This window comes from Neophocaena asiaeorientalis, unplaced genomic scaffold (genome assembly GCF_003031525.2).
Source record: "Neophocaena asiaeorientalis asiaeorientalis breed wild unplaced genomic scaffold, Neophocaena_asiaeorientalis_V1.1 scaffold86, whole genome shotgun sequence".
NCBI lineage: Eukaryota > Metazoa > Chordata > Mammalia > Artiodactyla > Phocoenidae > Neophocaena > Neophocaena asiaeorientalis.
Window position 1 is genome coordinate 8,528,275 of NW_020175039.1, and position 129,860 is coordinate 8,658,134.

Consider the following 129,860-nt stretch of genomic DNA (forward strand, 5'->3'; position numbering starts at 1 on the left):
TATGGCTCCCACTGAGCATGCATGTTTTACACAGAGGCAGCTGCCACCAGAACTGCGGCCCTAAAACCAGGCTTCGGAAGAAGCACCCTGACCTCTTTGGGCTCCTCCCCTGCAGCAGGGAGAGGAGTCTGCCAAACAGTCCAAGGGGTCAGCCCCGGATGCAGAGGAAGGCAGTGAAGAACACAGCATGAAGACCTGGGGGAAGAAAAAAAGTAACCGCCATTGAATTTGTTCAGATTTCTTATAACTTAAATGGGGCAAAATCTTTGGGGGAAGCCTCGTATGTCTTGGTAAGGAACATGAATTTTGTGTCTAGACTTTAAGTTCCAGCTTTGTCCCTCTTTCGTTGAAAAAGCTTAAGGACCATCTTTAAGCTTTCTGAGTCTCAGAGAGTAAAATGGGGCTATGGATATTTATTTCTCTGGCAGTTCCTTTGAGGATAAACTAAAGTAACATATGCAGAGCACTTAGTGATATGACTGGCTGGATAAATAATCATTAACTGTAAATTTGAGTGTGTATCATCTGTCCTTCTTTCCTTTCATTCAAAAGTGTCAAGACAGAGACTCTGCCCCATCAAGCTTGTGGTCTAGTACAGGGTCAGAGGTAGCAATCAAAGTACCAAAACAAAACAGGTTGTTTGAAGGACATTGTTTCGCAAAAGAATGGCCCTGGATACAACAGGGGAAAACTGGTAACATGTCAGTTAGCAGAGTTCTGTGTGACATCTTCTGAATACATTAGTCTCATGTTGGAAAAGTCATTCACAAAATCCTTTAGCCAATTGCTTTGCTCATATTTTTATTCCAGAGGGAGATCATTAAGTGATACTACAATTTCTACAAGGCTGGTGATTCAGAAAGCTCCATTCTAGCTATTTTTCTAAGCCTTGTAGCCTCATCTGTAAGAGTGAGAGGATAATAGTACTTACCTCAGAAGGTGGTTGATGGTTGAATGAAAAACTGAATATAAAGTACTTGGTACTGGGTCTGGCTCAGAGAAAGTACTTAATAAAATCTAGCTGTTTAGATGTATTTCTCCGCAGGTACTGAAGCCTTTATGACCTTGTTCAGGTGCTTACGCATGCCTTAATTTTTCATGTTTAACGTAGTAATGATTTGAAATATCCATTCCATCTCAGTAAAATTTTTACAGCTAATGAGAGACTATATCAAATTTATCAAGAAAATAGTTTGGCTTAAATTTAGGGATAGTTGTAATTATGCTTTTATTGCTATAATTCAGTTGAATATGTCCTTAATTTTTAATAACGAATTAATCAACAGAAAGAGTATCTATTGACCACCTATATCACAGTAGTCTATTGTTGGTATAAACGTTTATTTAAGAGATAATGTTTATGGTTGTTTTTAAGCTCCTGGTGCAACCTTCAAAGTTAGCTGCATATAAGACGCTTAAAGTATGTGAATGTAAAAAGATAGAAAATAATTTAAATCCCAAAAATCTTTTAAGTTTTCAAAAAAATTTTTCAGCCTTTCAAAATAAACTTTTAAAGTCACCTACATAAAATAAAGCAAGAATGGAAAAAGGAGCAACAGCACACAGAAATAAAAATTTTCTAAGAAACTACTACCTATCTTGGAAAGCTGAAATGTTCTATAATACAGTTCTGGGTGAGCGGTCCAGCTACCCAGTAGTTTGTTCCACTTTACTGGAAGAATAAGACTCCTTTGCAAAGCCTTTTGGGAGTTACATCACTCTAATGAGAAAAAGAGCACTTCTGTTAAAAAACAAAGGACACCGATTAAGGCTTTAAAAAGTGCTGATTAAATAATAAACTAACTTAAACTATAAACAAAATGCTGATTAAGTGAAAACTGGCTAGCTTTCAAGGCATAATTTAAAGCCCTTATCAAGGATTTTTTTTTCCCCTGGTTGCAAGGCCCTGTCAATTCTAGACAACTGTCCAGACATTCCACCCATGAGGGCTGTCCATGGGGCAGTTTATTTTTCCTCCTCGCACCTGTGCTTAATGAGTAGCAGTTTTGCAAGCTTGGCTGTTTTCAAGGGGAGATAGGAAGGATTTCATGCCCCCCAAATAAAATCAAGATAAGAAACAAAACTACTGTAATTTATCTCCATTCAACCTACCCACAGAAGACCATGAAATAGTAAAAGACACTGCAGGCTCTTAAGGCAGAAAGTTCCAAAGGTCACCTAATCAATGGCCTCCCCTCCAACAGAACTGAAAGAGATTAAGAACAGGATAAAAGCCAAAGGTTTTCAGGAAAAACAGCCCACCTTCATTTAAAGGTAACCCTTGGGGTCAAGAAGTTACTTTGTATCAGGGATGAGATTTTTTTGTTTTTCAATAGGCAAGAGATTTGACTAGGACAGTTATTGTCTCTCGTGTGTATTCCTCTTAAAGAAAAGCCATTCTTCACTTAGAAACAAAACTGGCTTTTCAAACTTATCCCTTAAGTTGTTTTGATTTCAATCCTTTCTAAATGACTGGCTCTGATAAATTTGTTTTGCGCTTAACCATAATTTCAACAAATGAAGTCAATTCACTTCAGATTTCCATAATTGCACATGCTCCTCATTAACCTTCTCCAGTAACAAAACATCCAAATAACACCCCCCAAACTTACAAATATATGTGCTCCTTTTTGTTACTGAACATTTCTTTTTTTTTTTGTGCGGTACGCGGGGGCCTCTCACTGTTGTGTCCTCTCCCGTTGCGGAGCACAGGCTCTGGACGCGCAGGCTCATCGGCCACGGCTCACGGGCCCAGCCGATCCGCGGCATGTGGGATCTTCCCGGACCGGGGCACGAACCCGTGTCCCCTGCATCGGCAGGCGGACTCTCAACCACTGCACCACCAGGGAAGCCCTGAACATTTAAGTTTACCTGGGTTCTGAGAAAATTCTATCTCGATGGCAAGTCCAAGTAGAAACACGGCACAGTCGTAAATAAAGATTTGTTCTGTCTCTACCACATGCGTGGCGTCACACAAATAGTAGGTTTTGTCAGAGGTTACTGGTGTAGAAGAAAGAATCCACTACTGTTTTAAAGGCAAACTTCCTCTTAGAAAAATGAAGAAATGAGGGCACCCTGCATATGCTGCAGCCACTTGAGTGCATGTCACTGAAACAAAATCAGAAGATGGTACAATACAAGTAAAAGAAGAATAAAGAAATCCTACGCTTCAATCAATGTTTTAAAAACTTTTTTGGAGTGTAATTTACATACCGTAAAATTCACCCATTTTAAGTGTACAACTCGGTGATTTTCAGTAACTTTACCAAGTTGAGCAGCCACCACGACGATCTACTTTTAGCACATGTATTTTCATCACCCCAGTAAGATTCCCTGTGCCCATTGACAGCTAATTCCCATGCCCAGCCCCAGCCCCAGGCACCTACGAATCTACTTTTGTCACATTTCCTTCTCGAAATTGAGATGAGAAAAAGAAATCCAATGATATATCCTACAAACAGGAGGATACCATTTGCTGAAGAACCCATCCTGTCAAAATAGTTTTCAGATTTCTTAAGGGAGTGCAAGGGAATCTTGGACACGAGGCATACCTAGTTTGAACAGGGTCAGAGTGGAGAGATTTAATTATCTCTCCAGTTAGAGATATAGACTTACACAATTACAAGGGGCTTTGATAATGAAAGAATACTGTGATAAGCCTTGCTATCTAAGAAAATGTTTCTGTCTCCAAAGAAAAAAGAAGTCACTTTCAAGTAAAAGGGTGAACTCTCAAGCATTTCTATAAAATTCAGTCAGTATATTGTTGTATTTTTTGCTTCTGAGACATTAGAAATATACCATATCCTTAAGCAAATTATATTTCAATGGATTGTAATATCAGTTTCTTCTGAAATGTAAGTCACTTGGGCTTTTTTTTCCTCCAAGCTCTCTTGTGTATATTATCCTAATGTATTTTGAGTACAGTAAATATATCAAACTATCATGGTTTTGGTTGACAAAATACATTTCTAACCACTTATTTCCTTCCCCCAGAATCTACGTATTTTAAGAAAGCATTAGCTTCAGGTTTACCTTGCTTACATCCTGATTTCCAGGTACCATTCCCTCTGGAAGGAACACCCAGCTTCCCAGAAATTTACTAAGAATTTTACAAGTGGCCCTTTTAATTTGAAAAAAAAAACTGCTTTGTCAAGTGATGATGAGAAGTCGGGGGTGGGGTGGGGGGGGGAAGCAACAGAAAAAACCCTCTAACCCAGACAAGACTCTAAATTTGGGGAAATCTGTGGCACTCTTTCAACTTGCAAAATTGGTCACAAAGATGCCTCAAGAAGTTACTTTACACTACTTGTAGGAAACTGATATTTGCTGTGTGGTTCCCCCCCCCCTTTAATTCTCTGTGTTAATAAAAGCAAATGTTAGTTTTGTGTCTTTGATGTGTTCGGCATTTTATAGACCAGAGTTCAAATTACCCCATGGCAGTCGCTGAAGGCAGAACTTTTGGAGAAAAGCAATCACAAAAACAAACGTATTTGGCTAGCAGCGTTCATAGATTCTCAAAGCAAACGGGAGGTGTGCACTAGGAACCTAACTAGGAGGCAAAGCTTTGAGTTTAGATCTCTTAGGAGTTACTGAAGAAAGTTGAGGACTCCTTTTGAAGATCTTTAAAAAGCACGTGTGACTTGTGTTTGTCTGTAAAAAGGACTGATGTGATGAGCTGCTAAATGCTAGAGACTTCTCAGATTCCCTTTCTACCCTGTGCCTTTAGAGGGAAAGAAAAGGAAATCTTAAATGGGAACTTTCCATATTCTTGGAGTAAGTAACATTTTGGGAAAAAAAAAAAAAGTCTGGCAGCGGGGCTGGGGGAGGGGAATTCTGTGATGAGACCGATGTCCACCAAACGAAAATGCCAAATAAAATCAAGGAAGGGACTGTAGGAAGGAAAGACTGGAAATGGTCTTTTCTCAGCTTTTAAGGACTCAAGGATCTCTGCCTTGTGTAACGGGCGCGGTGAACATGGGCAAGGACACCACCATCTTTCTCCGAGGTCGGTCCAACTTTTCAGTTTTCAGTGGTAACAGGCATCCCATCCCCGGGAAAAGACTTTCTTGCATATTTGGAAAAAAGCAAACTGCTGCTCTGTCCTTTCAAAAGAAACCTCGTTCTCTGAATTACCCCCGGATCCGTCAAGCGCCCCGCAGAACTCCTGGTACTAAGTAAAAGCTCATTAAAAGGATCGTTTCTCCCTCCTGCCCCCCAGCTAAAACGTCCTCAGAAACGGGCAGGCACAGCGTTTAGAAGGGAAGAAGTCTTGAACAGGAAACTGTGAAGGCAAAGAAAGTGAGTCTCCAGTCAGTGCACAGTAAGCCAAAGAAAGGGAACAGAGTGAAAGCCAGCCGCGCCCTGGGACAGCAAAGTCTACATTCCTACAGCTCCAAGGTGGTGGCTACTTTATGGTTTTACCCTCCCCCTCGAACTGCACTCCAGTGAGCAGAGACTTTTTTTCCAGAGGAGACGCAATGTCCTCAACCACCCCCACTCCCCGCCGCCAACCCCAATAAAATAGAAAAAGGAAGCGGGGTTGGGGGGGGTGGACTTGCGACCCCTTTGCTACACACGACTCCGGCCCCTCCCTTTCCTCCCAGTCAACCCCTTTCTAGCCGCTTCCCAATCCCTCCCCCTTTGCTCCCCAAAAGTTTGATGACCGCAAAGGAAACAGAAAAAAGTTCTCTTGCCCAATCCTGGCGGGCGATCAGCATCTCTTTTGTTCGAGGAGAACCCACAGCCCCCCTGACGTCACCCGGAGCCCGGGCCAATCCGCGCGCGGTCGGCGGCGGCGGCGGCGGCGAGAGGAGGGTGGGGGGAGTCGAGCCGGTCCCTCCTCCCCCGCGCCCAGGGCCTCGCGGGGGGCGGGAAGGGACAGTCCCATATAAACCCCGGCCCTCTGGGCTCGGCCGCCCGCGCCGGCTGCGCTTTTCAGGGGAGGAGAGAGAGCCCTAGGCGCGAGCGGGGGAGAGGGGATCTGCAGCCACAACTTCTTTCGTCCTCTCCTTCCCCTGTGTACCTCTACCCTTCCCTTTCCCCATCCTCCAGCCCTTACCTTCTTGGCGGCACTGGAAGGGACTCCGCCCGCAGGTTGCGAAGGGAACCAAACTTGGTGGCGAGTTGCCTCACCGTCTGAAGATGCTCGGGGATCCGGGGCCCCGGCTGCTGCTGCTGCTGACCGTCCTGTCCCTGGGGACAGCGGTGCCCTCCACTGGAGCCTCGAAGAGCAAGAGGCAGGCTCAGCAGGTCATTCAGCCCCAGTCCCCGTTGGCTGTCAGCCAAAGCAAGCGTGAGTACTGACCTCGGGCTGAAACAGGCTGTTGCAGGGATGGGACCCGTAAAGCCAACCGAAGTTGTGGCTGAAGTTTTGCGCGCGCGCGCGTGTGGAGAGTGTGCACTCCTTAATGAGAGAAACCGGCTGGGGAACCAAAAGACTTGCTTTGAGCAGGCTGGTTCTGAGGGCCTAGAATAAGATAATGCCTTGGAGAACAGGGGCTCTGCGAGGTCCCGCAGTGCTCTTACCAACTCAGGTCTAAGTCCTATGAATTCATCAAAACTTGCCTTTAAAGAGAAAATGATGTATGCCTTTAAACTTTCCATGTGGGATTACTGTGGGGTTAAACGTTTTCAAAATGGGGGTGAGGGGACGGTAGTTAAATAACTGTGTTGTTCCTACTTTGAATGAGATGTGTTACTGGTTCAGATTGCATCCTGAGGCCCCCAGGATGCTTCTCCAAGAAGAGAGATCGGAAATCCTCTTCCAGTTTTTCAGACACACCCTCCCTTTTCCTTGGCTAAAGGAAACTGCTGAATGTTGCCCTTCTTGACTTATTACTCCCAAAGAGCACTGAAATTCCTTGCATGTTTTAAAATGTAGTTCCCAGTTATCTGCTTTTCAAAATGTTTCCACGCCTTTGATGCAGACCCCTGGCCAGATGGAAATGACATTATTGTATAACATTTAACTAAGTCGGAAGAAAAACAAAAGGAATAACTAAATATATATGTGTGCAAATTTGCGGTTAACTCTTTAGACATCTAGTCGCTTTTAATTCTCCTGGTGCTCTGATGGTTAACTTTTTCCCCTACATTTGTTGCTTAGGCTCATCAGTTTAGTTGTGCAAGAAAATTCCATCATTTGGAAAAAAGAAGGATGCAAACTTAGTGACTTTTCCCTTTAATTCTTTATAGCTGGTTGTTATGACAATGGGAAACACTATCAGATAAACCAACAATGGGAGCGCACCTACCTGGGCAGTGCCTTGGTCTGCACCTGTTATGGAGGGAGCCGGGGCTTTAACTGCGAGAGCAAGCCTGAACGTAAGTGGGGGTGGGGGGGGAGCCTGTCTTGTACTTAATATCTTCTCATAGATGGAGAAGTAGTGCCTGTTAATTAAAGTGAGCATTAGTAATAAAATTACATTTACCATTTCCCCAATAGAATTATTTGTCATTTCCTCTTGAAAAATGTTTAATAACTGCTTATATTTGCTTTTCACATGTTCCTTTTACCTTTAAAACAAAAGAACAAATGTATCTCAAAGTAGTTCCCAGAGTCTTTTTTTGGGGTTTTACTTTCCCAAAGCCTTTGATGAAAAAAAAAAAGAAAAATGTTGTGTGTTCCTGCTTCCTCCAAAAAAATAAATGATTATAACATTTTAATTTATTAGAAAGTAATTTCGAATCTTAACTGTAAAATTATGGGACAGAAAATACTTTGGGCAGTACATTGTAAAGTGATTTGTCCCCTGCAGTTCAACATAAAATCATTAACCAATTCAAAGTTGTCCTTCCTTTATGACCCTTGATATATTTCTTGTAAATTATGGCAACTCCTACAGAGAAGCACTGATGAGGCTAAAATGGAAATAGTAGGATTAATAACTGACAGTGCCTGGGGAGGGGCGGGAGGAGGGGCTCTTCAGATTGTTTATTTTTATGTGGACCTTGGTTTGTCTTTCTGAGCCAGAGAGGTGAATCCAAAGCCCTTCCTTCACAATCTAGCTGGTCCTAAGGTCATACGTTACGGCTTTTTCCTAAGGGCCTGAGAATCCTTTCCAATGGCTATTCATTTCCAGAAAATTAGAGAACTTGTCAAAGATTGAAAACTGAGGCTTTATTAGAGCCTAGGGTAAAATCAAGATCTCCCACGTCAATTTTTTTTAAACTTTCCTTTTGCCCCTTGCTACTCATAGAATGGAAAAGTGAGTTTTCCTTTGAATGGGAGTAGTGAAAGAGAAAAGCTTTTACATATGTAAGGCTCATGTGAACTTTCCTTCTCCCCTCAGCTGAAGAGACTTGCTTTGACAAGTACACCGGGAACACTTACCGGGTGGGCGACACTTACGAGCGCCCTAAGGACTCCATGATCTGGGACTGCACCTGCATTGGGGCTGGGCGAGGGAGAATAAGCTGCACCATTGCAAGTAAGAATGGCCTTCTGTCAAGGGATGCTAAAATAGCACAATATGAATTTTTCCATTACCATCATTGTCACTTTCTGTTATCCATGACTGGATATTCCTAATTTGGGGATTACCCTAGGTGACCAGGCAGTTTTCTGTGGCCACCTGACTGGTTCCTGTGCTTCTGGAAGGTGGCTCTGAGCATAGGTGGAGTCAGTGTTTAGTCTGTGTGCATTTATGAGTGTGTGTGTGTGTGTGTGTGTGTGTACACGTGTACGTACATAACATAACCACGTGGATTTCTTGGGTTCCATTCCATTCTTAGATGAGTTGCCCATTTTACGTTATCTGGGCATCTTCAAGCCAGACTGACCATGTGGTGATCTGCAGTGATTGGGAAGATGGTCACGAAGAGTGAATTAACCATTGTGTGGTCTGCTCTTCTTGTTTGCAATGCCCAGACCTCTTGGATCTCACAGAAAACAGTCTGATTTCTTTGTAAGCAATAGTTTATGCCCGGGAAGCAGATCTCTCTATTCCCAGGAATAATATGGAATGATTAGCCTGATAGTGTTTCCAGGGTACTCTGGGATCTGGACTGACTCTCAGCAATTCTAGTTTAGCTAAGTCAAACTTTCCAGTATGATTCACTGGGTTACCAATAGATTCTATTAACATAGCATTTAGTTTTTTTTTAATCCATCGTTGTATAAAGTCACTTGATGGCTCTGTCCAAAAGACAAATCAGCCTCTTGTGAATAAGCCCGATCAGTCTTTCTCATATTTAATGTCAGGCTTTATCCAAGTGTACTGGTAAATCTTAAGAGTCGGTGTCCCATAGCGTTTACAGTCTAGTGGACAGTTTAACCTTTGCATGTGCCCTTGTGTTTAATAGCCTAGAAAAGTACCCAGATTTCCACACTTGCTATATATACATCTATTTCTTTCCATCAAAATGACATTTCTAGGGTGAAATACAGACTCTCCACATCCTGAAAGCTGGAATGCTAGGCCTGATGTGGCTTTTTTCATTGAATTAGTCTCAGACTCAACCCGCTGTGTATGTGTAGAGGCCATGCCTGGCAACCTTTCTTTTCTGCTTTAGAACCCAATTTCCTGTGATCTCTCTGGGGAACCAGGATTTATGTCTCCTTTCTTTGCCACTCAAATTTTCTCTGTGGTTTCCCATTGTGCTTAAACAAGACATTTAATTGAATGACCCAAAGTGACCAGACCTGTTAACTTTTCCCCTGTCTCTGATGGGAAAGCTGTTCTCTTACTTTGGCTAAGCTAAGTGCCTGTCCTGGTTGGAACATGAGACTTTTCTTAAAAATATTTTCTATACCACTCTCTCTAACATTGGCTTTTTATCTTGAACAGACCGCTGCCATGAAGGGGGTCAGTCCTACAAGATTGGTGACACCTGGAGGAGACCACACGAGACTGGTGGTTACATGTTGGAGTGTGTGTGTCTCGGTAACGGGAAAGGAGAATGGACCTGCAAACCCATAGGTGTGTGACTCCTGGGGATGAATGAAGGGTGGGGAGGCACAGTTAAAATATTGGGTTGAGCCAAAATCTACTTGGACAAGATATATGAATTCCAATAAAAAAGATAACAAACTGAGAATTCTATTTCAAATAATGAAATCTTATTAATCCATAGTCTTCTTAAAGGAATCAGATCAAAAAGTACCAACCATGTATAGATGTCTTAATTTTGTTTCAAAAACACAAGATAGAGTTGAAAGATTTAGGAAGAAGTCATTTGTTTTCTCTAAGATCTGATTTCAGATTTCTCCTTGGTCAAGATGACAGTTATTTAAAAGAAAAAAAAATGACCCTTTTGACATATTTCTTTATTGGAACGCACTGGACAAAAACACGATATGGTGTGTGCTCTGTCATCCCCTTGGTCATTTTTTGTCAAAATAAAAATTGCTGAGTTTCTTTTTGTGTCAATCCTCAGCTGAATTCTATTGATACAAATCTAAAAGTTTTTGACTATAAATTTTATTCTGATTGTTCTCTAATTCAGAGGCTTTTTTTTCTTTGTATTGTCTCTGTTTTTACAGCAATCCAAATTTTAAATAGCTTTCTTGTCATTTTATTTAGGCATTAATAATTGGTCTTTCATAATTAAGGTTGGAATTTTGCATATTTACTCTCCCTCTGGATACATACATAGATCTTTTTCACTCAAAATACTGGTGTGAATAATGGTACTAGCGGAAAATATACAGTCCATGTACTTATTAGGAGAACAGAATTTCTGCCGGCCAACTTGGCTCGAGCTTTCTTTCGCTTTGGTTACACTATGTGCTTAGTTACAGGGCGTGCCTTTCTTTTTGAACAGAGTACCATGTGGCTGGATTTTTGCTTACACAGTACAATTTAAATTACAGGGAAACTGCCCAATTCAAAATAACCCCTTTTTTTTCTGTTTTTTTTTCAAATTCCCCTACAGCTGAGAAATGTTTTGATCACGCTGCTGGGACTTCCTACGTTGTCGGGGAGACCTGGGAAAAGCCTTATCAAGGCTGGATGATGGTGGATTGTACTTGTCTGGGAGAAGGCAGTGGACGCATCACCTGTACCTCCAGAAGTATGTTTTAGATCTTTATGTTAAAGATGAGACCAGGCATTGTGTTCTGGATTCCTAGAGAGAATTGTCATGTGATGTCACTTAGAACACATCCATTTCCACCAACGTGGTAACATTTGGATGTCAAGAAAAATTCCATAAGCAACTTACTTTGCTTCTTCAAAGAAGACTAAATTAAAAAAAAAAAAAAACTTAGTTCAATAAGGTCTTAGGTTATCAGCTACTGAGGAAAAAACCTTAATATGCATTTAAATGCCAAATGTGTTGTGGACCTGAAGATTAGTTGCAAATGTTTCATCTAAAGTATCGCTGAGATATTTTCTAAGTAGCAAAGAAATCGTTAAAATAACAGGCAAATGCATCTTTGGTCATGTGGGTGCTCTTGACATAGAAAGGAGCTAAAGTTCTAAAGTTTTTGGTTTCCTTCTATGTTTGAGTTTTAAGTAAGGCATATTCATTGACAAAATTGATGAAAATAAAAAGTACTTACCCCATAGGTTAAAATTATGTGTTTATTCTAGGGTTAAGGACGGTGTCTCTTTGGGTTTACCAGTGCTGTGAAGAAGCTACCCTCTGGTATCTCTGCTGCTCTGTCTAAGATTGCCCTGGAGCCTTCTTGTTGCCTTAGGGGTTCAAAGCTCCTTTTGTGAAATTTCAAACCAATAGTGATTATAGAGTTTGCTGAAGCAAAACAGCCATTAACTATCGATGTTATAAATAAATTTAAAATCAAATCTAAATAATTTTGAACATATTTTATTTATCTAGCTTAAAGTACTTAGCCATCTTAACATGTTCATCATCCAAATTTGAATTCTTTGCAAGCAAAAAATTGTCTCTCCTGAAAAGTGATAACAATTCTAACCAAATAGTTCCCAGAACCTTCCAGTTCATTAAATCTTTTGCATTTAAAATTTTATTATGATTCTCAGACTTCCAAGACCTTGGAGGCAATGTTTTAGCTTAAGACAAATTAGATGTTTGACTTAAATTCTTATCTATTATTTAAAACTCTTCTAATAGCAAGTTGGGAAAAGTTTCTCAAAGAAAAGTCATTTATTCCATGAAATTGTATAAGCCCCTACTTTATACACGATGGTATAGGGATGCAAAAATGAATTGGACATTAACCCAGCTTTCAAAGAGCACTTAGTAAGTAGGTCAGAGTGATGAGAAAGGCTTATACATATTCACATTCTACAAAGCACAATATTGAGGACTTCCAAGACAAATACTGACATAGTGCAATGGAAGTTCAGGGGAAGACATCACTTTTAGCTGGGAATTTGGGGAAAAGTGTAACCAGCAATGATATCTTTATTCAGACTTCTGCTGTGGTGGGAGATCAACGTGGGTGTGTATTTGTGTGAACTTACATTAACTAATTATTTTTTCTCTAACCCGGTGCAATGATTTTCTGATTCACAAACAAATCAAATCCTCTCTACTCACATTGTAGCATACGGGCAAAGCTGGATTATAATGGAAACAATCTATTTGCCAGATAATTGAACACATAGACGAGTAGTAATTTAGTTACAAATTATCATTTTATATTAATAATCCCACTTTTCCGTCAGAGAGTTAACACCGAGCAATTCAAAAGAGGCCATTTTGTTATTGATGTTAAATAGATGTTTGTTTGTGGAGGTGGGGTGGGACCAGGGGAGAGAATAGTTGGTAGAAGAAGTTGGTAGTCCCCTGAATTGTTTTACATAACAAATGAAGAAAGAGATGCTGCTATCTTTTAACTGCTCCTTTGGGGCAGTTGGGGGAGACCCTTTGAGACCTACTTGCCTCCCTATTGTTCCTAGTTTTCTAAAGAGAGTCCCCTATGGAAAGGCAGGCTGTATACAATAATGACTATGAGAAAGCCCGGAGAGCCTGAGAAGGAAAGAGAGGGGAGACTAGAAAGCCAGAGGATGAATTGGGTCAAATGAACAATGTGAAAACAATGTAGTGAATGAAAGATTTGATTTTCACCAAATTTAATGAATTGAATGAATGAATGAAGACTTAATGAATGAAAAAAATTGTTTTGGCAGACAGAGAAGTGGAACTAGACTAAATCATACAGCTCCCTTCACACTGTTTCAAATGCAATCCCATCTTTCAGAAGTTAACACCCGTGGCACCACAGCTGAATATAAACGTATCATCCAAAAACAGCTCACCAAGCTTGAAACAACTCTTTTTTTAAAAAATTTTTATTAGAGTACAGTTGACTTATACAATGTTGTGTTACTTTCAGGTATACAGCAAAGTAGCATACATATACATATATCCACTCTTTTTCAGATTCTTTCCCCATATAGGTTATTACAGAATATTGAATAGAGTTCCCTGTGCTATACAGTAGGTCGTTATTAGAAACAACTCTATTCTTATTTTAGGTTTGCACTGAGCACTTGCCAAGCTCGACCTGATTTACATGTTTCAGTGCTTCCTTTCTGACACAGACAGATGCAACGATCAGGACACTAGGACATCCTATAGAATTGGGGATACCTGGCGCAAGAAGGACAATCGGGGGAACCTGCTCCAATGCATCTGCACTGGCAACGGCCGTGGCGAGTGGAAGTGTGAGAGGCACACAACCCTGCAGACCACGTCTGCCGGTGAGTCTCAGGGCCAGTGGGACCCAAATGGGGGCGCCTTGCACAAAGCATTTCTGCAAATCCATCTTTCCCTTGACATGCCATTGAAGGATGATTTGCAATGTTTTGGCTAGTAAGCTGAGTTCATTTGCAGACTCTTAGTTGTTAAAAGTTTGTTTAATATCAAATTTTAAACTTAAATAAAAATGAAATGAAAATGGATCTTAGGGGGGAAAAATCCGTTTTAGCCCCAAGAGGTAAAACTGATGTCTAAGAAAATGCTAACCTACATGATTTATACATAAAGGTGTAGATAGATAAATATATAGAGATCTATAGATGTATACGCATATGGATACACACATATACATACACATTTATATGTATTTTGAATATCTAAAGTGCATTTTAATGGAAATGCGAGATTTTTGATGAGTTACATGATCACTTGATTCTTCTGCTAGGAAAAGGGGAAAAGTACATTTGTTCTTTTTCAGAATGGAATATATCTCCTTGTCCTGACATTCTCCTTTTTTTTTGTAGCAGACACAATCCTTGATGTGTGGTTTCCATGCTCCAGCAAACTTTGTTGCATTCCATAAAATAATGATCAATCATTTTTTCCATGTATTAGCATTCACAATTTGAGAAAATCAGAGGGGGCATAGCGATGGGAAGGAATGACACAATATCTAAGCATTTTTTAAATAAAAGAAGTTTTAATTATTTCTAGTACAAGAACAAGATCTTTGCATCGTAGCTTGTTTTGTAAGAATCTAAAGAAAGAAATAGGGGAATCAAGAGTGTGTACTTCTTTATTATTCTTGCTCTGTTTTTATCAAGTTTTCACTACACAGTGTGCTAGCATTGTTGTTTAGTCTTTTATCAATTGGTCATCTAGCTAAAACTATTAATTGTTTGGATTTTTTTCCTTTTGATGGGTTTTCATCTTGCTGTGAGCACTTATGAAGGTGAACAAGATTAGATTTGATAATATCTTTGAGTTATTTGATTATTTTCAGTAAGATTGCTGCTAACCAAAAAAAGAAACATTTACAAATCTCAGTCTACTGAAGTAGTTTAAATTCAAAGGGTAGTTGGGGTTAAATGCGGTAAGCATTCAATAATTGTTATCTGTTTTTATTAATATTACTAATATTATACTGAAATGACTCCATTGTTCAAAAATGTTTGAGCAACATAGGGTTAAACCAAATGGAACCTTCTACAGGATCTTAATGCTCCTTTGCACTGTGACTCTGCCAGGTGGGGTGTATGAATACAGATGCCATGTTCCCCCAACATGTGTGACTTTGGGACTGTGGTCTGAGAAGTATTTGGGTTTTAGTGTTTAGCTTACGGAGATGCTGAATTCAGTCTATCAGTCATTCTAGCTTCAGTTCTGATTCCACCCTTCCTTGGGCCTTGCCCTCGGGAGAACAAATTTCTATAAGTTGAAAGAAAAGATCAACATATTCTGTTGTCTTACTCTGAAAGGAAAGCAGTATTAAGAGAATTGATTGGTTTTAGAAAACGCCACAACAGAATTCGCAAGTAATCCTGGGGAGAAACAAACTGTGGAAGGAGGGGCAGCGAATAGAGACTCCAATATGGCTGCCCGGGGCATCCTCTGAGGAGCTCAGAGTTACACCAATGGCAGTAGGTCTGCTGCAGAGGGGGAGGGGCTTCTCAAAACAGTATCAGGAGGAGAGATGCCCAGATAGATTGGGCGAATGGGAGATGCTAAGAGAGGACGCGTGAGACAGACCATTCCAGGCCAAGGGAAAAGCATGAGGACAGCACGGGGTGCAGAAGGGAATGATGAGCAGCTCAGTGAGGCAAGAGATAGAGCAAGGACGGAAGTGGCCAGAAGCGAGCTGAAAGCAGGTTAGGTGTGGAGGATCGTGAAGGCGTGAACTTTGAGCTCGCTGGAGTAAGGAGTTGTTGAAGGTATCTGCTCTGTTGAGTGGCAGAATACAGTTGGTGATTTAGAAATATACTCTCGGTAGCTCCAGATAAGCTAGAAGATGGAAACCCCTGGGTAAACTCTTGTGGATTATTTCCTAGGCTGAGTGCAAAAGCTAATGCAGAAAGGGACGGGCATTTGTTTCCAGTCCCAGCTCAGTAACGGCACAGATTGCAGAGTCATCTGTAGGGGACCTTAAAGATCTGAGAAAGCTACTGCAGAAAGTAGTTTTCTCTAAACCTGCTCTGTGCCTTGCCTTTCTTGTGCCCTTAGGATCTGGCTCCTTCACAGACGTCCGAACGGCCATTTACCAGCCACAGCCTCACCCCCAGCCGGCTCCGTACGGTCACTGTGTCACAGACAGCGGTGTGGTTTACTCCGTGGGCATGCAGTGGCTGAAGGCACAAGGAAATAAGCAAATGCTTTGCACTTGCCTGGGCAACGGAGTCAGCTGCCAAGAGACAGGTCTGCGTCATCTTTTTAAAACAGAGTACTGATAACGTTTTTATTATTTAGATTTTAAAAGGCAATATATTCATTGACCAAAAAATGTAAAACAATAAAACAAACAAGAAAAGCTTGTAATCTTACCACCCTGTAATAACAACCAGGTTTTGGCATTTGATATATTTTCTTCCAGTCTTTTTAATCTATGTATTTTCTTTCCTGTAGTGAGTACTAAACTGCTATGTACTGTCTCTGTTTGTCTAAAATGTTGTTACAAGAGGTTACTTTCTGAATAGCTAATCCATCCCTATTTGGTACTCTAAATCTCAAAGTTCTGAAACTCTGTGATGTAAAGTTCTTTCAACAACCTAATGCATCTCTTCCGCGCTCTAAAAGTGGTAGTAATTATAGCAATAATAGTTGGCACACGACTTCTCCCCTAGTACAGCCTCATGTATTAATTCTTATAGCACCAACAGAGTTGTATATACACCTCCAGTATCCCTTGAGCAGCATCTTTAATTAAACCTGTAGTAATATAGCTTTGCAAATGGGAAACTGAGGCATGGTAGCAGAGGTGGTAACAAAGGATGTCAGAAGGAGAACTCAGGTGTTGCCCTACCCACAAAAAACGTGGCTTCATGAATAAGGCATTTTGACGATATTATGATCTGGTTAATACTTACAGCTGGTCATACTCAGTTTTGTTTTTTTTTTTCCTTTTGAGAACACATGCTCAGTCTCAGTTAAGTATAAATAAGGAGCTACTGGTGGGAGATAAATGCTGCTGTATTTACTGAGACCACTTTGGTTCTGATTGTAGCTATAACCCAGACTTATGGTGGCAATTCAAATGGGGAGCCTTGCGTCCTACCATTCACCTACAACGGCAGGACTTTCTACTCCTGCACCACAGAAGGGCGACAGGATGGACATCTCTGGTGCAGCACAACTTCCAATTATGAGCAAGACCAGAAATATTCTTTCTGTACAGATCATACTGGTGAGTATCCCAAGGGAAAAACAAAACAATGAGAAAACCCCATTTCTCATGCCCTATTTTTACTAGCCAGCAAGCTAGCCATTTATTTTGAGGCTACATTTGAGAAGTATCACTCTTGTGCAATCTGGACCCAGGAGACATGGAACTAACTTCGCAGCTAAAGATCCTTCCAAGTTTCCCAGTAATCTTGAGAAATGACACCAAGGGAAAAGCCCTCCAGTGCATTTGTTTTTGACACACTGGGATTGTTATGTGATTAAAGATATTTATATGGTAAAATCGGTAGACACTCCCACAGGGATGAAGAATATACAGGAGGCAGGCCTGAGTGCTTTTGCTTTTCTTTTGGTTAAAGCTATGTCAGTGGTCAAAGTGACCATTTAATCTTTTTTCTTTTCTTTTTTTGTCTGGGAAAATGAGAGGGAAAATTGGATTTAAATCTGTTTGAAAGGTGAAGGTGAATAATATACTTATAAGCCCCCTACACTAAGGAGGCTTAGAACTATCTTATCAGACATCTTTTATTCTGAGACAAACTCTCTGTGAATTAGTTGCAGAAACCGGGCTCTCAGAACCTTTCTGTAGTAATTACCCGCTGTACATTGGAAAGCTCAGTTGTAATCTTTTTCTTCCTATTTGCGGGTTGTTCTGGACAGTCTTGGTTCAAACTCGAGGTGGAAATTCCAATGGTGCCTTGTGCCACTTTCCCTTCCTGTACAACAACCAAAACTACACCGACTGCACATCCGAGGGCAGGAGGGACAACATGAAATGGTGTGGAACCACACGGAACTATGACGCTGACCAGAAGTTTGGATTCTGCCCCATGGCTGGTAAGATGAAGCCCTTGTAGACAATCATTTGTGGAATAAGACAGAAGAGTAATGTCCAGTTTACTCCCATTTCACCCATTAAGACAATTTTGAGATAACAGAAAACTTTGTGATATATGTATAATCAAATATATAGGAATTATATAATTAGTTATATGATTTTAAAATCCCATTCATATAATTTAATGTCCAAAAATATGTAAATATGATAAAAATACTTTTTTTAAAGTCTGGAAATATGCATGTTTTCAGAGGTTTGTCTTTTGTAAAAAGCACACAACTGAGTAGCTCAAAACATTTAAGTGACTGCTCTAGTCACAGACCTTCAATATTTACATGCCATTTTGGAATAAGCTCTATTACTTATTAAATATCAAAATCTGTGTTTTCTGACCAGTAGGGATCTTTTTTTTAAAAGGGGAGCTCTAGTTTGTGTGAATGGAGAAAGGGGAATTAACACCCTTTATTTGTTTTCAAATTTCAAGAGTCGCTAGACTACATTTGATTTTCCGATTATAGAAACAAGAACCCATGCACTGTCAAGTGTGAATATGAGGCAATGAAACATTAGAAGAAAACGACGTACGCTAACATTTATTCCTCTCATTTCAGCAAAAGAGAATGTTGGATTTAGAAGGAAAACACACGTTAGCTTACAATTCTATACCCATACACATTGTTTCCCTTTGATCTAGAATAAACTGAGGCTAGAAAAAGTTATGGGACAATAGTCAAATCCAGGCTTCTAGAACACTGCAAATCCTTTGAGTGGGTAGGCATTATTGTGGTTTACATCTCCTAACCATTCTGTAATTTTTCCGTGCAACAAACCTCATCTTTGGACTCTGTTTTCTCTCTTTTGTACTCAAAACTCTACACACCCGCAGGGCAGCGCTGATTATTTTGAGGCACACAAGACTTCTTTTCAAGTGAGAGCTCTTAGGATCACCAAACCGGACTGACACTATTGCATACGTTTTAGTCCTGTGATCATTTATCCAGTAACACGTTTCTCATCTGTTTCCAAACAGCCCACGAGGAAATCTGTACAACCAATGAAGGGATCATGTATCGCATTGGAGACCAGTGGGACAAACAGCATGATATGGGCCACATGATGAGATGCACATGTGTCGGGAACGGTCGTGGAGAATGGACATGTGTCGCCTACTCCCAGCTCCGAGGTATGCTTGCTTGTTAATGAAAATAGTTGAGAGGACAAAGAATACAGAGAGGCAGACTTTTACATGAAAACTTGTACTTTACCAAAAGCAGGAGAAGAAATACGCAATGCCACTCCATTAGTCTACTGTGCTGGGTAAGTTTTGCATGTTAGACAGCCGCTTAAGAAAATCTGGCTGAGCAATTCTAAGATTCTGAAACACTTCCAGGATGTAAGTACTTAGGCTGAGCCAAAAGTATGACTTCAAAGGCTAGAACACAATCACTTGATCCTTTTAGCTTGTAGGTGTGCTGTTGGATTCTTATCTAGAAAGGATGGGGTAATTTTTGTAAAGAAAAGAGACCATGCTATTCTTTTCTTTTTTTAACATCTGTCCCTAATACTTTATTAGTCACCTCTAAGCCTGTTCCCAGCTATGTGGGCTCCAAGGAGGGGGTCACCATTCACCAGCTCTCAGCTGGGAGCTTGAGAAGGCCTTGGCCTATCTCTCTGGGGTCATGGACTGTAGAGTCTAAAGGGGCCTTTCCTGGGTCAGTATGGCGCATCCAGGTAGGGGCACAGATGGGGGCCAAGACCCCAAGCTTGCCACCCCTCTGCCAGGTTAGTTGTGTTTGGATCCAAATTTAAGGAGACAAAGCCATAGAGACCGATTTCTTTGTTCACTTAGTTTTTTTCCCCTTTGGACCCAGGTATAGGATATAAGGGTGTTGAACTATTAAAACTTTTTATTTTAGTTTTTCTATTTCTTTGATTTGAAAAGGAGGATTTAGGTAGAACTCGGAGCTAATAAATAGTCCATGTAGCCTCTGTGTTGACAGTGGCCTGAACTTGTTCTCCTTTTATGGTGCCCAATGGGTGACACAATCCAGGACTAAAATAATTACATATGATGTTGCAGAGCTGAAAAGGACACTAGAAAGACATACAGACCAACTCCTCATTTTACAGAGGAAGGAGCTGAGTCCCAAAGAAGGAAGTAATTTTCTCAGGATCTCAGTGAGTTAGCAACAGACTTGGCCTAGTTTTTTATTAACTTTCCAGATGCCTTTTATGGTATTTATTTCCGAAATCCCAAATATCTCCCCACCCCTGCTAATCCAGAGATGAGACCATCACATCATGCTAGGCGTCCTATAAGTATGTTTAATCTCCCTTCTATTTATTGCAACAAGCAGAGATCTAAAGGTCATTATCAACCCAGCAAGAACTTTTCCGAAAGTTAAACTTTGTTGTGTATGCTTTGATTTCTAATCTTTACAAGTCTATAAGAAAGAGAATTTTTTTTTTTTGCAAAAATTGTAGTACTGATTAAGCTTTGAAAAAAATGTTTATTCTATGCCAATAGAAGAGTTACTTTAGTGGGAGGTGTTGATAATTACATGGAAGAAAGTATGCTTCGCAAAGCGTAGCTTCTTTTATTTCATCAGAGAAACTTAAAATTTCTCCACCCACCCCACTGTTTCTAAACAGATCAGTGCATCGTCGACGACATCACATACAATGTGAATGACACATTCCACAAACGTCACGAAGAGGGACACATGCTGAATTGTACCTGCTTCGGTCAGGGCAGGGGCCGGTGGAAGTGCGATCCCATTGGTAAGTAGCCTCGTGTCTCTAGCTGGATTTGGACACTGAGTATAGCTAGCAAGTTTCAGATAAGGAGAGTTATTTGATATTACTTGATTGAAGCTGGCTGTAGACTTTGATCATGGCCTGCAGAGGGCTTGGCAAAGTATCTTCTCTAATCATGGACCAATATATAATCTTGATAGTGGTAGTCATTTATTTTTGCTGAATTTGTTAACACATGAAGGTTTATTTTAATTGAAACAAATTTGTTTTGGGGTTCTGAATCATAAAGATAATTATTGTTGTGAAAGAGAGCTTTCCTTTGCTGGACTGTGCAATAATGTGGACAAATGATTATGCCGGTAAATACCTCCCTCCAAATACTTTATTTTTCTTGGCTGCCCTTTTTAATAGATCTAAGCAGGTAGTGAAGGTTAAGCCTTAAAAGAGCTGTGTTACCAGCTTTAGTGTAATCCATTAATATTCCTTTACTCAAAGAGACATGTTGCTCACCCAGAAAACAAACTGATCAGATGAGTTTGTTTGACCCGAGATTGCCAAAGCAGAGAGGCCTGAGAGGGTTTCTTAGAAGCTGCTCAGTAAGTGTTCATTAGTTGAAATTTAGTTCAATTCATTTATATATAAAATTAAGTCCTCCACATTTTGAAGAAATGTATAAAGTTATATTTTATCCTTGCTACTCAAATGGTAAATCATTTGCATTAAAATGGATAAAATGTAATATCTAATTTATTTTCCTCAAATTAATATTCAGAATGTCAATATCTACTGAAATCTAAATCTTAACATTTTTATTTAGAAATGATATTCTTTTAGAAAGCTAATTACTTCTCCCAATGGGTACCTTTTGACCATTAACTGTCTAGTAAGGTAAAAGATATGAACAAAATATTTTTTAACCACATATCTTTGTAAGGGCAGTTGCAAGTTTTTATTAAAACTAAGAATATGTGCTCTAGCACACCAAATTTAAATTTGTAGCTTCAAGTCTTCAAGGCTGCTTATCTTTTACTTGTATATATTTTAGATCAATGCCAGGATTCAGAATCCCGTACCTTTTATCAAATTGGAGAATCATGGGAGAAGTTTTTGCATGGAGTCAGGTACCAGTGCTACTGCTATGGCCGTGGCATTGGGGAGTGGGGCTGCCAGCCCATACAGACCTATCCAGGTAAGTAGCTCTATTACGGCAAATTGAGAACTGTCCACTGGGTTATAAAAACAGGGCAGCATCAGTGTTTGTTAACACTGATGGCTAACTTGGTGTCCCCTCCCTTTCCCATCCTTTTCTCATATCACTGTCTAATCATCAGTCAAATTTTTTACTAAAATGGTTTTCCTTTCTCCCAAATCAAGTAGAAGGAGTAGAAGGCTGTGAAAATGTGCCTGTATGTAAACTTGTTTCTTAACTTTGTAGAACATTCCATTAGGTTAAAACATGGGCTAATTTCATTTCTCATCTGTACATGAAAATAGAAACCATGAAGTGAGCGATGCTGGGAGTAAAGGTCAGGGTTTTATGTTATGGTTCTTAACAGAGAAGATGCATGGAGAAATTGCATGAAATACAACATAGGGTATGTGTCCATTTAGCATTTCATCCAGGCCCTCTTTTTGTCAAAATGTTCACCTGTTTGATCAGTTGGAGCCTGGAACAAAGTATCCTGGGTCAAGAGTTGAGTAACTTGGTCAGTTGTCTGCCCATGCAGTTCAAATACTCGAAAATGTTTATTGCTGGATTTTTTCAGGTCACAGGACATAATGCCTAGCTGAAGGTGTTATACATTTTAGAAAAAATTTTTGAATTTAATTTTCACTGAGTGATTAATTACAATAAGATGAGTTGAATTATGAAACTCTGATTTTTAGGCATCAGTTATTTGAGCAATTACTGAGGTCAAAGCCTCCTGAATCTCTGTTAACTTAAGACATGGGGCCTATATTCAGAAACAGAAAGAGAGATCTTCAGGACGTTGGAATCTGCCTATGACAGAAATCAAGATTCAGTTAACTAAGTCCCTTTATAACATGATAAGAGGTTCACTGTCTAGAGAACAAGATATGAAACAACTTGGCCAAAGACAGTGTTTGCCAAGACATGGGTCCCAGCTCTGTACATGCTGCTAAGGAGATTCAAGTCAAGCTTCATTCATTATTTCCTCATCTGTAAAATGGGCAGATGGTACTTCCTCATCTGTAAAATGGGCAGACGGTAGCTGATTACCAGCACTAACAAACAATCTGTGATCCTAGAAACCAACCACCTAGATATACCCTTTCTGAACTATGAAGAAACCTTCCTCTCCTCAGTCTTCAGACACTATCCGGGCTGCAGAAGAGGCTTTAACGGGCTCTCAGCACAGATTGACCTGGCTCTTAAATTGTATTTCATGGTAGATTTGTGTGTAGGAATCACTTAAAGTAATTTTTTTGTGTAATAATTTTTTAAAATCTGATTGCAGAATTACTGTAAATTCAGAAAGTATATAACTGAGGTGTTTTTTTCTATAATGATGCAACCAAAGGATAGAAACTTCTAAAGAAATGCTCTTAATGTCTGCGTTTATGGTTGTTATTGGTGTGGTGTGGCAATCTTGAAAGTGATTTCCTTCTTTTTTTTTTTTTTTTTTTTTTGCGGTACACGGGCCTCTCACTGTTGTGGCCTCTCCTGTTGCGGAGCACAGGCTCCGGATGCACAGGCTCAGTGGCCATGGGTCACGGGCCCAGCCGCTCTGCGGCATGTGGGATCTTCCCGGACCAGGGCACGAACCCGTGTCCCCTGCATCGGCAGGCAGACTCTCGACCACTGCGCCACCAGGGAAGCCCCTGATTTCCTTCTTAGTGAATCGGAGAGAACTTTTTTCTCTCTCTCTTTTAAAGTAAGCCTGTTCACATAGCAGCTTGCAGGAAGCCTTTAGGGGGACATGCCAGAGATGAAATCTAGATGGGAGGGAATCTTCCTGTGTTGGAGTTTCATGTGTTGACCTTGTTCCTACTCTTTAAAAAGGGTAACAGTAGAGCGCATTGAGCATAGAGAAGATTTAGGGGAGAGGAGATTGGCCTCGGTACGCAGTCTGGGTCTTATCTGTGTGTTTGGTTTGCTCAATGGTTCCTTCCTGGCTTCTGGGGCTTTCAGAGTGTGGGAAGGATAATGGAACAACAGATTACCAGTAGGTTGTCTCTGAGCCTTGCCCTGTTTGTTCCTCCAACAGAGGACTCGGTAGAGATGTTCAAACTAACAGAAGATAAGAGGCTTTCGGTTTGTCGATAAACAGCCAGGAAAGCACAGATCTCAGCAAAATAAATAAAGAAAAAAGGGCTGAGTTGCAAACTCTTAAATGTTTAACTTCTCCGGGGTCACCATTACTGGGAATTTTTCATTTGGGCCTTATTTCAAACTGTTTTTAAAAGTATAGACATTGTATCATATCTCTCTACTTAACTATTTTATTGTCAGTCTGATCATATTGAATAAGAGAGGGAGTAAAGTTTTCCCAGTGGTGAGTCATTGCTCAGTTAATTGAAAAAGTTTTACCAATTAACCAATATCAAAAGGATTATCAAATTTTTAAATCTAAATGATGTCAAAATTTTCAGATTTCTTGTCTTCAAATCATATGTAGCAAAAACAGAATAGAGTGATAGCTGGAATTTAATTGACCTTACAAATAATGGACAGCTTCTTTTCTTTCTGGACAAAAATGTGCTAAATGCAAGACATCCCATTACTGTTTAATGCAGTTCCCTTAAAGGTGAGCTATGGCACAAGCCCAAAATTGAAAACATAGGATTTCAAAGCAGCCCTTGAAATTTGAGAAAGAAAACTTCTGTTGTTTTGCTCCATCACTGAGTAAAAACCACTGCTCCTGTTTCTTTTCCCTCCCTTCTCCTTTACTCTCCTCATCCTGTGGACATAGCAGCAAGATTAAGCTTAACGGTAGGCAGTAAAAGTCATTTGTGTTATCCTTCTAAAACTTAATCTTGATAGACATTTAACCATCATAATTTTTTTAAAGACTATTTTTTAAAAGCAGTTTTACATTCACAGCAAGGTTGAAATCAAGGTACAGAGATTTCCCGTGTTCCCCCTGCCCCAACACATGCACAACTTCCCCTAATTCAACATCCCCACCAGAGTGGTACATTTGTTACAATCGAGAACCTACATTGACACTTTATCACCCGAAGTCCATGGTTTGTGTTAGGGATGACTCTTGGTGCTGTACATTCACAGCATCATAAACTGTTTCCCCTCAAAATCATGGTTGCTAAATTAAACAAAATACGTATCAGGTGTCTCTCAACATGAGGAAACTATGGTAGGGTTTCTTTAAAGGATCAATATTTAAACAGCGTTATACCAATTATTGTAAGTAATTTAAGGATGTGATATTCCTATATTTACTGGTATGTATGGGAGTACTTTAAATAATCACATTTCTAAAATTTTGCCTCAGTGTTTATTTTTAAAAACGTATTTACGTTCATAAGGATCTTCAAAAGCGGTGATTTAAAGAGGGTCATGCGGGCTTCCCTGGTGGCGCAGTGGTTGAGAGTCCACCTGCTGCTGCAGGGGACACGGGTTCGTGCCCCTGTCTGGGAGGATCCCACATGTCGCGGAGCGGTTGAGCCCGTGAGCCATGGCCGCTGGGCCTGCGTGTCCGGAGCCTGTGCTCCGCAGCGGGAGGGGCCGCAACAGTGAGAGGCCCGCATACCGCAAAAAAAAAAAAAAAAAAAAAAAAAAAAAGAGGGTCATGCAACTGACTTCTGCCAATTAATTAAAGCAAACACCCTGCCATGTTCTGTGAAATATATACCACTTTAGAATTAAAAATTGAGAATTTTATATATTAATTTTGGTTTTCATATAGCTTACAAATATGTGCATTAGATGAAATTAAGATTCAAAGAATGTTTGTTAGTCTTCAGCCAACTTTGAATTATTCTCAGTGTGGAAGTGAGTATATTATTCTAGAACTTTTGAGTCTACCCAGATACGCAAGTTGTATATTTGTTCTGCTAGAAAAAACTTTGTTCTCAAAGAGAATTTAATAGCAAAGATAATAATTAAGTTTGAAAATCAGTATTTTTTTCTATGACATTACAGAAAATTTAAAACAGCTTATGATCTGCTGAACTGCTTTATTAAACATGCAAAGTTTTGCTCTGTTTGACAGTGGCAGTTAGAAATTCTTGGAAAGGTTATTACAAGGAACTTTATTTTTATTTCTAAGTTGAACATTGATTGACATCATTAAAAAACAGTGTTTAGGGAAAAGATAGTGTTCTGTTCTGCAAGCGTAAATTTTCCATCTATTTCATTATTATCCTAAACGGAGTCTACCCTATTAAGAAATTGATTCCACTTCTCTTATTTTGCCTTTTTTTAAAAAAAATTATTTTATTTATTTATTTATGGCTGCATTTGGTCTTCGTTGCTGCTCGCAGGCTTTCTCTAGTTGTGGCAAGCAGGGACCACTCTTCATTTGCGGTGCTCGGGCTTCTCATTGCAGTGGCTTGTTTTGTCTCAGAGCACGGGCTTTAGGCGCGCAAGCTTCAGTAGTTGTGGCACGCGGGCTCAGTAGTTGTGGCTCGCGGGCTCTAGAGCGCAGGCTCAGTAGTTGTGGCGCACGGGCTTAGTTGCTCCGCGGCATGTGGGATCTTCCCAGACCAGGGCTCACACCCGTGTCTCCTGCACTGGCAGGCAGATTCTTAACCACTGCGCCACAAGGGAAGCCCTGCCTTTTTTAGAAAAACAAAAGAAACAAACCACACTTTAAATTTTGTTGGTAATAGTTATACACATTAAGATGTGGAAATATTGAATTTAGTATATACTACAAAATGTCATTTTGTTGATAAGTATTTTTGAAAAAATATGTTTGATCTCTTAATAATTTGACCAATCAATGGAATGATTTTAGAGTAAACTTCCTGAATAAAAATAAAACTAAAACTTTTTTCCAAACTGATAGGATGCTTAGACTGATGGGATGAGAAATAAAAACTGAGTCTTTAATTATTACCTTTGTCTGTTTGTCTAAGATTCTACCCCATTTAGAAATGTGTTTGTTTTACATCATGTCATATGGCCTTTGGAATGTTTTTTCCTTCTTGATGGTAGATTTGTTCTTGATGAAAGTCTCCACAAACTAGAATTTCCTCAAAGAGGTTTAGTATAATAAGTAAATGAAACTTGTATTCTGTATTACATTATTTGTGTTAGGGTAGTTCCACAATTTTCTCACAATTCTTTGAAAATGGAAAAGAAAGCAAACTAAGTGGCATTTAAAAAAATCATTTTATTTGCTTATAAACAAGTTCTATTTGCATTTCTCACATGAAGGACAATAATTTATCTACTAAAAAAGGATTTGTCTCAGAGAACAGACTTGTGGTTGCCAAGGGGAAGGGGAGTGGGGGAGGGATGGAGCGGGAGTTTAGAGTTAGCAGATGCAAACTATTATATATAGAATGCATAAACAACAAGGTCCTACTGTATAGCACAGGGAACTGTATTCAATGTCCTGTGATAAACCATAGTGGAAAAGAATATAAAAAAGAATGTGTATATATGTATAACTGAATCACTTTGCTGTACAGCAGAAATTAACACAACATTGTAAATCAACTATACTTCAATTAAAAAAAAAGGATTTGTCTCATTGATTTCCAGTGTCAATGTGTAAAAAATTAATCTCAGATAATTTTTATTGTGCTCCCATTTACGGATAAGCAAAACTGTCTTTAATTATGGCCATCCATGTGCACTAAATTTTAAGTTGAAGTGAGGGAATACTCAAGGTCACCAAATCTCACATTTTCATTTTCAGGTTCAACTGGTCCTGTCCAAGTAATAATCACTGAGACCCCCAGTCAGCCCAACTCTCACCCCATCCAATGGAATGCACCAGAACCATCTCACATTTCCAAGTACATTCTCAGATGGAAACCTGTGAGTATCCTACTTGGAAACCTTGGATATTGTAGCTCTTGAAATTAACAGATTCTGAAAATGCTTTCCAGCTTTTGAGCCAATAGATCTGATGAACTATATTCACATTGTATTTGTTTAGCGACCAAATGATATGTGGTCAATCTAATTGACATATTGATTTAGCTTTTTTTGGTACTTTAAACCAACTAACTCCTCATGTTAGAAAGGTCTTTGCGAAGACTTCAAAATGATAAGGCTTAAAGTTACTCTTATCTAGTATGGAAAGAGAATATAAAGTTTTTCTATGTCTTGCAACTCCATCAAAGGGAAAAAAAAATTACTGGCATCATTTTCCATGACTTGAAAAACAAAAAAGCTAAATTAATATCTTTCTTTTTTGGTTCACTTTTTAAATGATCATTTCTTTTCTTTTTCTTTTTTTTTTTGGCTTCACCACACAGCTTGCGGGATCGTAGTTCCCTGACCAGGGACTGAACCCCGGACATGGCAGTGAAAGCGCCAAGTCCTAAACAATAGACGGCCAGGGAATTTCCATGATCATTTCTTAAACCTAACTTTCTATCCTATGAAGTTATTTTGATAGAAGGGAGAGAGGTGATGAGAGGGAAGTACAGATGAGGGATAGTTAGTGTATTTAATGAGTGACCTTGTGATTTCCTAGTAATCATCTAGAAATTGAAGAAATCACACTAAGGAGGATATTGGTCTATTAAATTTTAGTTTCTCTTACCCTCTCAAACCCACCCTGCTATCTTTCCAAAATGTATGACTCATAATTTGAGAAACACTATTTTAAACACAGGAGGAAAATGCCCACTTTTAATCATAGCTATTGGTTTCTAGGAACTAAAAGCAAAACAAAACAAAATATCTGACCAACTCATGCAGTTGTATTAAATTCTTTTTGAAAAATTCAAGCTGTTGAAATCATTCTTTTTCTTCTCTCGCCCTCTTTTGTTAATGTCCGCAGTATATGGAGTAGCTGTTTGCAGAGCTGTGTATCTAATGATGTCAGTCGATGGAATCGATATATTTCCCCTCCAACACTTTATTGTCTCTCATTTTTTCATATAATCACCAGTTTTATTTACTTTAAACTTAACTCTGAAGTATTATGTTAGACCACAGTAATAAGGGATACACATAGGTATACAAAGTATATTAAGTTGGAAAGTCTTCAAAGAGTGGAGGTTATTAATTTCTTTGAAATTTTTAACAATTTCAGGATTTTCCTTAATGTTTGTCACCTGAGAGTTTATTCTTGAGTATTTTCTTCTGATAGCAAACCAACAAAGTTCACATTGCATGAAAGGCTTATTGTTAAATCTGAGCTGATTATGATGACTAATTTAATGTTTTCACAACATATTTAAATTTAAAGAGTACTAGGATCACTTTCATTTATTTCAAAAATATAAAGGGACACTTGAGTGTTTGAATTATTGAGGAACTGGTTGATTGGATAATTTTTTTAAATCACTGGGTATTAAAAATGTATTTTGACTTATATTAGTTTGGAATCTACACTTAAAAGGATCTTAACTTGTTTGAAGTAAGGATGTTTCTTTTCTACACATTTTAATGCAAAGAATTTTGTGCCATGATAGATTAATGAAGTTGGACAGGATGTGAAAGTATAAACTGGAGACAAAGATTAAGTAAACTGAGATCGCATTCTTCTGCAGATTGCATTCTTTTGCCCAAAGTTGGCTAACCACTTATGAGGGGTGGTTTATATCCAAGAATGAGTCATAAAAGCAGAGCAGTTAAACCTTGTATGTGATTGTCCCAGGCACTGAGTCATGAAGGAATGTTATGCCTTTGACTGCTCTGCAAGAAACTTGGTTTGTAGCCCACCAAGTGAAAGATAGAATATATGTCCTTTTCCCACTGCAGAGAGGAATATATCTCTGTTCATTATAGAAAAAAGTTGGGAAAGGCAAAACTTGGGGTCTACATATTATGTTGCTGATATTAAATTGAATAATTAATCTGGCAAAAAGGAAGGTGCCCAGGACCTCCCACTGTGTAATCTTGGCCATGTCACATAATTCTGTTTCTTCACCTACAAAATCAGGGTGATAATACCAGTAACTTGGAGGATGGGGGAGATGAAGATTAAATGAGAGTATGCAAGGAAAGCAGCACAGAGCTTGGCACGTAGTAAGCGATCAGTAAATATTAGCTTTAATAATCATTATTATTAATGTTAACAAATTCTGCTACAGGTTTCTATTCTGATTCCAATTTTCCATGATTTTCCTCCAAAATGGAGCTGCATAGACCCCTCATTCTTCTTTGAAGAATACTCCACATCATCTCTGAGTGTTCATCTTTGTGAATACTTGTGTGATTTTTTTTTTTTTAACTTAAATTTTTAGAAAAATTCTCCAGACCGTTGGAAGGAAGCCACCATTCCGGGCCACTTAAACTCCTACACCATCAAAGGCCTGAGGCCAGGTGTGGTATACGAGGGCCAGCTCATCAGCGTCCAGCACTACGGCCAAAGAGAGATGACGCGCTTCGACTTCACCACCACCAGCACAAGCCCAGTGGTGACCAGTACGTACCCCAGCCGCCAGCCCATCTTGGCCCGCATTTCTCAGACCTGGGCTCCCCGCAGCGAGTGCCTTCCATCTCGATTCATATTATTGCATGGATGGCACCCACATTTTTTAAAACCTGATAATTTACAGACGATGCTAGTAAATTTCCTCCATGGCTGAAGGCTCTCTCCCCTCTTTCTATGACTCTAGGCAACACCGTGACGGGAGAGACAACACCCTTTTCTCCTGTTGTGGCCACCTCCGAATCCGTGACTGAAATCACAGCCAGCAGCTTTGTGGTCTCCTGGGTCTCGGCTTCCGACACTGTGTCCGGATTCCGGGTGGAGTATGAACTGAGTGAAGAGGGAGATGAACCACAGTACCTGGGTGAGCTCAACGTGTTGACGACCAGCTGCTGGGAAACCCTGCTTGGGGTGGGGCTGGGGGCATCCACGCAGGTGGCCCGGGAAGTTCGGAAGTAGTTGACAACTCAGACTGCACAAACGGCCCTCCAGTGTGAGTCTGGAAAACAACTGATCCTTTTTAGAACCGAGCTGGGTTTTTCCTGAGCCACGCTAACTTTCCTGGTCCCTGATGGGAGCCGTGTTATGCGTTAGGCTGGGTACAGGTCCACAAAACAAAAGTGTGTTCTTCCTGGAAGTAATTGCCAACATGAGGACTGCAGTGGAGGAAACGTTAGCTTTGGGAGAGGCACAATACCCTCATTCATGCTTTTCAGATTCTCATGTTTAGGGGACTTTTAAAAACTTTATCATGGAGAAATAAATATACATACTGAAAAGTACACAGATCATAAACATAGAGCTCAGGAATTTTTATAAAGTGAACACACTGTGTGACTAGGACCCAGATCAAGGAAAAGAACATCCCTCCTACCCCACTCCCCATCATCCCCCACCTATAACCACTACGTGCACTTCTAACTACAGAGGACTATGTTTACAAATCTGGGGGTGGATTAAAATTATACATCCTTAGAGAAAATATTTGGGGAAAGGGGGAAAAAAAGAAAAATTATCTCATAGTGCATTGATAATTATTGACTATCCATAGCACATTTCCTTCTAGTTTTCACTCACCGCCCCCACCCCCCCATGAATACGTAGTTTTAAAAATATCCTTCTCATAGGTTATGGAGTCATTAGAGGGATTGGTACACTCTGATAGTAACCTTTCCCTTTTATTTCAAAGATCTTCCCAGCACAGCCACTTCTGTGAACATCCCTGACCTGCTTCCTGGCCGAAAATACATTGTGAACGTCTATCAGATATCCGAAGAAGGAGAACAGAGTTTGATCCTGTCTACCTCACAGACAACAGGTACACGTGTACTGTGTGGTGTGAAAAGACTTTTTTTCCTGTGAAACAGACCTATAGCAATATTTCCTGACTGTTTTTCTCGTTTCTTCCTTTCTTCGTTAGCACCTGACGCCCCTCCTGACCCTACCGTGGACCAGGTTGATAACACCTCGATTGTCGTTCGCTGGAGCAGACCCCAGGCGCCCATCACAGGTCAGCTTAGCTGCCTCTTCTTGGCTCCCATGTTAATCTTGATGCCATAAAAGGTGAGGGAGAGAATTCTATCTATGAGCAGGCAAATCACTTAAATCTCCTATGTAATTATTGGACCAGGATGGAGATGTGTGTGTGTGTGTGTGTGTATGTGTGTGTGTGTGTGTGTGTGTGTGTGTGAGAGAGAGAGAGAGAGAGAGAGAGAGAGAGAGATTGTCTTACAGCCTTACTTTCTTATGGATCATTTCCTCTTAAATCTGTTTTATTGACCTCCTTCACACACAAAACACACCCACACACAATCACACACATAAACCTCTAAAGCCAGCTCATGGACTTATTACACCAGGCATTCCTGTGGTAGAAGAGGGGTAATTTTTCTGAAAACCTCACTCTAAGACTTACTCTTAAAGAGGCAGCCAAGCTGTCTTCTTAGCTCATTAGGTGACTCAGCTGTCTCTGATGTTCCTAAAAGACACAGACGTGCTAGACAACTCTGTGCTCAGAGTGGTTCCTTAATTGCTTCCTTCATCTAGGGCTCGAAGAAAAGAAATCGGTTTAACATGAATATTTTCACCCTCTGGCTTCTCTAATAGACATTTATTAAGGATCTCGTGTCTTCAAGGATGATATTTAATATTAAAAAGTTTTGCATGACTTCTTATTTTATCTTTGGACTGAATAGTCCTTATAAGAAATAGCACTATTGAGCGAGTCAAAAAGAATCACTCATTCTGAACTAATCCAGCAAGATGCTAAGGGCTGTTAGGAAAGGGGGCCTTTTGAAACCTCTGTTTCATCAAACAGTGTATCGTATCTTTTTTCTCTGAATCTGCAGGATACAGAATCGTCTACTCCCCATCAGTAGAGGGTAGTAGCACAGAACTCAACCTTCCTGAAACTGCCAACTCTGTCACTCTCAGTGACTTGCAGCCTGGTGTTCAGTATAACATCACTATCTACGCTGTGGAAGAAAATCAAGAGAGTACTCCTGTCTTCATCCAACAAGAAACCACTGGCGTCCCACGTTCAGGTAACCTGACGATGCTTCCTGTAGTATCTTATTTCTTAAGGCTGAAGAAAGTAACATCTTTAACCTCCTTTTTGCTGGAGGAACAAAACCAACCTTGGCTTGTGTTCATTCCATGAGCCTGCTGGGGATGACGGAACGTGTAAGATGAAAGAATAATTGCATCTGTGGGAGGGTTGCTTTGTCTCTGTCAACAGTTCTTTTATGCAAGTTGTCTCATGGATTAGTATATCCTTGAACTTATGAAATTTAGCTGAAATGTCTTCACTATAAAGTAACTTATCAAAACTGGCTATTGGCCTTCCTGATTAAAACCTGACAGCATAAAGTCTTCATATTTTTCCCCAGAAACTTAAGGGGCAGTTCATCTGTTGCTCTTAAGTATTATAAAACGATTTAGTAAAATAAAAACCACCACATTTTTTTTCAGTTGTTGCAAGGGTTTGCTTTGGGGGTTTTTTTGGTATGTTTATCTTAAACCCCTCAATAAGATACTTCATATGTTGGAAACTCATCTGCTTACCAACATATTTTACATAAAAGCTTTTTTTTTTTTTTTTTTTCCTGGTATGGGGGCCTCTCACTGTTGTGGCCTCTCCCGTTGCGGAGCACAAGCTCCAGACGCGCAGGCTCAGCGGCCATGGCTCACAGGCCCAGCCGCTCCGCGGCATGTGGGATCTTCCCAGACCGGGGCACGAACCCGCGTCCCCTGCATCGGCAGGCGGACTCTCAATCACTGCGCCGCCAGGGAAGCCCTACATAAAAGCTTTAAATGACACGTGTAAGCAGTGACTGAACTACAAAAATATAACCCAAAAAAGAGTATTCTCTGATTCAGAGAGAACACTTAGCTCTGGAATGAGAGGCTCTATGAATTGCCCTATACCTTAAAAACCCAGGAAACTGGCTTTTTAAAAACAGTCCTTAGCAGGAATTGAAAATGACTGGTTGGCTCTTGTCTGTTAGATAAAGTTCCCCCTCCCAGAGACCTGCAGTTTGTGGAGGTGACGGACGTAAAGATCACCATCATGTGGACACCTCCCGAGAGCGCGGTGACCGGTTACCGAGTGGACGTGATCCCCGTCAACCTGCCCGGGGAACACGGGCAGAGGCTGCCCATCAGCAGGAACACATTTGCAGAAGTCACTGGGCTGTCCCCTGGGGTCACCTATCACTTCAAAGTCTTCGCCGTGAACCACGGGAGGGAGAGCAAGCCTCTGACGGCACAACAGGCGACCAGTACGTTTGGGGTCCTTTACCTCCACCTCAGACCCTCCACCCTCACTTCCAACCTGTGCTGGGTGGGCAGTATGCCATCACTTGTAGGTTCACAGTTAGGAATAGGAAAATACTCAGGGGATAGGGAATGTATACTGGACATAAAGCATATTAAACTTGAAAACAAAACTTAGACAAGCTCTGTAGAGGCTAAATGGTAACCCATTTCCCAAATACACATACTGGGGGAATGGCACTAAGAGAGGAGAACTTAACCTAATTTTCCTTGCTAATGGAGACATGGAGTGAAAATTTGAGTACATTTTTGTGTAACTAAATATACCTAGATCAAACTTTAAATGTAGTGTCTTTATCCTTCTATAGTAGAATTATTTGCAAATAGTAATTGCTAAAACATTTAGTGTGTATTAGGAACCAGGTCATATGCTCAGTTCTTTACAAGCCTCATCCTCATATTTAATCCTCGTTTTGAGTTAATGAGGAAGGTCTTATTATTATCCCTAGGGGATACATGAAGAAAGTGAAGCTTATAAAAAATTCTGCAACTTGTAAAGTCACAAAGCTGGGAAATGATTGAGCTGGAACCACACAGACCTATGTCTTTTTGACTCCAAAGCCCATGTTTTCAGTGATTATACTTGACTACCTCTTAAACATTTCCTCCCTCTGAAAAGTGTTTTAAATTATTGTAGGGAGGCTGCCAGTTACACACTCAAGAAGGAAACTCACAATTTCTATGGTTCTTTCTGATAGTGCAAACTCACCAGGGTCTTACTATAAATCTGAGGTTCTGACTATATGCTATAATTATTGTCTAATCTGAATCATGTGAAAATAACTTTTATTACTCCAGCAAAGGACTAGTCATTGAATAGATGCAGAGAATATCACTTTTGTTCCATGTGGAGCTTTCCTCTTGCCCTCATTTACGTGGGCTAATTTCTCTTTTTTCTTAACCTGTTTGGCTCAGAGCAGAGCAAATTGTGGCTTCACAAGTATTTGTTTTTGTTTTTAAATACCATCTCTGTATGTTAGTGTAATTTCTGAGGATGATGGGAAAGCCATGCTATAAAATTAGCCTTCCCACAGGATCAAAGTCAAGCAAAAACAGTGAGCAATTTCTCATGACTGACACAGAGTTTTGCAGAGTTCTCTGTAGCACTCAATCTCTTCGTGGCTAAATATTTCCAAGGTTTTGATCTTAGTTTCAACCTGGAGAAGAAAGAACTTAGAAAATTCAGTCAAGCTTTAGGATTTCAGTATGATAATTTTGAGGTGCAAATATTTCTCGACATGTTTCATTTCATCTTTTTTTCTAGAATTGGATGCTCCCACCAACCTCCAGTTTATCAATGAAACTGACACCACCATCATAGTGACCTGGACTCCACCTCGTGCCCGGATAGCCGGGTACCGACTGACTGTGGGCCTGACCCGTGGAGGCCAGCCCAAGCAGTACAACGTAGGTCCCTCGTCCACGCAGTACCCACTGAGGAATCTGCAGCCTGGCTCCGAGTACTCTGCAACCCTCGTGGCCGTGAAAGGCAGCCAGCAGAGCCCCAGAGTCACTGGAGTCTTCACCACTCGTAAGTCAAAGGTTAAATGTCTTTTCTTAGTGATATCATAGGTTCTTATCTATATTTACATTCTCTCTCCTTCATCCATTTTTTTAAAAAGTTAACTTAGGGAATTCGCTGGCTGTCCAGTGGTTAGAACTCTCTGCGCTTTCACAGCCCAGGGCCCAGGTTCAATCCCTGGGGATCCCGAAAGCCCCTCGGCACAACCAAAAAAAAAAAAAAGTTAACTTAAAAAACTTTGTACAAGATTAAATAATGCTTTTAATTAAAAAAAAAGATTTAAAGCAGTACTACTCAAAGTGTGACCCATGAACCCATTGCTGGTCTGTGAACTGTTTGTTGCATGGACTAAGGAGCTTATGCCAGAATGTAGATGGTGGAGCACACCGTTTAGTTCAGTTGATACTTTTTTGAAGCAAGGTTTTCTTAATGAAGGAAGCAGTGCATTACCTGACATATGTTGCCAAGATCCTTATTTTCTCTGGGACCAGCACTTTGAGTAACATTGTTTAAAACACCCAGTTATTTGAAAATTGAAGGCTACTGTATTAAATGAATTTACCAAATACTAGTTAAGGCAAGAAAAAAAATCAGCACCTATGTCTACATCCTAATACTTTGGGTATTGAATGATGGCAGTAAATGTGGAACAAAAACATCTACCAGTTGAATAGAAACCAACAGGACAAGAAGCCAAGGAAATGAATTCTTTACAAGTGTTGACTGCAGCAGATTTAAGTACCTTCTGCAGAACAGAACAGCTTTTTTTTTTTTTTTTTTTTTAAGTTACTCTTGAAATTCCACAGAAGGAAAAATACTGACAGTAATGTTTGGTCCTGTCTGTCTTGCTCAACACTTTACAGGAAGTGGCCTTAAATCTCTTACATATCTATATCACTATTATAGAGGACTGTATTCATAAACTGATTTCTATCAAATGCAACTCGTTTACATTACAAAGAAATATGAGACCCATCATTTCTAGATAAGCATTAATTTTTATTTTTAACTCACTTGGAATTCCAGAAGGACATAACTTAATACTTTTTCAGCATATATTGCAACTATGAACTAGCTTGCAATTTCCTAAAAGCTTTCCACAAATCTTACTCTTTGACTAATTTGAAAAGTAGACGTTAAAAAGCATTCAAAAAGTGAATATAAGTTTAGGTTTTACATTACTATGGAATTTATTTCACAAAGAAAATTCTCTATAAAATTATCCCTGTAAGAATTCATAATTTACTAAAAATTTATTTCCATTTAAATTTCGTGTATGAAGTTTGGCTACTAAAGGCTTTTTCTTAAGTAACTGCTAATCATAGGCAAGTAAAATCTGTTTTTATCTCTAAGTTAACCTCTAAATTTTGCTTTTTTATGTTACATGTTACTAAGATACTCTAAAATCTATTAACATGAAATCAATATCTTTGCATTTCTTGTAAATGTCTGTTTCTCATAGATGACCTTCTTTTCATTAGAATGGAAATTTCAGTAGATTTAGTCTTTTACTGACCATGTATACTTCTGTATATTATCTATTTTACTTTTTAACTTTTTAACGAGACATATTTTACATAGTTTCTTTTGTTCGATAGAGTGCCTATAAAAGAAAAGGCATTTTATTTATTTATTATTTCATTGAACTATAGTTGAATTACAATGTTGTGTTAATTTCTGCTGTACAGCAAAGTGATTCAGTCATACATATATATATATTCTTTTTCATATTCTTTTCCATTATGGTTTATCACAGGATATTGAATATAGTTCCCTGAGCTATACAGTAGGAACTTGTTGTTTATCCATGCTATATATGCTAGTTTGCATCTGCTAATCCCAGACTCCCAATTCGTCCCTCCCTTACCTCCCCTCCCCCTTGGCAACCACAAGTTTGTTCTCTATATTTGTGAGTCTGTTTTTGTTTCATAGATACATTCATTTGTGTCATATTTTAGATTCCACATATAAGTGATATTATGTGGTATTTGTCTTTCTCTTTCTGACTTAATTCACTTAGTATGATAATCTTTAGGTCCATCCATGCTGCTGCAAATGGCATTATTTCATTCTTTTTTATGGCTGAGTAGTATTCCATTGTGTATATATACCACAACTTCTTTATCCATTCATCTGTCTATTGACATTTAAGTTGTTTCCATGTCTTGTCTGTTGTAAATAGTGTTGCTATGAACATAGGGGTGCATGTATCTTTTAGAGTTATAGTTTTGTCTGGGTATATGCGCAGGAGTGGGATTGCTGAATCATATGGCAACTCTATTCTTAGTTTTTTGAGGAACCTCCATACTGTTCTCCATAGTGACTGCACCAATTTACATTCCCATCAATAGTGTAAGAGGGTTCCCTTTTCTTCACACTCTCTCTGGCATTTATCATTTGTAAACTTTTTAATGATGGCCATTCTGACTGGTGTGAGGTGGTACCTCATTGTAGGTTTGATTTGCATCTCTCTAAGAAAAAGCATTTTTAATGATACTAAAAATAATTAAATGGAGTGTGTGGGGCAATATTGACTATTTCAAGTACTTCTGGAGACTTTGATATATTGGACATGTTATTTTATTATCTGCACAATACATTTATTGATAAATATAATTTTATTTGAGTTAACTGATAGAACTACTTTTATTAGATAAAGGTCAATGTCATGCCTTGCACATTGTATACTTAAAAAAATTTTTTTTCCATATGGTTTATCACAGGATAGTGAATATAGTTCCCTGTGTTATACATTAGGACCTTGTTGTTTATCCATTCTAAATGTCATAGTTTGCATCTACCCACCCCAAACTCCCAGTCCATCCCTCTCCCTCCCTCAAAAAATATTTGTTGAGTAGATGATTGAGAAAATAGCTCAACCGAGCTTAGATTTAAATAAACCTCTGTAAGCAGTGAGTTCTACGACTTCATTTGAACTTCAGGTACTCTCTGAGGCTGTAAACATCAGCAGGGCTTGCATGTTTTTGAAATTGCTTTAAGTTTCTGTAGCGTTTTACTGTTAACAAGCTGAATTCTGGGAATAACTTTTCTGGGTTTTATAACTTTTGTTAAAAGCACATGGCAGGGGGTGGAGGAGCTGTTTCTGGGGAAAATCAGCTTACTCCTTTATAAATAGGGCAAATTTTATTTTTTTAACATCCAGGCTGTCCTTCACCTAACAAGACCTGCCAGAATCCATAGCTCATACTTACAGTCACATTCTTTGTTTGCCATCAGTTTGTGGGTTTGTGGTTTGGAGAGTTTCCTGTAATGGTCTTCCCAGGCAGAGAGCATCATCTGAAGCTTGAGAAAGTTCTAGCTGGCTGGCTCAAGCAATAGAAAACACCCAATCTTAAAGCCTAAGACAGTTGAGGAGAATGTTTTTTGTGAAAAAATTGTGGCTTTCACAGATGTTCAGTGAAAGAAGCGGACTGCTCTCTGAATTGTTTCTTGTGGGCATTAAAATGGTCACCCAGGGCTGGCCATGGCATTTTGGCAAAGTCAGTGGCAGCCAAGTGGTGTATGATTTCAGAGACTCTGGGGAGGCATCATAGGTCACCCATCCTAATTCCACTGAGAATACCATCCAAACGATAACACACTCATGAAACATCTCTCCAAACCAGTAGAACTTCAGTTCAGCCAGTAAAGCAGCCATTACAAAGTATGCCCACATGTATTTTATTTTTTCAGACAGCAGTATTTTAAAAATACTTCTGGGGGGCTTCCCTGGTGGCGCAGTGGTTGGGAGTCCGCCTGCCGATGCAGGGGACACGGGTTCATGCCCCGGTCCGGGAAGATCCCGCATGCCGCGGAGTGGCTGGGCCCGTGAGCCATGGCCGCTGAGCCTGCACGTCCGGAGCCTGTGCTCCGCAATGCAAGAGGTCACAACAGTGAGAGGCCCGCGTACCGCAAAAAATAAATAAATAAAAATACTTTTTTAAAAATTGCACATTAAAATCCAGATTGGAAAACACTGGAAGAATTGCAGTGCTGGGCCTGAATTCTCCCATGACTGGACCTGAGTAGTAATGGAGTACTACTTAAAGACTTTTTTAAAAAATGTTTTATTTATTTATTTTTATTGGGGTATAGTTGTTTTACAATGTTGTGTTAGTTTCTACTTTACAGAGAAGTGCAGTAGGGTTCTCCGTGCTGTACAGCAGGTTCTCATTAGTTATCTATTTTATACATATTAGCATGTATATGTCAATCCCAATCTCCCAATTCATCCCACCCCCTTCTTTCCCCCCTTGGCGTCCACATGTTTGTTCTCTGTGTCTGTGTCTCTATTTCTGCCTTGCAAACCGGGTCATCTGTACCATTTTTCTAGATTCCACATATATGTGTTAATATACGAGATTTATTTTTCTCTTTCTCAGAGTAGGCTTAAAGACTCTTAATGTTCATTTGTCTAAGTCTGGAGGATAAGTCTTTGTCTCACCAGCCATTCATAATTTAGTATAAATGTGTTTACTAGTGTTTTGTCCCCAGTGGGCACAAAAATTTCATTGAGACTTAAAGAGGAAGGAATTATGAAGGCACTAAACACGTGACCAAGGCCATCCACATGCTTGAAAGCCCTGAATTTGACTCACCAGACACAAATGTCTTGCCTTCTGAGATCTCACCTTTCCCATAGCAGCCAGTTATTGAAATGCTTATTACAAGATTTAGTTGTTCTGCCAATTACATTTTAGAGATTCTAAATTTATGAAAAGATTTGTAAGATTGTTGAAAATATCTATTTCAGATTTATGTACACATACTCTTTTTCTTGTTCTTTTTTTAATTAAAATTTTTTTTAATTAATTAATTTATTTATTTATTTTTGGCCGCGTTGGGTCTTCATTGCTGCACGTGGGCTTTCTCTAGTCACAACGAGCAGGGGCTACTCTTCGTTGCGGTGTGTGGGCTTCTCACTGTGGTGGCTTCTCTTGTTGCGGAACACAGGCTCTAGGCGCGCGGGCTCAGTAGTTGTGGCGCACAGGCTAGGTTTCTCTGCGGCATGTGGGATCTTCACAGACCAGAGCTCCAACCCCTGTGCCCTGCATTGGCAGGCGGATTTTTAACTACTGCACCACCAGGGAAGTCCCTCTTGTTTTTTTTAAAGTATTATTTTCACTAAGAAATAGCAGTGATGTCAGGATGCTAGGAGATTCGAAATAAACTTTTATTATAATTCCTAATTCCAGTGGCAGAATACTAAATTCCTGCAGTGTGATTATTCTGAGTGAATAATCACATATTTAAGGAAAGTATCTTTAGAATTTATAAGTGCATCTATGGTGGCAGATTTCATTTACCTTTCACATGGCATCTCTTTCTGCAACCAAAAATAATTGGCCATCATTATGGAGTGATTCAGCATATAGCTATTTTTAGATAATTATCTATAATTTAACCATTGTTCTCAAAATAATGGTTAAGAAGCGGAGTGATAATCAGTTTGTGATGACCAGTTTTACTTTTTATATGGGATTCTATACTGATGATATAGGGAAAGTTATTGTCATCAAACTCAAATCCCAAACATGATGAAAAGACACAAATTTCAGAATCCAAGGAGTTGAAAGGGTCCTCTGTGGTCATCCAGCTCCTTGTTACTTAAATGTGATCCCCAGACTGAAATGCAAACTGCCTAGCCCCATGTGGACCTACAGAATCAGAACCTACATCTTAGCCAGGTCTCAGATGATCTGTGAGGCACATGGAAGGCTGAGAGGCATCGACCTACTCCAAATTTTCACATATGTCACATTCTGGATCCATTAGCTGACTAAAACTGAGGTTCTCGATAAAAATATTTGTTATCGGGACTTCCCTGGCGGTCCAGTGGTTAAGACTCCACACTTCCACTGCAGGGGTTGCGGGTTCGATCTCTGGTTGGGGAACTAAGATCCCACATGCCGCAAGATGCGGCCAAAAGATTAAAAAAAAAATTTTTTTGTTATCTGCATTCTCTGTGATTCTAAGGCTTGAACACACGCTTTGATTCCATTTCACAGTGCAGCCTCTGAGCTCCATCCCACCTTACCACACAGAAGTGACTGAAACCACCATTGTGATTACATGGACACCTGCTCCAAGGATTGGTTTTAAGGTAAATTGCAGATGTTCGTCATCCCTTGTAATCCAGCCCTGGGTTGCCCTCGTGTTTCTGGATGTAGTTGAAACAGGATGCTCAGGAGTCAGGAGACTTGGGTTTCGTCCTGTTTCTGTTCATACCTCTCTGAGCACTTTGTCAGGGCATCACGATACTTCTGCTTCCCTGAATTGCTGGAAAGATGGACTGAGGCAGTGAAAGTGCTTTGCAAAGAGGAAAACATTAGTATGGAACTGTTAGTTGTTATCTTGTTTTCTCTATCCTTTCTCCCAGGGAGTTAGATTTAAAGATATATAGGGAAACTGCTCTTGTTGTGTTGTTCTAAATAGGTATCAGCAAGTTCACAAAAACCAATTTAAGGAGACCAATTAAAGTCAGAGTCACTCAAAAATCACATTTTTATCCAATCAGTTTCATCTCAACGTGTTCAAAGCCCCTTAGGTGAATCTCTTCATAGACATTAAGATTAAGGTCTTCCCTATAGATCTCTGGATACATGTTCTTTAAAGTAATGGTATTAGGGAAGTGCTGAATACAAATGAATGTGTTTAAAAGAATTCCTTTTTTTGGCATTTAGAGTGTGGAGAGAGAAATATTTATTGTAATTGAAAATCAAGACTAAATCCCCATGATTGTTTGTTTAAAAAAATATACCAAAGATCATTTCTTTTTCGAAATACGCAAATGGCATATTGATGATTATGCTACTTAAATATAAAGAAACCCTTTTTGAAGATTGTCAGTATACCTTTTAGATTTCCCTTGTAGTGTCATTTTGACTTTCAGGAGCCTTATAAAGTACTAAGGATGTCTCTAGAGCTGAACACTGATGACACGATATTACCTAGGCTTTTCAAATAAAATACTAAAAGGATTGAAAATTGAGGGCACATTCATTTTAATTCTCCTTTTGTAACGTATCAACCTGCAGTTGAAGCTGTCCTTCTTTAAAAGGAGTGTTTTTGAAGTACAAAGTGTTACAGGGACCGGTACATTTAAGTTGAATGCTAATAACTCATTAAAGAGAGAACTAGAGGATTTCTTCCAGCAAAAAGAAAATAAGAAATGAACGGGCATGTGACCCAAAGCCCTTGTGTACTTCTGGTTTGTACCAGGAGATTATTTATTAAGAAAAACAGTATGTAATTATGTTTCTCTGGAACCTTCCATTACAAGCTACCTTAACTTAGTTTTGGAAGATACTTCCCCTAAGTGGCACCCTCCCCCACCGCCCCCAGTTCCAGGGAATTTCCAGCTACATTATTTAATAGAGCTAAAGTAAGGTCCCAACTCATTCCCAACTAAAAGCAGAGTGCAGTTCCTGAGGGGTCCACATTATGCAAAGCATAACCACAATCTCTCAGCAGTAACCCAGCTCTGGAAATATTTGTCCTTGGTGTTTATTTTGCTTTTTTTTCCCTAGCTGGGTGTACGACCAAGCCAGGGAGGGGAAGCACCACGAGAAGTGACCTCAGAGTCAGGAAGCATCGTTGTGTCTGGCCTGACTCCAGGCGTGGAATACATTTACACCATCTCAGTCCTGAAAGACGGGCAAGAGAGAGATACACCAATTGTGAAGAAAGTGGTGACACGTAAGAGGAGTTCTTTGCCTCTTTTCGTTTTTTAAATTGTTCCACTTTTTTAAAGTAGTTGATAGCAGTATCACTTTTTACTTATGATAATGACCCAAGAGAAAGATTTCATCCCTACTTATATTATTAGCTACTTCTAAGTTTGGAGTAGCAAGTTCAATTCATGTCGTATAGTCTATGGCATCGGAAGTGTTCTTTCCATGTCAAAAATGTTTAGGAACTGGCAAGACAGAAAAAAATTTCAGTAGTGTTGCAAAATTAAAAATTGTAAAAAAAAAAGAAATTCTCTCAGAGAATTGCTGTCCAGCATGGACTTTAAAGAAATAACTTCTTTATTTTTACTGATTGTGGAAGGAAGGAAGGAAAGGAGGGAGGGAGGAAAAGAGAGAGAGGTATTCCACAGCTCAAGTGCTTTGTGCTAGCTTTAACTTTTAATTAAAAAAAATTTTTTTTTCTGCGTAGCACTGTCTCCACCAAAGAACTTGCACCTGGAAACAAACCCCGACACTGGCGTGCTTACTGTCTCCTGGGAGAGGAGTAACACCCCAGGTAAGCCTGGGATGTATCATAGGGCAAGTATAGGCAATGCCTTCCCAAGACAAAGTTTAGAAACTGTGTTCCCTTCAGAGAAAGGGTCAAAATTATAAGTACCTAGCTCTCCATAAAAAAATACAAGCGTACATCGTAGAGTAACATATAGGGTGTTTTACTGCATGTTTATTTAAATTACAGGAAAGAGAGCAAGGTAGACCCTTATTGAGCTATAGGGAATCATGAGGGCTGAGGAAAAGCATTCTGAGCAGTCAGTCCTTTCTGCTCAGTGACATTCCAAACCGCCAAACAAATGGCTGAAGTTATACTTCCTAATTTTCCATTTGTGGGTTATCATAGATTCTAAGTATATTACTCAATAAACTTAGATATTTCACAAATATTTTATCATGAGTTGCACCACAAAAATCTCAGGGTAGAAATGACCTCCATTTTACAGAGTGAAAAAACTGAGACTCAGAAAAAAATCGACTTACCCATAGTCACAAATTTTAAATGTTACAGAACTGGGATTGTAACTTAAGTGCTCAGACTCACTCTTACACCAGACTTCAAGTATTTGGATTTTTAATTGTTAGTTTGTTTTACTTATACTCAATGAGAAATTTGGCTAACTGGCATTCCATGACTGTTTTTAAAGCTTTACATAAAGCTTCTGTCTAGGGCTTCCCTGGTGGCGCAGTGGTTGAGAGTCTGCCTGCTGATGCAGGGGACGCGGGTTTGTGCCCCGGTCCGGGAAGGTCCCACGTGCCGCGGAGCGGCTGGGCCCGTGAGCCATGGCCGCTGAGCCTGCGCGTCCGGAGCCTGTGCTCCGCAACGGGAGAGGCCACAACAGTGAGAGGCCCGCGTACCGCAAAAAAAAAAAAAAAAGCTTCTGTCTGAACTCGTTGACACATATTAAAAATTATTCACAGAATCCTAAAATGTGTAAAGATACCTATGGCAATATTCAAGTATCATGATGTACCAGGACAATGGCAAGCGAAATTTTAGACATTCTCGACATTTGCCAAGTCCATGTGAAAGTCTCATCCAATGAGAAATGTAAACTAAAATATTTAATATTGGCTATATTGGGGGAATCACTATTGAGATATCAGGATACTCATTGAGAAAATTCTCAATTAAACAAAATTCAAAATTAAACAAAAACAGAAATGCCAACTAATGTTGATGGTATCTATAACTCTATACTTTTTCGTTAATGGCTATATTTAGTTTATTATTTCACTCTTTCTATTTGTACTCTAATCTTTTAAACAGTTCTTCCCTTTGCTTGGGCACACAGCTAAGGCAATTTATTTATAAGTCAGATCAATACGTGCAGTCACACGCAATAAAGCTAGCTTAAAATATCCTTTTTAATTCCCCTCTGAAGCAAAGTGACTTTAGTGAAGTTTTCATTATCTGTGGAAACATCATTTAAGCCAAAACTACACTATTTCCAGCTGAATTACTCTAAATTTGAAACTTTTAGGTTGGCAAGTTTCATGCCTGTCAGAAGCTAGATCATTAATATTTAGTCTTAATGGATGGCTTAGCCTGTCCATCTGAATGGTCACTAGCCAGTGTAATGACCCAAACATTGATTTCCCATCCACTTGGATTTCCTTGTATATACCACTTTAGTGGTCACCCTATTCCTAATTATAAAACGTGCCATCATTTTCTCTCCCTTTAGTAAGTTTAACTTAAATATACTTCCTCGCTTTACTTTTAGTCTTTCCCCACAGATTTCAGTTCATCACTATTTTAATTTGAGTGTCTCTCTCCTCCCCTCAGCCCTCTCACTGTCCCACTTCTATGATTCCTAAAGTCTTCAGCAGTTAATATACTTTTTCTAGGATAAGTAGAGCCGCTTTGGCTTTTTACTTTTTCTGCTTTCCTATTCCCTTCCTGTAAATCCCATAGGTTTAGACCTTGTAAATTAGGAGAGCCCACTTCGGGGAACGTGCCTAAGGGTGAGAGCCATTCCATCCCAGCAGGTAAAATAGAATAGTCTTCAGCTGTCCTGCAAATGATCCATTAAGAAAAACAGGGTAGAGTGGCAGAAGGACCATGGAATTTAGAGACAGAAAAGCTTCTGGTAATCATTTCCCCTTTCCAAGATTTTCTTAAACTGAGGATATTAATACCTCCCTCAAAGGGTTGTTGTAAGCCCCGAATGACCATAGATGGAGTCTTCAATACATAAATGCTGAGTCCTCTCCCCATTCCCTTTTGAGGGTACATCGTTGGAGTTGAGTTTAACAGGCTCTGGGTCACAAATGTTCTGGGCAGTAACTTCCTCCTTTCTGTTTTCTCCAGACATTACTGGCTATAGAATTACCACCACCCCTACAAATGGTCAGCAGGGATATTCTTTGGAAGAAGTGGTCCATGCCGATCAGAGTTCCTGCACTTTTGAAAACCTGAGTCCTGGCCTGGAGTACAATGTCAGTGTTTACACTGTCAAAGATGACAAGGAAAGTGTCCCTATCTCTGATACCATCATGCCAGGTAATGGAAAAATAAGCTATTATCCTCAGAGTGGCAGTTTCAGTAAGAGTGGGGATTAGCATCTTAATCCCCAGTTGGTTGAATGTGTCAAATATGTTTGGGATTTAATTCTGACCTCCGAACCACACTCTCTAGAACCATGAAGTCAAAGCAACTATTTGGACAAATGCTTGCTGTTAACACTGCTTGACTGTCTGTGCTTCACTGGGATGCTCTTTGTCTCGATGGGTATGCAATGGAGTGGCAACCATGGCATTAACTCTGTACTGTCCGCTCACGTGGAACTATTACTAAAATGATGTCATGTGTCTGTACTCAGTACTGACAGGCGAAAAGTAATATGGTAAATGCATCCCATCCGTACATTTGTGCCTGATCTTACAGTCTCCATATGTGAGCACTGAAATAGCTCTTGGTTGACACATTCATTTCTTCATCGTGCCTTTTCAAATTCTTTTTTTAAAATTGAAAAAAAAAAAAAAGAAAGGCCACACCTTTAGGGTGTTCTTTCTTGTGGATTGAATGACAACATTGAAAAGACCTATTTAGGGATAGGTTTGTTGTTTGTCCAAAATTGAATCGTGACAGATGAAAGCATTGGACAGATTGTGTTCTTTGCATTATTTGGTGGAATGCTTTTACTAATGCTACTTAAATAATTTTGATTATGAAATGAATAAAATATTAACAGTAGCCTTGGACTCAGGGCTGTCTTTCCCCCGAATGTGCTTTGGAGTGGCACATTTTATACCATACATTCATAATGCATTCGCATTATGACCATGATGTTGTCATGAGTTTTTCTACTGGGAAAAAAAAGAAAAACTCATCAATCAATTTTTTTTTAACCCTCTTCATGAAAGTTTTATTTTCCTACTAAAATAGTTTTGGATTATTTTTAAACTTTGCTGGTATTATGTCTAGGTTCTAAGAATGGTTTTGACATCCTAAACAGGACTATAATTTTTAGAACCTGAGAGATTTAAATTTTACTGTTTGGGGGATTTTCAAAAAACAAACAAAAATCCCTGAAGTAATATTGTAACCTGTTTTATTCTCCCAGGGAAACTATTCATGGTGCTTAGAAAGTCTTTTCAGATAATATGGAGCAGATCGCATATTACCATCATTGCTTTAACACTATCCGTTTTACCACTAGTAACCTGATGTACACTGCTTTATTTTTTCCTCTTTTTTGCCTCTGTTTTCCTTTGCCCTCCTTTGCTTTGTAACTCAATAGAGGTGCCCCAGCTCACTGACCTAAGCTTTGTTGATATAACCGATTCAAGCATCGGCCTGAGGTGGACCCCGCTAAACTCTTCCACCATTATTGGGTACCGCATCACAGTAGTTGCGGCAGGAGAAGGTATCCCTATTTTTGAAGATTTTGTGGACTCCTCAGTAGGATACTACACAGTTACAGGGCTGGAGCCTGGCATTGACTATGACATCAGCGTTATCACTCTCATTAATGGCGGAGAGAGTGCCCCTACTACACTGACACAACAAACCGGTGAATTTTGAAAACTTCTGTTTTTGAGACATGGATGGTGTTGCATGCTGCCACCAGTCACTCTGGTTAAATGTGGATGTTTCAAGGGAAAAGCCAGCAATTTGCCAAAGAGTAAGAGAGGGTGGATCGATTGGTAAGGAGTGGAATGCATGTGCCAAACGGATTGGATGAAGATATATACAGTAGTCTTAAGTACATTTTCATTTAAACCGTGAAGGTGTGTAAAGCCAGAGATAGATATCTAATCTATCAAATACAAAATGGAAAAAGTTAATTGAATTTGCCGACCTAGAATGATTTTTTAAAAATCTAACATTAATACCAAATTGTATCATGAGCACCATTTAATAAGAAATGTACTTCCAAAATGTAACATTAGACCCTTCTTTCTATTATTTGATAAACTCTACCATGTTCCTTCTTTGTGACTGTCTAAAAAACGATTGAAATTTAGGGTAGAGTGGAAGGAGGGTTTTTTTTTGCGGTAGGAGAAAAAGAGACTTTGGAACATTCTAGATTTCATTGCCATGGTGAGGTAAAGAAACTCCTCTTTAACCACAGTCTGGGGACCAGCATGCAACATTATAAAGGTTCTCTGCCCTGCATGGTAAGATACATGCTGAGAACCAATTTGCATGAACCCCTTTCACTTGTAAGTAGAATTCACTGAATGGAATTGTAGCTATGGCAGTAGCTGTAGTCATTCCCGTCAGAGGGAAATTTAAGACCCTCTTGTGTTTTTGTCTGTGTGCATGTGTATCTTTGGAAAGTATTGCTATGTTTCTCTTTGCTGTGTAGCAACCTAAGCCTCTTCAGCCTGGGATTAAATAATCATCAGTTGTATTAATCATGTACATGGATTTTATGTATTTGAGAGTGAATTGAATTGACCCTTTAAAATATATTGATGGCAGAAAGGTTAAAGGGGCCTAACAGTACTGGGTGTAGTGTTTTATTTTTAACAGTAGTTCACTATGATTTAGATTAGACTATTTGCATGATGATGACTCGTTTCCTTTATGCATGAAATACTGGTTTTACCTTTCCAGCTATTCTTGTTAGCTTTAATTTTTAAGTGACATTAACTTAGTCTTCCTTCCTATTTGAAACCAGCTGTCCCTCCTCCCACTGACCTGCGATTTACCAATGTTGGTCCCGACACGATGCGTGTCACCTGGGCCCCACCTCCATCCATTGAATTGACCAACTTACTGGTGCGCTACTCGCCTGTGAAAAATGAGGAGGATGTTGCAGAATTGTCAGTTTCTCCTTCAGACAATGCAGTGTTCTTAACAAGTAAGCGGTCAAGTATATTTGTTCAATAAATACTAAGCTAGCACATAAGGAAGAGATTCTGTGTCCTCAGGTAGGAGCGAGAAAGATTAAGACAGCTACAACAGAACTACAGGCTAGACTCCAAATCTAACGTGCAGCTCTATAAATTTTGAAAGATGTCATGTTTGTTGTTATTTTAATATATCTTTGATATCTACAACTTTTTAAAACTCAGAGTGGAAAAACCCCAACGGTGAAGTTTAAAGACTTCAAACAAGTTCTGCTTCCAAATAAGCACATAAAAATAAATATGGGCCCAGAGAAATTATATGACTAAATCTTAGTGTTTAACGAGACAAAAAATGAGGATTGAAACTAGTGTCACGGTATCTGTCTTATTCTCATTTAAGTGTCAGCAGGTAATCTATTTGGCATTTGAAGACTTAGAAACAGTGACTGGTCACTCAGGGTACATCAGGATTCTAATTTGAAGAAAGAGCCAGAAGTGTAATTTGTACTTCAAAAAGAATCTGTTAGTAGGATTTCTCTGAAGGCTGAGGACTTAGAAAATAACTGAAACTAAAATAAACAACAACAATTTATGGAAATTGTTTCTAGTTTCTTCCCTTTGAAATTGATATTTTTTATTAAAGAAAATAAAAGGAGGCTGCAACATGGTGCTGTTTCACATGTTGCTTCTCATTATTTTCACTATAATAGTAAAATACACATATAAGAACAAAAAGCAAAAGCTTCTACATAAGGGAAAAAAAAATTTAGGTACATTACCAGATGATGGTCTGAAAACATCCTCTATCTTTCGAACGTATTTTAGAGAGTGAAATACAAAGAAAGGCAGCTCGGCACGACCATAGTCTTGGTTTCCAGTTCTGTGGCTGAGGGCAAGAAATCCTCGTGTCTGCCTATCAGTGGGGCTATGATTCTGTTCTGGAGCATTCTGGAATCAGTAGTTACAGCATTACCCAATACACAAGGCTCTGCTTCAGGACCTCTTCTGCCCCACCTTAGCCATAGACCTGTCACATGTTATTCATATGCTCTAAGATCTTATTCTAGATTCTATTCTAGATCTCAAGGTAGCCATTTCCCCCCCAGAGAAGCCATTATTATCTTGTTTTACAGATGAAGCAACTGAGGTCTCCAGTGGCTAAGTAAATTGCCCCTGGCCAAGCAGGAAGGAGGAAAGGGGAGTCCAAGCATCCCATCTCCTAGTCTGGTGCTTCAGGGGCCCCTGCAGAAGGGGAGGTGGTGTAGAGGGGAATGGGGGTCTTTTGAGTAGGAGTTCAGTGGTTAGAAACCTTACTCTGTACCTTTTCTGGTACCTCAGAATGAGAGAAGAGGAGACCCAGGAATATATATTCAACTCTTAAGTATTCTGTTCTTACCTTAATAGGACAGAACCCATCACTCCCGATGAGTATGACCCTTTTTCAGTAAGGGTTAATTGTTAAGACCACTGGTCTTAGCTTAGGGCTCAACTCCTGCGTGATCTTGGGCAAATATATCGAAAAAATAACTTCTCTGTGCCTTAGTTTTGTCATTAGGAACTGGGGATAATTGTAAACCAAATTTTCGGAGGTAATAGATATGTTCATTATCTTGAATGTGGTGATGGTTTCGCAAGTGTATACATTTGTCAAAATCTGTCAAATTAGACACTTTAAATATTTTCAGTTTATTGTTTGGCAATAAAGCAGCTTTAAAAAGTAGCAAAAGAAAAAAAACAAAGGTAGCAAACTACCTGCTAGGGTGATTGTGAGAGGTAAATGATATTCACAGTGCCACAGTCATTATCACATGCCCTCAGCAGACGTGCCGTTAAGTGAATGACAGAAATATTACTGTGCGGCAGCAACTCCATCTTATTTCGGATGCAGCTGAGTCATACCCGCACAGGTGGAGCTGGGGGCAGGGCTTAGAGATGCTACAGGGCAAGGTGACCCTTCCTCATCACCTACTGACAGCCCCTCTGCAGGCAGCAACACTCACTCAGGTGTAAACAGGCTCTAAGACAGGACTCTTGGATATTTTATCCATTGAAATAGTCCTAAGGGTGCTTTGGTTTTTCATTCTTTCAAGCACATTTTCAACATAATTCCAACTTGCCTCTTCAGATCTCCTGCCTGGAACAGAGTATTTAGTCAGCGTCTCCAGTGTTTACGAGCAGCATGAGAGCGTACCTCTTAGAGGAAGACAGAAAACAGGTGAGTCATGTGGGCAACATGCTTATTGGGTAGCTTTCACCTACCAATTTTAAAGAGCAAAATTCCATGCTGCTTCTGAAAATACATCTCCATTTTTGTGGGAGTGCTTGTCGCCTCGTCATTACCTTTGATCACTGGTCTTAAAAATTAAGACATCTTATGGGAATGTAGTCGGTGCAGCCACTGTGGAAAACAGTATGGAGGTTCCTCAGAAAACTAACAATAGAATTACCGTATGATCCAGAAATCCCACTCCTGGGCACATATCCAGTCAAAACTATAATTCAAAAAGATACGAGCACTCCTCTGCTCATAGCAGCACTGTTCACAATATCCAAGACATGGAAACAACCTAAAAGTGCATCAGCAGATGAATGGATAAAGAAGATGTGGCGTGTGTGTATACACACACACACACACACACACACACACACTGGACACTACTCAGCCATAAAAGAGAACAAAATAATGCCATTTGCAGCAACATGGATGGACCTAGAGATTATCATACTAAGTGAAGTAACTCAGAAAAAGAAAGACAAATACCATATGATATCACATATGTGGAATCTAAAATATGACACAAATGAACATATCTACGAAACAAAAACAGACTTAACAGACATAGAGAGCAGATTTGTGGTTGCCATGGGGGAGGAGGGTGGGGAGGAAAGGACTGGGAGTTTGGGATTAGCAGATGCAAACTATTACCTATAGGATGGATGAACAATAAGGTCCTACTGTATAGCACAGGGAATATTCAATAACCTATGAAAAACCATAATGGAAAAGAACATAAAAAAAGAGAATGTATATATATGTATAACTGGTCACTTTGCTGTACAGCAGAAATTAACACAACATTGTAAATCAACTATGCTTCAATTAAAAACGTATTGATAGATTAAAAGAAATTAAGACACCTTATTCAACTATTACACTGACTTCCAATCATTAAGATTATACTCTCTGCTTCCAGGGAGGACTGAAATTAGTCCAGAAACCTTGTTGTCTATTTTTTTAAAAAAATCTCCCAAGAATAATATCTCATAAGCTCTATTATTGAGAGGTGGTGAAATCCCTTCTCATTAGGCAGATGTGTCTAATGGCTAACCCAACACTGTCATTGTCATCTCAGTATTTTCCCTCTTTACTAAGCCAACGAGTTTATCTCTTTTTTCTACTTGATGAAATATTCATTTACTATAAAAAGAAGGTGAATAGAATCCCATAATATTATGTCCCTTCTTAAATATGAGTGCTTCTATTAATTTTTTCCTTTCAAAAAAGTGTAATTTAATATAGCCATTTATTTATTTCTTGTAGTCCACTTGCTTCCAAAAAGAAGCTGTGGTATCTCAATTTGGTTTGAGTATATTATTGAATAGAGTAAGTAAATGTTATAACAAAAATGAAAATTGCTGGAAGTCCCAGAGAGGTTAAGTGATTTGAATTGAGATCAACTCTAAATTTTTGTTAATTTTTCTGCAATGCACTAAAAATTCTCAATTCATGAGGAATTACTTGCATTGTAATTTGTCCAGGATGATGTCTTATTTTCATTTTAGAAAGTTTTTTGTTTGGCATTCTTACCACCCTGTTGACATAGCAGTTCCCTCTTGAGTGTAGAAAGCTTCTTTAAGAGCCAAACACTTAACCTGAGAGTGGGCAGATCTTGCCTTACTTTATAAGGTAGAAATAGAATAGAATACTTGAACACTGAAGCCTTTGAAAATATCATTTCCCAGAATATCTCACACACCTGTCTTCAAATGTGATGCGGAAATCACTTGGATTACTTAGCAAAAGAAAAAAGAAAAGAATGCTTTTGGACATTTTGAATGGCGTCAGCTTATGATTTTGAAATTTATCTGTGGCTTAGAATCAGTGTATCACAACCTGAGGTTCGTGGCAATTCACTGTGTTAGTGGAAAAGGATGGAAACACTGGATGGATATTACTTTCCCTTACATTCTTCCTCACTTCCTAAGTTGGTGGTGTCTTTTTTTTCCTTTTTATCTCTTCCTCCCCTGGGTGGCAAAAACAGGTCTCGATTCCCCAACTGGCATTGACTTTTCTGATATCACTGCCAACTCTTTCACTGTCCATTGGATTGCTCCTCGAGCTACCATCACTGGCTACAAGATCCGCCATCATCCTGAGCACATGGGTGGAAGACATCGGGAGGATCGAGTGCCCCCCTCTCGGAATTCCATCACACTCACCAATCTCAATCCGGGCACAGATTATGTGGTCACCATTGTCGCTCTTAATGGCAAAGAGGAAAGTCCTTCCTTGGTTGGCCAGCAAACAACAGGTAACTTGTTTTCTGGTCTGCAAAGAAACTCAGAGGACTTTCCTATGCAGGTGATAGCTTCTGTGACATAGCTTTGTGTTGTCTGAGTCATCATCTCTCTCTCTTTTTTTTTTTTTAATTAATTATTTTGATTGCACTGGGTCTTAGCTGCGGCACATGGGATCTTCATTGCGGCATGTGGGATCTTTTAGTTGCGGCATGCAGACTCAGTTGCGGCATGCATGCAGGATCTAGTTCCCTTACCAGGGGTCGAAGCTGGGTCCCCCGCATTGGGAGTGCAGAGTCTTAGCCACTGGACCACCAGGGAAGTCCCTGAGTCATCATCTCTTTAAAAAATAGATCATGGTTATGAGAATATATTAAAGAAGATAATTTCTTTATCTCAAGAAATTTCCCACCGGAGTTGGGTACTTATGCATTTCTAAGAACTGAAGTTTTACTCAAAATGTAGAGAACACTCTATTTCAAAGTTCTCTTAAAAATTATTTTAATATAATCGTGTACTTGTTCTTATAAGATAGATGCTTAAGTACTTAGGGGAGAAGTATCATCATATCTGTACTTTAGTCTCAAATGGATTAACAGAAAGATAGAGACAAGGAAATGTGGCAACTTCCCTAAGGGAAGGGAGTATGGGTGTCCATTATATAATTTTTATCACTTTTACGTGGTTTTAAAATTTTTTTAAATAAGAAGTTGAGGGGAAAATTCTCCAATACACTTGAACTAATCATCTCACCACGATTTGAATTGTCTCCTTCACCCCTTACTTGCATTGTTCATAATTTTTAATTTTGCTAATTTTGAGTAATACTTACATTATTATATGAAGGAATCCTAAAGGCAGTGATCCGGAAAATGAGCAAAAGGTGGATCTGGGCATCCTTTTGAAAGTTACGGATGTGAAAACTTTCCCATGTTTTTCTAGTTTCTGATGTTCCAAGGGACCTGGAAGTCATTGCTGCAACCCCCACTAGCCTGTTGATCAGCTGGGATGCTCCGGCCGTTACAGTGAGATATTACAGGATCACCTATGGAGAAACAGGTGCGTTAGTGAAGTGCTACTTCACGCTCTGATGGAGTATTCTGTCATGGGTAACACGAAAGCCCAGCAATGGATACATAATTAAAGAAGCTTTGACAAGTCCATTTGCTGGAGCCTTGACTTCTTTCTAAGAGTATGTGGGAAATATGTATGACATAACTGGTGGCAAAATCAAGATAAAAAGTTGTTTGTATAATACTAGAGGGGAACAACAGAGCTGAGGAAGAAGGATTTTAAATTCACAAGTATATTATCAGTGGTGAAATGATAAGTGATATTTATTTATCTTCCTTTTCCTTTCCTATATTTTCAAAATTTTATTTAACATGAATGTATTCCATTAAGATCTTGAAAAAAGACCACAATATATGCAACCTTGGGTTGAGGACTACCTTCTCTCCCTTTCTAATTTTAATCTACCACACGTTAAAGCTGGAATGTTAAAATAGCATGAACTGCAATTTTCTCTCAACTTTTACACACTCATCAAGGCTTACTACATGCATAAATAAATAGACCTTTCTGTTCAGGCCCTATTTAATAGCACTTTTTTAAAGGGAATAAGCAAATATGTAACTTACAAGCTGCTCTCAATACGTTAATTCAGTTACTCAGCAATCCCTAAGTGTCTCTCAGCCCCTCACACTTTAAATTCATCCCTTTTCAAACAGGAGGAAATAGCCCTGTCCAGGAGTTCACTGTGCCTGGGAGCAAGTCTACAGCTACCATCAGTGGTCTTAAACCTGGAGCAGACTACACCATCACCGTTTATGCTGTCACTGGCCGTGGGGACAGCCCGGCAAGCAGCAAGCCCATTTCCATTGATTACCGGACAGGTACTGACTCGTCTTCTGGGATGACACAGGCTCATTTACTCAGATAGCTTTTACTGTGTTCTCCCAAAGTATTTTCTTCATTGTGGAATTGATTTTCTTTTTTAATGAGATGAAGCAACAGCTACAGAGTTTTGAGCCAGATATACAAGGAAGCACCCCAAGGGCAAGGATTTTTGTCTGTTTTGTTGATGGATGTATTCCATGAGCCTATAATAGAGACAGGGACAGAGGATGCTCAGTAAATATTTGTTAATGAATGAATAGATGAGCTAATAAGGTAAGGAGGCAAACATCTACAGGAAATGTAGTTTCTTTGTGAATGAAGCAGCCATCTTGAAAATAGGCAGTAGTATCAAGATGCAGGCACCACCTCCCGAAATTCTCTGTGTTTCTGCAAAAGAAACACCTGGGGGTCATTAATAGTAGTAAGAGATTATTCTATCTGTATCAGAACTGGAGATGAGGACTTGTCTAGTCTTGTCCCCATGGACGGGGGCTTCATTGGTTTCTCCTGGTTTTTATTTGTAGAAATTGACAAACCATCCCAGATGCAGGTGACTGATGTCCAGGACAACAGCATTAGTGTCAGGTGGCTGCCTTCAAGTTCCCCTGTTACCGGTTACAGGGTGACCACTACTCCTAAAAATGGCCCAGGACCATCAAAAACAATGACTGCAGGTCCAGGTAAGAATAGCCAGCACCTCACGTACATCAGGATAAACAGAGTATGCTTTTTTAAATAAATGACTACCTGGCTCTGAGTACTATACAGTTTCGTATCACGTGTCAGAGTTTCCCCGTTTGCGAATTCGGCGCTCAAGGCTGTTAACAGCTCCCTCCACGGCAGAATTTTTAGGATGAGTGCATTTCTGCTTTTACATGTGTAGTAGTGTTTGACGGTGTGGACATCTTGAATTATTAGGTTCACCTTTGTGGTTTTGTTTTTCATGCACACTAAGAAGACAGAGATGGGCCTAACTGGCTTTTTTTTTTTTTTTGCGGTACGCGGGCCTCTCACTGCTGTGGCCTCTCCCGTTGCGGAGCACAGGCTCCGGACACGCAGGCTCAGCGGCCACGGCTCACGGGCCCAGCCGCTCCGCGGCATGCGGGATCCTCCCAGACCGGGGCACGAACCCGTGTCCCCTGCATCGGCAGGCGGGCTCTCAACCACTGCACCACCAGGGAAGCCCCTAACTGACTTTTAAAGATTCTTTTAGCTCTTGGTTTTGTTTTCATATAAAATAATTGTGAAATTAGGATTCTACGGCAATATTTTAAAGTCCAGTTAATTTTCGTGTTCTCAAGAGCTGCATCGTTCATTGTTGGTGGCATCATATTCAAGTTTAGAGCTTATCCTTTAGGGTGGCTTCACTCCAATATGGTAATTTGTATTAGCAATGCACGTGTCTGTCCAAGAGGAAATCCATGTGTGACTCCTCCATATTTTCATGCTAATTCTGCAAATGAAAATTCCAGGCCACCACGCATTTACTCCCGAACTCTGAAAGTCACTTGGTTGTCATAGTGAATGACATAGATGCTGCCTTTTCTTTTCACTCCCTTTGCAGATCAAACAGAAATGACAATTGAAGGCTTGCAGCCCACAGTGGAGTACGTGGTTAGCGTCTACGCTCAGAATCGAAATGGAGAGAGTCAGCCTCTGGTTCAGACAGCAGTAACCAGTATGTAACCCGTGCCTGTTTTCCATGTTCAAAGTCAAATTTTGTGCTTAGGTGTCTGGATACCTAGTTTGTATCTTGAGCTGAGCTCTTTGCGAACATTTTTCCTTCTCGGTGCCAAGGAATGAACATATAGGGAGAGAAGTTGTGGAACTACCATAGTTAGTTGCTGTGCTTTGAATTTCTCCTGCTCAAATCGCCTCAGCAAAATCTTATTAGCCTCTAGCAAATCTACAAAATATTTTGCTAGCACCTTCTTTTCTACAACTGGATGGTAAAGTTGATTGAAGCGTGCCTCATGAAACTATTATGTTTCGAGCATTTGTGGCTGGACCGACGTTTAATGTAAAGATTATATTTATATTAAATAAACATACATTACAATATTCAATGGGGAGGGAGGGGGAGAGTTAAAGAAAGAATATAACAATCTGAATCGAACATCGAACATCAACTTTGCCATTTCCAAGGTATAAAAAATCCAGGTCTGTGAGACTAACATCACATTGCAAAAACAAATCTTGGTAGAATATCTTAAAATGAATATAAATAAATCCTCATTGGGGGACATTTTGCAGGGTATCTCCACATCTCATGTACACCTATGTTTTAATAAGTGATGTGACATTAAATATTTTCTGAACCAAAATACCTTAAGCAAGGATCAAGTAATTTTCCATTTAATAGTGGGTTAATTGGAATTTAATTCATCAAAGAAAAATGGTATCTGCAGAACTGCTTTGCATGTTATAAAAATGCTTATTTCGCAACTTGCTTTTCACATAACCTCTTACCGTTAATTTGCCTAACAGACATTGATCGCCCTAAAGGACTGGCATTCACTGATGTGGATGTCGATTCCATCAAAATTGCTTGGGAAAGCCCACAGGGGCAAGTTTCCAGGTACAGGGTGACCTACTCGAGCCCTGAGGATGGAATCCATGAGCTATTCCCTGCACCTGATGGTGAAGAAGAGACTGCAGAGCTGCAAGGCCTCAGGCCGGGTTCTGAGTACACAGTCAGTGTGGTTGCCTTGCACGATGATATGGAGAGCCAGCCCCTGATTGGAACCCAGTCCACAGGTATATCGTTAATTGCACTGCTGGGTGCTCATGGGAGCAGCGGCTTTATGCCCTGCTGAATGCATTATACTTTATCAGGCTGTCGATTCCCGTGCAAGTGGGTACCCCCAAAATCCACCTGTCTATTAGGAAAGACCCTCTTTAAAGAAGATTAGTAATAAGCAGTAAAATGTAGGTGACGTTTACATAAAGTCTAATGAAAGGAAATTTTGGAGCAGCTTGGTTTACAGACAAGGTTATGAAGCGAGACATTTGAAGAGAACATGAAAAGTGTGGATTATTTCCTAAGCCTTGACTCTCTGTGGTTACTTATGCTCATTGTATATAAAGGAAAGAAATTTGGCCTCCTAAGGAACCCAAACTGGGCCATTTCATAGCAGCAGGATTCTGAGAACACGTGGGTAAGACCTTCCTTCTCTGGCTAGAGATCATGTGCTAGGTGTATAATTTGCTAAAAGGATTGAGAATCAGACACATAGGAAACAGTTGATAGGGCAAATGCTTTCCACCTTCTTTAAACTCTCATGCTTTATTTCTAAAGCAGAGTGGAATGCTAAAGATGTCTCCTCGTGACAACATAAACCCTGGAGGTGACAATCCGTATTATTGCTCTTTGCTTCTCTTTTCTGCTTCTGTTGTGAGCCAATTTTCTTCTGCTGCTGCACCACAGAGAATACTTCAAATTTAGCAGTGATGTCTTCCATGAGGTCCAAACAAAGAGAATAAAATCATAATTCTGTCTTTGGAGGGATGAAACACTCTGTGAGATGGTTTTCCATACAAAGATAATTTCTGTCAGAAAGGGGCTACTGCTCATCTTTCCATAGAAATGGAAAGATCAATCCTAATGGCCAGTAAGCCAATTTGACTTTATTAAGGGAAAGCAAAAAAACCAACTGCTAAAACCTTAAGTCTCAGAGTTTTGGCATTTACCCAAGTGCTTCCAGTGATTCTGAGCATTGCTGGATAAAAAACACATATTTTTCAGCAAACATTTTCTCCATTTTGCACCCCCTTTTGTCCTTTCTTGTACTGAATCTTTGCTTGACTAGGGTACCCACCCAACCAAAGAAGTACAACCTATCTACTCGGAATTCACTTTATTTTCCCCCTTTCCCCATTTACTGTAAGATAACCTCTAACCAATGACCATCCTGACAGCCATTCCTGCACCAACCAACCTGAAGTTCACTCAAGTTTCACCAACCAGCCTGGCCGCCCAGTGGACGGCACCCAATGTTCAGCTCACTGGATATCGAGTGCGAGTGACCCCTAAGGAGAAGACCGGACCAATGAAAGAAATCAACCTTGCTCCCGATAGCTCATCTGTGGTGGTATCAGGACTCATGGTAAGAAATGTCCTTTTTCTCATTGGACTAAAGAAGTAGGTCATTTCTTACACAGTTGAAGGTGGTGGAAATATAATATAATAAATCTGTGTTCTTTGCCTCTGCCGTCAAATTAAATTTAGCATAATTTTGTATCAAGTAGAATTACTTTGTGTTGACCTAAGCTATCAGGGACAGAATTTTATGAGCAGCATTGGATGTTGTACAGCTCTTTTTTTTTTTTTTTTTTTTTTTTTTGCGGTACGCAGGCCTCTCACTGTTGTGGCCTCTCCCGTTACGGAGCACAGGCTCCGGACGCGCAGGCTCAGCGGCCATGGCTCACGGTCCTAGCCGCTCCACGGCATGTGGGATCTTCCCGGACCGGGGCACGAACCCGAGTCCCCTGCATCGGCAGGCAGACTCTCAACCACTGCGCCACCAGGGAAGCCCTGTTGCATAGCTCTTTAAGTGTATTCTGTTTATTTTAAAACGCTGTATTGTGTGTGAAGTGGGGGCAATTTATATATCCATAGGCTGAATGCATAAATCTACTTTAGTTATGCTTTTTCTCAGTCCTGTTACCTTTGCAAGGAATATTCTCCAGTTTTTACCAACCCAGCCTGATCCTACCTTCCTTAAGTCATCTTTAATCCTTCTAGATGTGCATGCAGAAAGCTAGCCAGGAACCTAGGAAGTTGTTCTACTTCTTAACATAAGGCCAATTCCAGGAGAAACTACAGAAAGAGGGTTCAGAGATAGACTATTCTCTTTGCCTCTCTATGATCAGAAAAATTCATGATTTGCACCTGTCAGATCATCAAAGAGAAAAACAGGCTACTACCATTTTCCTCATTTTGTACCAGCTTAGCATAAATATGTAAGTTATGGCTTACTTGGGCTCAACCCCAGGTGCATTTTTTAATTCATGTAATTGAATATGTTGTCAGTGTAGGAAGGAAATTAATATAGGAACTTACAGTTCTGCGGGTTTGGCTAGCTTACTTTTTCTTTTCTAACCATTGCATTTTTTCTAACGCTGGAGTGAAAATTCCTGGGCTTCAGATCACATTGCTGAAGCTTACTGCGCCCTTCTTTCTAGGTGGCCACTAAATATGAAGTGAGCGTCTATGCTCTAAAGGACACTTTGACGAGCAGACCAGCTCAGGGAGTCGTCACGACTCTGGAGAGTGAGTAATCAAACTTTTTAGTGTCAAAAAACGTTCTGGATAAACAAAAATTAAAGAATGGCAAATGCCTTTCTAGATCACTAAGTGAACAATGGAATGATTCCCAGTTTGGAAATAGATTTGCTTTCCCAGTTACTACTGTTGCCTCCTGTGCCTCTCCAGAAGGTGGTCTACTGGCGCGTACATGCAATCACTTCATGATGTGCTAGAGTTGGTGCAGTGAACTGAGACTAACACCTAGGTTATGTTCTACTGGTTAGAATTTGTTTTCGTAGAGTTAAGTTTGAGGAGGACGCTTTGGCTTCTGTTGGATCTAACAGTGCAGTAAGGGTTGGGCAATACTGGGCCCGGGTTCTAGTTTTCTGCCATATCAATAACCCACAGTTATTCTTTCTCAGAAATCACATAAAGTGTCAAAGTCTTCTCATCTATGAAAGAGGGCTGGCGTTGCACCTGTTGAGAAAAAATATGAATCTATATAAGAATGAGAAAATACTAGCAATACATTATTATATATATACCTTCCTTATATTATTACACATATTTTATATTACAATAACAATAATTTTAACACTCACTGAGGTATTTGTAGATATAGAAAGCCAGCCTTGGGAACCACTGACAGTACTTGCAAAGCTTTTCAGTTCTTAAAAAAAATAGTACACAAGGTGAATATTCTCATGTTTCCTAATTACTGTCTGCTTTTTCTCTCTGGATGCCGCAGGAGAAAATCTATACATTATTAGTCATGTGTAGAAACTGATGTATTTGTATAGAATAAAGAAACGTTTTAAAATATCGAAACCTTACCTATATGAGCCAGCCAGGCACTAATCTCTGGCTGTCATCCTGTGCAGATGTCAGCCCTCCAAGAAGGGCCCGCGTGACAGATGCTACTGAGACCACCATCACCATTAGCTGGAGAACCAAGACTGAGACGATCACCGGCTTCCAAGTCGATGCCATCCCAGCCAACGGCCAGACTCCGATTCAGAGAACCATCAAGCCAGATGTCAGAAGCTACACCATCACAGGTCCGGGAGCTCACTCTACTGACCACATTTGATAACTGCCATTCACAACATAAATTAGCTTATTAGTCTTTCTACCACTTACACTGATGAAATTTATCTTCAGTGTTTTATGATAACCCAGCTCTATTTTTTACAACGTATTTTCATCCCATGATCAAAACATTCTGTCCTGTGAACGCCTGGTTTTGTCTAATGTTTGCCAGAGGAATGGCGTAAGTCCCATTCATCAGAGATCTTTCATCAATGAACCCTCTCTTATGGGAAAAAAATATATATACATAATGCTTGAGAGCCAAAAGAAACTCAGTGATAGTGTCTACTTCTTAACATTCATGTAGATTATAAAGCAGAATTAAATTTGAAAAAGCAAACGACACTACTTCATAGAGATCAAAGTTGTTGTCAGAGAATGTTCAATATCTGGGTCAATTTAGGTCTTTTTGAGATTGAAAATTCTGATTCCAGTTCCCAACCAGTGACCATCTGATAAAACACAGTCAGTAGGTGCTCACCCCTATCACCAAGATAGTCACTTCTAACAGCATTTGGGGATTTTAAAATCTATTTTAGCCAGTGTCTTTTTGTGCATCTGTGCCTTTCTTTTGAGATGTCCTTCTCATGAGCAGTTAACACCCATACCATGCTCTAATTTATTTTTCAAATGTGAACCACTTCCGTGGTCTGTATAAACAGGCAATGATAGGAGGAACCATGAAAATTGCAGATGAGTTTGAAAATTTTCCTAGTAAATGAAGATCAGATAAAAATCATCTCTTCACCAATCTCAGGTTTACAACCCGGCACTGACTACAAGATCCACTTGTACACCTTGAATGACAATGCCCGGAGCTCCCCTGTGGTCATCGACGCCTCTACTGGTAACTACACTTTCTACTGAAGAAATGCCACTGACTTATATGTTTGTGTGATCAGTCACGTGAACTTGAGCAACAAAAGCGAGGCTGATACTTTTGTATTCCAGATCACAGTGAATCATTTTTACTGTTGACAGAGCTCTCAGATTCTCTCAAGTCTGTTTTTAAGGGCTGGGAAAAGAATGTGGGAATAATTTTCTTGGTTATTCATTTCCTTAAAGAGATGTAACTTTGTTTTCTTTTAGCCATTGATGCACCATCCAACCTGCATTTCCTGGCCACCACACCCAACTCCCTGCTGTTATCATGGCAGCCACCTCGTGCCAGGATTACTGGTTACATCATCAAGTATGAGAAGCCCGGGTCCCCTCCCAGAGAAGTGGTCCCTCGGCCCCGCCCTGGTGTCACAGAAGCTACTATTACTGGTATTGCTGCTTCCATGCTGCCATTTTCCTCTTTATTCTCTAGGACACACAAAGTGCTTAGCAGACTCCAACTGTGTCTTTGGTGCTGTACCATGAGAACAAGAAGCCCCATTTCTGACAACTTCAAAAAGCCTTCTCTATGGAGGAGCTGTCAAGCTTGATACATCTCAGAATTCACAACAAAGCAATAATTTCAATAATGGCATAGCTAGAATCTTTTTATCTGCTGTATGGTTGCCAGACAGCTATCAGTTCTTCCTAGAAAAAGACATTTTTCAAAGCAAACTAGCAAATTTTGATACTGTTCTCTCACTCAGCAACCTAAAGAATGATAAGTCTGCAGGATTTGCCAGACTGCCACCTGCGATGGCCCTCATTATCCGGTTTCACAGGATAGGTCTTGAGGCAAAGTGATTCCCAATCATCCATACTGGAGAGAGTGCTTGGGATGGGGAATAAGAGATCATAGGCCTCTGGTATTGTTTTTGTCCAAGAGATTATACGGTAAACTGTGTATATAGCCTATCATCTAGACTTAAAGATCCTATAGAACACGCAGGTACCAGAAGGAGACACTGCTTCTTTAGAAACTTTGGAGACAGGAAAATAGAATCAGATAGGGAAGGCGTTGAATTGGATACTTCCTACAGGGACCACACAAAGAGTGGTCACTCTTTCCTGCAGAGCACTTTTTTGTAGTCTAACTTTTTCATTGATCCTGCCACTGAGAGCCATCTTTTTGTTAGGCCTAAGTAGATTCATGTATACAGTCTGCACTGATCTCTCCCAAGTGTGTATTTCGCTGGCAGTGTACAACGCTGATAGATTTTCTTGAATTCAGAAGGGCAGATGAGACCACATGTTAACCGAATACCCAGGAAAAGTAAAGTGCTCATTCAGGTGTCAGACTTGACAGGAAGATAATTAATTTGCTAAGTGGCTATTGTATACAGAGTATTTGAGTGTTTGCAGAAGCAAAACGAAGTCAGTTTTGCCTTTCACGAGGCCAGTGGCCAGCTGGAGAGAGGATGCTTGCTTCCCAGTAGTATCTCCTGGTGAGATCAACTTTCATTTGACTAGCTGAGCCCACAGACATAATGTGATGATCTGTCCTTCCATCAGGTCTGGAACCAGGAATCGAGTACACAATCCAAGTCATTGCCCTCAAGAACAATCAGAAGAGTGAGCCTCTGATCGGGAGGAAAAAGACAGGTAAAGAGCACCTTCCTCGGTGGTTAACAGGGAGATGGCCAAAACAAAACTAATTATGAATGATTCATTTTGCAGGGCAAAAGTGCTCCAGGTTTCGATGCATTTCTCATGAAACTTTTTTTTTCCTCTAACAGCATAGCATGTATGCTGTGCTCTTTGATAGCAGGAATAAGCTAACCATCTGCAGAACTGTTTTATTTTTTTCCTAGCCAGTCAATATAAAAGCCTTTGATTCATCTTTAAAAACTTCAAACCGGGTATTAAAATGTAAAAACCAAGCTGCGATCGTTGCTGTTCTTCTATACATTCTTTTGAAGTTAAAAATGTTTTTATAAGAAGGGGGAGGGGATGGAAAAATCTTTCTCATTTGTCTTTATTTATTTGGTTTCTAAAACTTCAAACTAAATAATGTCTTACTTTTTTATCCAATTTCAGTTTAATTTGAAGAAAATGCTTTATTTATGCTGATAGGAGAATTTTTAAATAAATGTTATGTGTGTATTTTAATCTGTTCTTAGCATTTCAAACTGTGAAAAACTACTGCACCAAACCTCTGGAATTCTCATACTTCAGACGCTGATATAATTAGTCTGGATTCTAGTCCTCATAACATGATTCTCAAGTGAAAAAGAGCAAAAAGGCTGCATATTTCAGTTCCATTAGGCTTGATTTGAGCAGAGGCAGCTTCTGTGGGGCTCAGCGGTTCAAAGCTTTGTGTGTATGATAAATTCATACTAACACTTTTTTCGTTCCAAACTATAAAGAAAACTTTGAGAAAAATCATAAAGATTTCTTTCTAGAAAAAAAGTGTTTTGTGACCTAAGAACTGCTAATTTTCCAGGAGCTTTGATCTGATTGAAAAATAGTCATTGTTGCCTGAACTGATAACGGCTCCCGAGGCTACTTCCGGGAGCTTAACACGCTTTGCTTTTTTTGGCTCTAACCTCTCTTGGCTAGATGAGCTTCCCCAACTGGTAACCCTTCCACACCCCAATCTTCATGGACCAGAGATCCTGGATGTTCCCTCCACAGTTCAAAAGACCCCTTTCATCACCAACCCTGGGTATGACACTGGAAACGGTATTCAGCTTCCTGGCACTTCTGGTCAGCAGCCCAGTCTTGGGCAACAAATGATCTTTGAGGAGCATGGTTTTAGGCGAACCACACCGCCCACAATGGCCAGCCCCGTAAGGCATAGGCCAAGACCGTATCCACCGAATGTAAATGAGGAGATCCAAATTGGTCCTGTCCCCAGGGGAGACGTAGACCATCATCTCTACCCTCACGTTCTGGGACTCAATCCAAATGCTTCTACAGGACAAGAAGCTCTCTCTCAGACAACAATCTCATGGACCCCATTCCAGGAAAGCTCTGAGTATATCATTTCATGTCATCCAGTTGGCATTGATGAAGAACCCTTGCAGGTAATCCATGTTTCTCTTTACTTCTGGGCAGCCTGGGAAAAAAACTAAGCTAGGCTACTGAAGCGACCAGAGCTCTGATGTCCAGTGGCGTACTTATAGAACCTCTTAGAAAGGTGGCCTGCTTAAGTCCTGATTTTCTTTTTTAATCTCAGTACGGCTGTACTTTAGGGGATGTTCCAAAGAGTGTCATTAGCTTTCATTTAGTAGAGAATAAAATCATTTCTATTATTATTGATCATTTGAGGTTCCATGGTAATATAGACAAAGAATGATCTTAGAAAAGAGAGAGAGAGAGAGAGATTCTGCCGGAATTTACTTTTGTCCAGGAAGGGCTAAAATGCCATCGTTACGGTTTGTCCTTGAAGAATCCCATTATCTACAATATGTCAAAGGAGAAAGAATTTGGCTGAAGCTGTGCCTATAAGTGATTGATTCTCTGACTAAAACTTCTATGCTTTAATTTGTCTTGCTGATATCAATGTTCACTGTTTTCTTATTTTTAGAAAGTGGCAGACTTTTAAAAACTGGCTACACTGTGGAGGATTTATGAGCTTAGAAACATGAGTTTGAGGATTTGGCAAAGGGTTTGAAGGACCCCATGTTGGGGTCAGATGCCGCTTGTGTGGGATGAATGTGTATCCCACATAGCACAGCATCCATGTTTTATGTGAAGGGGGCAGCATGGCCACGGCTGCCAGTGGGCTTGCCCAGACTGCAACTACAGCAGGATGAAGAGGAGGCTGTCTCTAGAATTAGTGAGGGTTCCTGGTAACTGTGGAGCATGTAGGGTAGATTTTTGGCAGGAAAATCTGTCATGTAGAAACGATAGCCCCTCACTCAAGCTCCATTTCTCTCCTTCTCTGGTTGGGACCTTTACACTCTTCATCTTTTTCTCCCTTTGCTTTGTTTACACAGTAAGAGTTACTGAGAAGAGAATAGGGAAAGTCATATCAATTCCTCACTATAATGCTTTCCCCCCTACTTTGGATGTGCTAATAATTGCAGTTCCGAGTTCCTGGAACTTCTGCTAGTGCCACCTTGACGGGTCTTACCAGAGGGGCCACCTACAACATCATAGTGGAGGCAATAAAAGACCAGAAGAGGCACAAGGTTCGGGAGCAAGTAGTTACCGTGGGCAATTCTGGTATGTGAACATCGGGGTTATTTGGGCAAAAGTTCTGGACTACCCCAGAGATGCTTCTTCAAGTGACTGTTCCTTGCTTGCTGTTGTCTTTTGACTTGAGGAAATAATTCCATGAAGTAACTGAGCAACTTTAAATTCAATTATTTTCCCCTCAGAGTATCGTAGTATCTTGTAAAACACATACATAAATAAGAGTCTCAAACAGTGATATGATGATAGACCTGGAAAGGACTTCAAATATTGTTTGGTCCAACACTGTGAGTCCCGGCTAGGGAGTATCTGGGTTGATATAGGACACAAGTCTCCTGATCTCTGTTCCCAGACCGTCTTCATCTTACCAGGTTGCTGTCCTCCTGAGTAAGTTTTAAGTACTGAAAGTGATTACTTGTAAAGGAAATTCCTTATCTGCCGACATTAATGCCTGCTGGGTTTTGGTCCTGATGTAAAATGCTACCAACATAGCCCATTTCTGTCCAAAGAGCTCCTTTATTCCCATGTTATTTCATGATTATATAGGCCTAAAACCACAATGAGGTTAAATGGTCATTGACTCTTTGTAGCACCTGGAAAGTTCCGTTAAACCAGTAGTGTATCACCCAGCTTTTCAAACTCCAGGAAGCTGGAGAGTCACCAAGAAACATGAGATAGGGAATAATCAAAATCATGAATCTCAAATTTTCCAACTGGATGGTTCTCCATTCCCCATCAGCAGGGAGTGCTGAATTCTGTCTGCCAAGTGACAGGCTTTATTCCTCAGGCCAGTTACTTAACCTCAGCCTCCTTCCTCATTCGATAGGTGACTGTGTTCTTTCACATGTATAAAAGCCTGTGAATTAAGCAGTTTATTTTGGGGGGGGGTATTATCTTGTGCTTATTGTGTTATAGATCCATGGTAATGCACACTTTCTGCTTTGTGTGGTTTTGCTAGTAGAATGCCATGTGAAAGGAATTTTCAAGAGCACAAAGGTCTTTGTGCTTTTTCCACATCATTTTTTAAAAAAAGATTCCATCTCCAGATGGAATTTGGTCAGGTGGAATTTTAACTCCTGGCTATCTTTAGGAAGGTTATTGAAACCCCTCATAGCAGTTTAAGTTCCTTCCATTTTTCTTTCCGACTCCTTATTCCCAGCAGCAATATTCTGCATCCTAGCCAGGTTCTCCCAGCTTTGAGACATTTCAGACATCTTAGTTTCAACAAAACTCTATTTTCTTCCACTGTGATGCCTTTCAAAATATTAGACACTTCAAATATCTATTGCTTTTGAGCTTTTGATTTTTGCACTGTGAAAAGAAATATACACAGTGGGATTCAAAGTCACAGAAGTTAACTTGATTTGTAGAGAATAACTTGAAGCATGCTTTGTTTGCATAGATTATTTTAAAATAAGCTTTCCCAAAACATAAAGACCAGATCTTAGGCAACATGAAAAGATTCCATTACTTAATTTCTAAGCCATCGATATCCCATTGCTTTCTCTTATTTGGAACAGTTGGTTTTATTGATAGAGTAAAGCAGTCTGACCATTATGAAAAGACTGTACAAAATCTAGGCTTTTTGCACCATTATACAAAAAAAATGCAATAAAATAAATGCGATCACATTTTAATGGTATATAAAACTGTGCCACCTTTTGCATTAAAAGCAAAAGATGCCCTCTAATAATTATTCTTTAGAAATGATTTTTTTTTTTTTAGAACTGAGGGCAAAAGTGAAAGATGGGCTCCTTTTAAGAGGCTTGTGGCAAGTGTTCACTAGCAAAATCTAAGCATTGTTTGTTAGAGCAGTTGATGCACTGATAGAACAGATGAGTGCTTTTTAGTGCTACCGGGATTTTTGTTTTCGAATAAGTCATTATATACAATAATTCAGTTCTCTTCTTATGGTCCAAAACCATAATAAGATGTCTTTTTCTTCTTCTTTTTTTTTTTTGCCTTTTTCTCCTTTTCTTCATGTAGCTGACCAAGGCCTAAACCAACCCACGGATGACTCGTGCTTCGACCCCTACACGGTTTCCCATTATGCCATTGGAGAGGAGTGGGAGCGATTGTCTGAATCTGGCTTTAAACTCTCATGCCAGTGCTTAGGCTTTGGCAGTGGTCATTTCAGATGTGATTCATCTAGTGAGTAGCTTGCTTTGTCCACCTCTTGCAGTTCCCTGCATTCTCACAATGTGCCAAAGGAGGAAGCATGTTTGGCAGATGCAACCTCTTCCAAACATGAAGCAAATGAGGAGAGACTGCTTGACTCAAAGTAACATTTTGCATCATATAAAAATGATGGGAAATTTTACTTGTTGAGTATTGCTTCATCTCAAGGGTTGTATTTCAATATGACTATTAATTAAAAATAAATTTGCGATGGTAATATGATTTAAAAAATTTTTTTTGTTAAATGAATAAAGTCAAACTCTTTGGAGCCAGGTCTAATGAAGGGTATCAGAGACACAACGGAACCTCAAGTCTCTTTTAATCTGTAGTGTTGAGTGAGCTCAGAGGTGAACATTTATACTTACAAATATTCTATCTCTTTCAACACAAACCAAATATACACATATCATAGTATATATACACACTCACACCCACACACACACACTCTTTCATATCTCACATACACACTCATATCATACATACACACATTGGGTAGCTTGAATCTTGCCAAGTAATGTGGAGAGTACAGATAATCCATTTGTAGATAATTAAGAATCAACTTCAATTGAAAAATATTTGATTTTCAAATTATAAAAGGATTTTATTATTTAAAATTATTTTTTAGTTAAAATAATCCTAGGAATGACTTATTCTTTGAGGGTTAGTATTAGAATTTTTCAATCCTTCGGTTCTGCTCTGTTTTTAGAGGATGTGATTATTATTGAAAATTGGTTCATTTTCATAGGTGTTAATCATTATGCCTTATAACAAGCCTCCTATAGACATAACCAGGAATTGTACTGGGTGAAATATGACATAATGATTTTTAAAAGATCTTAAGAGTACTTAACTTGTATACACGAATTGGTTTAATTCAGACTGAAATATAAAAACAACTAATTTTTTCAATGCAGACTACTGTGCTTGAAAATAGAAAGAAGTGTCATATGCTGTTTAGGAGTTGGAAGTTTTAACATTTGGCATCAATTAGGTGGTTTTAAATTTCTGAAACTGAGCTATTTTTAAGTCTGTATATTTATTACCTATGTAAGTACTTAGGCGCAACTGTGGGAGCAGAGCTGTAAGTTGACTTATGTGATTCTTTGGCTCAACTTACATATTCTTCACTTAGATGTCATAATGATTGACTAACTTTTTTAAAGTTTTAGGAATGACTGACTTGTTCACAAAATAGAAGTTGTGTGTATTATATAAACTTCCAAAGTTTGTTTTGTTTTAGTATAAACTTTGAAGGTTAAAAAGTCATCTTTTATGTATGGTAGTTAAAGATATATAACTGTGAATCTTAGATATTCCTTAGAACCAGTCTTATTTGTAGGATGATAACCATTGATTTATCATTTTGTTTTTGTTTTGATACATAGGTTTATTCTTTCACTTTTCCCATTTACAAGAAACAGGTCGTAGTGTGTAGAAACAAGCTGATCTTTGCTTTTTGGTTAATTGAACTTTGTATCCAGGATCTCTGCAAATCCAAAAGTGACTTTTCATCTATTATCTATTTTCAGCCTTCCCAATTTTAAACTTTAATAGGGAGAATTCAAATGAAGGTCATTGACTGACTATTCTTATGAAACGATTATGATGGAATAGACTGGATCTTAAAATATCTGAGAAAATGTTAAGTGGTAAAGATAATATTTTCAAATCCAACCAAAAAAGTGGTTTGTCAGAGGGATCATGACCTTCATCTTTCCTTGCCACTCCTTCCAGATACCTGGCTTTGAAAATCTGGTGACATGTCCCAGTACGCTCACCATCTTGTGAGTCAGAACATGCCAATAACTCCTTGCCTCTGATCTTCCCCACCCCCCAGAATGGTGCCATGATAATGGTGTGAACTACAAGATTGGAGAGAAGTGGGACCGTCAGGGAGAAAGTGGCCAGATGATGAGCTGCACGTGTCTTGGAAATGGAAAAGGAGAATTCAAGTGCGATCCCCGTACGTTGCCACAAATCACTGTTAGTGCCTTCTCGAGCGCTCCCACCTTCATTACTGAGCTGTAACTCTCATCCCCAGAAATGACTGGAGACTTTAGGTCTTCTTGAGGAGTGAACGGTGGGTTTGTTAATCTTCTGATTTGGGACAGCAGAGACAAGCTTCAAAAACGAGCCATAATTTAATGTTGTTATAGGGCACTTTAGCACTTTTCCGACCTGAGTATTTTGACCATAATCTGCAGTGAAATGTAACAAGAAAGCCTTACGGGTCTTTAGATTCAACTTTTAAAATAGGACCTCTATCTTTGCATTGAACCGTTTCCAGTTGATTAGATCTAGTCTCTGGAAATGCTGCCCTAAGACCTATACAGCAGTACCTCTCTTATGGATGATTCCCATTAACGTGTGGGACGTGGGCTGTGATGACAACTTTAGGAGAGAAGCAAACCCACCCTGTAGAGGGGCCAAGTCTGTATTATTGTTCTCAGTCTTACACGCGCTTATGATTCGTGTGTCCACGTAGATGAGGCAACGTGTTACGACGATGGGAAGACGTACCACGTGGGAGAACAGTGGCAGAAAGAATATCTTGGTGCCATTTGCTCCTGCACGTGCTTTGGAGGCCAGCGGGTAAGACCAGATAGGCCAGGCTCCGTGCTATTTAGACAAGGGGGGAGGTTCCTGTACAGACGACTGTTATGCTTCCTGTGTGTGCTGTGCACACAGGTGTGGTAGTGCACCTTATGAAATGGGGAAACAGTTCGGCTGCTGTTGGAACATAACGCTACTGACTACCCCTTTCCAGTTCTCCCCCTTTGTGGCAGCCTTAGCCCCCTCCCCCATACCTACTATTCTCAGACTGCCTCCATTCTTCAGCAACTGAAGTGTTAAACGCTGGGTGGCACTGGGCTTCTTGCTCCATTCCGTTGGGCAGGTGCCCCTGTGATACTGCTGTTAAATATTTTGAATACCCAGGTCTAAGAAAATACCACTTCTTTGTACCCTCTCTCAATCCCCAAATAGATTCCTGCCATAGGTCTAGTGCTATGCTCAGGAATATGGGACACACAGAGGGAGTGAGAAATGGTCCTGGCTCTTAATGATATAGCTGGAGACATTAAATTAGCATACATTGAAAGTCCAGCTAATTAAGTCAGGTTCTGAGTGGATCTGACAAACCCAGTTCCCATGTAGGCTGATGTCAGCAGGAAAGGTTTGGTGGAAAAGAGAAGAATGAACTGGTTGGGTTTCGGGTTGTTTGTTTTTTTTTTTTTTAATTATTTATTTATTTTTGGCTGCGCTGGGTCTTCGTTGCTGCATGCGGGCTTTCTCTAGTTGTGGCGAGCGGGGGCTACTCTTCATTTCGGTGCGTGGCTTCTCACTGCAGTGGCTCCTCTTGTTGCAGAGCATGGGCTCTAGGTGCACGAGCTTCAGTAGTTGTGGCTTGTGGGCTCTACAGTACAGGCTCAGTAGTTGTGGCACAGGGGCTTAGTTGCTCTGTGGCATGTGGGACTTCCCAGACCAGGGCTCGAACCCATGTCCCCTGCATTGGCAGGCGGATTCTTAACCACTGCGCCACCAGCATAGTCCGCTGGCTGGGGTTTAGGATGGTTACAATCTGGTTGAGGGATGGGGGAAGCAGAGAGAGCAGGGTGAGCACAGCCCCTTGGAATGGGAAGGAGCTGGCACATGTGGGCTCCAGTGAAACAACCCTCTGCCTGCTGTCTAGTGGGAAGACATTAAATGGGAAGAAGTGGGGGCCACTTATGAGGGCCTCGGAAGTCCATTATTCATGCCAGTACTTCTCAACCATTTCTAATCTGTGTCCTACTTCAATGTAACAGAAAAGTGCTGTGCTTTCCTCTAATCTTTGAAATTACAAAATAAAATGCCTTATAACTCAAATAAAAGCAATGAAACATAACATTCCTTTGTTTTCAATGAAAACATACCCTCCCCAACAGCTTTTCAAATTCTGGCCCTTGAAGAGCATGCCCCCTGCTCCCGGGTAAGGCTCATTGGTTGATGCCTTTGGCATTAGCCAGTTGCAGGTGCCCAAGAGAAAGGGAACATGATGGAAGACGGTTTTTAGGAAGATTAAACTGGCAGCAGAGAAGGATCTTCAGGGGTCTGGCTGAGGGCAGCCCCTGGAAGCTACTCTGACCTTATTCCACCACTCGTGGTTGGGTGGGGAAAGAGTCTCTCTCTCTCTTTAACATATATAAAGACCGTGATCACAGAACTCAGTCATCTCTGGTCATGTGCTCAGTGTAGAAAAGTGTGATGGAAGTGAATTTGTTGAGAAGTCGGTTTTGGTCTCACTTCAGCCTCTCTGCCTCATGATTTACGTACATGAAACCTTTAACGTGTGACACCTGTTCTGTTCTAAAGTGAAGTGCGAAATGAAACACTTTAGAGAGGAGTGGGAACTGTTACGTGTTTATATGAAAGCAAGATTCACTGATTCTTATAAATAAAAGTAGGTATTTACCCGTACTGTCTTAGGTATTACAGGGAATATGCTTTTAAGTGGACAAATATGTCTGAAATATTTCACTGACAATATAAGAAAGAAAGTGATTGTATCACTTAGGGTTCTTCTGGCTATAAGAGAAAAGCCCAACTCAGGTTAATTTAGGCAAAAGGCGGCTCACATGACTGGAAAGTCCCAGGATCTCTCAGTAGAAAGGACGTGACCAGGAGTCACCCAGCTGGGTGGCAGTCCCACTCCACTCACAGGTCACTGTGTGACTTCCCCGCCCCCCAGTCAGTCATTCCTCTGGGTCTCCTTTCCCTTACCTATAAAATGAGGGTGTCTGTCCATGTGATCTCATGTTCCTTTTAAAAGCTCTAGGATTCCAGGAAAACCTCCTCCATCATGTAGTGTGGAAAGCTTATTAAGGAAGTCAGGACTGGAATCAGCCTTAGCAGATGGGTGGGGTTTGTAAGACATTTCATGAGAAAGGAAAAGCATAAATAGAGGCAGCTATAAAATACACATTATCAGCCAACATGTATTCTGCAAGTTATAAGTGCGTGAAATCATCCTCAAAGCTTCCTTTGTGACTAACTGCGTGTATTTTGCCAACTCGTAAGAGGTGAAATTCTTCGACACAAGCTCTAAGTTGCGATGTTCTTGTGTTGTCATAAACCCCATCCGACTTCATGCCTCTGCTCTCTCAGGGCTGGCGCTGTGACAACTGCCGCAGACCAGGGGCTGAACCCGGTCACGAAGGCTCAACTGGCCACTCCTACAACCAGTATTCACAGAGATACCATCAGAGAACAAATACTGTAAGTGCATTTGCACCCTGCGTGTTTCTCCCCTAAATGCAATTAGGCACATAGCAGGGAGCCTCTTTCTGTAGGTACCTTTCTTCTGAATGAACCAATTTTAAAAACTTTTAAAAGACTTAAGAGTAGAAAGAATATTGTATCCTGTAACATAATTTGGGTTCTCTTGAGCATCTCCCATTGCCCAATATATAGCTAAGCTCTTAAAGCTAGACATATTTTCCTATGCATAAGTAATTATCAGAGTAGCCACCCTCCCCTTTTTTCCTCTGTAGCCTTTCCAGCATTGCTGTTAATTTTTCTTCTTCTTTTTTAACAGAATGTCAACTGCCCAATTGAGTGCTTCATGCCTTTAGATGTACAGGCTGACAGAGAAGATTCCCGAGAGTAATATTTCCAACCCAGAGAAACAAGCACGGATCTCTGTCAAGGTCCATCCAAACTGGAGTGATGTTAGCAGACCCCAGCTTAGTTTGTTTCTTTCTTAAGCCCTCTGCTCTGGAGTAACTTCTCCAGCTTCAGCTCAATTCACAGCTTCTCCAACCATCACCCTGGGAGTGTTTTTAGACTTTTCTCATAAATGGAGCAGTATATTGCCAGCTCTCCAAAGTATTCAGTACTGCTCAGTACTTTAAATGAAATGATTCTAACTTGTGATTTGGATTGGGATCAATAGGGAAGCACATGCACCAACCAAGATACAAAATGTCTTGAAATGATATTACCAAAATTTTCAATAGGAAAGTTACCCAAACACTTCTGCTTCCACTTAACTATGTGGCCCACAATATTGTAGGAACAGCATGTCCCTGTTGCTGTGATATTTGAAATATCCACAGTACTCACTATTTCCAAATGATTCTAGTATTGCCTAGAAATCTTTCTCTTACCTGTTATTTATCAATTTTTCCCTGTATTTTTATATGGAAAAAACTGTATTGAAGACACTTAGTATGCAGTTAATAAGAGGAATTTGGTCTAATTATGGTTGGTGATTATTTTTTATACTGTACATGCCAAAGCTTTACTACTGTGGAAAGACAACTGTTTAATAAAAGATTTACATTCCACAACTTGAACATCATGGCTTCTTTTTTACATACAGAAATTTTGGGGGAAATAAGAATCTTCCTGAATGTTTTTTCTTTGCTATTCAGCAAACATTTGAAAAACCATGATGGGCACGGCTCTCTAAATTTTGGTGATTTATGTACAAGCTTTTCTAAGTCTGTCACTCCCCAAACCCAGATTCAGTCTTGTCATTTTATCTCTTCAGTAATGGAGATAACTTTATATTTTCCGCTTTACCAGATGTAGGTGGATTCAGATACTTAACTTGCTAGCTAGCTCTTCAGAAGTATAATCGAAACAACCTTTTCATTGTTCTTTTCTAACCATTATAATTCTTTCCTCCCTCCCACTTCCTTTCCGTCCTTCATTAAATAAACATCTATCCGAAGCGATTACCTGCAAGGAAAATAAAAAGATGACTGAGATGTTAAAACTACTTAAATCGGGAATCCCCTGGTGGTCCAGTGGTTAGGACTCCTCGCTTCCACTTCACGGAGAGCGGGTTTGATCCCTGGTCGGGGAACTAAGATCCTGCATGCTGCACAGTAAAGCCAAACAAAACAAAACAAAACAAAACAAAAAACTACTTAAATCGCATGGCATAGAGGGGTTCTGTCTTAAGGAAACGCTGCGGTATAATAACGTCAATCCAACTTGTTTAAATGCCAGCTGACCCTGGAGTGCCCCAGATGAACAAAGTGTGTGTAGTCCTGGTCTACAAAGGCCCTTTTATTTTTCAATTTAACTTCGGGGAACCAACAAATCTAAAACTTTGAGATTAAATCTGGCATATCCAAAATAGTAGAATAGCAGCACTGGAAACAGTCAATTATTAATTAGTAAAAGATTAGTCATTCATAATATACAAGACATGGAAAACACTTGTTTATACACCACTGTAACAGAATATCAATAAATACCTGGCAATAAATATTAAGACTAAATACAGGGCTTCCCTGGTGGCGCCGTGGTTGAGAGTCCACCTGCCAATGCAGGGGATGCGAGTTCGTGCCCCGGTCCGAGAAGATCCCACATGCCGCGGAGCGGCTGGCCCCGTGAGCCATGGCCGCTGAGCCTGCGCGTCCGGAGCCTGTGCTCCACAATGGGAGAGGCCACAACAGTGAGAGGCCCGCGTACCGCAAAAAAAAAAAAAAAAGACTAAATACAGAAAGATTTCCTCAGGGTTCATTGGTTTTTTAAAAAAAAAACAAAAAACAAAACTCATGTTGGAATGGATTTAGTTTATAAAATTCCTTGCCATTTAGCATCTCATTAGGGAGAGGTGTTTTTTTTTTTTAACATCTTTATTGGAGTATAATTGCTTTACAATGGTGTATTAGTTTCTGCTGTATAACAAAGTGAATCAGCCATACATATACATATATCCCCATATCCCCTTGCTCTTGCTTCTCCCTCCCACCCCTTGCTCTTGCTTCTCCCTCCCACCCTCCCTATCCCACCCCGAGAGAGGTTCCACAGTCTAATTTGACAGGACTACAGCTCAGATGAGTTTTCCTTAGCAGGACACAGACTCACACCCCGGACTTCTGTTAACATCACTAAACTTTCAGCTTTGTCAAGCCAGTAGTTACCAAGAGAGCTGCTTTGAACATATGAAAAAAAGGAAGAATCACAGGAAGAACAGATCATGATGATATTAAATGACTGTCCCACATACGTGGGTCATCATTGTCCATGGAGAGAGAATATGACCCAATACAAATTCACACACGGTGTAAGGGGAAGCCCCACTGTAGACACACACCAAAGAGAAAGCAGGCTCCTGCCTCCATCTTTAATGTGAAGAGGAAGCCCAGGTACTGAACTTGTGAAAGTCTGCACCTCAGCTCCATCCTATTGAAACGTCTTTACATTTAAAAACATAATGAAAGAACACCTTTGGGTTCTTTCAAACCACTTATCTAGAGACAAACCTAAAACTATTTTCCCCAACATGAGTTTAAGTAAATCCAGTTGGACTATATTAATTAAATGGATAGTGAGCCCATCTAAAACTTGCACACTGAAATGTAAAATCTGCAAGTTCCACATTTAAGATTTTAAAAAGCACCACTTTTTCCAGAATGTCTGCTAGATTCTCAAAAGCAATATGTTAAATTTACAAATGAAACTCTTTCAATACTGAGTCAGTAACTACATGTAGATAATCAGAACAAATTAAATTTCAATGGTCTTTTATGTTTTGGCATCACAAGGCAAAACGGTAAAACTTTCTTTTTTACTATTTCTCAGCAAAATCATTCAAACACAAGGATTTCCAAAGATCTTTTACAGTTTTTACTGACTCATGTTACTGCTGTTCCTGAGAATTGCCTTAAGCAGGCCAGACTGAAAAGGCATAATTAAAAGACCAATCTGGATTCAGGCAAGAAACTGGCAATTCAAGCAAAGTCAGATAAAAGTAGTAAATATATGAGTTTAAAAAGAAAAATCATAATTTTGAAGCTATACCTTGTCTTGCTGGACGTGATTTGCAATAAAATTTATTGCTGAGTATTTTTGTTGTTTTCAGCTCTAATGACCAGTGAATTATGCAAGTTAGTCAGTATACTATCACTATAAGCCTGTAAGGCACACGTTCTGCGGAGGTGAATAAAGAAATGCTCAGGTGGAAATTACAAGTATAGGAAATGACTTTTCCATTTAATTATATTTCCATTGAAAATTCTATTCCATTTCTAGTTGTATGAAACTCATTAAAGTGATTAAGAAACACACATCAGCACATCTAAGTGCTGAAATTGCTTCCTATTCAGTAAGTTCCCATTACTGCGACAGGGAAAGTGGCAGGCTCCAATTAAAAAATCCCATTTTCAGGAGATACATTTCAACCATTAAAAAAAAGATCACTCTTGGGACTTCTCATGTTTGGGGACATTTAAAGATTACCACAAAGGCTGATAAAGCAGACGCAGCACAAAGCAGGGTAGCACCTTGCCCTGCCCTGGATTTTTCAGACTAAGAAATTTATTTTTAAAGAGTATAAATGGCAGTCATATTTGAGATGCAAGTTATTATCATTGCCACATCATCCCATTTCATAGTCTCATTAAAATAAGAGATTCAATTTGAATTGCAAACAAAAATCTATATAAATTACAACGGAAGAGAAGAAAATACTGTAAGTAATAAAAGACCAAGAGAAATGATGCTTCAGCTGAAAGCCCCAAACGGGAAATTCCTTTTTTAACATTCCTCAGCAGAGTTAGGTATGAAGGTATGAGATAGGAAAGCATGTTTTACATTTCCTTGAATTCCTCTTTAGAGACGTAGAAGTTCTAACAATCTGAGGAGCCAGATTTATCCTATTAATGGCTCTTGTGTGGAGCCTCCAAAGGCTTGAAGTTATTAGCTTTGCTTGGAGGTGGCCAGCATGGGGCGATTGTCAGCACCCAGTGCTGGCTAGGGCTGGAATCACCCATCCTGCAGGCAGCCCATCCCCCAGCAGACTGCCCTTACGGAAAATACACTGCAGGCCCAGGATGCTCCCAGGGAGCTCTTTGCATCACGGTACCTCAGAAACCACCATTTCGTTCCAGAAGGAAACCTTGCCACTGCCAGGAGGTTGCTGGTCAGGATTGTACAGTGAAACCTGCTGATCCGTAAAATTCAGCATTAGTTGTAAGATGCCGAGCCAAGCGCCGAACATGCCACTTTGGTGGAGAAACTGGAACCCTTTCATACACTGCTGGTGGAAAAGTAAAATAGTGCAGCTGCTGTGGAAAACAGTTTGGTGGTTCCACAACAAGTTAACCATTGAGTTACCGTATGACCCAGCAATTCCACTCCTAGGCATATACCCAAGAGAACTGAAAACATATGTTCACATAAAAATTTCTACACGAATGTTCACAGCACCATTTTTCGTTAACAGCCAAAAAGTGGAAACAACCCAAATGTCCGTCAGCTGATGAATGAATAAACAACATGTGGTCTGTTCATACAATGGAATATTATTTGATGATAAAAAGGAATGAAGTATTCATACATGCTACACCATGAACCTTGAAAACACACTAAGTGCAAGAAGTCAGGTACAAAAGGTCACATAATGTATGGTTATACGCAATGTCCAGAATAGGCAAACTAACAGAGACAGAAAGTAGATTAATGGTTACCAGAGGGAGAGAAGAATAGAGAAAAACTGCTAATCAGAATGTGGCTTCTTTTTGGGGTGATGGAAATGTTCTGGAACTAAACAGTGGTGACGGCTCTACAACTTTGTGAATATACTAAAAAATCACTGACTTGCATTTTATATGTGTATTTTATTTCAACTGAAAAAAGTGGCACTTTAGTTACAGAAAACCTCAATATCCTTTTGCTTACTGGTAATGTTACCAAGGCTGTTGCCCCAGCATCACACCCCTGCCCCTCCCTCAAATGGAAACCAGTTACTCTTATCTAAGTTTCAGGAGGAAACTGCAAAGAGAAAAAACCAAGAACTGGTTAGAATCAACTAGACCCAAGATGGTGGAAGATTTGACTTCCAGTACACCTTGAGCCTCATTCTATGCTCCTTGTAATACATTAGCATGCTAAGTGACACACCCACCAGCGCCGTGACAGCAACTGTAAAAGCCCATACAAAGACTGAAAAGGAGTGTTGCATCAGTCTCCAGGTCCAAACCACACCCCTATTCTCGGATAACTCGTGGATATTCCTTCCCCTCTTTCCAATTCCCTCCCTTTTACCTTGACCCTCCTATATATTTGGTGTCTCTGCTCTAATTGGGTTAGGAAGTTGATTTGTGAACTAGGTTCCTGCTTCTCCATTCTTTGACCATTAAATAAAGTTTGTGCTGTTCCAGTCTCAACATCGGTTTTGTTATTGGCAAAAATGGAAAAAAATAGGAAAAAGAACCTCCCTGACCGAGACAAGGGGTCCCGGCCTGGGCTAGGGCCCTGGTACGGGTCTAGTCGACCAATTCGGTAGCAGTGAAGCGGTTTGGGAAAACAGAGTAGATGAAAGATTGAAGAGAGACTTCCCTGGTGGTCCAGTGGGTAAGACCATGAGCACTCGATGCAGGGGGCCTGGGGGCCTGGGGGCCTGGGTTTGATCCCTCATCAGGAAACCAGATCCCACATGCATGCCTCAGCTAAGACCCGGCACAGCCCAAATAATAATAAAAAAAAGATTGAAGGAACTCAAACTTTCTGGCTACCTATTCAAAAACTAAGGCAAAATCCAACTTCCACACATTAGTATCATTTTCCACTACCTTCCATGCCCCATATACACAAAAGCATTATGAAAATAATAAGTAGCATTTTTTTTTATGAGCAGTATTTATCATGTCTGAGGTGGTGTTAAATATTTTGTTTCATTTACTCCTCAGAGCAACCTGAAGAGGTAGGTACTGCAACATCGGTTTATAAGTAGAAAGTGAGGAAAGGCTAAGTGAATCACCTACCATCACACAGTTAGTAGCAGAGCTGGAACTTAAACCTGACAAACTGGCCCTGGGTTGTGTGCTTTTAACCAGGAGCTATTCAGCCTCCTTGGGAGCAAATGCATCTCCATTTTATAGATGAGAAAACAAATTCCAAGAGGTTAAGGCATGTGCCCAAGATCAACAAACTGGTGAGTGGAAAAACAAGGGAGGGATGATCATAAACGGCCCAAACATGGTTTCCTAGAAGGAAAGAGGGGGCCGTAATCAAGAACAGGTATGGGGGGACATGACAGGGGAGCTGCTGGCAAAATCCTTTTTCTTTACCCGGTTGGTGGTGATATATGTCTGTTTAAAAATTATTCTTGGGAATTCCCTGGTTGTCCAGTGGTTAGGACTCGGTGCTTTCACCACTGAGAGCTGGGTTCAGTCCCTGCTCAGGGAACTAATATCTGGCAAGCCGCGTGGCATGGACCAAAAAAAAAGATTCTTCAAGCTGTAGATGCTTTAAGCACTTTCCATAGGCGTGGTTTATTACAATTTATTTTTTAAAATAAATCTGTGCCTGTCACAGTGTTTAGCAAAAGTGAGCTTTAAGAGTGTCCAAGAATGGAAGGCACTGGGAGCTTAAAGACCTGCAGGGACTTGCGCTCTCAGGAAGGGACAAGGGACTGGGCTTCAGAAAGAAGGTGCCTCTGGAGGCAACAGGATGGGTTCAGGGTGTCCTTGGTGGACTATTTACAAATGAGTGAGGGCTCATGCTTTTCTTACTGGGCCCCAGACGCTCCCCCAATTCAAATCACTCTTTACTGATCCAGATGTTTTGTTATGGGTTTTCTGCTCAGTCTAGAGTAACCCATTTCTCCAAGGAGTCCTGGATCCTTTTATTAGATAATGGTATTAGAAACCAAGATCTTAGCATTAGGTACGCTCATTGCCACTGGGGTGTCACACTTCTTGGCCCTTTCAGTTGATATAGTCATGCATTTTAAAGTGTAAGAATATTCATTTAAAAAATTATTTTTAAGTTACTTTTAGATTAACTGATTGAAATATTTACAGATGAAATATCTATAGACTTTGCTTCAAAATAATCTGTGTTGAGGCATGAGAAGTGGGGAAACAGATAAAACTAAAGTAATCATAAGCTATTATAGTTGGATGACAGATACATAGAATTTTACTTTTTTTGTGTTTATCCCAAAATATCCATAATAAAGACCTTTTAAAAAATGAGAAAACTACTTATAACTACATACTAACAATTTTGAAAACTTAGAAAAAATGGTCAAATTCCTAGGGGGAAAAATATACCTTGCTAGAATTGACTTAGAAATAAAAAAATTATTTAAGAAACTAAAGCAATTATTAGAAAACAACCTATGATATTTATTGGTGTTTTTTAATTTTCTTAATGGCAGAGTAGATTATATTGGACTAATCCTCCTGCAGATAATTAGGAACACTTGACGAAAATATTAAAAAATCTATTTAAAGCCCCTGGAAGGCAACCAAAAACTGGTGGAAACCAGAGGGGATCAACCTTCAAAGGGGATCAACATCAATTCTCCACAAACTGATCTACAGATTCAATGCAATTCCAATTAAAATCTCAAGAGGCTTTTTTGCAAAGATGGACTAGTTGATTCTAAAATTTACATAGAAATGCCAAGGACCTGGAACAGCCAAGAAATCTTTAAAAAGACTATTATGAAGGACTCACACTAACCAATTTCAAAATTTACTATTAAGCTACAATAATCAAGACAGTGTGGTGTTGGTATTAGGACAAACATAACAGTAGAACAGAAAAGAGTCCAGAAATGACACACAAATATGGCTGAGGCAACAAGGCAATTCAACAGGAAGAGTTGTCTCAACAAACGATGTTAGAACAACTGGATAAATGTATGGAAAGAAATGAAACTTGACCCGTGTATCACTTTAACACTGGAATAGATAACAAGACCTAACTGTAAGAGTGAAAACTATAATTGCCTAAAGGAAAACATAAGAGAAAAATCTTCACAGTCTTTGGATAGATAAGCGAAGGTCTCTAGTTTTTAGATGCATAAAGATGCAAAGATGAAGATGGGATACAGGATGAGATTTTCCTGGAGGAGACCCTGAGATGGGATGGGGTAGGGAAGTTGGGGGCACCAAATGTTTAGAATAAGTTACTGCTCAGATTCTAGCTTCTGTTTTGGGAGATGAGGTCACATTACTATTACATTACTAAAAATATACACATAGACCAGTATGTCATGAACTACGGACTATGATTATTCCAATTCTTTATGTCTGAGGTCCAAAATTTTAAAATTACCTCAGAAAGTATTAAAAGGAAATACTCTAAAAAGCATTTTGAGGGGATTCCCTGGTGGCACAGTGGTTAAGGATCCACCTGCCAATGCAGGGGACACGGGTTCGAGCCCTGGTCTGGGAGAATACCACATGCTGCGGGGCAACTAAGCCCGTGCGCCACAACTACTGAGCCTGTGTTCTAGAGCCTGCAAGCCACAACTACTGAGCCCATACACCACAACTATTGAGCCTGCGCTCTAGAGCCTGCGAGTCATAACTACTGAGCCCATGCACCACAACTACTGAGCCTGCGCTCTAGAGCCTGTGAGCCACAACTACTGAGCCCATGCACCACAACTACTGAGCCTGCGCTCTAGAGCTTGAGTCACAACTACCGAGCCCATGCACCACAACCACTGAGCCTGTGCTCTAGAGCCTGCGAGCCACAACTACTGATCCCATGCACCACAACCACTGAGCCTGCGCTCTAGAGCCTGTGAGTCACAACTACTGAGCCCACGAGCCACAACTACTGAAGCCCACGTGCGTAGAGCTCATACTCCACAACAAGACAAGTCACTGCAATGAGAAGCCCGTGCACTGCAACAAAGAGTAGCCCCTGCTCACCGCAACTAGAGAAAGCCCGCACGCAGCAACCAGGACCCAATGAAGCCAAAAATAAATAAATAAAATTTTAAAATATTTTTAGAAAAAAGTATTTTGAGTCTTTAAAAATTAATATTGTGGGCTTCCCTGGTGGCGCAGTGGTTGAGAGTCCGCCTGCCGATGCAGGGGACACAGGTTCGTGACCTGGTCCGTGAAGATCCCACATGCAGCGGAGCGGCTAAGCCCGTGAGCCATGGCCGCTGAGCCTGTGCATCTGGAGCCTGTGCTCCGCAACGGGAGAGGCCACAACAGTGAGAGGCCTGCGTACCGCAAAAAAAAAAAAATTAATATTGTGCCTGCATATCTGGGAAGTAATGGTGGGTGGAATTTCAGCTCTCACACAGTCCTCTTTTTTGCAAATGTAAAACACTGATTAGAGAATGAATTAACTTGATAAATCTGGACATAAGTATTTATATCTAATTGAGATAGTTTGTAGTACCATTCTTCAAAATATTTACGTAAACGTGTTCAAACCGTACAGTGTTAAATGGAGAAACAATTCTTCCAATGATTATACCCTCAGTGTTAAACCTTTGGTCAAGGAGAGATAGAATGCACACTTAACAAGTTATAAGCCAAAATATGTATCAGCTGTTTATTGCTACCTAACAAAGCACCCCAAAACTTTATGGCTTAAAGCAATACATAATCTGTTTCTGTGTACCAGGAATTCATGAGAAGCTCCTTTGAGCAGTCCTGGCTCAGGTCTCTCAAGAGGTGGCAGCAAGGGGCTTCCCTGGTGGCGCAGTGGTTGAGAGTCCCCCTGCCGATGCAGGGGACACGGGTTCGCGCCCCGGTCCGGGAAGATCCCACATGCCGCGGAGCGGCTGGGCCCGTGAGCCATGGCCGCTGAGCCTGCGCGTCCGGAGCCTGTGCTCCACAACGGGAGAGGCCACAACAGTGAGAGGCCCACGTACCACAAAAGAAAAAAAAAAACAAAAACAAGAGGTGGCAGCAAGATGTCGCCTTGAGACTGGAGCTCCACTTCCAAGGCAAGTCACGCACATGGCGGGCAGGTAGTGTTGGCAAGGTAGCTTCTCTTTCAGCAGGGCTGCTTAAAGGTACCTACAGCATGGCACTGGCTAACTCCAAGAAACTAAGGCTGAAGTTGTAATGCCTTTTACGGCCTAGCCTCAGCAGTCACACATCTTTCCTAAAGTATTCTGTTGGTCACACAAGTCAGCCTTGTCTTCAGTGTGGGAGGGCACTAACTATACAAGGGCCGGAAGATTAGTCAACATATTAACGACTAGAAGGATAACCTTAAAAAAACCCATCAGAAATCTTTAATTTTGGGAAAGTGGGTTAAGGACATGGGAAGAGGGCAGGACTCAACTTTTAAGGTGAAAGATGACAAAAGGTTTCAGTTGGCCTTTGGTGTAATATGTGAACCATCAGGACCACATGGGCAGGGCACATAAACACACAATTATGTCCTGATGTAGGAAGGCACTGCCATCCACTGTGCCCTACTTCTGGTAGTAAACCTGGGAGAATACCAAGTCCATTCCTGGGCACCAAACATTGAATACATTTTTTAGGTAGCTCCAGAGGGGGCATCAAGGACTGGTTTAAATTATGGGAAACATTTCACTTAACACAGGAAAAAGGAAGTACTGGCAGTACCCTAATGTCGGGCCAACAGAAGCTTTAATCCCCCCTAAGTTTCTAGTCCACGGGTTACAATCTGCTGTTTGTTTAGAAGGTAGTCAACCACACTCTTTAGAACTATGATTAGAGGAAACTCATGAGCAGAATCCCCTATGAGTAAACTAGTGGGACTTTAGGATGCCTGTGCCACCTGCTATGGTGGCTGCTCAGTTTCTTTGGTTTACCTAATGATTTTCAGATGTTCACACAGGTAACATTTTGGGATGAGCTGAGCCCACGGAGGCAGGGATGCTCCTGTATTTCTTACAAATAACCATGTGTAATGTTTGTCAAACTAAAGAGCCTATAACTAAGACAAATTAAATACAACTACCAGACACTATGGCTCCAAGATTATTAAAATTTAATGCTTTATTTTTTTAAAAAGGTTATTTTCAAAATTCCACATGTGATTTTTCACCTACACATAGGAAGGGTATAAAATAATGCGTGAAGAAGTCAGTGATGGAAGAGCCGGAGATTCGTGTGAGCGAGGATTATTCCCAGCTCATCGCAAGCCTCGATCACAACTTTGTCAGCAGTGGAACCGGAAGGGGCAGCAATGTAGGCCACGCCACTCTGAGGGGGAGACAGAGACGGACTCTCATAACACAGCCTCATGCCAAAACATGTCCAGAATCAACCCGTCACACCCAATAACAAATGCACGCTAACAATGATTCACGCTGCAGACTTATTCGGTGAAGAGGCAAAATAACGGGATTTGGGTTGTCCATACAACAAAAGGAGAAGTCAAAATAATAGTCTAGATGTTACTGATATATCACATCGTCATAGCCTGGATATATAACATAACTCATAGAACTGAAAAAGCAGAAGCAGCATCTCTGAAGTGGTTGCTGCACAATGACCAAACCCATACACACACCAATTCCACACTTACCCTTTTAGCTCTGTCTACATTGTCCCGGAAAGGAAAGAAAGCATCAGAGCTGACGGAAACTTCACTGAGTTTGCCAACCCATTCCCTCTTCTCTGCCTCGGTTAATAACTCGGGGACCTGCTCAAACAGTGCCTTCCACTTGATCAAATCTTCACCCTATGAGTGGGGGCAGAGGGGAAAGACAGGTTTTACACCATCTTCAGTACTATCTGATACAAATCAGAATGCCAGAAAAAATGTCCTTGGGCATTTTTCCTAGGACTTAATTATAAATAATGACTCATTTAAACCCAAGTCCATATTTCTAGAACCTTTTTTTGATGCTGTATAACATTTCATTAAGAAAGAAAATTAATCTTAAGTGTACCAAATAAAGACTGTACCATTTACAAGCCAGTTTATCCCAAATATATTTTGTTCTTTAATCTCTAAGTTAAATCTACTGCTTTATATCCCTGTATCAAAGCAAGCAAAGAAACATAATTTCTAGAAGTACATTTCTACAATAATTAGTCTTAAGTACAGAGTCTAATAGACCAACCAGAACATGACTCAACAGTATTCATTTTTAAAAAGTACTTCTATTTAGGGTTTAAGCCAAAAGGCTTAAACAATATACTTTTATTCTTATTCACTGTTTGAAGCATTTCCTGGTTACAAAGCACACTCTCCAACGACACCTGTTGATCATGTCACGGATTCCTATCCCTGAATGGACAGCCCAGTGGAGTTGACTCGCCCCCTCAGAAGACCACTGAGTTTTTGATTACCAAGCTTCTCTTTGTGTTTTGCATCCAGTACCTGTTAAGCATTTCTATTTCCAGAAACTGGGCTAAATCCTATTCTTTTAGCAGGCTACCTAATACTTGCAATTTTAATGCTCCCATATACTTGCTTCAAAGTAGAAAACATTAAAGAACATGAAATATAACACAAGTACACTGAGTTGTTAATGGAGCTTGTAGAAAATGTAGAGGGACATTTGTTACCTGCTATCAAGTAATTTGTATGCAATGTTAAATACACACCTATCACATAGTAAGCATTATGACTGGCACTGTGACAGACACCCAAGATGGGTGAAAAACAGCCCCTGTCATCAAAAGTTATAATCAGGGACTTCCCTCGTGGTCCAGTAGTTAAGAATCCGCCTTCCAATGCAGGGGATGCGGCTTCGATCCCTGGTCAGGGAACTAAGAACCCACATGCCACGGGGCAACTAAGCTCGCATGCCCCAAGTACTGAGCCTGCGCACTCTAGAGCCCGCACACCACACCTAGAGAGTCCACGTGCCACAGCTAGAGAGAAGCCTGCATGCTGCAACAAATCTTTAAAAAAAAAAAAAAAAAAAGCTTATAGGGACTTCCCTGGTGGCGCAGTGGTTACAAATCCACCTGCCAATGCAGGGGACACGGGTTCGAGCCCTGGTCCAGGAAGATCCCACATGCCACGGAGCAACTAAGCCCATGCACCAACAACTAGTGAGCCTGCGTGCTACAACTACTGAAGCCTGTGCACCTAGAGCCCACACACTGCAATGAGAAGCCTGCGCACCTCAATGAAGAGCAGCCCCTGCCTGCCACAACTAGAAAAAGCCCACGCGCAGCAATGAAGACCCAATGCAGCCAAAAATGAATACATTTATAGGAAAAAAAAAAGCTTATAATCAACAGGGGAGGTACAAACATACAAAACTAAACCAGTGGTTATAATCTAAAAAGACATATGATCTGTAGTGTCAGAAAGGGATAAAGAACGCCAAAGAAAGGTAAATGAGACAGAAGAAGTTTAGATTAGTAAATTTAGATAATACAGAACTTCAAGAAAAATATCTTTTATCTTCGTAGTGATGAAGATAGTCTGTTACACAGAAAGGGTAAACATCCTACTACACTCCACCCACACTCAACGACAGCCCTTTTACCTCTCCGATGGTTCCAGTAACATACTGATCGATGGCGTTGGAGATTTCTGCTCTCTTCACTCCAGTTTTAAACTTCACGGAAAGCACCTGTGGGTGATGTCTAAGCCACCAATGGTTTGCCTTATCCCCAGCGAGGCGTGTGCAGTGTATCCGAGACTGCTGTCCAGCTCCAATGCCAACAACCTGAAGAATGAAGAACACGGACGTTAAATGAGTAACAACACGCTTCTCCATGGACCTTCTGTGCATATTCCCCACAAATCCATCAATTCTGTGGGGGGAAAAGAAAATCAGGCCGAAATAAGAGAAACACAAATAATTTTAAAGTCATTAAAAAGGTTAAGTGTAACATGTTTTAACTATTATTTGTATGTGTTACCTCTTCAGTGAAATTTGAGGTATGGCTATTAATTAATATCTGGAAGTTTCTAGAGCTCCTGGACATCAGTAGTGAAGCCTGGTCTTGCTGGAACTTATTAGACAAGTAGCCACAGTCTCCCAGGTTTTTGGTATTACAGATTAGCAATCTTGCAACAGTAGGCAATCACCTAAATTCCGAATTTGAAAGGGTCTTCCAGGTCACATGCCAATTAACATCCATCCTCCCCTCCCACGTCCCGGCCAAATAATTTAACAAATGGCTAGAGAGGAGCTCAAGACACTATGAGAAGAAACAGTGCTAAAGCCACAGCAAAACCAGGTTTATCCTAGAGCTAGGAGAGGCCCAGTGATGAGCCAGCTCAGTCCCGCATCCTATGGCTTTCAACTAGGAAAAGTTAAATACCTAGCTTAACATCAGATAGTAAAAGATGTTCAATATTTTGACTGTGGTAGTGGTCACGGTCAAACAACTATATAATCTGTGCAAACTGGTCAAACTCTACACTTAAAAAGGGTGAATTTTACTGTATATAAATTATGCCTCAGTAAACCAGATTTTTCATCATGTTAACTCTTAGTCTACAGATTCTTGGTAAAATAACATGAAAAGTATAAATAAAAATACCCTTTATGCTGCAAAACGATGGGCTAGTGGGTGGCAGTGTGTTCTACTCCCTCTTCACTGGAAATGCTACCGATAGAGACAAGGGGAGCAAAAAAACTAGTTCCCTAGCAACCACTGTCCCCTAACCCAAAACGTGACAACTCGTTCCAGGCAAGAAGCAATAAGAACAATTTTAACACTTAGTTCCAAAGATACTTTGTATTCATTACTGAGTAAATACTGACAAACCGAGAAGAGAAAAACTTGGCAAATTTTCCTTTTCAAGCAGTCTAGTTCCCAAGACGGATGGATTTTTGAACATCATCTTGCAAAACAACAGTCCTCCCAAGATAAGTCTGACAGCTTGGTTACCTGCCCATCCCTGGCATAGCACACGGAGTTAGACTGAGTATACTTGACAGCAATGGTGGCCACCGTGAGGTCTCTGAGCGCAGATTCCGGCAACTAAAAAAACACAGAATGGTAAATGGGGCTTTTTTTTTTTTAAACCTTCATTTAACTTTTAGCATCTTATGTGTCCCTTATAACAGACCTATAATATAGTTCTATCCCTCAAATGAGGGAGTGAAATTAACTGTTCATAGGAGACACTATCATGTTTTACTGAAAGAATCATATTTAACATATTTGTCATGGAACTCTGTGCGACGCCTAATGCGTCACAAACTCAAATTGACGCCATTTTGCAACAAACTTTGGCTTAAGCCTCTTTACGTATCACACTAGATGTGAAATACCATACCCACTCCAAAACTGACAAACAGTATTTTCTCTATCACAGTAGCACCGAATAACTGGAGGTGTGATAAAATTTATGTTCAAAAAAAAAACATTCCCTGGTGGCGCAGTGGTTGAGAGTCTGCCTGCCGATGCAGGGGACACGGGTTTCTGCCCCGTCCGGGAAGAACCCACATGCCGCAGAGAGGCTGGGCCCGTGAGCCATGGCCGCTGAGCCTGCACATCTGGAGCCTGTGCTCCGCAACGGGAGAGGCCACAACAATGAGAGGCCCGCGTACCGCAAAACAAAACCAAACAAAAAAACACTGAGAGTAATTTTCACAGACACTACAAATAACTGTGATGCACATACAGCCAAGACTGCTCAGGAAAAACCAAATTAGGATCATTTTTTGGTTTGCCTAGAATATTCTACATAGAAAGTATTCAAAAATGTATTATGTACTACCGGTTCAAACGAATGAAACAACTACTATAACTAAAAATGTCACTACATATAAAGAGCAAATACAAATTGAAAATAATAATAATGATCTATGTTGGTATGCTAAGTGGACAAAAAATATAAGCACAGCTAATTGATAAATTATCTAACTGAAAAACTGTTAAGTCAGACTTCATCAAAACTAAAGCTTCTGTTCTTAGAAAAGATCTTGTATTAAGAGGATAAAAAGACAAGTTACAGACCATGAGAAAATATTTTGCAAACCACATATCCAACAAAGAACTAGTATTCACAATATATAAAGACCTCTCAAAATTCAGCTACAAGAATAAAAATATAATTAGAAAATGGGCAAAAGACATGAAGAGACATTTGAAGAAAAAGGATATACAGATGGCAAATAAACACATGAAAAATTGTCCATCACTAGGCATTAGGGAAGGCAAATTAAAATTATGAGGTATTGCTACACACCTATCTAACAAGAAAGCGACAACACAGAAACCTGGTAAGGATGCAGAGAAACTGGGATCGTGCATATGTTGCTGGTGTAACATATAAAATGATGCAGCCTCTTTGGAAAACAGTCTGGCAGTTTCTTAAACTACATATGCAACTATGATGCCAGCCAGCAAATGCACTCCTGTGTCTTTAGAACAGAGAAATGTAAACTATGTTCATACAAAAACCTGTTCATGAATGTACAATGAATGAAAGTTACAGGAAGGGGAACAGATTAGTAGTTGCCCGAGGTTACAGAGGAGGCAGAGGCAGGAGAGAAGTGAGTGTGGCTATAAAAGGCAACAGAAGCCTCCTTGTAGTGAGGGGCATGTTCTGTGTCTTGACTGCATCAATGTCAATTATCAAGGTTGTGATGCTGTATTAATAGTTTTGCAAGACACTGTCCATTAGGGGAAATGGAGCAAAAGATACATGGGAACTCTTAAAACTGCATGTGTATCTATAATTTTTACTTTTTAAACTCAAAAGCTTAAAAACCACTGTTAGAATTTTTTAAGAATTTATTATACTAAGGTGCTATTGATGTATTGATAGTATATCCTTTTCTATCTGTATTTGCTCTTTGCCAACTATACATTTTATTCCTTTGGTTCTAAGAAAGATTAATAACAAAAGCCAGCCTTCTTAGCTGCCTACCTTCAAATATAACCCTAGTATCCCAAGTTAGGATCAAGGACTATGAGACATGTCAAGGGGTGGGAGTGAGAGAATCCAGTGTAATAAACATGGCACATATAGTTAAAACAAATTGAAGCATTATTCAAGAAAAATGGGAGAAGACAGAAAAATTCAAGCATGTTTGTTAATACTTAACACACACTCATTACACTTCTCCGGCTTCCTCAGGACTGAAACCATTCTAGACCTAATAGTATAATCTGATGATTTTGAGGCTGGAATATTAACAAAAACCTGTTTTAAAAGAAGGGAGAGGAATATAAAGGAGGATAATACCATCATTCTCATCCTTAGTTAGGTTTCCAAATTTCCATTAAAAATACATATGAACAAGTACAAAAGACTGTAGATAAAAGATTAAAATCAAACCCTTGTAAAAATATCCAAGCTAGCACAGCCAGAGGCACAAAACCTATCAAGTGCTACTAAATTAATCAGTCCAATACCTATAAAACTACAAGGAAAACTTACAAAAGTAAGAGTCTCAATAGGTAGACACAGTTGTCAGCATGGGTACCATGGAATCTAGCTCAATACCCTTTTGGTATTTTAAAAAATACATTAACCAGCCAGATTAATAAAGTTTAAAAAAAAAAAAAAGAGTCTCATTTTACTGTGAGCTGCTTAAAAACATTGCTACCCCAGTACCTCAGGGCCTTGACCAAAGGACTGGAAGATCTTTCTATATATGATTCCTACATGTTCCTTCACTTCAGGGCACCATTACGTTTCAAAGATAAAAATGAAAGAATAACCAGTAAACCAACAAAGATCATGTCTTAATCACTATATGTTTATTAACAGAACTATCCTGATAAAGATTTTAAAGCCTATTTTCAGCATTCTACTTAAAGTCGCAGGATTCAGACCGGGAAACAATAGCCAACTCGTCCACTTGTTACAAAATGACTTCTTAAGAGACTAATCCTTTTCTAAGAACAAATAGAAAAACTGAATACAGAGCTCATAAAATATCAAGTACTGAGAGGCAAGAGGCAAAGACCCCAGAGATAAAGGAAGCTGGAAGAAATGAATGTGACGATGCTTTTCCCCTCAAGGCATTTCCCAAGTTGCAAGGCAGTAACTAAGAAGTAAATGAGCTAAGCCCCGCATAAGTCAACTCTATGAAGGGAAAAAAACACCATCCAGACCCTCAAAATATCTATATGGTTCTTTCATATTGCGGACCAAAAAACTGATCAAATAGTCAACCTACAAAAGATATGGAAAATTTTATTTGAGACAACCTGAGGAACCCAAGAGACAGTCTCTCAGAAAGATCTGAGAACTGTTCCAAATAGGTAAGGGGGGTGGCCAGTATATACGTGATTTCGATGAAGGGGCACGTGCAACCAATCACACTACTTGGCAGAAGGTTACTGCTATTCTCGAGGAACAGACATCCTAGTTAATGGTTTTAAGTGCTTTCCTAAGTACGGGAAGATACAAGAAACTGGGTTCACAAAATCTCCTGAAAATATATAACTACCTGAGGGCCAGTTTTGTCAGTTTTCCCAGAGCACAGAGTACCTCACCCTGAATTCCTTTCAGTGACTGCAGTGGCTAAAGACTTGATTCTTGCAAAACTGGATGGTGGGCAACATTCTTTATTTTACGATCCCCTCCCTTTTGGTCTGAATTTCAACCAAAGTTTGGGAGGCATTTTGTGACTAATTTGTCCCGTGGTGCTAGGAAAGCTCATTCAGTTCAGGCAAGGATTTCATTGATAAGCCACTCGATGTGCTATTACTGGACTAGGCCCTCTTGGCAGTAACCAAAAGCCTCTGGACCACCTGATTTACTAGTCTATTATGGTCCAGGAAATGGTTCCCTCTTATTGCTTCTTCCCATATCTATAGTTACAGTATTATAATCACTGATCTTATAGAAAGATGTATTTGGCCAATCATTTCAACTCCCCTAGTCATCGTTATTTTTATCAAACGCTCAGTCACATATTTGGAAGAAACAATAATCTTGTAAAATAGGCAGAATAGAAATAAAATAGCTAGTACTATTAATAAGGTCATAAGTATTTAAGCTAAGAACTTCCACTAGGTGCAGCCCAGAATCTCCCCACATTGTCTGACCAGTCTGCTCTGTACCAATCACTATCTTTAAGGGAAGTGACATATTGGCATTGTACATAAAGTTCACCAAAGATGTCTGCATACACAAGGCAGAGTGGTGGGTCATCGTGACCCCTCACAGGTTTGAGAAAGGAATGTTATCTTCTAAGGAGTTACGTGGCTGGCACCAGAAGAAGAAAAATTGAGCTTTCTGGTTGAGCAGGTATTTCTGCCACTGGGGAAGCCTGGTTAATGCATAATGCAGACGCACAATGCACGCTAGAGGGGAAGGAGGAGGCCAAAGAAAAAGTTTCATGTTTACATTTTTCTTGCCTTGCCTTAAAATATGAATTTTTATTTCATCAATATCCAATGCCCAGCATGCAATCAAAAACACCAGCCATACCAGCAGGTAAGACCAGAAAACAATGAAGTCAGTTACACATCTGACGTACTGAAAAGAAAGCACAGCCAACATTAGACCCAGGAAAAATATCCTTTAAAACTGAAGGCCCAATTAAGGGGTTTCAGAAAAACAAGTACTACTAGCTCATCCATCCTTGGGCAAATGTCTTAACTGTCCTCTCTGTCACAATTTTGTGATCTTTCCAATAGAGTTGACAGTAGTCACACCCTGCCCAGAAGGAGCTGTGCATATTAATTGATATAATACATGTAAATACAAATAGAAAACCATTTTTATCCTAGGAATATGTCCTTCTAAAAGATGACAACAGGACAATAGCAAAATCGTGACTATGTGAAAACACCCATCACATCACTGAAAATGGAAACAACTTAAATATCCATCATAGTACGCAGATTGCCACACGGCCTTTCAGATGAAGATGTGGATCTATGTTTCTTGATATATAAACACATTTGTAGCTCAGTGCATAGAAAACAAGGCAAGTTACAGAACAGATTTATAAAAGACATGATCCCATATATGTAGAATTGAAGGTAAATAACTACATATATACATATGCACAGAAGTTTCTAATATGGCCTTCTGTTCATTTTTTGAGTTCTCAAACTTACTTGACAACTCAGAGATGAGCTAGCTCTTTGCATATCGACCAGTTTTAAATATGGGCCTTAATAAATGCATAAGCATATAAATATTAAAAACAGATCTACTGGGCTTCCCTGGTGGCGCAGTGGTTGAGAGTCTGCCTGCCGATGCAGGGGACACGAGTTCGTGTCCCGGTCCGGGAGGATCCCACATGCCGTGGAGCGGCTGAGCCTGCACGTCCGGAGCCTGTGCTCCGCAACGGGAGAGGCCACCACAGTGAGAGACCCGCGTACCGCCAAAAAAAAAAAAAAAAAACAGATCTACTGAATTACTAGTATTCAGTTCAGATATTTTCAGACTTACATCTTTATTCTTGGTAACAATGTTGCTAAATAATGACCTGTTGATGACACTATTATTTCTCTTCTGGCTTAAACGAAGACCAAAGAGAGTTCGAACTTCGTTTTCATCTGGACTGTAAGACTGGTCCATCTAAATAAAACAAAGTTAAGGAGTTAAAAGAGTAAAAAAGATGTCTACATCCCTCAAAATTTTTCACTTAATTTATGTTCAAGATATTTCATTATAAGCAAGGCTATATGCATTTTTTCTAACTTAGGCAGGTACAAGATCATTTCAGGATGGGTGTAATAGAATGGCCAGGCACCAATATTTTGCTCCAAAATTTTTTATAGGTTTTATAATCTTATAGGGTTTTGTAACTTATACCAAACATTAGAACCAATGATTCCAACAGAGCATTTCTGGTTTCAGTAACTGAAAGCACTATACATATGGTTTTTTCTTAAAAAAAAAAAAAACTAAAACAGATATGCTAACAAATAGGCAGTGGCACAAAAACTGACCTCTAATTTTTTTCTAAGAATCTATTACAAATACTTAATTAAGACTTAGATTAAAAGTTAAAAGAGTGGGCTTCCCTGGTGGCACAGTGGTTAAGAATCCGCCTGCCAATGCAGGGGACAAGGGTTCAAGTCCTAGTCCAGGAAGTTTCCACATGCCGCGGAGCAATGAAGCCCATGAGCCACAACTACTGAGCCTGAGCTCTAGAGTCCGTGAGCCACAACTATGGAAGCCTGTGTAGAGGCCATGCTCTGCAACAAGAAAAGCCAATGCAATGAGAAGCCCACGCACGGCAACAAAGAGTAGCCCCCGCTCGCCGCAACTAGAGAATGCTCGCATGCAGCAAGGAAGACCCAACACAGCCAAAACTAAAACAAAACAAAACAAAACAAAAAAAAGTTAAAAGAGAGAGAACAGCATTTGTAGTCTGTGTCTTTGTTATTTGAAAAGGAATATGTCATTCATTGCTTTCTTCCTCTCCCAAATTTTTAACTGAAATGATAGTAAGACATGGGAATAACCTGCATAAGACCACTCTCTCCCTAGACACTTTTCCAAATTTGACAGTATTTCTTCATTTAACCTTTGGATGATCTTTGGTTTAGAAAGCACTGATATCTGTAACTTATAAGCAAGACCTCATATTAATTCTGCTTAATCTGCATTTTCCTGAATTCTAAAATGGTCCTTTTCCCTTTATATTATAAAATTTCTAAAACTGAGATGTGCCCGCCTATTAACTGATGTCATAAAAAAACCTCTCAAATAAACAGAATATTTAGGAAGCCCTGGTGTTCTTTTGACACCCTGAAACATGATATTGTCCGGTGCTAAAGAGGTCATGATCAGAGTCAGGCTCAGGATTTGGAAAACATTCTCCATGATGCTACAAGTAACTGCTAACAGCCAGAAGTACTTACTACTCTTAATGACAACAACAACAAAAAACAGAAGAGTGAAAATACAGGGGCAGCTAACTGAATGATTAAGTACCTTTTAAAAAAGCTACTTCTGTCAAGTAGCTTTTTAAAAAGTATTACATTTAATGTGGTATTTTTGTTTTCTTTCCTTGAAAAGCTGACATGGAGTCTATGGTGAACCATGTAATTATTGGTTTCTTAAAGGGAAGAATAATAACTTTCAATATATGGAATTTGGATTCCACAGATTTTTTTTACATTAATACCTTCTGAAAAACAGTATTATGAATTTTAACTTTCAGTTCAAATAACTTTTTGCTTTACCCATTTATGATCAGACTATGGGCTAATTTCCCTAACGTATAAGAGCTTGTAAAAATCAGTAAGGAAAAAACTCAACAATCTATTAGAAAGACAGGCAAAGAACACGGGCAGACAGTTCATAAAAGGGAAGTAAAAACACTTAAATGTGAAAAGATGTTCACCCACACACAATGAGAAACTAAAACTGCAATGAGATGCCATTTTCATCTATCTAACTGCTAAGATAAAAATGTTTAAAAACTTGATGCTAGCAAAGGTGTTAGGAAACAGGCACCCTTACACATTCCCATTAAGACATAAAATTGGTTGTACAACCTTAAAATGAGCAGCATCTATCAAAGTCACCAATACAGACAGTCTGCAACCCAGTCCTAATTTTATTCTCAGGACTTTCCCTCTAGCTTATTTCACTGCAGGGTAAAGACTGGTGACTGGCTAGATAAGATACACAGATACAGGACAAACTTCCAAGATGATGAAGCAGTGTGCATTTGTGTCAGTGGGGAGAAAAAGAAGAAATGCAAATGCAAATATTTGCTGAATATGTATAGACTACATATTTCAGGAAAGGTGAGCAAGAAATTGAGACTATTACTTTTAAAAAAGGTAACGGAGCGGCAGAAGGGAAGGATGAGGAGACTTCATCAAATAACCTTCAAAACCTTTTGAATAGGAAACCACATTAAATATATTATTTTTAAAGAAATGAAAAGTAAGGGCGGGAAAGCTCTCTTGATCTTAAACCCAAAAAATTAATAGGAAGAAAAAATTTGCAGGGTTAAGGATAAAAAAACCATAGCAAAGAAGGATAAATTAGAAGGGTGCCAGTATAAAGGAAAGATTAAATATGGGGAAAAAGAGACAAAAGAGAAGAGCAAATTACTGTTTCAAACGTGAATTGCACTAACCTGAAGAACACAGTAGTTCCCATTTTTCTTCTTAGAAAGTAATTTCAAAGCTTCATCTTCATATCCCGGGGCAATAATACCATCAGATACCTATATGTGTATTAAATATTAATTTCTATTTTAAAAAATTAGAGAACACCTCTTAAACGATCTAGAGATAATTATCTGTCATAAATAATGCAGTAGCAGTTTCTGGTTTCTGCCTCCACCACATAATACAAATACTATACTTGGAAAAGGTAAGTCTATGCTAGAATACAACTTTCTACAGCTGATCTTATCTCATCGGCTGTCCTGGTTGTCTGTTTCAATTTTAACCAAGAATATATGAGTGATTCGCTGTAATACATGTATCTTAGGAAGAAAAATGATTTTTTACTCTTCTGTTCACAGGGAGGTTTTGTACTAGAAAGAGCATGTTCTTCTAATTCTGGCTCTGCCAAAACCTGGCTAAATGACCCGAGGCAAGGCAGGCTCCTCAACAGCAAGAAAAGAGGTCAGAGGAAATCAGATTTAACACATTATAAAGATACGAAAGTCATAGATCACACCCCAAAGCCTTGTGCTGTAACCTATAACGCAGCACACCAGCTCCATGGCACCTGGGGATGGCAGGGGTGATGGTAAGGATCCCTAAAGCAACTAAATGTTGTCAAGTCACAGGCCCTGTTAGCCTTAACTGCTAACTGTTTGTTTCCCTCTGAGGCATCTGATCTCCTTCATCTTCTTCTCTATCTCCCCAGCCCCACCCCCACCTTTCCGGAATGCCCGTTTGGTACTCAATTGATGGGGGTTAGTTTTTTAGAGTAGTTTATAATTCCCCTCACTATACAGTCTCTTTCATTACAGACCTAATGGAAGTTTACAGCCAGGTTCACTATTACATCACCATCCAAGATAGCATCCTCTATTCTTCAGAAACAGTAACTCTGGCATTAAGACAATGACTACTAGAAAATTTTAAAGAATTAAATACATAAAACTTGATCACAACAGCCAAATACAAATATTATAGGTTATGGTTTCAATAAACACTATGAACAAATTAAGCTCTACTTAGTTATGCATGGGACAAGATACAGAATGTCCACTAACCTCTCTAGAGATAATTTTGGCAGTAGGGACATCACAAATATCAGATAATGCAACAAAATCACCAAAGGAGGACATCCTATCAGCCCCTGTAAATAAAAATTAAAACGTAGTATTTATCACAGATTATCCATCCTTATACAGAAAAAGGTAATGTTCAACAAACCCCAATGTGATCATATACAATCTAACTTCACTAAGATTTAAACAGCAGATTAATAAGTCATTTAACTGAAATAATCAATAAGAAATATTCTTTCATTTTACCTCCTAGAGCAACATTCAGCAAACTTTTTCTGTAAAGGGCCTGATAGTAAATATTTTTTAAGCTTTGCAGCCACGCGACCCTGTTCCACCTCCAAGACTGTGGTTAGCAATCAGCCACCGACAGTACTATGCGGCCCTATTCCAACCAGACTACATTTACAAAGCTAGGTGGTGGGCTGGATTTAGCCAATGAGCCACACTTTGCCAACCCCTGTGGTAGAAAGTAAACCATGAGAAAGTGTCTCAATAATCTCCCATTAATTTTACAATAATATTCACAGGTTATTAAGCTCATGCATTAGATACTTGTGAATTATATAAAATATTAACTTTAACAAAATTCAGTGTACTTAAATAACCATACAACTTAAATTTAGCAATACAAATACATTCAATAGCCTAATCTGAAACTTCACGCACCAAATCCCAATTGTGCTTCCCTTTATTACATTAAATACTAAAACTAACACACACTTTTATAAACAAATTTATTCCAAGGCTCTCATATAGTCATTCTGAAGTATTAATGAAAAACAGATTAAGGTAATTTGAAATCCTGTAACGAAACAAAGGATATTACTACTTTAAGATAAAATATTGCTTTTCCTCTCAAAAAAAAAAAAAAACAACAGAAAAAGCGCTATTATTCTTCTGACCTCTTGCTCTTGCATATGCAGTGGATATGGGTGTGAGCGTTTCGTACATATCATAGACCATGCAGACTTTGGCTTCATCTTCACTGAGTGGAATTCCAACAGCAGCGCCTGGTATAGAAAACCATAAATAAACCAAAAATCTCAAGTGACTACTTATTAATTCCTAAATCAGGACATTTTTCTAAACATCTAGTCTATATAGCATAATTTCTAGTGCTTGGGCCAAATTAAACAAAAACCTGTTTGGCCAGGTAATTAAATGCCAAAAATATAACTGCAGGGGAGGATGAGGCGGGGGGAATCTCTTCTCCAGCCTCTGAAAACAGAGCCACTCTCTTGAGTCTGCCAACACTAGGCGTGTATGAAGCTACTTTAATTCACTGCTGACTCTCTGTCCTGCTTGATATCACACACCGTTTATTTCTCTGCCACTCCCATTGTTTTCATATCCAAAAACTATCTGAGAACTAATTATGTGTTGAATTGTCAGTAGGTGACACAAATAACTAAGCTGTAAAGCTGACTTAAACACAGAAGAAAAAAGGTCTCTCATACAATGGCCATAAAAAGTTAAAGGGCCATAAGAACAACTTATGTCTACTCAGTTAACTTTTCAACCATGTGGAAAAATGTTTAGTTTAGTCATACTGCATTAAGCAACATCACTTTTATTTTCTAAAACATGTTTCCACTACAAATACAACTATTATCTGACCTTCCTATCTCATAATAGTGTTACATATTATATATACGTAAAAGACACGTGCGCATGGTATTGTTATCAGATTTTATCCAGTTACTACACTGATACTGTTATTAACAAAAGTGGTTTCGGACTTCACAGAATGTCTATATTCGCTTTTGAGTCTTGTCAAACTTCCAAAAATTTTTTAAAAAGTGTATTTTGAACAGTTCCAGAGAATCCCAGAGGGCAGTGCTTTACCTGCCGGGCTGACATGTTTGAAAGAGGCAGCGGCTGGAATGCCTAAAGCTTCTTTGAGTTCCTTCACCAGCTGCCAGGCATTCAAAGCATCACACAAGTTGATAAATCCAGGGGCTCCATTCAAAACTACATATAAAAATATAAATACACATTAACAAGCCAGGTCAATAAGATCAGATATGTGTACATTTCCTAGAAAAATTTTAAAAACACATATATAAGGATTGCACAAATATGTTGCAAATAAAGTATAACGAAGAGGCAAACAGATACACACGAACATACAAGAACTTGCTGAGACTGAATAAAGCACCCGAGTCTGAGCCCATCTCAACAAACACACACACACCACAGGTGCATGAACACATAAGTGTGCACACACCACTGGTGGACCAAAGCCAGCCAATCCATAAATAAATCAACAAAGAATTCAGGAACAGGAAAAAAGTACGACTAGACTGGTGATCATCAGGGATCCACTTCAGTACAGAAATAAGATCAAACAACTGTGGCAACTTTACTGTACAATTTATAGTATAAAATTTAAATTGTAAGTCCTGTCAGTTTAACAAATAATGTTACAAACTAAAGCAAGAGTTTAGTGGGTGGGAGAGATGGAGGGAAAAACGTGTGTTGGGTTTCTCTTCTTTTATACCAGACTCGGTACACTCAGTCTAAAGTTGAAATGCAGTTAAAAAGGAGACTACAACTTTTTCACTGCCTATTTTCTTAACAGTGGCAGGATTTTTAAAAGCCAAAATCTTGTGAATAAACATTTATAAGAAGTTCAGCGCACACACAAAACTAGTGGGCCACTAATTAAAAACAACTTTATAATTTCATTTCCTTTGTGTTATTTTGGATAGCACATACTTTTAAAAGCAAAACCTTGCCAAACATCTACTGAGTGCCTACTACAATGTTAAGCACTGTTCTAGGAACTTGGGATACTATCAGTGAATAAAACAGTCCCTCCCAAATTACTGTCATCGACAACCCTCTTAGATAGCCTCATCCAAGAGGGCAGACAGCAGAAGCAAGAAGAACTACACTTCTGCAGCCGGTGGAATGAAAACCACATTCACAGAAAGACAGACAAAATGAAAAGCCAGAGGACTTGTACCAGATGAAGGAACAACACCAAACCTCAGAAAAACAACTAAATGAAGTGGAGATAGGCAACCTTCCAGAAAAAGAATTCAGAATAATGATCGTGAAGATGATCCAGGACCTTGGAAAAAGAATGGAGGCAAAGATCGAGAAGACGCAAGAAATGCTTAACAAAGACCTAGAAGAATTAAAGAACAAACAAACATAGATGAACAACACAATAAATGAAATGAAAACTACACTAGAAGGAATCAATTGCAGAATAACTGAGGCAGAGAAACGGATAACTGACCTGAAAGACCAAATGGTGGAATTCACTATCACGGAATAAAGAAAGAAGAATGAAAAGAAATGAAGACAGCCTAAGAGACCTCTGGGACAACATTAAACGCAACAAAATTCATATTATAGGGGTCCCAGAAGGAGAAGAGAGAGAGGAAGGACCCGAGAGAATACCTGAAGAGATTATAGTCAAAAACTTCCCTAACATGGGAAAGGCAATAGCCACCCAAGTCCAGGAAGCGCAGAGTCACAGGCAGGATAAACCCAAGGAGAAACATACCGAGACACATAGTTATCAAATTGATAAAAATTAAAGACAAAGAAAAATTATTGAAAGCAACAGGGGAAAAAGACAAATAACATACAACGGAACTCCCATAAGGTTAACAGCTGATTTCTCAGCAGAAACTCTACAAGCCAGAAGGCAGTTGCATGATATACTTAAAGTGATGAAAGGGAAGAACCTACAACCAAGAATACTCTACCCAGCAAGGATCTCATTCAGATTCAACGGAGAAATCAAAAGCTTTACAGACAAGCAAAAGCTAAGACAATTCAGCACCACCAAACCAGCTCTTCAACAAGTGCTAAAGGAACTTCTCTAAGTGGGAAACACAAAAGAAAAGGACCTATAAAAACAAACCCAAACAATTAAGAAAAAGGTCATAGGAACATACATATCGATAATTACCTTAAATGTGAATGGATTAAATGCTGCAACCAAAAGACACAGGCTCGCTGAATGGATACAAAAACAAGACCCACATATATGCTGTCTACAAGAGACCCACTTCAGACCTAGGGACACATACAGACTGAAAGTGAGGGGATGGAAAAAGATATTCCATGCAAATGGAAATCAAAAGAAAGATGGAGTAGCAACTCTCATATCAGACAAAATAGACTTTAAAATAAAGACTATTACAAGAGACAAAGGACACTACATAATGATCAAGGGATCAATCCAAGAAGAAGATATAACAATTGTAAATATTTATGCATCCAACATAGGAGCACCTCAATACATAAGACAAATGCTAACAGCCATAAAAAGGGAAATCGACAGTAACACAATAATAGTAGGGGACCTTAACACCCACTTTCACCAATGGACAGATCATCCAACATGAAAATAAATAAGGAAGCGCAAGCTTTAATGACACATTAAACAAGATGGACTTAATTGATGTTTACAGGACATTCCATCCAAAAACAACAGAATACACTTTCTTCTCAAGTGCACACGGAACATTCTCCAGGATAGATCACATCTTGGGTCACAAATCAAGACTCAGTAAATTTAAGAAAATTGAAATCATATCAAGAATCTTTTCTGAGCATAACGCTATGAGATTAGAAATCAATTACAGGCGGAAAAAACGTAAAAAACACAAACACATGGAGGCTAAACAGTACATTACTAAAGAGCCAAGAGATCACTGAAGAAATCAAAGAGGAAATAAAGAAATACATAGAGACAAATTACAACGAAAACACGAACGATCCAAAACCTATGGGATGCAGCAAAAGCATTTCTAAGAGGGAAGTTTAGAGCAATACAAGCCTACTTCAAGAAACAAGAAAAATCTCAAACGATGTAACCTAACACCTAAAGGAACTAGAGAAAGAAGAACAAATAAAACCCAAAGTTAGAAGGAAAGAAATCATAAAGATCAGAGAAGAAATAAATGAAATAGAAACAAAGAAAACAAGAGCAAAGATCAATAAAACTAAGTGCTGGTTCTTTTTGGGTTTTTTTGCATTTTAAAAAATCTGTATTCTACAAACATACCAGTGAATGCTATAAATAAGGTAATATGACATAAAACAAAAAACGCTGGTTCTTTGAGAAGATAAACAAAATTGATAAACCATTAGCCAGACTCATCAAGAAAAAGAGGGAGAGGACGCAAATCAATAAAATTAGAAATGAAAAAGAAGAAGTGACAACAGACACCACAGAAATACAAAGCATCCTAAGAGACTACCAGAAGCAACTCTATGCCAATAAAATGGACAACCTGGAAGACATGGACAAATTCTTAGAAAGATATAACCTTCCAAGACTGAGCCAGGAAGAAACAGAAAATATGAACAGACCAATCACAAGTAATGAAATTGAAACTGTGATTAAAACTCTTCCAACAAACAAAAGTCCAAGACCAGATGGCTTCACAGGTGAATTCTATCAAACATTTAGAGAAGAGCTAACACCCATAATTCTCAAACTCTTCCAAAAAATTGTGGAAGAAGGAACACTCCCAAACTCACCACCATCCATCATCACCCTGATACCAAAACCAGACAAAGATACTATAGAAAAAGAAAACTACAGAACAAATAACATTGATGAATATAGATGCAAAAATCCTCAGCAAAATACTAGCAAACAAAATCCAAGAACACATTAAAAGGATCATACACCATGATCAAGTGGGATTTATCCCAGGGATGCATTTCTTCAATATATGCAAATCAATCAATGTGATACACCATATTAACAAATTGAAGAATAAAAACCATATGATCATCTCAACAGATGCAGAAAGAGCTTTTGACAAATTTCAACACCCATTTATGATAGAAACTCTCCCGAAGGTGGGCACAGAGGGAACCTACCTCAACATAATAAAAGCCATATACGACAAACCTACAGCAAACATCATTCTCAATGGTGAAAAACTGAAAGCATTTCCTCTAAGATCAGGAACAAGACAAGGATATCCACTCTCGCCACTATTATTCAACATAGTTTTGGAAGTCCTAGCCACAGCAATCACAAAAGAAAAAGAAATAAAAGGCACACAGATTGGAAAAGAAGAAGTAAAACTGTCACTGTTTCCAAATAACATAAAACTATGTATAGAGAATCCTAAAGATGCCACCAGAAAACTACTAGAGCTCATCAATGAATGTGGTAAAGTGGCAGGATACACAATTAATGCACAGAAATCTCTTGCAGTCCTACACATTAATGATGAAAAATCTGAAAGAGAAATTAAGGAAACACTCCTATTTACCACTGCAACAAAAAGAATAAAATACCTAGGAATAAACCTACCTAGGGAGACAAAAGACCTGTATGCAGAAAACTATAAGACACTGATGAAAGAAATTAAAGATGATACCAACAGATGGAGAGCTATACCATGTTCTTGGATTGGAAGAATCAATATTGTGAAAATGACTATACTACCCAAAGAAATCTACAGATTCAATGCAATCCCTACCAAACTACCACTGGCATTTTTTACAGAACTAGAACAAACAAATCTTAAAATTTGTATGGAGACAAAAAAACCCCAAATAGCCAAAGCATTCTTGAAGGAAAAAAACAGAGCTGGAGGAATCAGACTCCCTGACTTCAGACTATACTACAAAGCTACAGTAATCAAGACAATATGGTACTGGCACAAAAACAGAAATATAGACCAATGGAACAGGAGAGAAAGCCCAGACATAAACCCATGCACCTATGGTCAACTAATCTAAGACAAAGAAGGCAAGGATATATGATGGAGAAAAGACAGTCTCTTCAATAAGTGTTGCTGGGAAAACTGGACAGCTACATGTAAAAGAATGAAATTAGAACACTCCCTAACACCATACATAAAAATAAACTCAAAATGGATTCGAGACCTAAATGTAAGACCAGACACTATTAAACTCTTAGAGGAAAACACAGGAAGAACACTCTTTGACATAAATCACAGCAAGATCTTTTTTGATCCACCTCCTAGAGTAATGGAAATAAAAACAAAAATAAACAAATGGGACGTAATGAAACTTCAAGGCTTTTGCACAGCAAAGGAAACTATAAACAAGATGAAAAGACAACCCTCAGAATGGGAGAAAATATTTTCAAACGAATCAATGGACAAAGGATTAATCTCCAAAATATATAAACAGCTCATGCAGCTCAATAATAAAAAACAAACAACCCTATCCAAAAATGGGCAGAAGACCTAAATAGACATTTCTCCAAAGAAGACATACAGATGGACAAGAAGCACATGAAAAGCTGCTCAACATCACTAATTATTAGAAAAATGCAAATCAAAACTACAATGAGGTATCACCTCACACCAGTTAGAATGGGCATCATCAGAAAATCTACAAACAACAAATGCTGGAGAGGGTGTGGAGAAAAGGGAACCCTCTTGCACTGTTGGTGGGAATGTAAATTGATACAGCCACTATGGAGAACAGTATGGACGTTCCTTAAAAAACTGAAAATAGAATTACCATATGACCCAATAATCCCACTACTGGACATATACCTAAAGAAAACCACAATTCAAAAAGACACATGCACCCCAATGTTCACTGCAGCACTATTTACAATAGTCAGGTCATGGAAGCAACCTAAATACCCATCGATAGATGAATGGATAAAGAAGATGTGGTACATATACACAATGGAATATTACTCAGCCATAAAAAGGAATGAAATTGGGTCATCTGTAGAGACCTGGATGGATCTAGAGACTGTCATACAGAGTGAAGTAAGTCAGAAAGAGAAAAACAAATATCGTATATTAACGCATGTATGTGGAACCTAGAAAAATGGTACAGATGAAGCGGTTTTCAGGACAGAAATATAGACACAGATGTAGAGAACAAATTATGAACACCAAGAGGGAAAAGCGAGCTGCAGGGAATGAATTGGGAGACTGGGATTGGCATATATACACTAATATGTATAAAATGGATAACTAATAAGAACCTGCTGTATAAAAAAAATTCAAACATTAATCTGTTTCTCTATACTTCTTCCAAACAATAAAATGCTCTTTGAATTTAAAAAAAAAACAAAAAAATTCCAAGTTACTGTCATCATGGAGCTTACGGGTGGAGTTAGAAAGGAAACAAAATGCGCAATGGAATTATACAATAGAAAATATTATTTACCCAAATGAGTTGAAAACTTGTGTCTACACAAAAGCATGTACACAAGTGTTTATAACAGCTTTATTCATGAACTGCCAAACAGCATCCTTACATTCTTGATGTCTTCAAAAGGTGAATGGATAAACTGCGGTACAGCCACACACAAGGAAATATTATTCAGTAATAAGAGGTAATAAGCTACCAGAAGACACAGGAGGAAACTTAAATGCATATTGCTAAGTTAAAGAATCAGTCTGAAAAGGCTATATACTGTATGTTTCCAACTATATGATACTGGAACACAGCAAACGTATAGAGACAGTGGTTGCTAGGGGTTAGGGGTTAGGGGGGTGGAAGGGGAGGAGTTTTTAGGGTGGTAAAACTATTATGTAGGAAAATTTCACAGTGAATACATTATACATTTGCCCAAACCCGTAGAATGTACAACATATTCTGAATCTAAACTATTGATCTTAGTTAATAATAATGAACCAATATTGATTCGTTAATTGTAACAAACGTACCACACTAATGCAAAGTTGTTAACAGGGGAAACTGGGGGAAGGGGGACATATGAGAATTCTTTGTACTTCTGGGAAATGTTTCTGTAAATCTGAAACTGCTCTTTTAGGGTCTAGTGGTTAAGCCTCTGCACTTCCACTGCAGGGGCATGGGTTCAATCCCTGGTTGGAGAACCAAGATCCCATATGCCGTGCGGTGTGGCCAAAAAAAAAAGGATTAATTAGAAAAAACCAAACAAACCTGCTCTTTTTAATAAAACTACTTGGAAATAAAGTTCCCTCGAGGAAAAAAAAAAAAAAAATTACTGTTCTCATGGAGCTTATGCAAGAGGCATAGAAGAAACAAAACAGGCAATAAACAGTAAACAACAAAAGTAAAATATCCTATAAGACATACAACATGCAAAACTTAAATGAGACATTGTTTATAAAACTCCCCCATCTCCCTTTTTTTATACTTTAATTGTGGTAAGTGGGAGAAAACTTGGCTTCTGAAACATTTCAGTTAGTTAGAATAACCCCTTCAAATTATCAAATTTCCAAAGACACTAACAACTCTTTAGACACAAGAGAAAATGCTACAGAGAAATGTTTAAAGTTGTTTAATTTATTAAACAGTTGAAACAAAACAGAACTCTTCTCGTTTCCAATCACAAGAAAACCAGTCATCAACATCATTCTCTCTCACACACACAACTCTAGGGCTGAGCATACGGGCTTGGGCAGCATTAAAAAAGATTCAAACTATATCTGAGGCAAAGTAGTAATAGAATTTACCGACTGTCAAGAGCAAAGAAGAGAGTATTTTAAATGCTCCTTAAACTTCCTGCACTGCTTCTCTCTCCTCCCCTCTCTCCGCTGATAACAGGGAGTAAACAGCACCAATCTACCAATGTGCGCTCTGAGCTTGCCTTCTCAGTGCCTGAAGGAAGCTGTCCGTGCTCTCACCCAGGGCAGCCCCCCACCAACTTCAACCCTCCGAAGTCTTCACACCTACACGTCTCTCCTCTGCCCCCTGGACCCACTCTTCCCTTCTACCAGGGAGTAGGACGTGCCTGCTCATTAAATGGTCCGCCTTAACAACAAAACAGAACCAAAAACTGTAAAATCCCTCTCCTAACTCTACAAATCCTTAAGCCCTGACTAATTTCTCTGTTCAAAGAATTATCTTTATCATTCTTCTTTCCTAACCTCACATTCCTATTTTGGCCCATTGTAACTGGGCTTCCAGATCCATCACTCCAAGGAAACTGCGTTTGTAACATTCCCAAATCAAATAGCTACTTCTCTCAGCAGCATTCCGACTGGTTGAAACTCTATAGGTTCTCTGATGGTTCTCCACTGCCATGTCAAGGTTTGGTCTTGACCATCTTCTCCAAAATTCAGCCACCCCATCCTGTCCTACATCTTCAAAACCATCTACACACCAGACACTCGAATCTGTATCTTCAACTGGACTTCTCTCCAGAACCCTGGATTATCTCAATATTTTTTGTTCACAAGTCCCACTGACAGCTCAAACTTCAGGCAACTATAAGAGGTATTAAGTAATTTATCTTCTAAAAAGTGAATCACACCTGATACAATAGAGAGAAAGACACACACATCCAGACACGGCAAACTGTGCCACATTAACGCTCAGCTTTTACCTGTGATTGGGAGCTTGGGCTTCAGGGTATATAACTGGGCAGGAGTTTGATGAGGGTTCATTCCATACCTCAAGGGCATCTGAGATATTCCTTTACTATATTCTTTCCTGAAGTAATCGGAAATTGCTTCATCATATCGTGCCGTATGAGTGAAAGCCTAGAATAAGAGTTAAGATTTGTGAAAATAGCCGCAGTATTTCTGAAAGTGAGGTAAAAATGGTTATAAGTAGTATATATCAAACTACAACCCACAGCCCGCACACATGCCTGTGCAGGAAAGACACCAAATAATAATAAATAGCACAAAGAATTATTCCCTTTCCATTTCTCTTTCAATCTTTTGACAGACTACCTCTCTGATAGCTGGTCTTCGCATTTACAACAAAAGGATAGCAGCTCCAAGCAGAACCCTGGAGGGTGATGTAATCTGGTGAGAACTGAGTACTGTTGGTTTTGCAAGCACTGCACTAGATAAAAGCATGTCCGCACCTTCAAGGCTAACTGGCGTCTTGTCTCCAAAGATGTGTCTTTGCTGTCGGAGCCCTGCATCTCTGAGGACACAGCTGCGTAGTCCTCTGGTTCACACACTACTGTCACCCGAGTGTGGTTTTTGGCTGCCGCTCTCAGCAGGGTTACTCCCCCTTTGAAGAACAAAAGACGATTTGCATTTTCTTATCAGTTTCACCTCTTTCAAATCAAGTCACTGTATGCATACGTACTTTCTACTATAATTCTTGCCTTAAAAATAAGAGAAAAATAAGCCAGATGAATCTCTAAACAGAGAAAGAGCTCAGAAAATATCGATGAATCGGTCATCCCAGAACACAATCTGGGGGCAGCGACTATTTGCTAGGCCCTCAATAGGGAACGTCCAAGAGTCATCTTGTTTACAGTGTAAAGAAGTGTCTCCTCCAGCAGTCTTCAAATATGGTTTTTCTGACTTACCAATATCAATTTGCTCAACCGCCACTTCAACAGTTACAGCCGGAGAAGCCACCGTCTTTGCAAAGGGATACAGATTACAAACGACAACTCTAAAAACAAAGAGGAATTCAGCTGTCACTAAAAACTCAAACTTCCGTGGTTTACACACCTCAGTCAGTAGCTGTTAATATGACCAAACCCCTTAAGACCTAAAATATCAACTGTGAGCCTGATGTTTTAAAGTTCTAAAGTTACTTTGAAACATCAGGACCTCCCACATTTGCAAGAGCATAGGTATACAGAAGGGGCTGTAGTCAGCAAATGCTCTCAATACACATTATTCCCTCCAAATCATATGGCAATGTTCTGCTTGGGTAACCTTAGCTACGCACTGTCCTATCAAGCCATCAAAATTTAAAAACAAAATTTTAACTGAAATAAAACACAAAGCTACCGATAATATCCTCAATTTGGAATGTGATCACCATTATCTACGACACTGGATTTTACACTCTATTTCCAGTGGATTGTGTAAAATGATGAAAAATGATAGGTCATTCTAAAGGGGAAATATTTGTTTTGTCTTCAGAAACGTCATACACAATAATGGTAAAAGGACAAAAGAGTAATTTAAAGGACAGACCTGATCTAAAATTCACCACCAGTGAAACAGAGATCCACCCCTAGGGCTGCAATGTGAGGAGATATGTGGGCAGGTTCCCCAGTGAAATAAGCACAACTGGCAAAAACTAACAAAAAAAGAAAAACAGAAGGGGGGGTGGTGGGCAACACTTCCCAATGCCTGATACTAAAACCAGACAAAATGTCACACACACACAAAAAAACAACCAGAACAGTATCTTATGAATACGGACCAAAAAGTCCTTAACATACTACCAAATTGAATACAGTAAAATATAAAAAGAAGTACACACCACAGCAAAGTATGGTTTATCCCACGACTGTAAGGTCGGTTTAACATCTAAAAGTCAATTATTGTAATAGCTATGTCAATAAAATAAAGGACAAAAACCACCTGATTATCTCAATAGATGCACGGAAAGCATCTGATAAAACTGAACTCATTCGTGATGAAAACAGTCAAAAATTAAGACTAGAACTTGCTCAACACGATATAGGATATTTAAAAAAAACAACCCACAGGGCTTCCCTGGTGGCGGAGTGGTTGAGAATCTGCCTGCCAATGCAGGGGACGCGGGTTCGAGCCCTGGTCTGGGAAGATCCCACATGTTGCGGAGCAACTGGGCCCGTGAGCCACAACTACTGAGCCTGAGCGTCTGGAGCCTGTGCTCCGCAACAAGAGAGGCCGCGACAGTGAGAGGCCCGCGCACTGCGATGAAGAGTGGCCCCTGCTTGCCACAACTAGAGAAAGCCCTCGCACAGAAACGAAGACCCAATACAGCCAAAAATAAATAAATAAATTTAAAACAGCTAACATCATACTTCAAGGTGAAAGACTGAAAGGTCTCCCCTAAGATCTGGAACAAGACAAGGATGTCCACTCTCACTACTTCTACTCAACCCTGTACTGGAGGTTCTAGCCTGGTCAATTAGCAAAGAAAATGAAATAAAAGGCACCAAGATTGGAAAAAAGTGATGCTATCTCTATTAGCAGGTGACATGATCTTGTATCTAGAAAATCCTAAGGAATTCACACAGAAAAATCATTAGCACTTATCAGTAAATAAGTTCAGCAGGGTTGTAGGATATAATCAATTGAACTTATACACACTAGCTAGGAACAATCCAAAAGTAAAATTAAGAAAACAGTTCTACGTACAATAGCATCAAAAACAAACAAATTTATGAATAAATTTAAGAAAAGAATATGACTTGTATCTTAAAAAGGACAAAACAATGTTGAAAGAAATTTTAAAAAATCTTTAGAAAGAGATGCCATGTTTATGGACTGGAAGACTTAATATTGTTAGATGGCAATATTCCCCAAATTGATCTACAGATTCAAGATAATTCCTACAAAAACTCCAACGCCCCTTTTTGCAGAAATGGGCAAGCTGACCCTAAAATTCATATGGAAATGCAAGGGACCCTGAATACCCAAAACAATCTTGAAAAAGAAGAACAAAGCTGAAAGACTCACACTTATCACTTTCACAGTTTACCACAAAGATAATGGCGTGGTGCTGGCATAAAGGAGGTATAGATCAAGTGTACCAAGATCATTCAATGGGGAAAGAATAGTCTCTCCCACAAATGATGCTGAGACAACTGGATAGCCACATACTAAATAAAGCTAGACCGCTACCTCACACCCACATATAAAAAAAGTAGCTTAAAAGGAATCAAAGACCTAAGCATAAAAGCTAAAACTAAAAAACTCTTAAAAGAAAACATAGGCATAAATCTTCATTATTCTGAATTATGAAATGGTTTCTTAGAAATAACACTAAAGGCACAGGCAACAAAAGAAAAAATATAGGTAAGTTGGATATTACCAAAATTTAAAACTTTTATGATGGTCAAAGGATACTATTAAGAAAATGAAAACAATCCACAGAATGGGATAAAATGAATTCTTACAACTCAATAATAAAAAATAAGTGACTCAATTAAAATGGGCATCTGAACAGACATTTCTCCAAAGGTATACAAATGGCTTATGCTCATGAAAAGATGCTCAACCTCATTAGGAAATGCAAATCATAATCACAATGAGATACCACATCATAGGATGGTTAGAATCAAAAATATCAATAACAAATGTTGCTGAGTATGTAGAAGTGAGAACTTTTGTACACTGCCGGTGGGAATGTAAACTGACGAAGCACTTTGGAAAATAATCTGGCAGCTCCTCAAAAGTTTAAACAGTTACCAGATGACCAAGAAATTCCACTCCCAGGTATATACCCAAGAGAAATGAAAATATATGTGCACACAAAAATTTGTACATGAATGTCCATAGCTGCATTATTCATAACATCCAAAAGTGCAAACAATCCAAATATCCATCAACTGATGAACTGATAAATGGGAGTATATCCATACAATAAATTACTTTTCAGCAATAAAAAAGTGAATTGATATATGCTGTAACATGGATGAACCTTGAAAACATGCTAAGAAGCTAGTCACAGAGGACCATATTATACAATTACACTGATATGCAATGTTCGTGTAAATCCAGAATAGAAAATACACTGGTGGTTGCCTAGGTTGTTGGAGGAAATGAAGAATGAAAGTTAATGGGTAGAGTTTTTTGAGGGGGGAGGGTCAGGGTGGGAGGTGGGGTGATGAATATATTCTAACATTAACTGTGGTAATAATTGTACAACTCTAAATATACTAAATTACTAAACTACTGAATTATCTACTTTAAACTGGGGAATTGTATGGTACATGAATTAAGCTGAATAAAGCTGTTATACATATGTATTAAAAAGAAAGAGTGAATATCATTATGCAAATAACTAAGTTACTTATATGTACGACAATTTAGATCACAACTTCCTAAAAAACCAAAGGTTGTTTAAGCATAATTATGTATTTTAGTAATATAAATTTGGCAAAATCAAAATGTTTATTTACCCACATACAATGTCACAAATGTCCTCAATAAATGTTTATAGTAAGTGATCAGGAAACTAAACCTAATGCCAACCTTGATCTTTAAAAAGAGACACCTGATTTGGCTTCTTTGTCTTTGATCCCTAATGTATTAAAAGTTCAACTTTGAATTTTTACCTTATAAGACTGAAATCAAGTCTGGCCATGTCAGCACTATCTTCTGGGATATTACGAGCCAAGATGCCTAATTTAACAAAGTTAGAGTATTAGGTTCAAAAAACAAGTCAGAATAAGGTACTTCTTTCCAACATGATCCCATCAATCAAGTTAAAGCCCCTAGCATTGCCTAATTAAGAATACCAGACAGTACAAATCTCAGATTAGTGGGTATACTTAAAAACTGTTTGCATCAGTTCCTGATTCCCTTTTTCTTGAGCAACAAAACATAAAAGGAATTTTCATATAACTGTTGTCAGTTCCATCACTCCATGTACTCCCATAAATACTGAAGCATTTTGAAAGAATTCCTTTGAAAGTCAGTTACACTGTGATGCTTTATTCTAAGTTTGGAATCATCATAAAAGTTTTTTCACACTCTAAAATCTAAGTATTTTCATTAACTCCAGCAGGAAATATCACACTCTAACTTATTTATCAGGCCAGGACTAATAGTAAGCAGAGGAATCCATCAAGTAACAAAGCAAACCAGATTTTAAACAGGTTCTAATGTATTATGAACTTTAGCAGCACATGTGACAAAACCAGCATAACCTCACAGATAATTTTTTTTTAAGCTATGACCTGCCTTTTTCCTTATTCCTTTGTTTATTCTACAAAGTAACTGATTGTTTTAAACTGAAGGTATCTGGGCTTCCCTGGTAGTGGTTGAGAGTCCACCTGCTGATGCAGGGGATGCGGGTTCGTGCCCCAGTCCGGGAAGATCCCACATGCCGTGGAGCGCGGCTGGGCCCGTGAGCCATGGCCGCTGGGCCTGCGCGTCCGGAGCCTGTGCTCCGCAACGGGAGAGGCCACAGCAGTGAGAGGCCCGCGTACCGCAAAAAAAAAAAATACTGAAGGTATAAACCACTTACCAGCATGGACTGCAGGATGCAAGGTTTTCACACGCCCCCCTAACATTTCAGGAAATCCAGTTACCTCAGAGACGTCTCTGAAAACAGATAAACAGAATATTGCTGGTGCTTCTGCTGAGTTGTCATTTTACATTTTACACCATTCCAAAACATCTTCCAACATTTTTTCAGAGCCTGGTTTTTCAGAATTCAGAAAATGAATCATAAGCCATACTAATGAAATATTAAGAAATAAATCCAACTCACAAGTAATTTGGCAATATACAACAAAGTATTAATATTCTTATCTCAGAAACAGACTAAAGAGAAAGCAAGGATTTATTTTTATGATTAAACAAGCATAAAGACAGCAGAGTAAATGAGTGGGGCAATAAAAGATTGTTTAGTAAAGTGGTGTTGGTATTAGAATAACTGGTTAACACTATGCAAATACAGATTCCGAATCAAAAGTTTGAGCACTTTAATAAAAGAAGTACCAAAATTAAGTATGTGAGGAATGCTTTCAAAACACTGAACAAAGGACTGATCTATGTAAATTTAAAAACTTTTTACTCAATACATGAAAAGAAAAAGCTGGAAAAAGATAATCACAAAACATGACAAAGGGACACATAAAAGACAGCATTTCAATATCAATCCATATCACCAAACTGACCTGAACCCTCTCTGTCTGAATTTACAAGCAAATTTTTAAAAACCCACAATATGTGAAAAAAGCAACAAGCAAGACCATCTATCTTCTGTATGAGCTATTTAATTAAAAAAATATGCTTATAAAAACACTGGAAGGAAACACATCAACATGTTGAACATGGTTACCAGAGATGCTAAGGGAAGAGAGACTGAATCTTCAGAGTTGAATTTTAATGATGTCAACAGTTTCACTAACGAGCCAGTCAAAACAGGTCATAGGCATCCTGCAAATCACAACTTCCTTCTTGCCCAACAGACAGTCCACCTAAATTAATCTGTTGTGGCTGAGGAGGGCTCTGAAATGAGGACTCTGGGGGTCCCAACTCCTTACTCTGTAAATATGAACAGAAGTTACTAAATTTCTCTGGGCCTCATCTCCCTCTTCCACAAAGGTGGTTAAGTAGTTTACCAATCTCACAGCCTGTCTGGGAGGAGTAAATAACGTTATTTTACTCAGTGCCTGGAATACATTACTTTCTGGTCAACGTCATCACGCTAGGTTCTGATAGAACTTAACTTAGAAAGCAAGTTGTGCCTTACCTGACTGCCAGACCAGCATCTCTGAGAGCTTTTGCAGTCCCTCCAGAAGCGATCAGATGCAAACCCACAGAAGCTAGGTTCCTGGCAAATTCCACAAGGCCGGTTTTGTCAGAGACACTCAATAAGGCTGAAACAGAAAACATTTCTCATCACTCGCTGTACACATTACATTCCTCAAGGCCGGGGAGGGGGGGGTGGGCAGTCGAGAAGCTCAAGGCCCTCACTACCCAGACCTTGACCCGGGGCCGGGCCTGCCGCCAGCGAACCCCATTTCCGCGGGCCGGGGCCTAGCAGACCGCAGCGCCGCCTACCACCCTGCCGGGCCCCCGCAGCTCCCGCCCGGCCGCCGCCATTGCCGGGGTGAGGGTGCCGCGGGGCACGGATGCCGATGGCGCGGCACCTCCACCTCCAGGGCGCCAAGGGACTCACCGAGCTGGCCGGGTGCCATGGCTGCAGGCGGCAAGGCCCCGGGGAGCGCGGGGCACAAAAGCGGAGACGCCACGTGCGGAAGGAGGGGCGGTGCGGCCAGAATTTACGCCGGAAGGAGGCGGGGCGGACCCGGTGGGCGCCTGATCCGTCACGTGACCCAACCCGCCCCCTGTTCAATTTCAGACGCGAAATCGGAGCCTCAGGGTTGTAAGGGAATGCGGGGTGGGGTGCGGTGCAGCTGGCTTCCTAAATCCAGAACTGGAAGGGATCACCACCTACAGTCTCACACTCCGAGAGTGATTTGTCCCTGCCCACAAAATGTGGTCGCCCCAAGCCTCGGGAGCTAACTCCTGTTGCCCGGGGCAGCCTGTCCCGGAGGCTGATCAAAGCGTCAGAAGCCCTGACGGAGGAATCAAGAAAAACACAAGGAAAAGTTCTTAGAGCAGCAAAGCTGGAAAGCATCTTGGCAATCATCTGCTTTCCTCCCGTTTCAATATATTAAAGTAAAACGAAGGCCTAAAGATTAAGTGACTCCACAGTTCCCAGAGGCAAAATGAAGTGAAATTGACATTCATTTGAGTTTTGGATTCCACCTTATACAATAGCCTGAAATCTGCTTATGAAAGCTGGTGTCTTCTGGCAAATCGGTAAATATTTTAACTCAAGCCTGGATGAGAGGAATGATAATGGTTGGGGTGGGGGCGAGGGGAATGCCATTTTTTATTTTGGCCGCGCCTTGAGGCTTGAGGGATCTTAGTTCCCCAACGGGGATTGAACTCGGCTTCCCCGCAATGAAAGCACCGAGTCGTAACCGCTGGACCGCCAGGGAATTACGGGGGATGCTTTTCTTAATCTATGAAAAATAGGGAAAGCAAAACTGAACACATTCACTTCTTTTTGAAAATAACATCTTTGCCACAAAATATACACATGTTGCTGTCTAAAGAAATCTTCTAAAAATGTTCCTTGTTAGAATTATATTACAAAATAATAGTGCTGCCTATCTTCTCTGTCATGGGCTCACAGCTGCAGAAAAAAAAAGTCTTCTCTTACCCACATGCTATTTATTTCTGTTTTTCCTCTTCCCCGATTCTTCCAGTCTCTTCTTTACTCCGCAAAGTGAATACCTATTGGCTAGAATCAAGGGCTGTATTTTATAACCTCTGAATACGTGAACACTTTGCTCTGAATATTTCTCACATTTCTAAGAGAAATATATTAAGATTATAATGGTGTCTTCAGAGTGTGTTTGCCAACTTTTAATTTAAAAAGACAAAAAGTTCATAGCTTGTAATAAAGGAAATTTCCCTGGCCAGTCACTGTAGGTTTTTATAGGATACAAAAAGCAGAAAATAATGCAGAGATTTAGTGATAAGAGGAAAATAAACAGCACTTAGGCACTGGGCATTTTTCCTGCATGTGAATTTCAAGTATTCAATGTAATAAATATTTATTGATCCCTGTCTGCCTGAATGGCAGAAATACAGTGTCAGAAAGACAAAGATGAATATCAATTAATCACTGTTCTCAAGGAGCTCATGATGGAATGTAAGTGTAGCAACATAGTTAGGTACAACTAGAAAATACTAATAGAAAGAGAAAACATGGGATTAAACTGATTTTTGTAGAGGTCCTTTGGAATACTGCCATATATACTAAAAAAGAATGAACTGTGGGTTCCAGACCAAGACACAACTCTCTTCATTTAATGATGTTTGCTAAGATTAGTTCTAACTAATCCTGCCATAGTATTAAAGTTCAGACTTGATAACTATCTCATATGTTAATGGCAAGAGGAGTAAATGAATTTACTAGCTTTGTGATCCTGACCACATCACTACATCTTTGAGGACCTTAGTTGCCTTGTGTGTAATAAGGGCATAATATTTGTTCTGTAAGCTTTAGATTTTAAGACGCAAATTAATTTATTGAAAATACAAAGTGACTTTATAGTGAAACTATAAAGTGACTAATAAGGGTAACAAAGAAGCATATTTCCTTCTTGGTTCATTCCCTTGATATAGTTGACTAAGTTTGTATCTCTCTGGACTTCATAGTATGCCCTCCTTAAAAATGCTAGTCCCAAGCAAGCTAGTGTGTTAGAAATGAAATGAGAGACCTTTTCATAGAGATGTGGACTCACCTTCTAAGGGTCTGTCACTAGCATTCCTGTTCCAGACAGGCAGAAAAGAACACGTGTGCACTATAATGATTGTATTTTCATCTCTTCTCTTCTTACTTCACACCCCTCCCAAAGGAAGCTGAAAGAATCTGAAATCATCTTTATATATCCAAAAACATTTGATATGTTTATAAGTAACTTCAGTTTCTCAAGTGTGCTATTATCTGTTTTTCTTCTATGTTGTTTATTCTTTGTCTAAATTTATCATTTCCTCCAAAAAGCCTCCATTCTACTCCCAAATCTGTGAACTCCTACTAGACTCCAAGGATTAGTAAGGCTGCTCATTTGGGGCCAACTTGCTCTAAGAGTTTACCACTCACATGGATATAGTCTGCCATATAAAGTGATTCCCAGGAGCTTGGATAATCGGATTAATGCATTAAGGATTATCAATAAAATTTCTCTCTAATTTAGAGGTTAAACTATCTTATGACATATTAATGAATTTGAACATTTTCCTTGAAGGTTCTAGTGAAACAGGAGGGAAGGGGGGGCAGGGCACAACCTTGAGGACATGACATAAACTGATTAGAACCAAATAGATCCAAGATGGCTAGACCTTGAGCCTCAGTCTAGATGGCTAGACCTTGAGCTCATTGTAACACATCAGGAAGCAAAATGGCACACCCATAGGCGCCGACAGTTCCAAGGCAGACCATAAAGGTCAAAAAGTGGGCGGTGGCCTAATTCCTAGAAATCCCCACTCCTTTCCCAAAATAGATGGAATACTCCTCCCACTCAGCCTGTGAAATTACCCACCCCTATAAAAGCTGACAACCCCCATACCCTGGTGCCATCTCTCGCCTTCTGAGATGGCCCACACTCTGTCTGCAGAGTGTGTTTCTCTCTAAATAAATCCACTTCTTACCTATCACTTTGTCTCTCACTGAATTCCTTCTAGGACAAGACATCAAGAACCTGAGCTTCATTAAGTCCTGAGACCAGGTGTGTGATCTCAGTTAAAAGACCGTGGGTTCAAGTCCCAATCTGAGTTGCACGGTTTCACTAGGGGTGTTCTGAAATGTAAAGTTGGCAAACATACAAAGAATGAATTAGAAGAGCTATAATCAGAAAAACCACTTAAGAAATCACACAAACCCTAATCAAAGACCTGAAAGCATGGAAAAGGAGAGATTGATTGGAGAGAAAATCAGGGGTAAAACCTACAGCACATGGAGATGAACTGCATAAGGGAAACATGAAGTGGAAAGAAATAAGGGAGGCCCCACCATTTCTAGCTTGGCCATCTGAGTTGCTGGTGAAGCAAATCACTAACATTAAAAAAGAGAAAGAGGGGGCTTCCCTGGTGGCGCAGTGGTTGAGAGTCCACCTGCCGATGCAGGGGACACGGGTTTGTGCCCCGGTCCGGGAAGATCCCACATGCCACGGAGTGGCTGGGCCCGTGAGCCATGGCTGCTGAGCCTGTGCGTCCAGAGCCTGTGCTCCGCAACGGGAGAAGCCACAACAGTGAGAGGCATGCATACCGCAAAAAAAAAAGAGAGAGAGAGAGAGAGGGAGAGAGAGAGAGAGAGAGAGAGAGAAAGAACAGTTTGGGTGTGTGTCTATTTTTATTTGAGGTCAATGTGAGCATTTGGGTAAATTTGCGTTTCTGTTACCAAGGCTGTTGCGCCAGATCCTACCGCAGCCCCTCCCTCGAATGGAAACCAATTATCCTTATATTCTTATATAATTATATTCAATTATATTCTAAGTTTCAGGAGGAAGCTGCAAAGAGAAAAAAAAACAAGAACTAGTTAGAACCATCTATGCCCAAGATGGTGGAAGATTTGACTTCCAGTAGACCTTGAGCCTCATTATACGATCATTGTAACACATTAGTATGCTAAATGACACATCCACCATTGCCATGACAACAACCCCAAAAGCCCATACAAAGACTGAAAAGGAATGTTGCATCATTCCAAACCACACCCCTGTTCTTGGATAACTCATGAATATTCCTCCCATTTTTTCCAATTCCCTTGCTTTTACCTCAACTTTCCTATATATTTGGTGTCTCCGCCCGAATTGGGTTAAGAAGTTGATTTGTGAACTAGGTTCCTGCTTCTCTATTATTTGGCTATTGAATAAAAACTTGTACTATTCCAGTCTCAGCATTTGCTGTTGGCTGCGTGAATCTGATTGGAAAAACAACTTCCCTGGCCGAGACAAGGGGTCTTGGCTTGGGGCTAGGACCCTGGCATGTGTCTAGTTGACCAATTTGGTAACATATCTAGATGTTGATTTTGAAGTATAAATAACAAAATGAAAATATACAGTAAGTTTTTGGGAATACAAATGCAAATCAGGAATGGACATGAGGCTAAAGATAAATAGATTTGGAAATTTAATGACACTGAAGTAGCAGTTGAAGTCTGAAAGATGATAAACTGGCTTACTTAGGCCCAGCAAATAGCTTAAGTCAGAAGGCCAAAGAAAGAAAATAAGCAAACACTTAATGCCCTAGAGTGCATGTGGATTTTAACCATTTAGCCTTCGTATAATTAATACAATGGCTGATAGAGTAATACAAAATTGGTATTACGGCAAGTGTTCATCTGGTGAATACTTATTGAAGATGATATTCATTCACTCACAAATTCATTCAAAAAATATTTACTGGTGGCTTACTATGCAACGAGGATGCAAAGGTGGACCAAACAGATTAAAAAAAAGAAATCTCTGCCACCACAGAGTTTATATCTCAGAGGAGGAGATGATAGTCAATAAATTACAGAAACGCATAAAATGTACAGTGTGTTGGATACGGAGACACTTCATCCCTGTGGGAAAAAATAAAGCAGGGAAGAGGGTAGGACAGAAGAGACCTGCAATTTTAAGTAGGCTCATCAGAGAATTTCATACTGAGAAGGTACATTTGACTAAAGAACTGATGATGGGGGAGGGGTAGGAAGTCATAAGGTATTTGGCAGAGAGTATTCCAGGCAGAGAGAATAGCAAGTGCAGCGGCCCTGCATGAGGGTGTGCCTGTCAGGTTTAAGGAATGGCAGGGAGGGCAGTGTGGCTGCAACAGAGGGAGCAATACTACGAAAGAAGGAGCAATGTCAGCAGTCAGATTGTACAGGGCTTTCTGGGCCACTGTAAAGACTTTGGCTTTTACACTGAGACGGGAAGCTGCTGGAGAGCTTTGAGCAGGAGTGAGGTCTAGCTTGTGTCTTAACATGTTCACTCTAGTTGTGCAAGAGTGAAGGTGAAAGCAAGGAGATCCCTAGAGAGACTCCCTGTGCTACGTGGCTGTTTCCCACTAGCTAGCTATTCTATATTTGGTAGTGTATATATGTCGATGCTACTCTCACTTTGCCCCAGCTTCCCTCTCCCCTCGTGTCCTTAAGTCCATTCTCTATGTCTACATCTTTATTCCTGACCTGCCTCTCGGTTCATCAGTACCTTTTTTTTTTTTTTGAGATTCCATATATATGTGTTAGCATACAATATTTGTTTTTCTCTTTCTGACTTACTTCACTCTGTATGATTGACTCTAGGTCCATCCACCTCACCACAAATAACTCAGTTACATTTCTTTTTATGGCCGAGTAATATTCCATTGTATATATGTGCCACATCTTCTTTATCTATTCATCTGTCGATGAACTAATACCTTTTAAATAAGTAAGTGTTTGCTAGAAGAAGAGATAGGGGAGTAGAGACTGTATTCAAGAGAGGAGAAACCAGTATGTGCAAAGGTCAAGAAGGGAAGATTACCATCTACGGACAAAAGTGGAAGAAGCCTTGTATATCTCAAATGTAGAAAGTAAGGGGCAGAGTTATAGCTGGGGTATTGGAATGGGTCTATTTGAATAGTGAATTTTAGTCTTATTTCTAAGGGTAATGATAATAAGCAACTGAAGAGTTTTAAGTAAGAAATCAACTCAACAGATTTGAATTAAAAATAAAACCTTCTGTTTGCTGTGTAGAAAATAGTTTGGAAGGAAACTGGAGGGGATGTAGGCAATGACAAAGAGAAATTGATAGTCGTTTAGATTAAGGTAGTGACAATAGTGATGGAGAAAAGTGAATAGACTCAAGTAATGTTTAGGGGGTAGAATCAATAGCATCAGTGAATGACAGGATGTGGCAAATGAGAGAAGAAAGAATCTTAGATAACTACAGTTTTCTCTTTTGAGTAACTGCCATTAACTGAGATGGGGACACTGATAAAAGGACAGGTGACAGTGGGGGGGGTGGTTGTGGTGGGAGGGAGTGGGAGATAAGGAACTCTGTTTAGGACATATTAGCTGGAGGTTTCTGACAAAGTTGTTAATGGAAATGACAAAGAGAAGTCTGGCCTGGAGATGTCAGTCTGGCCCCTCAGCATATCAATGGTAGTGAAATTTCCTTGGATGAGGAAATTTGGGGAAGGGGATTGCCGAGTGAAAAGAGGGCTTTGGACAAAGTGTTCAGGACAAAGCTTAAGATGTCATGAAAGCCAAGGACAGAAAGTAAAAAAAAGCTGTCAAATATTTTAACTATTGTTGGAAAGCAACACGAAGACCTAAAAGTGACTGTTGCGATTAGCTTTGTTGTCATTGTCAAGGTCAATCGTGGTGTTGGTAAGATCAGCTTCAGTGGAGTGGTGGTAGCAGAAGCCAGGCAGGAGGAAGAATGCCAGGCAATACTGAAATGCGTCTGATGTTGATGATGGTGAATTTATAGAGATTGTTAAAATATGTGATTTTCCTCTAGCAGCTTGGTAGTCCTCATACAGACACAAAGAAGGCAGATGGTTCATTTCATCCAGGATTGGGGTTTTCACAGGAGGATGAGAAAACGACAGGAGTCAATGGACTTTGGTATTTTGGTAAGTGTGATTGACTTGATGGGCCATGAAATATAAGCTGGGTAGGGAGAGAAGTAAAAGCCAAGAGGAAGGCTGTAGCATGTGAAGATGAAGAACAGTTAGGGGTCATGCAAACCTGGAAGGATGGAAGCACTGTTTTAGAGAGTGGGTTTATAGGGTGGAGCAGTCTTGGGTATTGACAATATTCAGAGTGTCACCATGGGAGTGGGAAGTTAAGGTGGAGTGTGGGGAAGGTCATTGGGATGCCCAGGACTGTGCCAGTTTATGTCTCTTCTTCTGCGGTACTTGTTAATACCACCAACTTTTACTTTCAAAAGCGTGCCTGTTTGGACAATAAATTGTATGGTCCAAATGAAGTTTTATCATTTTGATAATAACTGAATAATATGTAACTCTATATGAAATACCAATTCTAGTAATATATTAGGTAGGAATTTCTTAAAGGCAGTTATAATGGATTATGTTTATAAATTCGTATTACATTTAACATTTTCAGGTATCTTTTTTCATTTTGGCAGTTACTTTAGCTCCTCTACATATTTAAGGAATTTAAAATTAAAGCCAAATTATTATTTTCAATATTGATACTAAGAATTGATTCAGACAAGAATCAACAGCAAAAATGGGGCTCCAGCTACTATGCAGTATCTTTTTAGATAATGGACATTCTGGGCTAAGATTTACAAAAAAGTCCTTTAGTTTTTATTTAGTTTTGGTGATCGAAGTTCCTTTTCCAATCACCTGCTGAGTAGACCAGTCCACAGTTGGAATTGGCCTTTTCCTTGTCAAACCTCCTATCTTATTCCTCCCAGATATAACTGCCTGGATTTTCAAGTATCTGCTAATGCCCTGGGTCTTTCTGGTCATCCCCACCCAACTGCTGAGTTCCTCTGCCACTTATCTTTGATTACTGGTGTCACACATTTGTCAGAACTGGGGCTGAAGATTACCACTTAACCTCAGCCTCCATCATATTTCACCCTTGGCTAAATAGTCACCATCAGTTTTTGTAGATTTTATACAGTTTTCTCAGTACCTGAACTGCTGCTATCCTATGTTTTCAAAAATAAGATATCATAATGAATTAATCCCAAGATAAAACAAATAGCTTTTATCTTTTTTCTTCTAAAGGCTTTCTTGATCACTCCCTTTCCCACATAGATTAATTCTTTCTTCTCTTATCCTGGAGCTTACTTTAATTGTAACACCTTTAACATTATACTGCATTAATTTCTTTGTAAAACTGTCTACCTCATTACATTTGATAGACAGGGACTATGTTTTATTTTTCTGTCTTTACCTGAATGCCTAATAAAATAACTAGTAAACAATAGGCATTAACCGTCGAGCTTAAAAGATGGGGCTCTACGACCCTCTATGCTTAATCTTTGTCATCTCAAATTCATAGACACCATCACTCATTCACAGAGATCTTGGCACCAGGCTTACAGTCTTTCTACCTCAACTCCTATGATTATCTTGGTGACATCAATATCCCCATCAATGACCCATTCGATGTCCTGGTCTTTGAGGTCCTTGACTCTAAGTATAAAGAAGATATCTTGGGCTTCCCTGGTGGCTCAGTGGTTAAGAATCCACCTGCCAATGCAGGGGACACAGGTTTGACCCCTGGTCCAGGAAGATCCCACATGCCATGGAGCAACTAAGCCTGTGCACCACAACTACTGAGCCTGTGAGCTACTGAGCCCCCTTGCCACAGCTACTGAAGCCTGTGCACCTAGGGGCCATGCTCTGCAACAAGAGAAGCCACAACAATGAGAAGCCAGCACACTGCAACAGAGTAGCCCCCCGCTCGTTGCAACTAGAGAAAGCCTTCATGCAGCAACGAAGACCCAATGCAGCCAAAAATAAAAATAAATTAAAAAAAAGATATTTTAAAAGCTCTAAATCAATACTAATTTTGTGGGCAAAATTTTCTGGGTAAAATTCCTTGGAATTTTCCTGGATTAACTCCTAACAAGATATTATTAAAACTGGTATTCCAACGTGAATTCTACTTACTAATGGCATTGGAGCCAAGTGGAAAATATTCTTAGGTGAATTATAGCTTACTGCCCAAATCAGCACAGACCTGACAATCTCTGCCTTTTGAATTGGATTGTTTAGCCCATTCACATTTAATGTTATTATTGATATGTTTGAATTTATGTCTGCCATTTTGATATTTGTTTTCTATGTCTCATGTCTTGTTTTGTTCCTCTGCTCTTTCATTACTGTGTTCTTTTGGATTAAGTGGATATTTTCTAATGTACAATTTTAATTCCTTTACTGACTTTTAGTTATATTTTAAAGTCATTTTCCTCAGTGGTTGCTCTAGGGATTATGACGCACCTCTTAATTTATCAGAAATTACTTCAGATTTATACTAACTTAATTCCAATGAGATATAGAAGACTTGCTCCATTATAGTTCCTTTTCTTGTTACAAATCCAACAATGCAGTGTAATAATCATGGTTTTATGTAATCATATGACCTTTGAAGAAATTAAGAGAAGAAAAAATATATTTACCAAGTTTTTATGTTAACAATCTTATTAGCCATTTCCAGTACTTTTATTTCTTTTTGTGGATTTGAGTCACTGTCTGATTTCACTTCCTTTCCTCACTATAGCTTCCTTCTTCCTCACTTCTTTGTCTTGTTAAATATACTATATCTTTATACGCTATCAGCCCCCAAATTCAATTTTTTAGGAATTATTTTATGCTATTTAAAAAAATCAATTAGGAGAAGACAAATTAAATTTTACTATCTTAATTGCTTTTAATTGCAATTGTTACTACATAATTGCTTTTACGGGTACTCTGTTTTTTCATGTGCGTTCGGATTACACTCTGATGTTACTTTCTTTCTGTCTAAAGAAATTCATTTAGTATTTTTTGCAAGGCAGGTCTGCTAGCAGCAAATTTTTTCAGTCTGTTTATCTGGGAATATCTTTCTTTCTGTCTTCATTTTCAGATGGTAGTTTTCCTACATGTAGGATTCTTGCTTGGCAACTTTTTTTTCCTTTAAGTACTTTGAATATGTCCTAACTGCCCTCTGGTCCCCCTTGTTTTTGATAAATCAACTACTAATCCTATTGGAATTCTCTTGTACATGATGAATCATTTTCTTTTGCTGCCTTTAAGATTTTTCTCATTGTCTTTGGATTTTAACATTTGACTATGATATGCCTAGCTGTGGATGCCTTTGGTTTTACCCTACTTAGAGTTCATGTGTAAATTAACGTTTTCATCAAATTTGGGAAGTTTTCAGACATTATTTCTTCAGATATTTATTTCTGTACCCATCTCTCTCTCCCCTTCCTCTAGTATGTCCATTATACACAAATATAATGGTGCCCCATATTTTCTAAGGTTCTGTTTATTTTTTTCATTCTCTTTTCTTTCTGTTCTTCAGATTGTATAATCTGTATGGATCTATCTTTAAGTTCACTCATTGTTTCTCTGCCAGCTCTTACCTACTGTTGAATGCCTCTAGTGAATATATCATTTCCATTATTGTATTTTTCAACTCTAGAATTTTCATTTCATTCTTTTTAAAATAATTTCTATCTTTTTATTAATATTATTATTTCAATGAATTTTCATCATTCTTTAATTCTTTAAACATGATTTCTATTAGTTCTTTGAACATATTTACAATAACTACTTTAGTTTTGCCTGCTATCCCAAATTTGGGCTTCCTCAAAGGTAATTTCTGTTGTCTGTTTTGTTTTGCTTTTTAAACTAGGACACTTTTGTGAGTGAAAGTCATTGTTATTTAATAAATACACTGGGGCAAAATGAATAAACTCTCATGGTCCTGGTAAAACTGGGATGTAAGGTTACACTTAAAATGCAATGTGACACTTGATAAACTTGACAAATTGAGATTACCAATATTTCCTTCTGGATTTCTATATCCAGAAATGATATATTTCTGAGACACATAAATCTTTGTTCAGAAAGGAATATATAAGTTTAGGAACTTGACTTGATATAGATAAATACCTTGATACTTTCTATTGGGGAAAATCCTAAAAGTCAAAAATTAGAAAGTGTGCTTACAGTTACTGCGTGTGGCACATCCTTGGTTTCCTACTCAAAATTTCACTTCCCCCTACTTCTTATTGGCAGAACCTCAATTTTATTCCAGCTTACCCCTTTAAGAAGATCATATACTTATGGAAGGAGCTTTTAATTATAATCACATTTCCATTGGCAGTGATGGGTTTATGGGTGCATATATGATCAATTTTGGGGATAATAAAACATGCAGAGGATCTATTGGAGGGTCTTTTTAAAAATCTCTTAGAGGCTCAAGGAAGACGTAACCCCTTTTCTTCTGTGGGATATGACTCTTAGAGTATGGCAACAACCTTTTAACTACCTCTTTTAACTATAAGATCTACCTTGAGGCCAAAGAAAGATGAGAGTAGTCTACGCTTTTGATGCCATCATGGCGCCTCTGAATTAAGCAAATCTTGAGCCACTCCCACATTCAAACTTCTTATTACTTGAGTAAGTCAATGTCTTTTTTTTTAAGCCAGTTGATTTCGAGTCTTCTATACAAGTATTTTAAAATGTTCTAAGAGATTTTTAAAAATTAAAAAATAAATAATTGTTTCAGAAAGAGACTAGCAAAGGATAGGACTCATTCACACTTAACACAGTGTGTGGTTGACTTGAACTGTCTCATCCTGGTCTGTCCAATATGGTAGCCACTAGCTACATATGACTATTGAGGACTTGAAATGTGTCTAGTTTGAACTAAGAGGTCTGTAAGTGTAAAATAAACACCATCATTTGAAGACTTAGAACCAAAATAATAAGACATATAAAATATGTCTAATAATTTTAATTGATTACATGTTTAAATGACAATATTTAGGACATATTGGGTTAAATAAAATATATTATTTAAATTAATTTTACTTTTTTTTCTTTTTACTTTATTTTCAGCATATTTTTTGATGTGGACCATTTTTAAACTCTTTATTGAATTTGTTAAAATATTGCTTCTGTATTATGTTTTGGTTTTTTGGCCAAGAGGCATGTGGGATCTTAGCTCCCTCACCAGGGATGGAACCCACGCCTCCTGCATTGGAAGGCAAAGTCTTAACCACTGGACCACCAGGGAAGTCCCTCTTTTTCCTGTTTTTAATGTGACTATTAGAAAATTGAAAACAACTTATGTAGTTTCCATTATATTTCTACTGAACAGCACTGATCTAGACAAAATCAAAGAATTGTCACATCACTTGCCAATTGGGGTAAGGTACAGAATTCCTTGACATGCATTATACTTGAAGCTTTATATACAAGTTATATAGCAACATACAAACATAAATTGCAAATTTTAGGAATTATTTGAAATTAGAAATGTGGTATACTTGATTCTGTCAGAATTCTTAGAATTTCCAGAGACTTAGGATTGATTATAGAAAATCTAGTCTACCTAAATTCAGGATTTAGGTACCATATCTTTCAGATGTATTCTTCATATCTTCCTCCTGTCTCTGAGATATTAAATAATGTTCAGGGAAAATGTATGTTGTATTACTTCAATTCTCTAGATCAGAAATCTAAGTTCCTCTGAGTCTAAAATCCTAGATTTTGAGTTCTGTGATAAGGAATGTTTGTAACAACAGAAAAAGCTAAATTAAAATTTGACTTTAAAAACCTAATCTTCATTAGAAAAAAATAGAAATAGAACACAGCTTGATATAGACTCTCCTTATGTTCCTACAGGACTTAAAGGAAGTGCCTTTTTTTCTCATGCTGAAAAGTGATCATCATGTGAAAGTGTTGTTTCCTTTCAGGGTTGCTTGCCAACATGCCAGTTATTAAATTTGGAAATAAAATAGTTGAATATATGCTACTGAACACAAGTTTGTGTGTCTGATGCACAGTGAGGCCAAACAAACTGAAATGTTGGAGTTTGGAGCAGAGAAAGGTTTATTGCAGGGCCAAGGAAGGAAAACGGATGGCTCATGCTCAAAAACCCCGAACTCGGGGCTTCCCTGGTGGCGCAGTGGTTGAGAGTCCGCCTGCCGGTGCAGGGGACACAGGTTTGTGCCCCGGTCTGGGAAGATCCCACATGCCGCGGAGCGGCTGGGCCCGTGAGCCATGGCTGCTGAGCCTGCGCGTCCGGAGCCTGTGCTCCGCAACGGGAGAGGCCACCACAGTGAGAGGCCCACGTACTGCAAAAGTAGATTTAATTGATATTTATAGGTTATTCATTCTATCCAAAAACAGCAGATTACACATTCTTCTCAAGTGTGCATGGAACATTCTATCATTTTAAAATTTGTATGGAGACACAAAAGACCCCAAATAGCCAAAGCAGTCTTGAGGGAAAATAACGGAGCGGAAGGAATCAGACTCTCTGACTTCAGACTATACTACAAATCTACAGTAATCAAGACAATATGGTACTGGCACAAAAACAGAAATATAGATCAATGGAACAGGATAGAAAGCCCAGAGATAAACCCACGCACCTATGGTCAACTAATCTATGACAAAG

At 39.5% G+C, this 129,860-nt stretch overlaps 2 protein-coding genes across 8 annotated transcripts; one reads left to right on the forward strand and one right to left on the reverse strand.

Annotated features, from left to right (window-relative positions):
* The first annotated feature begins 5,841 nt into the window (after positions 1 to 5,841).
* On the forward strand, positions 5,842 to 75,351 carry FN1 (fibronectin 1). 6 transcript variants are annotated; one of them, XM_024763153.1, is made up of 46 exons: positions 5,842 to 6,292; positions 7,195 to 7,323; positions 8,292 to 8,429; positions 9,789 to 9,920; positions 10,876 to 11,013; positions 13,473 to 13,631; positions 15,850 to 16,041; positions 16,847 to 17,026; positions 17,683 to 17,859; positions 18,891 to 19,043; positions 20,513 to 20,641; positions 21,663 to 21,806; positions 27,469 to 27,590; positions 29,975 to 30,155; positions 30,350 to 30,526; positions 31,352 to 31,480; positions 31,583 to 31,672; positions 32,511 to 32,705; positions 33,669 to 33,941; positions 35,261 to 35,527; positions 41,527 to 41,621; positions 43,048 to 43,216; positions 43,679 to 43,765; positions 46,076 to 46,267; positions 47,508 to 47,780; positions 48,894 to 49,076; positions 51,191 to 51,280; positions 53,328 to 53,597; positions 54,526 to 54,642; positions 55,314 to 55,478; positions 56,007 to 56,162; positions 57,047 to 57,160; positions 57,970 to 58,239; positions 59,401 to 59,588; positions 60,667 to 60,754; positions 61,612 to 61,788; positions 62,577 to 62,666; positions 62,909 to 63,088; positions 64,211 to 64,300; positions 65,258 to 65,724; positions 66,730 to 66,868; positions 68,825 to 68,989; positions 70,854 to 70,979; positions 71,502 to 71,608; positions 74,162 to 74,272; positions 74,592 to 75,351. In XM_024763153.1, the coding sequence occupies exons 1-46, from the start codon at positions 6,142 to 6,144 to the stop codon at positions 74,661 to 74,663; spliced, it is 7,437 nt and encodes a 2,478-aa protein (XP_024618921.1). In that variant the 5' UTR covers positions 5,842 to 6,141; the 3' UTR covers positions 74,664 to 75,351. The 6 variants fall into 6 exon arrangements, with proteins under 6 accessions (XP_024618921.1, XP_024618923.1, XP_024618917.1 ...); XM_024763155.1 differs by lacking the exon at positions 57,970 to 58,239 and having other exon boundaries at positions 5,844 to 6,292; positions 65,618 to 65,724; XM_024763149.1 differs by lacking the exon at positions 47,508 to 47,780 and having other exon boundaries at positions 5,846 to 6,292.
* A 10,376-nt stretch (positions 75,352 to 85,727) lies between these two features.
* Positions 85,728 to 116,452, reverse strand: ATIC (5-aminoimidazole-4-carboxamide ribonucleotide formyltransferase/IMP cyclohydrolase). 2 transcript variants are annotated; one of them, XM_024763323.1, is made up of 16 exons: positions 116,331 to 116,452; positions 115,902 to 116,028; positions 114,669 to 114,745; positions 113,755 to 113,821; positions 110,053 to 110,141; positions 109,597 to 109,748; positions 109,108 to 109,264; positions 100,656 to 100,781; positions 99,713 to 99,820; positions 98,793 to 98,878; positions 97,698 to 97,787; positions 95,045 to 95,173; positions 89,566 to 89,658; positions 88,209 to 88,391; positions 86,285 to 86,440; positions 85,728 to 85,959 (listed from the first exon to the last, which is right to left on the reverse strand). In XM_024763323.1, the coding sequence occupies exons 1-16, from the start codon at positions 116,347 to 116,349 to the stop codon at positions 85,840 to 85,842; spliced, it is 1,779 nt and encodes a 592-aa protein (XP_024619091.1). In that variant the 5' UTR covers positions 116,350 to 116,452; the 3' UTR covers positions 85,728 to 85,839. The 2 variants fall into 2 exon arrangements, with proteins under 2 accessions (XP_024619091.1, XP_024619092.1); XM_024763324.1 differs by lacking the exon at positions 116,331 to 116,452 and adding an exon at positions 116,135 to 116,262.
* Between the last annotated feature and the right edge of the window lie 13,408 nt (positions 116,453 to 129,860).

Bases quoted from the DNA above. Each gene is read 5' to 3' on its own strand.
- FN1 (XM_024763153.1), top strand. From the start codon at position 6,142: ATGCTCGGGGATCCGGGGCCCCGGCTGCTGCTGCTGCTGACCGTCCTG. The intron at 9,921-10,875 runs GTGTGTGACTCC...ATTCCCCTACAG, and splicing joins ATGGACCTGCAAACCCATAG to CTGAGAAATGTTTTGATCAC. The intron at 74,273-74,591 runs GTAAGTGCATTT...CTTTTTTAACAG, and splicing joins ACCATCAGAGAACAAATACT to AATGTCAACTGCCCAATTGA.
- ATIC (XM_024763323.1), bottom strand. The intron at 86,441-88,208 runs GTAAAAGGGCTG...CCCCACTCATAG, and splicing joins TTACTGGAACCATCGGAGAG to GGTGAAGATTTGATCAAGTG. The intron at 85,960-86,284 runs GTAAGTGTGGAA...TCTCCCCCTCAG, and splicing joins ATGTAGACAGAGCTAAAAGG to AGTGGCGTGGCCTACATTGC.